Source organism: Pan troglodytes, chromosome 6 (genome assembly GCF_028858775.2).
Source record: "Pan troglodytes isolate AG18354 chromosome 6, NHGRI_mPanTro3-v2.0_pri, whole genome shotgun sequence".
In the NCBI taxonomy this organism is placed as follows: domain Eukaryota; kingdom Metazoa; phylum Chordata; class Mammalia; order Primates; family Hominidae; genus Pan; species Pan troglodytes.
Genome location: NC_072404.2, coordinates 159,005,235 through 159,149,413, shown reverse-complemented (window position 1 = coordinate 159,149,413; position 144,179 = coordinate 159,005,235). Strand labels below are relative to the sequence as shown.

At 39.7% G+C, this 144,179-nt stretch overlaps 3 protein-coding genes and 1 long non-coding RNA gene across 17 annotated transcripts; 2 read left to right on the top strand and 2 right to left on the bottom strand.

Moving 5' to 3' along the window:
* The first annotated feature begins 28,924 nt into the window (after positions 1 to 28,924).
* TCAF1 (TRPM8 channel associated factor 1) lies at positions 28,925 to 81,425 on the top strand. Of its 10 annotated transcripts, none has more exons than XM_063815706.1 (10): positions 28,958 to 29,188; positions 49,352 to 49,528; positions 54,826 to 55,459; positions 69,115 to 70,109; positions 70,398 to 70,495; positions 71,610 to 71,823; positions 72,471 to 72,710; positions 73,630 to 73,967; positions 75,440 to 75,690; positions 78,649 to 81,425. In XM_063815706.1, exons 3-10 carry the CDS (start codon positions 54,840 to 54,842, stop codon positions 78,656 to 78,658), a joined length of 2,766 nt encoding a protein of 921 aa, XP_063671776.1. In that variant the 5' UTR covers positions 28,958 to 29,188; positions 49,352 to 49,528; positions 54,826 to 54,839; the 3' UTR covers positions 78,659 to 81,425. The 10 variants fall into 10 exon arrangements, with proteins under 10 accessions (XP_003318910.1, XP_009452702.1, XP_063671776.1 ...); XM_063815707.1 differs by having other exon boundaries at positions 28,973 to 29,188; positions 75,440 to 75,716; XM_003318862.6 differs by lacking the exon at positions 49,352 to 49,528 and having other exon boundaries at positions 28,925 to 29,188.
* Positions 59,257 to 62,091, bottom strand: LOC134810588 (large ribosomal subunit protein eL21). Its single transcript, XM_063815710.1, has one exon. It carries the CDS (start codon positions 59,766 to 59,768, stop codon positions 59,286 to 59,288), a length of 483 nt encoding a protein of 160 aa, XP_063671780.1. The 5' UTR covers positions 59,769 to 62,091; the 3' UTR covers positions 59,257 to 59,285.
* Positions 72,079 to 96,443, bottom strand: LOC104007436 (uncharacterized). Its single transcript, XR_681664.4, has 4 exons — positions 96,154 to 96,443; positions 89,545 to 89,704; positions 88,290 to 88,430; positions 72,079 to 72,810 (listed from the first exon to the last, which is right to left on the bottom strand). It is a non-coding gene; the product is annotated as an uncharacterized LOC104007436 (long non-coding RNA).
* On the top strand, positions 95,854 to 126,754 carry TCAF2 (TRPM8 channel associated factor 2). Of its 5 annotated transcripts, none has more exons than XM_009454432.3 (8): positions 95,859 to 96,617; positions 99,332 to 99,968; positions 116,366 to 117,357; positions 117,964 to 118,061; positions 119,358 to 119,571; positions 119,910 to 120,149; positions 121,049 to 121,386; positions 124,067 to 126,754. In XM_009454432.3, the coding sequence occupies exons 2-8, from the start codon at positions 99,346 to 99,348 to the stop codon at positions 124,319 to 124,321; spliced, it is 2,760 nt and encodes a 919-aa protein (XP_009452707.1). In that variant the 5' UTR covers positions 95,859 to 96,617; positions 99,332 to 99,345; the 3' UTR covers positions 124,322 to 126,754. The 5 variants fall into 5 exon arrangements, with proteins under 5 accessions (XP_009452710.1, XP_009452707.1, XP_009452709.1 ...); XM_009454434.3 differs by having other exon boundaries at positions 96,524 to 96,617; positions 99,335 to 99,968; XM_063815708.1 differs by lacking the exon at positions 99,332 to 99,968 and adding an exon at positions 112,509 to 112,663 and having other exon boundaries at positions 96,543 to 96,617.
* The last annotated feature ends 17,425 nt before the right edge of the window (positions 126,755 to 144,179 follow it).

Genomic DNA, 144,179 nt, shown 5'->3' with positions numbered 1-144,179 from the left:
GGATCTGAAGTGAGAGATAGACGGCAACACAATAAGAGTAGGGGACTTCAATACACTATGTTCAACAATGGAAGAATCATTTAGACAGAAAATTAATGAGGAAACATTAGACATGAAAAACACTTTAGACCAAATAGACCTAACAAACATATACAGAGCATTCCATCCAACAGCAGCAGAATACAGCTTCTTTTCAAATGCGCACTGAACATCCTTCTGTACAGTATCCAGGCGAGGAAGGATGGTAGGTAAAATGATAAACAATGAATATAAACATGGTTCAAATATCTACCTTGCATATATATCTACCCTGCATATATCTACTACATAAAACATGATGAAATGTATAAATAAATTACCAAAAAAGATTCTGAAGAGACAGATGTATAGTAACAACGGAAAGATAGAGTATTAGAGAATCTGGATGTGAATCTTGTTTCTTATGACTTACCAGGTGTGTGATTTGGGTTATAAACTTAATTTTTTATATTCAAAATGGGATAATATTACATAACTCACTAGGATATATAAGCTCAAATATAGATAACTCATGGAGAAACCTCTTCATAAACTGAGCCTCAGAGCCAAACAATCCACAACCCTTTCTGCTTCTTGAGACCTGGAACAAGCTACTTAGCCTTTATGCACTTCATATTTCTTTATCTGTAAAATATGGATGAATATTGGTTAATTGAAAGGTATGTTGGTGAAAGGTATGTTAGGTAGTAGTACTCTAGCAGTACAGGTATTAGCGGTAATATGACATCTACTCTGGGGGAGACAAAGTAACAAACAAGTTTTCCCCTTACATCCCCTCAAGTTCAGACTTTTTGAAAAAGGAAGCAAAACTGTTAATATATTTAAAGTCTTGGAGGTAACTTATACTATTTGAAGTTCCTGGGAACTTTGGGTCTTACTGAGGATTTAGGCTCTTTCAATCTTTGGCAAAAGAGGAAGGGGAGTGGTAAATATATCTTGTTATTTTTATTTTTCTATTGTTCTGTTTATTCCTACTCACTCTTTTTATTTTTCTAAGAAAGCCTTTGCATATGGTCTCAGAAAAAAGATGGTAGGAAAATGGCTGCTTAAGCTTTCTAGCATAAAAGAAAAAACGCATCTGGAAACCTTTGTTGACTATATAGCAGATCTGCCTCCAAAGCAGGTATTTCATTTTCAATTAATTTGGCAAACAACTATGAAGTGCCATTTTTACTAGATGCTGAGATTTCAAGGTGAATATGACATTTCCCTGTCCTCAAAGAGCTGACCTGGCAAGTGGAGTAAAAGACACAGAACAAATTGTTGTCACAAAATTTGTTCCTCTGCTGCACTATGACAGCTGCCTGGAGAACATGCAAGCCCATGACTCATATGCTCTTCTCACCCACTCTGCACATCTCTCTACTACAGCCTTTGTCTCACTATGACTGATTGACAGCATCACATCCTAGAAAAAGCATGAGCCTCAGAGCCAAACAATCCACATCCCTTTCTGCTTCTTGAGACCTGGAACAAGCTACTTAGCCTTTACGCACTTCATATTTCTTCATCTGTAAAATATGGATAAATATTGGTTAATTGAAAGATATGTTGGTGAAATCTAATGCACTGAAGATCTAAAGTTGCTACACTAATGACTGAATCACTTTAGTGCTCATCATTTACTGATGATAATTGGTTGACCTTTCATTTCATGCCCTTGATAACTTTCATAGCATATTCTTTCATTATTACCCCTCCTAGCATCCTCTGGTTTATCTTGCTCTTGATCAGCTCCCACTTGCTCATTATAAAAACTATATAGTTCTTTTGGGGAGAAGACCTTTTGCTACATAATTATCATTTTAATTCTCTCTTTTCTTTCACATCCAGCATTCCCAAAGGATTGGTATCCACTTGTTGGGTTTATTTCCTCATAACATTCATTCTTTAGGCCATGAAAATCTAATTTCCACCTTCACTAATCTATAGAAATTGCACTCTTAGAGGTCGCTTGTAGCTTTCTAAAAATCATATCCAGAGACTTTTATTCTACCTTCATTGTTTGTCTTTTAACACATTTAACTACTTGTTTCTTAAAACTCTCAACTCTGTGAAACTCTTCTGTCCTGATTTTATTCCAAACTTATTTTTTTTCTGTATTCCTGGATAATTATTTCAAATTTTTCTTATTCCATCGCTGTAAGTATTTTCTAAGTTTCTGTGCTCAGAACTTGCTCTCTCCTTTCTATAGCTTTTCTTTGAAGGACTTATCTTAACTATAATAATTCTTATCAACTCTATATGGCCCAATCTCAATTCTATATTTACCTCCTATACTTCTCTCCAAAGGTTCAGTTGCCTCCTTCAACAGCTTAATGAATGTATTCTAAATATTTCACCATAGACTCAACTCACATCTCTACAAGCACCTGACTCCCTTATTTCTATCAATGGAACTAAAATTCTTCCACTCTCCCAATGTATCATGTTTAATTTTTCTCTTTCTTGCCCCTCCTTGGAATATATCAGCTTCTTGTATTCTTGTGTTACATACCTCCCATCTATCCTTAGTTTTCATTCACACTGCTAATGCCTTAACACATGCTCACATGCCTCATCACTTCCCATCTGATGAAATACAACCACCTGTTTATGAATCTCACTGATTTGCCCTGGGCCCACTCCAAACCACCTTACACTGTAAACCAAACTGATTATCCTAAAATATATTCATACCTAAATTATAATCATGTACAAACATATCTTACGACGTCTGACTGCAGGGCTAAGTATATTCTGGACAGAGGAGTGTCCAAATTCTTGATAATAGGTCCTACCCTATCTTTTATTTTATTAGTTGTAGCATTTATTATCATGATGTGTTTAGAGCAAAGTTTTGACTAAAATATCCCTCTAATGCTAAATACCATTCACAAGTATGTCAGCTAATTATTTTTAATCCATCAGACTATATTTAGCATTGCCTTGATTTTAAAATAATTTAAACTTAAAATAACTGATATCCAAATATTCCTGGTTTTTAGCCATAGAGCCCTTCTTAGATTCATGGCAGATTAAAAAAAATAGAAATAGTGTCTGCATTTATAAAGATAAATGGAGGAGGAAATGTGTTAGATGATTTTGACACACCTGCAGTTAACACCATCTCCTCATTATCTTGGACTCAGCTTTCAGCTAAATAGAGCTGGATTCCTAATCTGTCTTCAGAATGAAGAATGAAATACTTGCTAGATGGTGTTCTGCATATCCAAACACTTGGTGTCAGAAGTCTAAAGCTTGGTCTACTCCAGTGTTTCAGGGGATCTGAAACTATCCCAAAACCTGTTTCTCATTGATATCAACATCAGTGAAAGACAACATCAAAAAAGATAGATTTTTGAGAACATTTGATCCATTTTTCTCTGTGCAAAGAATTCTGGTTTGGTTACCTGACTTTTCACACATCTGAGTCCAATTATCTAGACCCAGTTTCTCAAATATGTGCATCTCTGACATTCACCTTTGGTAACATAGTTTATTATGGTCTTATTGTGTAAATTTTCACCTTTATATTTCTCATCCCCTTAGCCTTAAGGGGGATAAGAAACAGAGCCTTGAATCATATTTTCTATTTCTCCTTTCTTTTTTTTTTGTTTTTTTTTTTTTGAGATAGAGTCTTGCTCTGTTGCCCGGGCTGGAGTGCAGTGGCACGATCTCGGCTCACTGCAACCTCCACCTCCCAGGTTCAAGTGATTCTCCTGCCTTGGCCTCCAGAGTAGTTGGGACTATAGTATAGGGCAAAGGATGCAGCTTTTGTTCAAAAGTCAGTTTTGAATGTGAGCACAGATAAGAGTCAGCTCTGTTGAGATCTTCCTCCTCTACAAGCCTGTTTTTGTGCTCTTTTCTCAGTACTCATCCCAACTCCTGCTGTTTTATCTTTTTGAAGACACCCCATTTTCCTTTAATAATAAAATCCAATTTTACATCCGCTGGGTCATATTATCCTCATACTGGACACACCTCAAACCATACCTCTCCATATATGTTTTGAGATTTAGTTGTCCATTCAAAAATAATGTGTGCTGTCTGTTCAGAACATAGTATTGAAAAATGACATACCTCTGAGGTTCATCTTAGACATGAGCACCAAGAAAAAAAGACTTCCTCATGCCTGTTTTATGAATTGTAGTGGATATAGAGTAACTTCTTTGGTCATAACAAATAGAACACAATAAGTGATATAATAAGAAAGTTGCCATTAAAATATTCTGCTACAAATTATCTCTTTTTTGCCGTGACTAATGCTTGAAATTCCAATATTAGTAATTTATTATTTTATATTGAAATTGTATTTCTTGTGAATTTTTAGATGTAATTATTCTAAATGGAATTTTTAAAATATGAATTACTTGGCCTTATTGTGACCCTTTAAAATAAGTCATGTAAGAGCAGAAAACTGAGACCCTTACAAATGGGTAGAGAGGAGGAATGACATTTACATTGTAGGGAAAATTAGACATGAGGTATAGATAGCAAAGACCAAACCTCATTGTTAAAATATTACTTTTGTTTGCCCTAGTTAAAAGTACCATCATGTACTGTCTGTTATTAGCCTTTATTAATGGTTACAGTAAACAGAGACATGATGTCTTCTTCCTATGACAGAGGATAAAAGCAAAAAACAAATTTTTAGATTCCTAATATATAAAACATTTTATACAACAATACAGATAATTAAAAGTTTCTATCTTAGTTAGTTATGGTTTTTTGTGTAAATCAAGAGAATCTAATTATTTAGCATTGAACATATTTGACCTTCCGTATTGGGGATCTAAATAATCTTGGCTGGGACAAGTGAAAGCCTAAATACAGAAACAGAGCAAAAAAGGGCAAATGTTTCTTTCTACTAGTCAAAACAACTCAAAGTCATACCTTTACGAAGTTGAGCTGTCAATAGAAATGGCACCTTCATTTAGAGAAAGATTTCTCTGACTCATGTTTGGAGGGTCGACTGATGTAAACACAGTGTGCATCCACCACGAGCAGGAATATTTGCATTATCCTAATATTTGGAAACAGAGAACCCCAGGACCCTTTGGATGATGAATATCTCAAAGATAGGTTTGACATCCTGGAAGAACAATTTTTTTTTCCTCTTTGGGATCTTGTTATCCTCTTGCAGTCTGGTTTGGTTATCTGACTTTTCACATATCAGAGTCCAATTATTTAGATCCTGCTTCTAAAATACGTGCAACCCTGATGTTCACTTTTAATAGCATATTTTACTATGGTCTTATTGTGTAAACGTTCACCTTCTTTATATCTCTTGCCACCTGTAGCTAAGAATAGTGCATTCTTTTGCGGTATAAAGTGTAATTCTTTCCGTTAGCAAGTCTTCATAGTGCAATCCGTACAGCCAATTCTAGGGAAACCAACCCTAGAATAAGATTTAGGAGACCTAAATTCTAGCTCTAGGTCACTCTCTGAGTGCCAAAGTTCTTTGAATAAACTGTTAATCAACTTACATTTCCATTTTTCTGTTATTAAAAGGAAAATCATAATTTTGTGTAGATGAAACCCTTAGGGAAATAAATTGAAATAGGAAGCTTTAAAGCAATTGGCAATTTATCTTACTTGGAAATGTACTATACTAATATTCCTACCACCTGCTAATCAATATCAATACCTAAATAAAAATTTTATACTTCTGGGATTCTCTAAGTATTATTCTCTGTCTAGGTTAGTACTAAATATCAAAATTGAGAAGTCTGTTGAAAATAAAATGTACCCAAGTCTCAAGCTTCTGCAAAGCAGTTATTTTACATTTGCTATAATACTTAGGATGAGAGGATTTTTACCAGCCATGTCCCATACTCCTAATCCAAAGTCCCTAAGAAGTCAAATTATTTCTATTTCATTCCCTTCTAAACCTACAATCCCACATCCTGTGGAAGCCTCTCTAACATTAATCAGTGCCTGACAAAATAGACATGCCTACTTCAGTCCAGGTTTAAGTTGGCTTTTAGCCTTCCTCCAACAAAGTGATAGACCATGTAGATTAGATATCCCAAATTCCTTGGGCTCCTGAACTCATAAATCACTGAGGATTAATTGTGATTATGAGAAACACTGCTGGGAGGAAGTTGACAAGAGCTCCGAAAACAGCTAGAACACAGGCCTAACAAAGCTTGGCAGCAGCTCCATTGACAATGTAGAGTGGACGGATTCCCCTTAGGAGTCTTAGAATGTTAATTGTTGTCACCACTCCCATTTCTCAAGGGCAGGGCCTCTCTTCTGCCCTTCTTCTCCCTGTGGAAAGCTGTTTTCCTCCATTCCTCTCTCCTCTAACACCTTCACTGAAGTCTTAGGTCATTCCAAAAAGTCAGAGAAGCTAGTACATTTCTTATGGTACAATTTAAAGTCCAATTATAGTAGCATCACATAGACATATTGAAAACTGCAAATCTGCATAATGTTGGTAAAAGGAGTATTACTGGCTATTGCAAAAATAAAATAAAAAAGAATCAAGATCATCCAAAATCCTTAATTTTGTGAAAGTATGAAATTTCTACAGCTCTTCAAATTTTATTGTCAATTAAACTGTATTTTCAGATCATTGTGGATTCATGCATTATTTTACGAAATAATACAGAAGTATCCCTTGTGCCCTTTATCCAATTTTCATCAATGGTAACATCTTGCAAAGCTATACTAAAATATCATAACCAAGATATTGGCATTGATATATTAAAGATACAGAACATTTCCATCACCACCAGAAAACCTAATGCTGATATTCTTTCAGAGCCACACCCAACCCAATTCTGTCCTGCCCCATCCTCTCCATAACCTCTGGTAATCACTATCAGTTCTCCATATCCATAATTTTGGCATTTTAAGAATGATCTATAAATGAAATCATGCAGTATATCCCTTTTGGGGTTGGCTTTTTTCACTCAGCATAATTTCATGAAGATTCATTTAGGTTTTCATGTATGTCAATACTACGTTTCTTTTTATTGCTAAGAAATACTCTGTTGTACGTACCTTTTGTTTAACCATACTCATGTTGAAGGACATCTGGATTATTTCTGGTTTCAGGCTATAATTAATAAAGCTGCCACAAATGTTCATGTACAGCTTTTTGTGTGAACATTGTGTTCATTTCATTGGGATAAATGCTCAGGGATACAGCTGCTGGTAGTTGCTTGATTAGGTCTTGGGGTTTTTTGTTTGTTGTTTCAGGAAAGTGCCAAGCCATTTTCCAGAGTGGTTGCATTGTTTTACATTTCTGCCAGAAATGGATGAATGATCCAGTTTTTCTTCATCCTCATCAACATTTGGAATTGTCAGCCATTTTTACTCTAGTCTTTCTGATGGTTTTTCTTTTCATTTTCCTAACAGTTAATAATGTTGAAAATCATGTGTGCTTATTTGCCTTCTGTATATCTTACTCAGTAAAATATCTCATTGTGTCTTTTGTCCAAGTTCTATCTGGATTGTTTGCTTTTCTACTGTTGAATATTGGGAGTTTTTATGTACTCTAGAAAGTAGTACTTTGTTGGACATGGAGTTTGCAAATATATTCTCCCAGCCTATAATTTAATTTTTTGTCTTCTTAATAGAGTCTTTCTCAGAGAAAAAGTTTTTAATCTTGGTGAAGTATAATTTAATTTTTTGTCTTCTTAATAGAGTCTTTCTCAGAGAAGGGGTTTTTAATCTTGGTGAAGTCCAATTTATCATTTTTCATTTTATAGATCTTGCATTTTGTCTCAAGTCTAAGAATTCTGCCTATTTTACATGTCAAAGTGTTTCTCCTATTTTTTTTGAAAAAAATATATAGTTTTGCATTTTACATTTAAGTATATGACCCATTTGGGTTAACTTTTTTATAAGTTGTAAGGTCAATGGAGTTGCTTTTATTTATTTATCTAGTTATTTTCGGCCTATGGATGGCCAATTTCTCCAGCATCATTTGTGAAAAAGGCTATATTTCCTCCACTGAATTGCTTTTGCACCTTTGTCAAAAGTCGGTAGATTGTTTTTGTGTGGGTTTATTCCTGCTTTTCTGTAGTGTTCCAGTTATCTATGTGTCTGTTCCTTTGTCATTCCAATGTTGACTTGATCACTGTAAATCTATAATAAATATTAAGGTTGCATAGACTAATTCCTCCCACTTTATTTTTCTTTTGCAAAGTTGTTATTAGCTCTTCTACATTCTTTGCTATTTTATATAAATTGTAAAATACTCTTGTCTATGAAAAGAAATCTTGCTGAAACTTTGTTTTTTCTTTTTTATTGTGTTTTTTTTGTTGTTGTTGTTCTTACTGAAACTTTGATATGTTAAACATATATATTGATTTGTGGAGAACTAAAAGTTTTACTATTTTGAGTTTTCTAATTTGTGAACATAGTATGTCTTTCTAGTTACTTAAATCCTTACTAAAACTTTATTTCATTAAGAATATGTAGTTTTCTACATGTTTCTGTAATTCCTGTATATAATTTGTTAGATTTCTACCTAATTATTTTGTTTTTGAGCTCTTATAAAGGGTACTATACTTTGAATTCCAGTGTCGACTTATTTACTACTAGCATGTAGAAATACAAGATTTTTGTATATTTATCTTGTATCCTCTAACTTTGCTTAACCCACTTATTAATTCTAGAAACTTTTTAGAGATTTCTTAGGATTTTCTGTGTATACAATTATGTTTCTATCTGCAAATACAGACTGTTTTATTTCATATTTTCAAATCTATATGCTTTTATTTTCTTTCTTACTTTATTACATGGATAGAATGTTTAGCACTATGTTGAACTGAGAGAAGATATCATCATCTTGTTCCCGATCTTGGGAAAGAGCACTCATTTACCACTGAGTAGAGCATTAGCTGTAGACTTTTTGTTGACACATTCATCAAGTTAAGAAGTTCCCTCCTATTCCCATTATTCTGAGGGATTTTTAATCAGAAATATGTATTGAACTTTGTCGAATGCTTTTTCTGCAAGAATTGATATAATCATGTAATTTTTCTTTTCTAGACTGTTAATATGGTGAATTACATTGATTTATTTTCAAACATTGAATAAGTCTTACATTCCTGAAATAAATCTTGCCTTGATCATGCTGTATAACTTTTTATGCATTTATTAATTCTATTTGCAAGTATTTTGTTAAGAACTTTTGCATCTATATTCTAGAAAGATATAGGTTTGTAGAGTAATACTAGCTTCATAAATAAAATTGGAAGTGTTCCTCTACTATTTCTGGTAGACACTGGGTAGAATTAATGTTACTTCTTCTTTAAACATTGGTAGAAATTTCCACTAAGATCATATGAGCCTGTGGAGTTCTTCAGGAAAGTTGTTATTATTTTTTAATTACTACATCATCTGAAATGAGATGAGATCAGGCATATTTTGGGAAGTAAAGACACTATAAAGCACCTACATAATCAAGTCTACAAAACAACTAGCTAACAATATGATGACAGGATCAAAATCTCACATAGCAATGTTAACTTTGAAAGTAAGCCATCTAAACATTCCACTTAAAGGCATGGTGTAGTAAACTGGATAAAAAGACAAGACCCAACTATCTGTTGTCTTTAAGAGACCCATCTCACATGTAACAACATGGACAAGCTCAAAGTAAAAGAATGAGGAAAGATCTATCTCGCAATCAGAAAAACAGAAAAGAACAGGGATCACTAGTCTTATAACAGATAAAACAGATTTTAAATAAACTATAGTCAAAATGGACAAAGAATGACATTATATAATGATAATGGATTCAATACAAGAAGACAACTATTATATAGAAATATATACATATATTATATATTCTAAATCTATCTATACATATGCATATATAGATGCACCCAACATTGGAAACACCCACCTTCATAAACGATTTTCTCTAGACTGATTAGAAGAGTTATGAACACAAAGAGGGAAACAACAGACACTGGGGTCTACTTGAGGGTAGGAGGAGGGAGAGGAGCAGAAAAGATAACTATTGGGTACTAGGCTTAATAGCTGAGTGATGAAATAATATTTACAACAAACCCTCGTGACATATGATTACCTAGCTAACAAACCTTCATATGTACCCTCAAACCTAAAATAAAGTTACAAAAGAAAGACTTAGACAGCCACACAATAATAGACTTCAACATCTGATTGACAGCATTAGACAGATCATCAAGGCAGAAAATTAACAAAGAAATTCTGGACGTAAGCTCAACACTAGACCAAATGGACTTAACAGACATCTACCAAATATTCCACTCAACAACCACATTCTTCTCGTCTGCACATAGAATATACTCTAATATCAACAACATGTTTGGCTGTAAAGCAAGTCTCTATAAATTAAAAAAAAATGGAAATCATACTAAGCACACTCGCAGACCACAGGGCAATAAAAACAGAAATTACCACCTAGAAGATATTTTAAAACCACACATTCCTTGGAAATTAAACAACTTGCTTCTGAGGGACTTTCGGATAAACATCAAAATTAAAGATAAAACAAAAAAATTCTTCGAAATAAATGAAAATAGAGACACAAGATAGTAAAATCAGAGCAGAATTGAATGAAATTGAGACACCAAAATCCATACAAAGATTGATAAAACCAAAAGTTTGTCCTTTGAGAGAATGATATTGATAAACCACTAGCTAGATTAACAAAGAAAAAAAACAGAGATCCAAATAAACACAGCTAGAAATAACAAAGATGACATTATAACTAATCCCACAGAAATACAAAAGATGATCAGAGACTGTAATGAACACCTCTAAGCACACAAATTAGAAAATCTAGAGAAAATAGATGCATCCCTGGAAACACACAATTTCTCAGGATTGAACCAGAAAGAAATTGAAAACCTGAACGGACCAATAATGAGTTCAGAAATCAGTAATAAAATATCTACCAACAACAACAAAAGAAGCCCTGGACCAGATGGATTCACAACCATAATCTAACAGATGTACACAGAAGAACTGATACCAATCTTATTGAAATTATTTCAAACCATTGAGGAAGAACAACTTCTCCCTAACTCATTCTATGAAGCCAGCATTATCCTGATACCAAAATCTGGTAGAGACACAATGAAAAGAAAAAACTTCAGGCCAATATCCCTGATGAACATAGACATAAACATCCTCAACAAAATACTAGCAAGTTGAATCCAGCAGCCTATCAAAAAGTTAATTCACCATGATCAAGTAGGCTTTATTCCTGGTATGCAAGATTGGTTCAACATATTCAAATCAATAAATGTAATTCACCATACAAACAGAATAAAAACAAAAATCATATGATCATCTCAATAGATGCAGAAAAAGCCTTCATGATAAAAACTTGCAACAAACTAAGCATCAAAAGAACATACCTGAAAATAATAAGAGCCATCTATGGCAAACCAGCTCCCAACGTTATACTAAATGGGCAAATGCTGGAAGCAATGCCCTTGGTAACTGGAACAAGAAAGGATGCCCACTGTCACCACTCCTATTGAATATACTATTGGAAGTCCTAGCCAGAGCAATTAGGCAAGAGAAAGAAATAGAAAGCATCCAAATAGGAAAAAAGAAGTCAAACTGTCTTTCTTCACTGACAATATGATTCTATACCTAGGAAACCCTAAAGACACCACCAAAAGGCTCTTGGAACTGATAAACAACTTTAGCAAAGTTTCAGGATACATAATAAATGTAAAAAAAATCAATTGCATTTCTATACACCAATGATGTTCTAGCTGAGAGCCAAATCAAGAATGCAATCCCATTTACAATAGCCACAAAAAGAATAAAATACCTAGGAATAGAGCTAACTTAGGAGGTGAAAGACCTTTACAAGGAGAACTACAAAACATTGTTGAAAAAAATCAGAGACAACACAAATAAATACAGAAACATCCCATGCTCATGGATTGGAAGAAAAAGTATCATTAATATGACCATACTGCCCAAAGCAACTTACAGATTCAATGCTATTACTATCAAATTGCCAAATCATTTTCACAGAATTAAAAAAAAAAATATTCTAAATTTATATGGAACCAAAAAAGAGCCCAAAGAGCCAAAACAATCCTAAGCAAAAAGAACAAACCAGAGGTATCACATTACCTGACTCCAAACTATACTATGAGGCTATAGTTACCAAAAAAGCATGGTACTGGTACAAAAACAAACACGTAGACGAAGGGAACAGAATAGAGAACCCAGAAATAGAGCCACACACCTATAAATATCTGATCTTCAACAGAGTCAACAAAAATAAGCAATTTGGAAAATACTCCTTTCTTCAATAAATGGTGCTAGGATAACTGGCTATCCATATGCAGAAGAATGAAACTGGATCCCTACCCATCCCCATAAGCAAAAATTAACTCAAAATGGATTAAAGACTTAATGTAAGACCTCAAACCATAAAAATCCTGGAAGAAAACTTAGGAAATACCCTTTTCAATATCGACCTTGGCAAAGAATTTATGATTAAGTCATCAAAAGCAATTGCAACAAAAACAAAAATTGACAAGTGGGACCTAATTAAACTAAAGAGCTTCTGCACAGCAAAAGAAACTCTTAACAGAGTAAACAGACAACGCACAGAATGGGAGAAAATATTCACAAACTATGCATCCAACAGAGGTCTAATATACTGAACAACCTATAAGGAACTTAAATAAACCAACAAGAAAAAGTAAACAATCGCATTAAAAAGTGGACAAAGAACATAACAGATACTTCTCAAAAGAAGACATATAAGCAACTCACAGACATATAAAAAATACTCATCATCACTAATCATCAGAGAAATGCAAATCAAAACCACCATGAGATACCATATCATACAAGTCAGAACGGCTTTTGTTAAAAAGTCCAAAAATCACAGATGTTGTTGAGGCTGTTGAGAAAAGGGGTCACTTACACACTGTTGGAAAGCAAATTAGTCCAGTCATTGGGGAGAGCAGTTTGGAGATTTCTCACACAACTAAGAGTTGCACTACCATTCTACCTAGCAATCCCATTACTGGGTATACACTCAAAGGAAAATAAATTGTTCTACCAAAAAGATACCTGCACTAATATGTTCATCACAGCACTATCCACAGTAGCAAAGACATGAAGTCTATCCAGGTGCCCATGGGCAGTGGACTGAATGAAGAAAATGTGGTGTATGGAATACTATGCAGCTGTAAAAAGAACAAAATCACGTACTCTGCAGCAATATGGATGTAGCTGGAGGCCACTATCCTAATTGAACTAACACAGAAATAGGAAACTAGATACCACATGTTCTCACTTATAAGTGGGAGATAAACATTGGGTACACATAGACACAGACACAAAGATGGGAACAATAGACGCTGAAGGTTCCAAAACATGACAGGAAAGGAGGGGGGCAAGTGTTAAAAACTACCTACCAGGTATTATTTTTACTACTTAGTTGACAGAATCATTAGAAGCCCAAACCTTAGCATCAATATACTCATGAAACAAACCTGCACATGTATCCCTAATTTCAACATTTTTTAAATCCAGTAATAAAATAATAATAAACAAATTTAAAAACCAATTTTCAAAATCTTGGCTCTATCCCCTACTAACAATTTCGCATTAAGGAAGTTTCTTAACCTATTTGTGCCTCAGGAATAAAAGTGCCTTCCCCAAAGGGCAGCACTCAGTGCTAAATGAGTTAACACGTCGGAAGTGCTTCCAAGCACTCCTAATAAGAACTGAAAACTCAAAATTTTCCCTATATTGTTCAGAATTTCCAACCACTCCTAGTAAGAACTGAAAACTCAAAATTTTCCCTATGTTGTTGAGAATTTTTTAAAGTAGTCTAATGCTTAAGGGTTCACAAATTTCATAAGGTAATCCATTATCCAAGTATAATAACTTATTGAAGAATGAATATGACTCCAACTACAAAACAATATTTTGTGAGGTTGCTTTGTTGTATATGTTCTCACTGAGTGGTTCTCGATTGGGGCAAATGCCCACCTGTGGACATTTGGCAGTGTCTGGAGAAATTTTTGGTTGTCTAATGAATAGAGGCCAGGGATGCTGCTAAACACTCTACATTGCACAGGACAGTCCCCCACGACACAGTACTGTATGACTCAAAATGTCAATAGTGCCAGGGTTGAGAAACTGCTCTAATCTGTGACCAGCATATGGTTCTGTTGCTTCCAGAGCCAGAAGAGTAGTCAGATCCAGGTTCCAAAGGGTATATTTTTCACTGTTAACACCTGTTGTATCAAAAATTACTCAATTGCATCATTTTTAAAATTAGGAATATACTAAAATCCTTTGTTCGCCTTTATACAATGCAGAAAATAGAAAGACAAATCAAGATATTTTTGATTAACAAGAAAACGACTATTTATACGTGTTCTAAAATTACACATATTAAGTAATGTTATCCATAGCGACCAATTATCATAAAGGCCTATGGAGATTTAAAGAGAAGTCAGTCTTTGAAAGCCAAATGTCCATTGCTTCTCAGCCTTTTGGCTAAGATCAAGTGAAAGAAAATGTCCCCAAAGGGCTTGTTTTACAGGTAACTTTCAAAGATGTCTTCAAGCCTATTGGAAAATCCGATTTTTATTCTCAAATATTTTCTGGTGCTCGACTTTAAAAAACAAATTAGAATTTCATCTTATTTTGCCCTTGTATCAATAGCTCCTTCCTTCCTCCTACATGTCCAAATGTCTTTCATAAGCAGCTACTAAGTAGGAGCGCCTGTAGTCTCAAGCTGGCCCACAGGAATTTAATTTATTAGCACTGGCTGGTAAAATGCTATCCTAAAAACTTAAGGCTGGGCTGGGCGCCGTGGCTCGTGCCTGTAATCCCAGCACTTTGAAAGGCTGAGGCGGATGGATCACGAGGTCAAGAGTTGAAGACCAGCCTGGCCAAGATGGTGAAATCCCGTGTCTACTAAAAATACCAAAAAAATCAGCCAGGTGTGGTGGCAGCTGCCTGTAATCCCAGCTACTCGGGAGGCTGAGGCAGGAGAATTGCTTGAACCTGGGAGGCAGAGGTTGCAGTGTGCCGAGATTGTGCCACTGCGCTCCAGCCTAGGTGACAGAGCAAGACTCCATCTCAAAAATTAAAAGGAATTAAAAAAAAACAACTTAAGGCTATTAAATAAAAGAGAGAAAAATAGAAGTCTAATAGATTGACTGTGAGGTACGTGATATTCAGTTTCCACATACTTAATGCCCACTCTAACATTCCTTCTTCAGAATGAAGATTCGGATAACCCCTTGGGTGAATAATCCAAACAAGCTAAGGAGCTGGGTGAGGGCAAAGGGATTATGGAATGGGTGGAGCAGAAAAGTCACAAACACTGTGACCACGTGGCCAGTCACAGAAATGAGGATATAGCATCTTCACAAATTTTTCTCCTTGATGTGTCACATGTATATTGGTATGTTTTATTAATTCTTTATTCATCTCCTGTCCCTTACTATTTTATTTGGGTTTATTCATAGCAGCATATTTTTCAGATTGGTCCACAGGTTATAGAATATCAAGGCAGGATTTTGACATTCCAGAGGAGGCCTGGTATTTGTTGAAAACATCCAGTCTCGGAGATGGGTGAAACTCTGATATCATCTGAGAAGACGGCTAGTGTGTTCCAACTGTGCACCGTGTCAGATGAGAAGGTTTTAAATGGGAGGCGTTGTTAACATGAGAAGAAAGAAGTGTATGTATGTTGGAGGAGCCAAAGATGTGAAATGTAAACATCTGTCATGATGTTGTTTTCCTGTCCAGCGTCTTCTTCCTTTGGTGCTTGGGGTATCCTCTCTTAGGAGAGGCTAAAATATTCTCAGCATCTTCTGCAGTAGGGGCACAGGTTTGTGACCCGGTCTCTATTACTCAGGTGTTTTTGTGCCAGTCAAGGACTAGTGATACAAAAAGGGAGGAACTGCCCAGAATTAAATGTGGTGAGACTGACACTAGAGGCAATAGCAAGTCCAGTTTCCTGAATAACTAGTGTTAACAATTCTAGGATTATCAGGTGTACCATGGGTATCAGCAGCACACACTACCTTGTCTGTGCCTCCCCCCGAAAAAAACTGCATCGATGCCTTCATAGAATCACTTCTGTAGAATGATTTTTTAAATGTTTTTCTTGACAGTAGTCAATTCCAAGCATTATTCTCAGAGATTACGTGAGCTATTAATACTCCTTAATAAATATGTTTTCTGCTAAAACTAGCCAAAGTTTTCATCTGTTGCTTGCAACTATAAATACTGGATGATGATGATAATGATGATGATGATATATGGAAACTTGGTAAAGGCCACCGCCACCACACTCAGCTAATTTTTGAATTTCTGGTAGAGACGGGGTTTCATCATGATCTTTTAAAAACACCACACTTTCTTAATTACTGTAGCCTTATAGTAAGGCTTAGATGCAAATAGTGCAAATCCTCTGAATTTGTAATTCTTTTTCAAGAGAGTTTTGGCTGTTATACACCATTATAAAATACTTGAGATCAGAAAATAACTACCTTCAAGGGTTAAAAGGAACAAAACCCAGCGCTACAATGGGCCAGTACCAATGCTTATTCCCATCAATCAGACCAGAAAAAAAAAACAAACCCTGATAATTTATAACCCTTTGCATAGAGTACTTAGAGCTTCTTCCCTCAGCAGTGGTGAATAATTAACCCTAGGGTAAATGCTGCTCTGGTCCTACCTAACAAATTCGAAAAGCAAGACCCAAAAGGATCAAACTAATTCCAGGTAATTTAACTGAATCCCAGAACAAAGTTCATGAATATTTAGAGGAATACAAAAATATCCAGCATGCAAAATGACAAAAACTCACAATGACTATCAACCATGTATACAAAGGAGCAGGAAAATATGACCAATTTTAAGAAGGAAACTATCAGTCAAGAAAGACCCACTTGGTAGGCTGAAGTGAGAGGGTTGTTTGAGCCCAGGAGTTTGAGGATGTAGTGTGGTATGATCTCACCTGTGAAGTAGCCACAGCACTCCAGCCTGGGCAACATAGTGAGATTCCACCTCTAAAAAAAATTAAGATTAAAAGAAGACCCAAATCTAGCACAGGCATTTGAACTAGCAGTCAAAAACATCAAAGCAATTATTATAACTGCAATCATATGTTTAAAAGATTAAAGTCATGGAAAATATTTTTAAAGAACCAAAACTAACTTCTAGACATGAAAAATACGGTTCCTAAGAGAAAAACACAACTGGATGGAATTAACAGCAGGATTATGCACTGTAAAAAAAAAAAAATTAGTGAAGTTGGTGACACAGCAATAGGAACTATTCAAAATGAAATACAAAGAGAAAAAAGAGCAAAAATCTAACTGAGCATATATAAAATATGAGAAACTGAATCTACCTAATTTACATGTAATTGGAAAAATATTTGGAGAAAGAATTCCCCCTCAATTACCAAATTGGATGAAAGCTATAAATCCAAAGTTCAAAGAACCTTGGTGATCCCCAAACACACACACACACACACACACACACACACACACACATAAAACTATACTAAGACATATAATAAATTGCTTAAAATCAGTAATAAAGAGAAAACCTTAAAAATCGTCAGAGGGAAAAAATATACATACAAAACTACAAAAATAATGATGAAAGCTGACTTATCATAAACAATGCAAGCCAAAGATAGAGGAGCCACATCTTTTAAGTCAGAGATGAGTAGAAGAGAGGGATTGTAAATGAGCGTAGGGAAAGTCTTGGAGATCATCTCCAAATGTTCATTATCTTGATTGTAGTAATGTTTCCACTGGCATATACAGATATCAAAACTTATCAAGTTTTACACGGTTAATATGTGCTGTTTATTGTAGGTTTGTATGTCAGTTACACCTCAATAAAGCTATTAAAAAAATAAATGCATGAAAACAAGGTCAACTTCACTGATAATGAAATGAGTATGAATCAAATCACCAATGATATTTCTTTGTCTCTTTCATGTGCTTGAATATATTATCTTGATCTTAGTAATTAATGATCTTGATAGTCTAGTGAGAAATGACACGCAATGCATTTTTAATAGAAACAACACTTTGGAAAACAACTTGGAAGTAAGCCTCAGAAGCTTTGAGCCATTAGTTCCACTTCTAGTCATATAGCAAGAAAATCTCAAACATAAAAAATATTTAATCCGGAATGATTTTCAATGCAATATTATATGTAAGAGTCCAAAAACTGAACTCAAGGCTACTACTGTGAAAATAAACAACACGATGGCTTTGCACACAGAAGTTTCTTTCTTCCTTACACAAAAATGCAAGCCAAGGGGCATTCTTTCATCCACTGATCAGAGATCCATACTTGCTCCATCGTGAAATTCTGCTATCTCAATATATGGCTTTTACAGGCACTGTGGCAGGGGAAGAGAATATGACAAACTCATACCTTAATTGCTTCTGACCGGAAGCGAACCACGTAATTTTACTCACAGCCCATTGGCCAGCACTAATTCCATGTGCCCTATCCTGAATAAATGAAAGGCTGGTAACTGTGGAACATACAAAACAGCACTACAGGTGCTACTATAATCCACAAGACAGGAATTGCTTTGTAAAACATTGCCTAGCATAGCTCATGTCTTGGATATCCACCAAAAAATATTACATAGTAATTTAAATAACGTTTTAAAAGAGCTGTTAATAACATGAAAGAAAGCTTATGCCAGGATGTTTTAAAAAACACATTATAAACTTGCGTATGTTACTTATTCATCTTGCAGCCTTGTGATTTCAGATTAAATCATTTAATCTTTATACACCTTATTTTGTTCATAAGCAAAATGCAGAAAATATACCTCCCTCATCAGATTTCTGCGAAGAAAAACAAAACAGCCATGCATGTTGAATTCTTAGCCTAGCGCCTAAATCTATAAGCTTGTCAAGAAATAATACCAATTTCAAAAATGTATTTTTATCTATAGAACTCATCATCTAATACATACTATATTATATATTCAGTTTTTGGAATTGCTTATTTTTTGTCTCTTCTCAATAGAGCAGAGACTTTTACTTGCTTAGTGATGCATTCCTAGTATCCAGAACAGTGCTTGGTACATAGAAAGTGTGCAAAAATTAGATGTCGTTAGGGGTCTATGTGGCTATAGAGAGGTAGCGTAAGGGAGCTTTGTGGTAATGGAATAGTTCTGTATCTAGATTGTGATGGGTATACAAATCTAAACACATGATAAAGTCACATATAACTATATATGCATACATACAGATGAATGCATATAAAAGTGGTAAAATCTGAATAAGCTCCGTAGATTATTCGGATAATCTATTTTTTGATTGTGATATTGTACTATAATTATGCAAGATGTTACCATGACAGAAAACAAAGTAAAGGGTGCACAGGAATTCCCTGTACATTTTTCTGCAACTTCTTACAAATCTATCATTATTTCAAAATGAAAATGTTTTTTAAGTTGTTGCACCAATAAACACAATTTGCAGCTGTGTTTTAAAAATAGAAATTTGAAAAGCAAGACGTAAATATTTAATACTGTTAAGACTGTCTTTCTTTGGACCTTGCAATGATGGGATATTTATTTTTATCTTTCTATCTTTCTGTTAAAATTCTTAATAGAAAAAAATTAACATTAGGCCTTAATTTTTGGTTTGTTCCTTTATTTCTTCTTTAGCTATTCATTTTGTCTCCTGCCACAGGAAGAGGCCTTCAAATAATCTTTGGAATTTAAAGGCATCAACCCTACCTCAACCTCGGCCCCTAATCCAAGCCCCTAATTTGCACTAAGGTGAGAGAAGGTCCATGGAGCACAGTGAATCACATGGATTGTCAGGGAAGCTGTTTGGAGGTTTTCTGATACTCACAGTCTCTCTAAAAGTCTTTCTAATCCACTTGCCTGCCTTCTGTCACTGCAATAGTCTACTCTTCTTGCTTAGATTTGAAAACTCATTGAAGGAACAGATTTAGTTTATGTTTTTTAGCTACTTTGCCTAAAGGAAATATTTTCTCCTTGCCCCACCCACCTGAAACAGAGAGAGATGCTCTGTGGGCAAGTAGTTGCAAAGCCCAAGCCTACGACTAATTCTTTCCATTCCTAGAAGGCAGTGCAGCTTTTACAATCATACTTATTTAGTTAATTTAATACAAAAGAACCTCCTTTCTTCTCCTCTATGCCACTTTACCAGATAGCCACTTGGTGATAATTTTCAGAAATCTGTTGGAACTAGTAATCGTCCATGGTGCAGAATGTCTCTGACAGTACTTCAATGAGAAGGCTGTATCAGAACCAATGCCTAAGAAAGAACTTCATTAATAATAATAATACAGCACATTTTAACAAGAGTACACTATTTTTGAATGATTTTGTAATTTCCACACAGCACTACAAATTTCCTAAGCACAGAAGTCCCATAAGCTGTTTCTATAAATAAACCTCACTGAATCATGGGGAAGCTCCACAGCAAAGCTCCGGCCCCCTCCAACCTCCACTCAAGCCCAGAAAGAAAGATGCAGACGTCTATGAACAATAATTCTCCTTTTCACACTCTTTTCCTACTTTTTTAATCTCCAGGCTGTTTGTCTGTCTCCTCACCATTTCTCTGAAGGTAAATCTCACACTAAGCACATCTGAACTACAACATTAGTAGCAAAGAGGGTGTCGTTACCCCTAAGAGTGTCTGAAATATAACACATTTAACTTAAAAGGCTGCAAGGACAAGGGGACAGATGGACAGTTCCTTGGAAAGCAGTCCCAAAGGATGTGTGTGGTGGGATCTTTGGAAATGTGTGAAACACAGGAAGGTATGTCTATGGGTTAGAGGTTCTGTGAGCCCAAAGGGGACAAAAGTGTCCTTGATGTTTATGCTTCTGTTTGTCTCATCTCAGAATTTTACAGTCCTGACCTATCATTTTTTATTGTGCAGTGTTGAAAGGGATTCCTCTCTCCTCATTTCCATGGCATGAAAGTTAAGGTCCCAAGAAGAAAAAGGATTGCTCAGCATTACACAACAGTTAATAACAGAGCACAGACAGCTTTCCCAAAGTTCTCTCTCTTTCATCTTGCTCTTCTTACTGCATGACCCTTAGAGCTGAGCGTATTCACCCGCTGGCTCCCTATGTCGGGAGACAGGAGGCAGGGACACCCCACCCACTCTCACTCTTGGCACACAGACTTAGGTGCAGGCATGATTCCTGATGGTGGAGGAGGACACTGCTCTCCCTCTTCTGTATAATTTTCCCACTTCACCCCCTCCCGACCTTCCCTTCAACTTCAACTTCTTCTCATTTGAAAATCAAAATTGTACTTTATATTTAATTTTCCAACAACCTAATATTTAGACAAATAATTTGAGGTACATATATATATAGATGTGTGAACTTGATTTGTATATACTTGATTTTGTATATATATGTAAATACACATATTTATATACTTAAGTTTGTTTCTATACAGAATAAAAGAAATTCTTTGGTCAGTCTTCCACACAAGAGATTGCAATGACCTGAAAAAATAAACTTTCTGCACATTAATGTGTATATTAAAAGTAAGATGTTGGAAACCAGTGGTATGATGTTCCTATGTGTATATTAGGAACAAGTGATACTGCATATCAAAAAAAAGAGAGATGTTCTAAATAATTAAATAAAAAAGGCTTATGTGATACAAAACTGTACAAATAAAAATAATGCCAAATTAGTGGCCTTAATGACACCATTGGTGCCACAGTTGGAAGGAGTGACTAGGTGGGGCTGTAAGGTAGAATACACTAAATTAACTATATTATACGAGAGCTTGGAAGATACACCTTTAATCAGGTAATGATCATGAACATCATTAGTAATTGGATACATTGAGATCATGTGACATCTGACAGAATGAAGAGCTCAGCTTCACAGAAATGATGATCTTGTTAAAATGCATAACCTGAACCTAATCATAGGGAAACACCAGGAAAGTCCAAAACAAGGAAATATAAAATAATTGGCCTGTAGTCTTCAAAAGCATCAGTCATAAAAGTCAAAGAAAGACTGAGGAACTATTCCAAACTGAAGGTTAAAGAAACATAACAACCAACTGGAACACAACTCTAGACTAGATCCTATTGCTATTAGTGCCATTATTGAGATAACTGGAAAATTCAAATGGGGTCTGGAGATTAGAAAGTAGTGATGTACCAATGATAGCTTTTCTGATTGTGATGATTATATGATGCTTATAGAGGAGAACCTTCTTAATATTCAGGGGTGATTTGTGGCACTATTTTAGCAACTCGTTCTCACATGTTTCAGGTAATAAAATGTTCTCTGCACTTTAAACTCCAGTAGAGTTTGGACAATTTAAATGGTGCTGATTGCATCCTTATAATGCCCTTTTACATACTCCTTTGTCCACTATTTTTTCATGTGTTTCTTTAAAAAAGTCGTTCATTTTCTCCACATTTTAAAGTATGCTAAACTAGGGTGCTTTTTATAATCAGTGTCAGAACAACCGGCTGTTTTCCAAACAGAGGAGAACTCCAGGCTTGAACCAGAGTTGTTAAGACACTTTTAATATCCTGCTTTAAAATAGATTGATTTTTTGTTTTTCCTTTAGGAGGACGTTAGGACATTTTTTCCTTTCTCCAAACCACCCTATTTGAATTTCCTAAATGGGATTGAGGTGGGGCGGGAGAAAGGGGTTGCAGGTTTAGGGTACAGAGGCTATATATTTCAGTGACCAGAAAAAAAAAGCTTATAAAGTTTTCCATTAGATAGTGTAAAAACTATGACGGCTTGGGAATTCTGTCAAAGAAAATTGGTGACATCTTTCCAGGAATGAGTTGGCTAGCATAAATGTTTACTTCTGTTAGAAGGCAAGGGCAGAAATTGCCAAATAAAGATGCCAGAAAAGTAGATTTCCTATCAATATGTCATAAAATTAATTTAAGAAACTTTTAAAAACATAAAGAATTTTGTAGCATAAACCAACATAGGAATGGGACACAACCTCATTCCATAAACTTCGAACAGTGAATATAATTTAATAGAAAATACAGGCAAGGCACAGTGGTTAACACCTGTAATCCCCGCACTTTGGGAGGCCAAGGCAGATAGATCACGAGGTCAGGAGATCGAGACCATCCTGGCCAACGTGGTGAAACCCATCTCTACTAAAAATACAAAAAAAATAGCTGGGCATGGTGGCACGCACCTGTAGTCCCAGCTACTTGGGAGGCTGAGGCAGGAGAATTGCTTGAACCCGGGAGGCGGAGGTTGCAGTAAGTCGAGATTGCACCACTGAATTCCAGCCTAGCCACAGAGCAAGACTCCGTCTCAAAAAAGAAAAAAAAAAAAAAAAGAAAGAAAAAGAAAATACAATGGCATTTGCTGAGCATTTACTATGTGCTGAGCATTTACTATGTGCTGAGCATTTACTAGGTGCTAGGCTTTCTTCACACTACATCTTACATAAGAATGTATATTTGAAGCCAGACTATTTGGTTGCAAATTCTGCCTCCATAAAAATAAGAGTCTGGTTCATCTTGGAATGATGCTTAAACACTATCACTCACTCATTCTGCCAAAGGGCCCACTCTGAGAAATTGTACAAAGGAAAGAAGTAAGTTTACAAAACACTAAGAATTCCAGCTGATATCATCCTATCTTCAAATAGTGGCCTGAGGTAATGAGTAGCCCCTGAAAAAGTCAGAATATTATCCTTCAAGTGTAGAAATGTCTTCCTACCTCCACCAGTGTCTTCTCAGAAACTAAAAAATAACCCAGCATCATTCATAGTTTCCACCATTCATGGGTACTGTTCCTTAATGGGATATCCCCCAATCACATGGAGAAAACCCCCACACAGAACACTTAACAATATTTCAAATGTTCATATTGTGGAGAACCACTTACCTGAGCAATTCCTTGGTTTCCTTATTGAATTCAAGTGAACCTTTTCTTCTGGAGCATTCCCAAAGGCCTGTCAGGTCACCTTGCGGGGCTGCATCCGCTTTCCCTACTCAGGTTGCAACACTGCAGGAATCCCTTTCACCCACCCCAGGGAGAACTATGCAGCGAAAGGGCATTGTTGGGAAACATTCAGGACCTGATTACAAGTCCCACTGCCTACAAAGGTCAGGCAGTAATGTGAAGGGGAAAAGTGGGCCTGGTACAGGATGTTGGGAAGGTAAAAGCGCAGTCTAGGCAGCAGAACAGTCTTCTAAAGGGGGACTTTAGATTGTCATGCCTTGAGAATGCAGGCCCTCTGATGCTCAGTTTCCAATTTATTCAAGAGAAGCTGGGAGTCTGCTCCTTATGGAAAAACTCCTGATTCCTTAAATGTTGGAAATTAGTGAAAAGATTTAGACAACTACCCAGTCCCCCTAAACACACCCTTGGGGACCAAGTCTAGCCTATGGGCTGCTGATCTGGGACCTCTATTATAGGTAAATTTGGAAAAAAATCTTTCTGCTTGCTCATGAGGCAAGTATCAGTCTCAGTTGAAAATTTCATGTATGTAAACAAAAATGATTTTGTTTTTATTCAGTCAACTCAATGCTGACATTGAGTTCCTATCCCACTGATTTAACAGAAAATTCTGTCATAGTCATCGACCGGGTCCTGGGCATCCCCTCTGGGGTCTGGCCAGCTCCTTAGGGTACCACAGTAACACATGCATAGGTCAGTCAGCCCATCACTGCTCTTCTACGGTCCACAGGCCCTACCCCAGGTCTCTGCATTCTCTCCTCTTGGCTTTGGTGGTTTTCCAAGGCCCTCCCACCCTCACCTCACTGTCTAAGCAGCTTTGGTAATCTGTCCAGTGGCTCAGGCTTTCACTAAAGACTGACTCCTTCAGGATGCTTTGCAGAAGCAGCTACATAATTTGGGGGCATAGTGCAAAATGAAAATGTGGGGCCTCTTGTTCAAAACGTATTAAGAATTCCAAGATGGAGACAACAGAGCATTAAACCAAGGGTGAGGCTCTCCTAAGTGTGGGGGTCCACGGGACTGCAGTGGTCACACATCCGTGAAGTGGCCCTGACGCTTTGCTTTCTGCATTGGAAAAGTACCTGAGGCAAGGAATTACACATCCTAGCTACCGGACTGAGAGGTGGCAGGGAGGTTGGGAAATGGAGAAGATTACATTGCCATGTTTTCAAGAACCGGTTCAGGTTTAGATTCCTAAACTATAGACAAGACTACAAATTTCATAAAGCTGAGAGCAATTTGCTGGCCATGTCACCAAGGGCTGGTTTCAGAATTCAGCACCAACCCTCTCCATCCATCCTTTCCAGCTTCCAGTCAAGCCAGAAGGAAGGGAATCAGATGGATTCTGTCTCTGCCTCTGTCTCTCTCTCTCTCTTGCCAATGACCTCACTCTAATATAAATAAGACCTTCTTCCTGCACTGTGGGTTCCTTCACTCCCACTGCTGTGTCTCTCCTCCCTACAGCACCTTTCTCAAAAGCAAAACCCCTCCACTTCCCTTCTGAGCCTGTTTGACCTGCTTTCCCTTTCTGCCCCAATCTCACAGGTCTCCCTCAATTCTAAACCCTGCTTCCCTTTTACTGCTCATTTCCCTTGGGTCTTTCTGTCCATCTTCTCTCTTACATATTGTTCACCTTCATCCCCGAGATAATTTAATTCCTTACAGGTAGAGAGCATCGTGGGCAGGAACTCTTACCAACAGACCACTTGCCTTGTTGTCTAGTACTGCACTTATTAGCCACCAAAAAGACTGCTGGTCTTCAGAGCTATAAAACATGCGATGACATGTAAGAAAGGTCATCTTAAACTCCTAGGGGCTGTCAGCACTCTGCTTGCAGTCTGGCAGGGCTCCCCTCTCTCCTCCTTTCCTCCCAGGATCACAGCCAGTCCACAAAGAGCAAGCCTGAGAAGGAGAGGAAAGGGGTGGGGGAGTGGTGGGTGAGGGGGTTGGAGGAGCTGAGGGGTGGCCAGTAGCGGGAGGAGGCAAGTGAAATGGAAACTCCTGGTCTTCGCTGGCCCAGAACTCGCACTGGCCCAGGTTCAGGAGTCTTGGTGTGCTTGCTGGTGAAGGGGTTTTCTCTGCTGCACTGGCTCCGTGTCCTTCCATACCCTAAAACATATACACACACAAACACACACACACACACACACACACACACACACAGAAACATGAGGCGCCGAGAGGACTAGCCAGTGATCTCAGCCTCAAGGACTTTGTACTACAAGAGCGCTGGCATCTGAATTCCAAGGTCATGCTCCACCTCTACCTGCTGCAAACCCCTTCTGCTGCTTGCATTTCAGTGTTCCTTTTTGTATTAATATAAAGGAGGAGAGTGGATGAGATGTTGTAGCTCTGAAATTCTATGAACAATTGCACAGCAAAAACAACAGCAACTAAAAATGGTGGGTTTTGCTTGTGTGCCTGGAGAGGGAGTGGGGGTGGGCAAGCTTATGTTCTGTTGACTGTCAGCTTCTGAGGGGAGAAGGGATCTGGCAAGAGAGAAGTGCAGCTGTCTTGGCAGAGAGAATGAGAAATGAGAGCATGAGAAAGAGAGGTAACTGCAAGCAATCCTGGTCTTTCAGACACACTCAGTCTACAATCCCCAAACACCCACCTGCCCCCACAGTTTCCCCCCAGACACCCCATTTAACTGCACAAACACATCCAGACGCTGGTTTTTCCTTTCACCATAGTAGTCATAAACTATGCCTCTGTGCTAGTAGCTGGGTGCATTCACTTCTAGAAATCTCTTAGAAGTAAACTCCCATCCATGTCTGCCCTCCAATCTCAGGCTAGGCCTGTGTAGTTTTGAGGGGAGACTAGATTTGCAGGGAAATGAGGAGAGAACACACAACTTGGAGATTTGAAGAGCAAAGGAGACAAGGACCAAGGAAATCATGGAAGAAGTCTGGAAGGATCTGTCCATTCTCTGGTAATGGTGAACATTCACATAGGGTTTTCCATGTGCCAGACACTGCTTTAAGAGCTTTATCTGTATTAAGTCATTTAATCTTCATAAAAATTCCATGAAGTAGAGACAATTATTATCCCCAATGTTACAGATGAAAACACTAAGATAGAAGTTAACAAGCCGTCTGTGATAGGCAGAAAAATAGCTCCCTAAAGATGTTGATATGGTTTGGCTATGTGCCCCCACCCAAATTTCATCTTGTAGCTCCCATAATTCCCACGTGTTATGGGAGGGATCTGGTGGGAGATGATTGAATCATGGGGGTGGGTCTTTCCCCAACCGTTCTCATGATAGTGGAGAGGTCACAGGAGATCCGATGGTTTCAAAAATGGCAGTTTCCCTGAACAAGCTGTCTCTTTGCCTGCCGCCATCCACATAAGATGTGACTTGCTCCTCCTTGCCTTCTGCCATGATTGTGAGGCCTCCCCAACCACGTGAAACTGTGAGTCCAATTAAACCTCTTTCTTTTGTAAATTGCCCAGTCTGGGGAATGTCTTTATCTGCAGTGTGAAAATGGATTAATACAGATGTCCAGATCCTAATTCCCAGAATTTGTGATATGCAATGCTACATGGCAAGGGAGAATTAAGGTTGCAGACAGAATGAAGGCTGCTAATTAGCTAACGTTGAGATGGGAAATTATCTAGATTATCTGGATAGGCACAATGTAATCACAGGGTCCTTCTAAGTGAAAGAAGGAAGCAGGAGACTCAAAGAAGGTGATGTGACACAGAAGCAGAGGCTGGAGCCATGAGATTGCTGACTTTGAAGATGAAGGAAAGGGCTGCAAGCCAGGGAATGCGGGAGCCTCTGGAAGCTGGAAAAAGCAAGGAAAATAGATTTGTCCCTAGATCCTGCAAAGAGAAACACATCCCTGCCTACACCTGGATGATAGCCCAGTGAGACCTGTGCTGGACTTCCAGGACCTACAGTCCTGGAAGATAGTAGTAAATAGTAGTAAATCTGTGTTGTTTTAAGCCACTAAATGTGTGAAAATTTATCACAGCAGCCTTAGCAATGAATACACTGCCCAACTTGTAAGCAGAGGATGTGGTGGCTTCAAAGTCCAGGCTTTTTCCCTGCTACTCCTTTCTTTCTTTTCTCCCTCATGCCCAATATCTGTCATCTGTTCATTGGTTAGTAACATTCTCAACGCCTTACTGTTTTATTAAACTTATACAAACAATGTATTGATTTAAAAAAAAACAATTCAGTGGTTGTGAAGGTAAGAATCAATAGACAATTTCTCCACCGTTAGCCCCGCCTTTTATAGAAGCACATGCAGCATGTCTTCTTCATACACGAATGTAATGCTAAACCTGATGGGGTGGCTCAGGCCTGTGATCCCAGCACTTTGGGAGGCCGAGGCGGGAGGATCGCTTGAGCCCTGGCGTTCGAGACCAGCCTGGGCAACAAAGTAAAACCCTGTCTCTAACAAAAAATCAAAAAGTTAGCTGGGCGTGGTGGCGGCGCACTTGTGGTCCCAGCCTCTGAGGTGGAAGGATCGCTTGAGCCTGGGAGGTTGAAGCTGCAGTGAGCTGTGATGGCACCACTGCACTCCAGCCTGGGGGGCAGAACCAGACCCTCCCCCTGGAGGGGAGGGGAGGGGAGAGGAGGGGAGGGGACGGGAGGGGGAAAGAAAGAGATCCTACTCTCCATTTTAATACAACTTGCTTTTTTAATTAAAAACTATATCTAGAACCGATAGATTTCACTCGTCCTTAAAAATAGTCCTGTATTATTTTATATAAACATCTCTCGCTATTTATCAAGGCCGTCACTTGTTCAGAAGTAGTCTCACTTTTGTTTTGTTTTGTTTTGTTCTTAACAATTTGCTCCCTATATTCCTGGGCTGGCGCCTAGGCCTGCATCCGGGATTTGGCGCCACATCTTGGGGCAGGGCCTCTGAGGTCTAGGGGAGGGACGGCGCCGGCCAAGTCCCGCCCCCGTCCGCGTCGACCAATCAGCTCCCTGGAAGGCCCCTCCTCACCACCCCCCGCCCCCGCAGTCTCCGCCTAAGACTTTCCAAGTCCTGCAGTTTCGAGCCCGCTGCCCTGTGCCTCCTGGGCGGAGAAGCTGCTTCCTCCTGGGAACAACCGCCTCCCGCTCCTAGCAGGTTGCTACTGCCCCGAACCCGCGCTGCAGGGAACAGCGGGGCAAACAGTGAGTGGGGTTCAGCGTAGACTCTGGACCAGGAGAGGCCCGCGGTGACCGAGGCCTGGGCCCCGGGTTAGTGTCCGGGGCGGGGAGCGGTGCGCGGGGTGCGATGTTTAGCGTCTGGGGAGGGCCGGGCGTGGATTGCGGCCTCTGCGCGCGCCCCCAGGTGATAGAGCCGTTCCACCGAGGATCCCTTCCTTCGCCTCTACCCCGTTGATGATTTTTCTCTGCAGCTCGGTGCCTATTTCATTCTCGCCGCATTGTTATGCCCTCTGCTGGGCAGGAGGCGATGACCCCCCCTATTTTCGTAGGATTTGTTTTTTGCTCCGCAAGGAGCCATTAAGATCTGAGCTAGGAGGAACCCTCGAGGCGATTTGATCTCGCCTGCTGGGGGCTTGCATTCTTCTAGGCTAGCTTGTCTCGGTTAAGCCCAGGTGGAAGTTCTCATCCACCCCAGTGCTCTAGGCGCCCACGGGCGCGGTGTGGGTTTGTGGTGGGGGAAGGGACCTGGGGAGGGGTGGCGGTGAGAGCGGCGCGGGGATTCAGGCTGAATGTTAGTCTGGAATGCATTTGGCCTGAAGCAGCAAGTGCTGGATGATACAGTTCCCTGGTAAACAGCCGAGAGCTGGCCGCTAGTTTGGCCCAACCTGCAACGGAAGAAGGCCTTAAGTACAGGAGAAAAAGATCTTTGCCAATTGGATAATCATGGAAATTTAGAAGAAGTACAGCTCCAACTAGACGTAAAGGACAGAATGTGTCTGTCTAGCTGACCAGCCAACCATCGGTCCATCACTTTCATCCTCCAAACTAGTGATTTGTTGATGAATTGGTTTCAATACTTTGTTTTAAAATGTTGAATAAAAAGTACATGAAACATCTCAGAATGGTCTAAAAAATAATGAAACGAATGCCTGACCATCTCCTTGGGTCAAGAAATAGGGCGTCACAGTACCTTAGAAGCCCATGAGTCCAAACTGATGCCCATGGTCCATTCTCCTCCATTCTCTGAGATGTGACATCTTTCGTGATTTTTGTCTTAATTTAATGATTCCCTTGCTTTTCTTTTTAGTTTTACCATATTTGTGTGTGTATTCCTAAAACATATGTGTTGGCTTTCTCATTATAATGTCATTATATCAATGACATTATCCTGTACGTATTCTTAAGTTTTATAGATTCATTTTTCATGCTTCCTTCCATTTTCGTCATTTAAGGTGTAAATGTACATAATTTATCCATTCTACTGCTGATGGACATTGGATTGTTTCTGCTTTTGGAGGTGTATGATTTATCTATAAGCTATGTAACAAATTACCCCAACACCTAGCAGCTTCAAACCAAAGCGAACAAACAAAACAAGTCCTGTTACCTCCTATCTTACAGTTTCTGTGATCAGGAATCCAGGAGGGGCTTAGCTGGGAGTCTCTGACTCAGGGTCTCTCACAAGCTGTATCAACAATCAAGGTATTGACTGGGCCTCAGTCATCTCAAGGCTAGGCGTAGGGTCGAGGACCTCTCCCAGGCTTACTCACATCACTGCTGGCAGGCCGATTGGCCTCACTGACCCTGGCTGTACACGTCAGTTCTTTGCCACATGGGCCTCTATATAAAGAATGGTTGCAACATGGCAGCTTACTCCCCCCAGAGAGAAGGCTCCCACAGAGAAAAAGAGAAAGACAGAAGTCAGATTCTTTCTGTAACCTCAGAAGCGACATCCCATTATTTTTGCCATTTCATATTCATTAGAAGTGAGTCCCTAGGCCCAACTCACACTGAAGGGAAGAGGGTGACACAAGGACATGAACACCTGGAGGCAGGGATTATCGGGGCCACTTTAAAGCCTGCCCATGTCCTCTGATATTCAAGTACACTTGTGTGGGAGCTTCCCTAGAGTATATAGCTGGGAGTAGAATTGCGGAGTTATAAGATTTATGTGTATTCAATTTTATTGAGTCATTTCTAAACTGTTTCCAAAGTGTTAAACCAGTTTGCACTCCCTCCAGCAGTGGATGAGCATTCTTGTTGCTCTACATGCTTGCCACAGCTTAGTCTTGTAAAATTACATTTTTTGTCAGTCTGGCAGGTATGAAATAGCATTTAACTGTGATTTTAACTAGCATTTTCCATAACTAATGAGATTGACTTTTTATATGTTGATCAGTGCTTTCTCTTTGTGAAATTCTGATTCCTGTCTCTTATTCATTTTTGTATTGGATTGTTTGTTTACCTTTTTTATTGACTCATTGGAATGCTTTCTTTATATAATCTGGGTACGAAGCAGTAATTGTTAGCTATATATGCCACAGACATCTTTCCAATTTGCTTTTGAGGTTTTCTTTCTCTGTATGTCTTTATGTCTGTTACTCCTCTGTTTCTATCAATGAATCTAAGTTTTGAATTTAATTTCGAGTTAGTAGTACTTTCTTTTATAGCTTTTCTTGTTTGATAATTGTTTTCTCAAGATCATAGATTAATTTTAGTGTATCGTTTTCTAAAAGTGTTATAGTTTTGCCTTTGGCAATTAGTCTTAATCCACATGGAAACTGATTTTTATGTTGTTTATTCCATATGGATAATCTGTTGCCCCAGCACCAGTGATTTGCATGAATCAGGATTTCCATATAAGCATGAATTCGTTTTAAGCCCCCATTCTTATTTTCTATTTGTCTAACTCTGCCTCAATACTAAATAATTTTTAACCGCTATAGTTTTATTAAAAGCCTTGAAATTTGGTAGGAAAAGTCCTATCACCTGTTTCTTCTTCTTTAAGAGTGTTTTAGCTTTACTTGGACCTTTGACCTTCCATATAAATATTTAAATAAACTTATCAAGTTCTCCAAAACAAGAAACAAACAAGCAAATAAACCTGTTGGAATTCTGATTGATAATGGATCAACTCTGTGTCTTAGTCTGTTTTGCGCTACCGTAGCAGAATACCTGAGACTGAGTAATGTATAAGGAACAAAAATTTATCAGCTCACAGTTCTGGAGGCTGGGAAGTCCAAGATTGAGTGGCTGGCATCTGGCAAGAAAGAGCCGTCTTACTGTGTCATTCCATGGCATAAAGGCAGAGAAAGGCTGAAAGAGAGTGTAAAAGGAGGGTGAATGCCGCCTTTTATAATGAACTCACTCCTACAGTGATGGCATTAATTCATTCACTCTGCCATCATGGCCTGAAGGCCTCTCATTAAGCCCACCTCTCAACACCATTGCATTGGGGATTAAGTTTCCAACACCTGCTTTTTGAGGGACACATTCAAACCATTGCACTCTATAAATCATTTTGGGCAGAAATTATTTCTAAGACATTGGCCCTTTTCCTCAATGAACATGGTATATGACACTATTTAGGTCATCTTCAATGTTTTGTACTATTTTTTATTGTTTTCTTTTGGCTCAGTTTTTGTTAAATTTCTAGGCACGTCATATTTTTACTGCTATTGTAAGCATTTTCTTTTGTAAAAGTTATATTTTGTAGTTTATTGTTGCTGGCATACAGAAATTCAGTTGCCTTTTATATATTAATTATATATCAATCAAACTTGAGAAAATTAATAATTCTAAATTTACCTGTAGCTTCTTTCAGATTTGCTACATAGGCAATCATATCATCCGAAAATAATGATAATTTTGTTTATTCATTTCTAATTCTCATACCTTCAATTTATTTTTTCTGTCTTATGACAATGACTAGGAGCTCCAGTACACTGTTGAATAAAAGTAATAAAGGGCATCTTGTTTTGTCCTTAAGATAATAATGAGAAATATTTCATTATGTCAACTTAAAAATGACATTTGCTATAGTTACTTTGTAAATGTCTTCCCCATCATAAGAAAATTCTGTTCTTCTTTTGGTAAGCACTTTTATTGTAAATGGATGTTTTTTCAAATGCTTTTCCTGTAGCTGTTGAGAATATATATACTTTTTTTCCTTTAACTATATTAACAACATAGTAAAGTATAGTATTTAATTTCTGATATTAAACCAATTTTGTATTCTTGGAATAAACCTTTCGTGGTAAATATGTAGTAATTTCTGTATGTGGATATAGATACAAAAGGTAAACATTGGATATTTATATTTATACGTGTGATTTAAGATTGGCATGTAATTATACTTTTCTGTACTATCCTTTTCTGATGCTGGTATTATCATAAAATAATATGAATAGTATTCTCCCTTACGCTATTCTTTGGAAGAATTTGTGCAAGATTGGGATTATCTGGTCCTTGAATATTTCCTTGAATCACCTGTAAAATCATCTGTGTTTGGAGTGTATTTTTTCAGAAGATTTTAATGATTATAGTACTATTTAGGTTTTCCTATGGAGTCAGTTGTAGTAAATTGTATTTTCCAAGATATTTAACAATTTCACATATACATGAATGTATCAGTATACATACATGTATATGTTTATTCAATATATATAAATACATTTGACCATTGAACAATGGAGCAGTCGGGATACTGACCCCCCTCAGAATTGAAAATTTGTCTATAACATTTGAGTCCTACAAAACTCAATACTAATAGCCTACTAATGAGTGGAAGTCTTACCAGTAACATAAGCAGTTGATTAACACATGTTTTATATATGCATTATATTCTTAACTAGAGAAAAAGAAAATGTTATTAAGAAAGTCATAAGGAAGAGAAAACATTTACCATTCATTAAGTAAAAGTGAATCATCATGAAGGTCTTCCTTGTCATCTTCACATTGAGTAGGCTAAGGATGAGGAGGAAGGGAGGAGTTGGTGTTGCTGTCTTTGGGGGTGGCAGAGACAGAAGAAAATCCAGACCAAGGCGGTTCAAACCTGCATTATTCAAGGATCAAGTGTTTATATATGAATATATATATATATATTCAAGATTAACAAAATAAAAGTGTTTATAAAATCCTCTCATTCTGTTTATAAATCTTTCCATTATCTATTGATATGGCCACTTTTTCATTGTTAATATGTGTACATTTTCTCTTTTTGTTTTAATTTTTCCAGAACATGGTCTACATTATTAGTTTTTCAAACACCAACATAAAAGCTTTATGTCTTTTTCTAATTTTTACCTGTTTTATTACTTTCTTCTTTCTTTGAATTTTTTCTGTGATTTATTTTCTAAGCTTTTAAATTATATGCTTAGCTCATTAATTTTGAGCTTTTCTTCCTATGTAAGCTTTTAAAGCTATACATTTCTATCACTACTTTTTAGCTACATCTGACAAGTTTTGATATGATTATTTTTGACCATGTAGCTTTAATTATTTATAATTTTCCTTATAGTCTGTTCTTTGAGACATGAATTTTTTATAAATGTACCTTTTAAATTCCATTTGGCCATATGAAGTTTCTTTTGTTATCTTGTAGTTGTAGTTGCCTAATTTATATTGTAGTCAGAGATTGCATAGTGCCAATTCTTTTAAATTCGCCGAAGCTAGCTCTAAAACCCAGTAAGTTTTCTTTGTGTGCGTAAAAAGAATGTGTAGTCTGTAATTACATGATGTTCTGTGTATCAGCTGTTTTCATTATACAACCCAGTCTTACATATCTTTAACTTTTTATTTGCTTGAGTTGCCAATTACAGAAATAGGTATGTTAAATATTCTCACCATGATGGTGGATTTGATAATTTCTCATAAATCTATATATTTTTGCTTCATATATCTTGAGGCTATGTTATCAGTGAATTGTTGTAAATTGAACATTTTATCATAATGTAGGGACCTTACATTATGATACCTATTAATGTTTTCTGTTTTAAAATCGTATTTTTTTTCAAAGATTAAATCAAGGTTTCTTTGGTTTTTGCCTCATTTATCTCTCTTTTATCGTTTGACTCTAACTCTTCAGAATGTGTTTTAAATATATATGTAGTAAACTTATTTGGATTTTTTAAAAGTCTGGATTTTTAAAATATTGTTTGACAATTTATAACTTGTCATTGAATAATCTGTGTATATTTATTGTGATTAGTAATACAAAGTTAGATTTATTTCTACCATCTTATTATTTGCTTTTTATTTTTCCTGCCTTTTATGTTTCTTTCCCCGCCCCTCCCCCCACCTGTTTTTTTCCTTCTTTCTTTCTTTGCCCATTTTTTTCTTTCTTTTATTTGGAAGTTACATGTCTTAGTTCTGATGTTTTAATTTTATAATAGGTTTAACGCATATAATTCCTAATTTTTAAGATGTTTAACTAGTTTTATAACAGATTTAATTTAGCATACTTAAGTTAAATTGATCCTTAGTACCTTGTCTCTTACCCCGCAAGTATCAGATGATTATTGTTATTTAATACCATCAGTGTATTAAATATATGTTTACCAACATGTGTTTACAGATTTTTCTTTTTACAAAAAAAAACCCTGAGTTATAATGTGCGTAGAGTTAGGTTCACAAATAATAAGTGTACAGATCAGTGAATTTTATATGGTCCTATCAGGATATAGAATATTTACAACACCTCAGAAGACTTTGTTTTTCCCTACTCTAGGTAATTTTCACTCTCAAAAATAACCACTATTCAGACCTCTGTCATGATATACTGGTCCAATCTTGATCTTCACATAAATTGAGTCATAAACAGGTATCCTTTTGTGTTTGTTTTATGCAGTTTTAGGTCGATGAGATTCTTCCATATAGTGGCATATAGCAGTACTTTTTTTTCTATAGTATTGTATAAGTATATCACAAATTATTTATCCATTTTACTGTTGATGGACATTTATTTTTTCCAGTGTTTCTGACTATTACAAATAAATCTCATTTGAACATATCTTTGGTAGACATAAAAACTTACTTCTCATGAACATACATCTGGTCAGCCTAAATAATGTCAGACAGTTTTGCCACATAGCTGTATCGATTTATGTTCCCATCAGAAATATATATAAGTTCATCAGCTCCAGATCCTCATCACAATTTGATATTGTCACTATAGTTAATTTTAGCCACGTGAAATGGATATAGGTATCTTATTATGCTTTTAATTTGTATTACTTTGATGACTAATTATATTAAGCATCTTTTTGTATGCTTATTGGCCATTTGAATACCATATTTTGTGATGCACCTGCACATGTATTTTGTCTATTTGGGGGTAAAGGGGTGGTTTCTTTTTTTAATTAATTTTGTGAGTGTGTTAAATTATATTCCGAATATGCATATATATTTTTTCTTGTATCAGCGATTTGCAAATATCCTCTTCCAATCTTTGGCTTGCTTTTTCCCATTGGTAATTATGTCTTTTAATAAAAAGAACCTCTTTATTTAATTTTTATAATATCTAATTTTTATTGTTAATAAATCCAAACATTTATGCTTAGGACTTGAGTTGTATTGACGAGAATTTTGCCTACCTCTAGGTCACAAAAAGATTCCCTATGCTTAATAGTTCTACCATTCACATTTAGTTTTATAATTTATCTCAGAGTATTTTTTGTATATGATATGAGGTATGGGTTAGGGTTCATTGGTTTTTATATAGACATCTAATCAATCAAGAACTACTTATTGAAAAGGCATTTCACACCATTAGACTTTTTGAATCTATGTTCATTGAGTAATATTCGTCTCTAGGTTTTTGTTCTTATAATGTACTTACGAGATTTTGCTATCAGAGTTATGCTGGGTGTAATAAAAATGAGTTGGGAAGAGTTTCTTTGTTTACTATTCTCTGGAAGAAGTTTTATGATATTAGTATTATATTTTTCTCAAGTGTTTAGAAAAATTCACCATAAAAATCCTTTTGGGACTAAACTTTTTTGCAGAATGTTTTTGATTTTGGACTGCATTTTTTTTATGTATAGGATTATTTATATTTTCTGCTTCTTCTTGCCGTTTTGGATAAATTATGTTGTTTAAAGAATTTGCAAATTCATCTGAGTTTGTTAAATTTATTGGCATATGATTACTTGTAATATCACTTTGTTATATTTTTAATGTCTTTTGGGACTGCAATAATGTCCCCTGATAATTATAATGGATTCTCTCTCTGTGTCTGTTTATTGATCATTCTTAGTTTGGTTCATTAAAACCAACTTTTGGTTTTACTGAATTTCTAAATTTTTTAAAATTTGATTCTTGCTTTTATGTTTATTATGTTCTCTGATTTACTTTAAATTTGTTATTCTTTTTCTAATGTTTTGAAATAGTTTACTTTCAGTCTTTCCCTTTTATTAATGTATGCATTTAGAGCTATAGAGTTTTCCTTTATTAAGTAATTCCTTTATTAAGTAATTGCTTTTGCTGCCTCCTGCAAATTTTGATAAATTGTATTTTAATTATTATTTAGTTAAGGTATTTTCTAATTTCCATTGTGATTTCTTCTCTGACCTAAGGGGTGTTCAGAAGTGTGATCCTTAATTTCCAAACGTGGGAATTTTCTAATTAAATAAATAAATAAAAATTATTTATTTCTAGTTTAATTCCATTAAGATCAGAGAATATATTCTACATCTTTTTGAGTTTCTTGAGACTTGCTTCATACCCAGTATATGTTTTATTTGAGAAAATGTTTGACACGCACTAAAAATCATGTATATTCTGTTGTTGGTAGGTGTATATGTACCATATGTGTCAACAGGGTCAAATTTGTTAATTAATGTTATTCAAATCATGTATATCCTTACTGATTTTTATGCACTTGTTTATTCAGATTACTGAGAAAAATGTACTTAAATCTTCAACTATGCTTGTGGACTTGTCTTTTCTTCTTTTATTATTGTCAACTTTGCTTTATAAATTTTGAAGTTATTAAGGATACAAATTTAAAATTTTTGTATTGCTGTACTGAATTGATCCTTTTATCATTATGAAATTTGTTTTATATCTACAGTAACACTTGCTGACAGTAATGTTTACTTTGCCCATTGTACGTAAGCCATACTAGCTTTCTTTTGGTTAATGTTTGCTTGGTGTACCTTTTTCCATCCTTTCACTTTCAATATTTCTCTTCTAAATGAACTCTTTTTCTAATTGGATTTTTAATCCATTTATATTTAGTATAATTATTTATATAGTTGGTATCTTAGTTGTTTTGGGCTGCTGTGACACAAATGTGATAGACTGGTGGTTAAACAACAAACATTTAAAGATAAACCAGCAGATATAATGTCTGGTGAGGGCTGGCCTCCTAGCTTATAGACAGCTACCTTTCTCACTGTATTTTCACATGGCCAAGAGAGGGAGCTCTAGTCTCGTTCTCGTCTTATAAAGATACTAATCCCATTATGAGTGTTTCACACTCATGACATCATCTACATCTAATTACCTCCCAAAGGCCCACTTCCTAATACCATTCCATTGGGGGTTAGAATTTCAACATACAAATTTTGGAGGGACACAAACATGCAATCTATAAATATTGGGTTTAAGCAAGGTTGCAGTGAGCCGAGGCTGCAGTGAGCCAAGATCGCACCATTGCAATCTAGCCTGGCAACAGTGACACTCCTTCTCCAAAAAAAAAAAAAAAAAAAAAAAATTAGGTTAAAGTCTACCAATTTGCACAGTTTTCTCTTTGTTCTATTTCTTGTTTGTTATTTTCTCTTTTCTTGATTTCTTTCTAATTCAACACTTTCTATTAATTTTTCTTCAATATTTTGAATTATAATTTTTTTATTATTTTAATGGTTACTTTAGATATTACAGTTCACCTTATTGATTTATTATGACCTACCTTCTATGTATTCTCAATGCAAAATTTTAAGTTTATCTCCATCTTGCAGCTGTACTATTGTCTGTTTTATTTTTTATATGCTTCTGTATTCCATAAGGCATTTTGTTTATTTAAACAGTCAATATTCATTTATATTTGCCTATGTATTTACTCTTTTCAGTGTTCTCTATTAATTCCTACAGCACTGTACTTCTATGAGGAATAATTATCATAAAAAATTAGTTTTAGTAATATTCTAGTGGAAAATTCTTTCAGCTTTAGTGTATCTAAAATTACATTGCCTTTATTTTTGAGGAATATTTTTCTTGTGTATAGAATTTTAGGTTGGCAGATTTTTCTTTTTCTTTTATCTTTTAGGAATTCTGTTGTGTTCTCATTTTCATCATTCTTTTGAAAAATTAGCTGTATTTTTTGTTCATTTAAATGAAAAGTATCCTTTATCTCTGGCTGCTTTTCAGATTTTCTCTATGAATTTGGTTTTCAGCAGTTTGAATGTGATGTGTCTCAATGTAGTTTTCTTTCTGTTTATTCTGTTCGGGGAACATAAAGTTTCTTCAGCTTGTGGTTTGATGTTTTTCAAATCATTAATTGATAACATTTTGCTTGTTTTATTATCTCCTTCCTTTCCATCTGGGACTGTGATTACTCATGTGTCACAACTTTTCACGCTATCTCGTAATCCTGTTACACTCTTTCTGTATCTTTTGATCTCTTTGTGTATCATGTTTTCTTTCCTCTTATGTTATGTATGGATACTTTCTACTTACCTTTGCTATACGTCACAAATTCTCTGGTCTTTTGTGTCTAATATGCTATTAAAGCAATCTATTAAGTACCAATTTTAATTATTATTTTTCTTTTTTAATTTTTCATTTTACTTTTTTATGAGTTTTATTTCTATGCTGAAATTCCACAGCCTTGTTTCTAATTTCTTAACATATGAATCACAGTTAAGTTCTCTAAGAACTCAAGTATCTGAACCACTTGTGCCTGTGTCTATTTTCTGTTATTTCTCTTGAGTTATTGGCAATTTATTCTGTTTTTTTAACTGCTTTCCTAATTTTTGATTCAATGCAGAATATTGTGGATGAAAAAATATAAAGGTTTTGATTGATGTTATTTTCTTTCAAGAGGATTTTTTGGGGAAGTGGGCAGATAGAGTACCAGCAGATTACTTTGATGCTATCAAATATTAGTTTTAGGCTTTGTTAGGACTAGCCCATTTAAGGTTTGATCTTTCTCCAAGAACATAGTCTTTAAACCATAAGATATGCTTCTCCTTCATATGTCAGGGATTTTCTTATGTGTCAACTGAAATCATGGAGTGTTTATAAGAACGTTTCTTTTTGTTGGGGCATAAACTCCATTGCTTTTCTCAGAACAATATAACCACTGAAATGACTGCTCAACTGTTTAGCTTTTTGGCCACTATTTCCTACAAGTTTCCTTGAGGTCTCTCCTATTGCATGCATAGCTTAGGAATCAGCCAGTGACATTAGGGGAATTCATATATAAAATTTTAGATTAACTTGTCTGGTTTCTTCATGTCTGAAACTTTGCCCTTTGAGCTCCACCTGGTTTGATAGTCTTGAACCGGTAAGACTGACACTTCCTTTTCAGCCTCAGTAACCCTGCACTGTAAAATGAAAAATGCCCGAAAGTAAAAAGCAATAGCGAATATACAACTCATGTCCTGTGTTTTCTGTTCATCAAGGATTATAGTCCTTTTGTCCTGTTTATGTTGTTTACTTTTCTGAGTCTTCAGTTGGTTTCCTATATTTTGCTGAGCTTTTATTATTGTTTCCAATGGGAGGATTATTGCAAAGATATGAGGGAATTTCAAGAAGTTTGTGGAAACAATGGAATTAAAAATTTTTTGAAAAATAAATGTTGCCTCAACATAAGCCCCTTCAAGTTCAAGACACTTTTGTAAGCAGTGATAACAGCAATTTAGTCCATCACTAAGAAACTGAAGGTCCTGGGAATTTAGCCATGTAGATACAGTATTTTTACATTATTAACCAAAGAAAAATGGGTGCCCTTCTCCCAGCACTTTGGGAGGCCGAGGCGGGCGGATCACAAGGTCAGGAAATCGAGACCATCCTGGCTAACATGGTGAAACCCTGTCTCTACTAAAAATACAAAAAATAAAATAAAATAAAATAACTGGGCGTGGTGGTGGGTACCTGTAGTCCCAGCTACTCAGGAGGCTGAGGCAGGAGAATGGCATGAACCTGGGAGACGGAACTTGCAGTGAGCCGAGATCGAGCCACTGCACTCCAGCCTGGGCAACAGAGCGAGACTCCATCTCAAAAAAAAAAAAAAGAAAAATGGGTGCCCTTCACAGATTTTTTAAGATTAGGAAACGAAGTCAGAAGGAGCCAAATCAGGACTCTAAGGTGGATGCCTAATGATTCCCCATTGAAACTCTTTCAAAATTGCCCTTAGTTGATGAGAGGAATGGGCAAAGTCATTGCCATCGTGGAGGAGGACTGTCTGGTGAAGCTTTCCTGGGTGTTTTCCTGCTAAAGCTATGGCAGACTTTCTCAGAGCACTACAGTAATAAGCAGATGTTATCATTCTTTGGTCTTTCAGAAAGTCAACAAGTAAAACACCTTGAGCATCTCAGAAAACTGTCACCATGGCCTTTGCTTTTGACCCATCTGCTTTTGCTTTGACTGGACTACTTCTGCCTCTTGGTAGCCATTGCTTTGATTCTGCTTTGTCTTCAGGCTCATACTGGTAAAGCCATGTTTCCTTTCCTGTTACAGTTCTTTGAGGATATGCTTCAGAATCTTGATCTTACTTGTTTAAAATCTCCATTGAAAGTTCTTCTCTTTTCTGCAGCTGATCTTGATGCATCCCATCAAGTGGAGAGTTTGCTCAACTTTCATTTTTCAGTCAGAATTGTGTAAGCTGAACCAATTGAGATGTCTTTGGTGTCTTCTCTTCTTTAATTCACTACAGATATTTAGATGAGTATTTCTTTTTATCATTTTAGGATTTGTTAGACTCCCTGGATCTGAGGATTGGTGTCTTTCAAGATCTCTGGAAAATTCAATCATTTCTTTCAATAATAACTCTCCCACAATCTTTCTATTATATCTATTTGAACCTCAGATCAGATGTGTCTTAGGTCTTCTCACTATACGCTCTATATCGTCTATCCTTTTTCATATTTTCCATCATTTTTTTGATTTTAGACTGAATTATGAATAATTTCCTCTACTCCAGATCCAGTTCAGTAATTCTTTCTTCAACTTTGTTTAATCTTCTATTTAGTCTCTTCAATAAATTTCTATTTTGAACTATTTTATTTCAATTATTTTTTAATTTCTAGTTTTGATTCTTTTTATAAATACAATTATTTTCTGTTCAAGTTTCTAGTTTCTATTTCATTTTTCAAATGTACAAAACATGGCTATTCTATGTTCTGTGACTAATAATTCTGATATCTAAATTTTGCCTGTTTCTGATTCTCTTGTTTGTAATGGCTGTCTTTCATTGTGCTTTATTTCCTGAGTGTTATGTGGTTTTAAAAATTATTAATGTGAGCTTCTCCTTTCATGTGAATTTTTGTCCTAGAAATTATTTCTAGATACATTAAAGTTAAATTTCTCTAGAAAAGATATGCATGTGCATCTTCCAATTGAATACATTAGCAAATTGGGACCACCTCAAATTATTTGCTTAGGGTTTTTCAATTCACAGACGTAGCATGAATTAATATTGCAAACCTATATGGAAAACTGGTTTGTGATTATTCATTCTCATTGATCTTTTTCCCCTTCATCTTTCAGCAGGGTCAAGACAAGCAAATTGCATTGATTTCTTCTGTGACATGAATTTACTTCCTATTTACCTTTACCCTGTTGGAATGCCCCTTTGGTGTGTGAGCTTTGTGCCGGGATGTCATTTTTAATTATATTCTTTATGTGAGCTTGGTCTTAATATCCTAGGCTGGAAACCCCATAGAGTCACTCCCCATACATTCTCCAGGGTTTTGTGGAAGCATTGTGGTGAGAGCCAGCTTTCATGCTTGCTTCCTTCAATGTTTCCTGCTTTTAGTTTGTTTCTGGCTTTGTGTACTCTCTACTTTCCTATCATTTCATTGATGAATTTATAATATTTTGTGTATATATGTTGTTTGCATCAGTAGTATGTTTTGGGACATTTATCTACATTCCTAGAACTAAAACATTATTATTTTTTTTTTTTTTTTGAGACGGAGTCTCGCTCTGTTGCCCAGGCTGGAGTGCAGTGGCGCGATCTCGGCTCACTGCAAGCTCCGCCTCCTGGGTTCACGCCATTCTCCTGCCTCAGCCTCCCGAGTAGCTGGGACTACAGGCGCCCGCTACCACGCCCGGCTAATTTTTTGTATTTTTAGTAGAGACGGGGTTTCACCGTGTTAGCCAGGATGGTCTCGATCTCCTGACCTCGTGATCCGCCCGCCTCGGCCTCCCAAAGTGCTGGGATTACAGGCGTGAGCCACCGCGCTAAAACATTATTTTTAACACCTTATTAAATTTAGATATTTGCATGTGTGATTATATATCAGTATATCATGAATGTACAGCTTGATACATTTTTACAAACTGAACACAACCTTGGGCCAGCACCTAAATTAAGAGGACATTACCAGTAACCCAGAAGTCTCCTTTGTGTTCCTCTCTAGTCACTACCTGGCCTAAGAGTAAATATTATTCTAAGTCTTAATATCAAATATTAGTTTCACCTGTTCTTATATTTATGTAAATATGACAATATAGTATGTACTCTCGTTTCTGGCTTAGTTCACTGCAGTATGTTGGTGAGATTCAGCTATATTGTGAAAAATGCAAATCATTCATTCTTATTGCTGTACCATATTTCATTGTGAATATGCCACAATTTATTTAAACATTCTACTGTTGATGGTACCCAGCTGATAGAGAGCAGGGTGGATTACAGCTGAGAAAGCAGGGAGGATAGGATTTGAGTAGTTTCCAGTTTTAGACTACCTTGGATGGTGACACTTTGAGGATTCCAGTACATGTCCTTCAGTGAAAATGTGTATATTGGGTACACACCTAAAAGTGGTATTACTGAATAGTCTTATTTTGCGTTGCAAAATGATACTTGTAACATTTTCAAAATACAAAGTGTCTAAAGAAAAAAATTACTGCTCAACCCTCCCCCACTTCCTGAAGTAGCCAAATTTGTCCTTATGTTTTCTGTGCTTAAACATAAACACGCAATTATAGAATTTTTTCCCTGCAAAAAGTAGGATCATACTTTTATTGCTGAAAATATACATTAAGACAATTTCTCAAGGTATGAATTGAGCTCATTTTAAAGAATTGCATAATATTTTTGATATGGATTTTTAATTGTTCATTTATTCACATGTTTCAGAATATTTACCAAACTTAGTATCTCAAAAGTTATTTGAATACTTTCAGGATTTCATGGCAGTCTTCGTTACTCAGAGCTACTCCAGGCAGAACATTAGAAAGGAAAACAAACTCAAGGGGAAGTAGAAATAAAAAAGGATCCAGGATTTAAAATTTAGCTTATAATGTGGTGTCTGAGACTGAGAAAGAGGAGATAGAACCAGCTCAAAATTTGAGGAAGCAGCCAGATAGGGTGGCTTATGCCTGTAATCCCAGTACTTTGGGAGCGGAAGCAGGAGGATCACTTGAGCCCAGGACTTCAAGACCAGTCTGGGCAACAAAGTGAGACCCCATCTCTACAAAAAAAAAAAAAATACAAAAACTCCCTGGGCATGATGGCGCGCACATCTGTAGTCCCAGCTACTGGGGAGGCTGAGGTGGGCGGATCTATTGAGCCCGGGAGTTCGAGGTTGCAGTGAGCCTCGCTCCACTGCACTCCAGCACAAGACCCTGTCTCAAAAAAAAAAAAAAAAAAAAAGGTAAAATTTGAGGAATCATTAAAAGAGTATGAAGGAAGGAGAAAACTTACTTACAGCACAGGAGGTTTGTACTTTGATCCATTTTCTGCTTTAGGCTGCTGTTTATTTTTTTGAGGAATGATCCTAAGGATTTTCTTTCTTACCCCATTTCATCCATCCATCCAGTGGACATTACAGAGCACCTGTTTGTGACCTAGGTGAAGTGGGGAATAGAAAGAATAAAATACAGTTCTTAACCTATGCTTCCTGTAGTTGGAGCAGTTGAAATGAAACCCTTAATTTATATGGGATGTCATACCCTGTCCCTTTCACCACTGAAGCCACCTTCCCCTAGAAGGTCCACTCTGGACACTACACTTTTGTAGTAGGGGAGAAAGCTTTGTGATGGTCTCTTCCAGAGAACGGTTTGGTCCCAGGACAACCCTTCCTTAGGTACCCAGCAAACAGGGGCCAGGGCAGTGAGGGGTGAGGAATCTGGAGACAGGACAGGGGCCATGCAAATCTCCCTGGGGCCCTGGGGACCAGCCATAAAAAGAGATGAGTGGTTCCTCCAGGTTTTACAGTTGAGTTCTCCAGGTTAGATGAGTAGATGCGAGTGCAGGACCTGGTCAGGCATAAAGCCAGTTCCTGGCTCCATGGTCAAGTCTTGTGTTCCACTCAAATAACATGGATCAGAACTAGCAACAAAGTTCAAGAAACCTTTCCACAGGGAGAAATCATATTTGTAGAGAAGCCGCTGCCAGCTGCTTGGGTGAGGATATTTTATGTAGTTTTTTAGTTGATTAAATTTATTTTTATTACAAAATAATACGTGTGACTATTGAAACGCTAATGAGGTGTATCAAGAAAAAAATAACAAGTAATCCACTTTCCTGTCTGAAGTAACTGGTTCTAATAGTTTATCTTCCATACAATTTCTGTGTTTATATATGTACATATGAACAGTTTTGAAGTTTTTTTACACAAAATGGAACGTTTTTTACTATGTTAGATGTTTATTTTAAAAATAATATATAAATATAGAGATAGAGGCAATATATAAGTAGATTTATATAAGTAGATTTAACCCATCCTTGGAAATAGTTGTATATTATTTTACACAGAGATCATCATTATTTATCCATCGCTCCCTTGTTAATGAACAGTCTCAAAGATTTACTTTGAAACAAATCGTCCTGCTGCACTCTGAGGGCGGGCGCCTGGGTCTCCATCCCGGATCTGGGGCGGCATCTTGGGGTAGAAACTGACACAAAGCCGGGCCTCTGCGGTCCGGGGGCGGCGGCCAAGCTCCGCCTCCACCCGCGGCAGCCAATCAGCTCCCGGGGACGCCCCCACCCCCAACCTTCTGCACTGCAGCCCACCTCCCCCCACACGCCTCCTCCTAGCCACTTCACTACCAATTTGCAAATCCCCAAGGCGTCTGCCCCAGCGCCTTCCCACATCTGTGTGGAAGACTCCCCACTCCAAAGTAGCCTGGTGTGGAAATTGCTGGACGAAAGGGTGAGTCTCGTCCAAAGCTGGTTTCGGGGACCAGAGCAGGCCCGGGCACACGGACCAATTCAGGGGCGGCTCCCGATGCAGTCCGCTGAGGTGCGGGTGGGAGAAGGAGGCACTGGGTCGGGGTCCCTGGGGCGCGCGGCCGAGGGGGGCGCACGCGGGGCTGCCAAAGTGGTCGCGTTTTTGGCCTGGGACCCCCTTGGGTTTTGGGTCCAGGGAGGTAGATGTCTTTCAAAAAGGGTTGCCTGCGCTTTCTCCATTGCTGTTTCTATTTCAGCTTCTTTCTACCAGTCTCTTATTTCTTTCATACTGCATTTCTTCTCCAGGACCCTAACCAGCAACATATTTTATTTTATTGTGAAATATATTTCAAAGCTACGCGCAGAAGATAATATGACAGATTTATTATATGCTGACATTTTATCACCTTTGCTTCAGCCCTCCCTCTCTTCCTCCACCCCCCTTTCTTTCTAAGAAATAAAACAGTTAAAACCCCTTCCCCCCACCAAATCTCATGCCCCCATCCTCAGAGGTAAGTTAGCTTGCATCCCTTACCTTGTATATTTTGTCCTTTATTATTAATGTTTATTTTTAGGTATGCGTTTTTGTTCTGAATTTAAAATTTTTGCACGAGATTCAGTATTACAGGGTTTTAACTTGCGGTGCTGTTAGTCCTGACATTGCAGACCCGGAAGGGACTTAGTGAGTGCCAGTCACTAGCCCGCTTCATTTAGCTGAAAAATCTGAACACTGGAGAAGATAAAAGATGTGCTCACTGTCTCTCAGGTGGGCCTTGACTTGGCAGGATCCTAAATTCAGGTTCTCTTGATTTCTCTCCCTGCCATTTCCTTTACATAAAACCTGCCGCGGAGCTCACCTATCTACATGGCCTTATGACTTGTTCCTAATGATCCAATTTGGAGAAAGGGAGTTGAAGGGAGATGGGGAAAGGGAGTATGGCTTGGGTTGGGACTCAAACCCCAGTCAGGATTAAAAGGTATGCATTTTCCTGAAATATGAAATATTGAATTTTAGGATGATTTGAATATTTATTTATGAGGCACTCATCCAGTCTTACCGTATACCAGACATTGATTCAAGAACTTTACAAGCATAAACTCACCTAACTTAAGCCTTATAATAAGGCTTAGTATAGGTATTACTTTTCTCATCCCCGTTTTATAGGTAATAACACTGAGGCACAGAGGAATTAGGTAACTTCCCCAAAGTCACACCGTTGGTAAAGTGTAGCTCTGGGATTTGAATCCAGTCCACTTAGTCTTGGTCCCTGTCACCACCCTGCATTTCCCATGCTGGAGCCAGCACCTGTGAGAAAGGTGAAGTGGCCACATACACAAGAGAGAGGAGCAGCTCTCAGCTGATATCATAAAGGAAAGAAATGGGGAGCGGGCACGGTGGTGGCTCACGCCTGTAATCCCAACACTTTGGGAGGCCGAGGCAGCGGATCACTTGAGGTCAGTAATTTGAGATCAGCCTGGCCAACATGGTGAAATCCCGTCTCTACAAAAATTAAAAAATAGCCAGGCGTGATGGCGGGCGCCTGTAATCCCAGCTATTTGGGAGGCTGAGGCAGGAGAATCTCTTGAACTCGGGAGGCGGAGGTTGCAGTGAGCCGAGATCGCGCCATTGCACTGCAGTCTGGGCGACAGAGCGAGACTCCGTCTCAAAAAAAAAAAAAAAAAAAAAAAGGGAAAGACAAAGGAAAGAAAGAAATGCGATTTGAACTGTACACCGAAGAATACATTTTGGTTAACTATTGTTTGAACTGTATATTATTTTTAATTTACAAAAGTAAGACACGTAACTGCAAACAGTGCGGTTATATAAAAAGTTGCACCTCTCCTATTTCTCAAGTTACACAATATTAATGGGTAGAAATGTAGCCTTCCCTTCTCCCCACCATAATACAAATATATACGGGTTTTGTTTTTCCTGTAAAAACAAAAGCATATTCAACAATTTCTACAATTTGTATTTTCCCCTTGGCAATATATCACGGTATATTCACCGACTAAATGGAGATTCAAGCTCTTCCTAAGAACTGAATAATGCTAAGCAGAATGTTTGTCCCACAATTTGCTCAGCCTTTCCCTTACTAATGTAGAGTCAGAGAAGTTTGTATCTTTAATGAAGCAGCCGTCCACACTGCCAGGATGGGGTCGCCAGGCGTCCCTAAGCCACAGCAATGCCAAGCCACCAGGACCGGCGACACAAAGAAGCGCTGTCCCCCGCCAAGCGCCGCCCCCTGGAGCTCCCACTCCAGCCTGGGAGGAAGTGGGGAGGAGGGGACTCCCGTGGAAACCCCTCCTCTCCTCCAGCTCCAGCCTCCTCCCCGCTCCCAAATCCCGGCTCGGTCGCCCAGTCACTGGTACAGGGAAGCCTCTTCCCTGTGCATTCCTCTCTGCGCCAGGCTCTGCCCGCTCCCACCTGCCCCCGTGGAAATCGCAGGGTGACCTGGTGAGTGGCCCTCTCCAAAAGCCTGGCGGGCTGGAGAAGGGGCCAGCAACGGTGGACTCGGCCTGGGTGCTGCGAGGGGAGGGCAGGGCGGGAGGCCGGGGCGGGGGTGCGGGGCGCGATGGGCGCGCCGTGGGTCTGGGTGTGCCGAAATCAGAAATCATCGGGAACAGAGAATCCCCTTTGTGTCCGTATTTCTGCTGGTGATTTTCCTCTGCGCTCGGGTACTGCATCCCCCTGCCGCATTGCTCCTCCTCTCCAGGTTCTGACATCTGATGTTTGTGTGTGCTTGCTTTGTGTGGTTGAGTTACCTGAGGGCCTGACCTAGAGAACCGCGTCTAATCCGCTGCTTTGTCGGATGAGAAGGCCCAGGGCTTGAGCAGGGTCGCGGGTAGCTGGTGACAGAGCATTACTTGTGGCAGGGTCGCGGGTAGCTGGTGACAGAGCATTACTTGTGGCCTACTGTCCTACTGCCCTTTGATCTTTGTGAACACTGGCTTTGGGACTGAGCTCTATCTCCCACTGGCACTGGCCCCTGGAGACTTGAGTGAGCGTTCGTGTGTGTGTGTGTGTGTGTGTGTGTGTTTACGCGCATGGAGGAGCTCCCCTCCTCCTTGCCGGCTGCCCCCCACTCCCCAGCCCCCTCCCTCCTCAGACGTCACCGTTGTGCTCTTTGCAGACTGACTTTGGGCCTGGGAGGAAAGAAGAGAGTGGAGCCCCGCCAGACTCCAAGCTGAGTGCTGACAGCCTCTGGGAGTTTAGAACATCCCTTCTCACACACTGTGCATTTGATAGAATACTCCCTGAGGCACGCAGATCAACAGCTGGGGGGTAGGCAGCACGCACATTTAAAAAGGTAATAATACCCAGGTCTTCTCACTCCTGGGCTTGTGCTCCTCAATTATGTCATCCTCTTGAGTGACCTAGGAGAGAAGTGAGAGAATAGGAGTAAGAGAAAGACAGAGCCTCCGGGGAACTTGAGAATTAAGAAGGCAGTTCGGTAAGGTAGAAATAGAGGACTAGAAGAAGCAAAGACTCCAACCCTGCTTACTCCTATGGGGATGGTGGAGGGGCTGAATGGGGAGGATCACAGGAGGGGCTTCAAAGATGGTGGTAAAGGTCTATTTTTTAAGCTGAATGGTAGGTATATGGGAGTTTGTTTAATTTTTCAGATTGTTTTATTATTACCATCTATATCCCTCCACATGTATTCCATATTCTTACAGGTGTATGAATTAATCTTAAGTGAAAAATGAGACTGAGCTGGGAATGTCTAGGACAGAATTCAAAAAAGGGGTTGAACTAGCCCGATGTCTTGGAAAAGACACTAGATATAGAAAGAAAAAGAAACAGAAGGTTCATGAGAAAAAAAAAACAGCATGAAGGAGAGAAGACCTATGGAATTGAATGTGTGTAATATAAACCAGTTTTCGAGGTCAGGCTAGCTAGTTGCTGAAAAAATGATCCTGGGTTTACCCTTATACCCTCATCTGTCATTTAATCATCCAGACATGGAATGTCTATTCATCCAAAGAATAAAATGTATACTCTGGCCTCAGACACTTACTCTAGTTTCAGGATTTGAAATCACACTACCATACGGGATATGGGTGGTGCAGCATCCAGCATGGCCCTCCATCCACCTGCCCTTCCACGCATCTTTCAAAGGGAAACCCAGGTTTATGAGCCATGGCGCTGCTCTGTGGTGGGAGTGGAAGCTCTGCTCTCTCCCTGAGTTACAGGTTGTGCCTTCAATACTTTCTGCTTTGGAGGTGGCTTAGGTTCCAGCAAGCTAAAAGGGGCCAGAGGTGGGCCCAGGAGAAAGAAAGCAGGAAGCATGGGAGGGGTTAGGGAGAGAAATGAAAGGACATTTCCCCCAGGTTTTATTCATTTGAGCTCACCAAGCTTGGAGGACAAACATGGATTCGGGCATAAAGAGGGAGCATTTGGTTCAAAAGTCAAGTGATGGAGTCACTGATAGCTGGTTAAAGTGGGGACACAACCAGCTGCAGAGTTCAAGGGACCCCCATAGAGGAGGAAATCAAATTTATAGATGGGCAGATGCACAACCTGATCAGAGATGGAGGAAGACCTTTTAGGTCCAGTGAGCCAGGATCAGTTGATCAGTCTACCTCATCATGTAAAAACTGTACCTAATCTTTTAATGTGTGTTTACGTGCTTAACTGAATTTGTATTAACTCGGTGGTGTTTCTCATTGTAGTAGCAATACATACAACAATTCAAAGGATGCAGATTTGTACAAAGACAGAGAAAATGGTTCACCTCTTTCCTTCCTAATGTAATCAATGTGATGATGTTGAAATGTGGCCTCCATAGATTTTCAATGCATATAAAAGCCTGGTATGTAACAGGTACTTATGTATTCCTGGTGCTTAAGAGTATGGACTCCAGCACTGGGTTTCCTGGATTTGAATCCTAGATCCACCACCACTTAGCACCTGTGTGATTTTGAGCAAATAACTAATTCTCTGGGCATTATGATTTTGGAGTTTTTGTTTTGCCCATCCATAAATTGGGGATAGTGATAGTAAGTATCTCATAGGTTTATTATCAGCATTAAATAAGTTACAGAAATCACGTGTAATAATGCCAGGAACCCGGTAAGCATTGTGTTGTTACTACTACTACTAATAATTACTACTACTACTAATTACAACTACTACTATTATCTTTGCCCATACAAAAATGACTTCATGTTCTGCATATCATAGTGACTTGAAATTTTCACTTGAAATGTATCTAGGACATTCTTCTAGGTGGATGTAAAATATATTCAACTCATCCTTGAACTAGCTCAGAAAACAACTAGTGAGACAGATATGTGAGGTCCCTGTTCTGGTTGTACTCGTGCCAGCATTAGAGGCAGCAGAGGCTGAGGGAGAAGGGTTCTGATGGGCAACTCTTTAGTGGGTGTGTGTGGGTAGATGGCTGGGGACAGTGCTACAGGGTCTTATGCTGGGTACAATGGGGTATCTGGGGGCTATGTGGAAGTTGGATAGGTGTGGGTTTGGGTTAGAGATCCTGCACCCACAAGAATCAAAAATGGTTCTAGGAAACATTCTTTGTCATTAGTCTATCTATCTGTACTTCTAGGTTTTCATTTATCTCCCTTTGTAATTTTGTGTGGCAGTAAGCATCCTGTACGTATATCTTTGATACTGCCCTTCTTATTTCTGTAAGAACGGTTATTAGAAGAAGGGTGGTTGGGTCTAAAGATAGGCACACCTTTGAAGCCAAGTAGGCACCATAAAATTGTTTTTGAAAAAGAGTGCAGACATTCTCCGTCATTCCTGCCGATTGTGATGGTCTTTTAAGTATTAAACATTATTAGCCTTTCAAATATTAAACTTTACTAGCCACCTTTGTCTTCTTCATCTTCATCTCCTTCCCCTTCTTCTCCTCCTCCACTTTCTCCTAGAAAGGAGTATCATCTTTTTTAACAATATTATGAGCAACACACGATATATTTTCCATTACTTGACTGCTAGTGAGATTGAGCATTTTTCCCACAGAAGTGGCCATTTATATTTTCTTTTCTGTGCCATATCTTCTCTTAGAAGGACAGGATTTCCGTAGATAGAAAGATTTGGGAGAGGGAACAGAATGGAAAGAGAATAGGAAGATAATCTAAAATGAAAACAGGGCATGTCCAAGGGCGCCTGGCAGACAGGATGCTGCAGGGAGAAAGGCAGCAGGAGAAAAGGCAGGAAAAGCCAGGGAGCAGCCAGCTCTGCAGGCAGTCCACACCAGGAGGCAGTAGATGGTCCCCAGAGACCAAGGTGGAGCTTTGAGATTAAATAACATGATTAGAGTGGTTTTAGAAAAGTAAAGATGGGAAGAGGTCTTGGTAACTTAGAAATTGGGTCGGTTGAGTCCAGGCATGAATTACTAAGGACTTAAACTAGGTTAATGGCAGTGTGATTGGAAACCATGAACAAGGACATTAATAGGACTTGTGACCAGCTGGATATGGCAGCAGCAGGGAGAAGAGACATACTGTGACACTGTGCACTTTGCTATCCTGATTATTTGTGGGCATCAGGAGGAGCAGGGAAGAGACAAGCTTCTTACTTACCAAATGTTCATATCAGTATCTTCTCAATAGTCCCCTGAGGTAAGTAGGTCATTAATGCTTCTGTTTAACTACTAGAAATGTTGAGCTTATGTAATTTGCCTTAAAAGAGCTCACTTAGAGGGAAATTAATAAATTTAAGACTTTTTTAGTTTAGAGACTGGCTATAAATGGCCAGTATGGTCTTGAACTTATTACCTCAAGACTGGGGCTATTTTATCCTGGCTTGTGGAAGGCCCACAGCCTGTGTGAAGGGCTTTCTCAAGGGTACACAGAGATATATGAGAAATGAATGTAATAGTAATTAGCATTAGTGTTAATGTTAGTATTAGTATGGTACCAAAATATGAAAACTATTAAATCAGAATCAATACATGCTCAATTGTGCTTGTAAAATCTATGTTAGGTTAAATTGTTTTTCCACTGCAAGAATTCTCTATTATTCACATGCTTAAATTAAATGGTTTATTCTTAACCAAATAATTATAAACATATATGTTTATGCATATAAATAATACTTATGAAAAGGCATTTAACCTATGTTATTTCCCTTAATCCTCAGGACAAGCTTATATGGCAGATATTATTATTCCTATTTAATTAATAATGAAACTAAATCTGAGATGTGTTGTCCGAGTCTCACAATTGTTAAGCAACAGAGCTGAAATTCAAACTCAGACTGCCATAACTCCAGAGCCCAAGTTTATAATCAGGTTGCATATTATGTTGAGAGTGAGCATACTATCTGACAAGGGAGATAGACAAGTAGTAAGGGCCAGTGATTAAATTGTAAGGGCTGTCTGCATATTCCAAGAGGAGGTCAGAAAAGGACAGAAAGTAAGTGGTTCTAGAGGTTCGATATAAAGAGGTTACCTCGGGCCGCACTGACAGAGGTGGTTCAGCCTCATGGACTGAAGAGCAGTGATGTCCTGTGCTGCTGAGTGGTCACTGAGGATGAGACAACCTGCATGACCTGACCATGAAAACACATCTGTCCTTGGAGGAAGTGTTTCAGTACAGTGCTTATAGCAGAGGTCAGACTATAGAGCATCGTTAGTGGGGATCTCATTGTGAAGAAGCAGAGGATATTTGTGAATGCACCTCCACACTTTTGTCAGCTGCATCCCAGGTGCAATTAGGATGCTGCAGTAATTGCATATCTTGTTACCTTCTGCTCCTGGTTATATGAGACTTGCATTTAAACCACAGAGGACTTCCACTTTCCTCTTACCTAGCCTGTGACTTTGACCAAAGAACCTTTTCTGAAAGCCCAGGCATTTCAGATGGAAGTTCTGAGTTCTCCAAGCTGGGATTAATCTGATTAGTGTGGGAGCCAAGAGGGATGGAATGGGCTGGGAGCACAACATGCCGCACCACTGTATGAATTCCCAGTAGCTGCTGTAGCAAATGACCACAAATGGGGTGGCTTAAAATAACAGGAAGACATCATCTCACAGTTCTGAAGGCTTAGAAGTTTGAAGTCCAGGTGTCAGCAGTGTGGCGATTCTGAGGCAGAATCTGTTCCAGGCCTCTCTCTTAGCTCCTGGTGTTTGCCAGCAATTCGTGGTCTTCCTTGGCTTGTAGACTCATCGCTCCAATCTCTGCCCCCATTTTCTGATAGCATTCTCCCCTGTGTTTCCAAATGTCCTCTTACAAGGACATCAGTCATTGGACTATGACCCATTTGAATCACATATGACCTCATCTTAGCTTGATTACATCTGTGAAGACCTCTTTCCAAATAAGTCCTACGGGTTAGGACTTCAAAATATCTCTTTGGGGGACACAATTCCTTGCTCATTCTTTCCTTCTGTTTGTTTCCTTCTGTGATGGAAAAGTATCAAGCTCTCTAAGTTTGACCGCAGAGTTTAAGAGGAGAGGGCCCAGTGGGGTCTCCTGGACTTCAGACACTAACACCGAGTGCTTAAATCATTTCCCAGTGTCAGCCTCATCTGCATAGTGGGAAGAATAGCCCAGCTACTGGAAGAGTGAACTGCTCTATTTGTTTCTTTGTTTATCCATTCTTCGCTAAGCTGAGCCTTTGCTTTCTTCTCTGCAGAAACCAATAGAGCCATGGCGACTCCCTCTGCTGCCTTCGAGGCCCTTATGAATGGTGTGACAAGCTGGGATGTACCCGAAGATGCCGTTCCATGTGAACTGCTTCTTATTGGAGAAGCTTCATTTCCTGTGATGGTGAATGACATGGGCCAGGTCCTCATTGCTGCCTCCTCCTATGGCCGTGGCCGCCTGGTGGTCATGTCCCATGAGGACTACTTGGTAGAAGCCCAGCTCACGCCCTTTCTCCTGAATGCAGTGGGGTGGCTTTGCTCTTCCCCTGGGGCTCCCATTGGTGTACACCCATCCCTGGCACCTTTGGCCAAAATCCTCGAGGGCTCTGGAGTGGATGCAAAGGTTGAGCCAGAAGTGAAAGACTCCCTGGGGGTTTACTGTATTGATGCCTACAATGAAACCATGACAGAAAAGCTGGTCAAGTTCATGAAATGTGGTGGCGGCTTGCTCATAGGAGGACAAGCCTGGGATTGGGCCAACCAGGGTGAGGATGAAAGGGTTCTGTTCACGTTCCCTGGGAACCTCGTGACCAGTGTGGCTGGCATTTACTTTACTGACAACAAAGGGGACACGAGTTTCTTTAAAGTCTCCAAGAAGATGCCCAAGATCCCAGTGTTGGTTAGGTGAGTATGTTACCCCACTGGGGAGTTGGCTCCAGGGTTGAAAAGCAGACCCGGTTCTTATCTTCAGGTTGCTCCAAGGCTAACAGAAGCGTGCTCCCAGGCACTCAGATATGGAATCACTACATATCAACTAGATTTTTTAAATGCCCTGAGACATAGGAGGGGCAAGGTCCTCACTGCCCCTGTCTTCCCAAACCAGACCATTTAGCTCTTTGATAATTGGAACTTAATGGTGGCTATGGTCCCAGTGTCTTGCTTAATCAAAACTGTGCTGTTGGCCCCAACAGTTGGCATAGTTAATCCAGATGGTTTATAGGAGAGGTTGCTTTCAACAGGAATGTGAAGAAAAGGAAAACAGGCATGAAGTACCCCATGAGCCAAAGCCTAGAGAGGTGTGGGGAAGGTTTTGAAATGTCCATCCAGATGAGCTTAGGATGCAATAGGAAGTAGAAGCCTTCAGAAGGTAAGATATCAGAAAAGATGGTTCAAGTTATGTATGCTAAATCTAGGATTTAGGAGGGTCAAAAAGTTGATGATCAGTAATGAAGGAGTCAGGTGATGGGTGCAGGACAGCCTGCACTGAAAGTTTTTGGAGTGTACTGCCCTGCCTGCTTTGCTTTCACTGCACTCCAGCACCACATATAGTGCCTAACAGATAGCAGGTCAGTAAGTGCTCAGTAAACATCTCTTGCATGCATGACTGCATGAATGAATGAGAGGGATTAGAAGCTGGATTAGTCCCGGGAGCAGAAAAAGTACATTAGGCCACTCTCTATATTGTATATTAAAATTCTCAGCATTCTCAGAGCAAACAACACTGATATTTCTGACTGATGGGAATGGAGCAAGGTAGGATTGGGTGAGGATGACACACCAAGGGTACTACGAAGGTATGGGGAATGAGCTATGACTTCTCCTTGGCATGGGACTTTTAGGGAAGTTTTAGGAAGATCAACCAGAATAGTTAGTCTACTAAGTTTTTGGGCAAAAAAGATGACTCGTATCATTTTAGCCCAAATATTGGGCTTCTGCAAAGGAGTTCAAACTCTCTGTTCATTCATCCATTTATTTAGCCAGGGTTTATTGAACATATTATATATCCCAGGCATTATTTCTTATTTCAAGAACATGATTTGCAAAGATCTGAGAATTAGGGGCACAGGAACATCTCCAATTACAAGACTTGGAAACAAAAGTCAAAAACCAAGTAACTGTTGTAGGAAGAGGGTTATGCTATCATTGTTCATAAAACCTGGAAACCTGGGATCTATAACCAGTAATGGCACAGTGTGGCACTAGCATGTCCTTTCAATTCTCTTTTTCTCTCTAAAGGAAAGTGGTGGCATAGAAGCTCCTACTGTCCCTTGTAGCTATTATTCCATTTTTCAGTCTACAGTGATCTCTGTATGTTCACAAAGTCATCAGAGATGCATAGAAAAGAACGCCGTGCAAATGGTCATACTCTAAATGCCCAAATGCTCCCATAAATTTGGTTTGAAAATACCCTCACGAAACCTGAATTGACCAGCCTTATAAATTGATGCTATCCATGCCCCCTTCAGTTTGAAAAATGGTGAAGGGATATTAGACACAAAAGAGACTTGGTTGTAAGTTTATTTATAATAAGGATCTTGCACATCCTTGGAGGTCGTTGCTGGTTATTGCTGGTTATATGTTAGGCATATATAGAATCCTAATTATAGGTTTTAGGTCAGAATCAATGCCCAGGCATGGTGGGGTGAATGCATTTACCTAACTCCTGCTTTGTACTTCTTACTATATTCTTAGCCATATATACTAAAATTGTTTTAACTGATTTTCACAAAATAGAACTTTTTAGAGAGTGAGTACAAGTGGCAAAATAATGCTATTTTATAAGAGAGATTGCCAAATCACAATTGTTTTCTTTTCCTTTTAATGAACATTTTTCCTTTTTAATTTTAAAATATGTGCTTCTTGGGAAAAAAGTAAAATAATTCAGAAGCATACAAAGTAAAAAGTGAAAGATCTTTGTCCTCCACCTCATCCTCTGCCTCTCGCTAATTCTTTTCTTCCCCCCTTCCAAAGAAATGATCACTGCTAATGGTTTGGATGGTATCTTGTCTGATGTTTTTCCTACATTTATGTATTGGGGTTAGAGTTGGGAGAGCTGGACTGGTAGAAAGAGAGACAGAGAAAAAGAGAGAGATCTGCAACTTGCTCTTTCACTGACTATATCCTGAGCGTTTTTTTCATATCCCTGTAAAAAGATGGGCATCATCCTTTTGAAGAGCATCTTGCATTCAGTTGGATTGTCCTGAAATTCATTTAACCATTTGCCTATTAGCACATTAATGTTATTTCTATTTTTTCTTATAAATAATAATACAATGACTATCTTTTCACTACCACCCCTAAGCTTGACATACACCTCTTCATTTTAAAGACTTGGTAATTTCCTTTTAGAAACATCTTATTTTGGAAATTTTCAAACACGTAACAGAAATAGAACAATGGGCACACGTACTCATCACCCAGGTAATGGTATCAAATCACACCCCACCCACTCCTTAACCTTTCCCATTTGTTTTGAAGCCAATCTCCGACAGTGTATCATTTCACCCATAAAATAGTATATCTCCAAAAGATAAAGACAAAATTTTAAATGTAGTCACAATACTGTTATCCCATTTTTAAAATTATCACTATTTTTCTGTCCTAACAAAATGTCAAAAACCATATCATTTTCAAGAGGATTCCATAAGTGTCATCTGTTATGTACCTATATCTGTACTTACCCTTTAGATCAACTGATTATATAATCAGTTAAGTCATGGAAATATAAATAATATATTTATATTATATATTGATCTAAAGGATAAGTATAGAGATATGTATATCACAATTGTTTCATACTCTCAGTGTGATTTTAGAATTGAATTTGGCTTTTGCTTTATATATTTCAAAGCTATATTTTAGGTTTATAAAAACTCATGACTTTTTTATGACTCGTACATTTTTGTCATCTAAAATATTATTTCTTGCATTTAGTATTTTTCACCTTAAACTCTATTTTGTCTAATATTAATTCTGACTCCTACTTTGTTTTACTTGTTGATCTTTTTATTCTTTCTTTTGTTTTTAAAGAGACATCTCAGTACAAATCTGATTTTTTAACCCAATTGAGGGTTAAAAATTTATATAATTAAGGACATTGATGTTTTTATATAATTAAGGACATTGATGTTTTTCTTCGAGTTCCATCATCTTATTTGATGTTCTTTGTTAAACAGTCTCGTTGCTTCTTTTTAAATTTTCCTTTGCTGCCTTTAGCTTGATTGATGGAGTTTCTTTTCCCCTTTCTCTGTTTAGAAGTTATACACAATTTTTGTATCATTATTATAGCTACCTTTAATTTTTCCCAGCTCTTTCTTTCAAATTTTTCACACTTAAGGAAAAGTTGTCAGAATAACATAATAATCACCGTACCCTTTACCTAGATTCACCAGTGGTTACATTTTGCCACATATGCTACATAAGTATACATACGAAGAGATTATTTGGCCTAGCCATTTGAGAGTAACCTACAGATCTCAAGAATGAAGGAGGCAGGTGATGGATATGACACTTCATACCTGAATACTTCAGCCTGTATCTCCTAAAAAGGACATTTTCCCATATAACCACAATACAGTTATCTCACTCAAAACATGTAACATTGATAGAATGTTGTTATCTAATGTCCATGTTCAAACGTCTCTAATTGTTCAAAAAAATCCCTTTTTTAGATTTTTTTTTTTTTTTTCTGTAGCCCAGAGGTCCTTTATTTTTTTTTTTTTAACACCTATTATGCCATGAATTCATAGGGAATAGGTTCCAGCAGCTCAGGCTCCTTCCCATTGGTTCTCACAAAGTGTGCTTCTCTGGGTGGAGCAGGCTGGCGCTTTAGTTGAACCCAGGTACCTTTCTCTTTGGCTTCTTTCTTTTTCTGATCATTTTCCTTCACACGTTTCAGGAAGCTATCTCGGCTCTTAGAGTGCTTAATGTGCTCAATACGCACATTAATTCTCTTGGCAAGAATCTTGCCCTTAACTTGTTTGTTTACAACAATGCCAACAGCATGCTGGGTAACATTGTAGACTCTTCCAGTTTTGCCATGGTAACACTTGTGGGGCATTCCTTTTTGAACAGTACCCATTCCCTTGATGTCTACAATATCACCTTTCTTATAGATTCGCATATATGTGGCCAAAGGAACAACTCCATGTTTTCTAAAAGGCCTAGAGAACATATATCGGGTGCCTCTCCTCTTTCCCTTTGTGTTCGTCATTTTGGCGAATTACTGGAAGATGGCGGTTCCGGCCGAAAGGCCCTTTTTTAGATTTTTTAAGATATAGGATCTAATCAAGTTTCCATATCATATTTCTTTAGTCTCCTTTAATCAAAATAGTTCCCTAGCTTTTTTTAAATCTTTCAGGACATTAGTATTTTTGAAGTATGCAGTCCAGTTGTTTTATGGAATGCCCTTCAGTTTGGCTTTGTCTAATTGTTTTTTCTTTTTTCATGATTACACTCAGTTCACACATTTTTGGCAAGAAAATAATTTATGTTGTTTTCATCACAGTGTCACAAATTAAAGGTGCATGAGGTCAGTTTGTCCAATTACTGGTGATGTTAAAATTGGTCATTTAATTAAACTGGAGTTTGCCAGATTTTCCTGTTTTACTGATTTTATTTATTATATTTTATTTCTACTTATTTTATTCCTTTCCCCCTTTTTAAAAACTAATTTAGTGTGTGACAATTTGAGATCTGTATGAATATCCTGTTTGCCAACAACCTTTCACCCAGCGGTTTTAGCTTTCATTGGTGATCTGTGCCTGAGTAAATATTTATGAAAGTGGCTACTTCTACCACTTAAGCCACTTCTGAACCTTTCTTCAAAATTCATCTCAGATATCACATCTTTAGAAAGCTGTCCCTTACTCCTCTCCTCTCATTCTGATATAGATGAGTCTTTTGTGCTCCCATACTAACCTAACATCTTAGCACTTACCTCAGGCTAAGTGTTGGTTTACTTGTAGATTTCTACAAGAACTGATTGACATCCTTTGGTAAGTAAGACCTTTGCTTCCCCACCTTCACATTTACTGTTAGGTTTGTTCTTCTTTTTAAACGTTTGTTTTAGTATCACTCTATACTCATGGATCCTTTTCTTTTAAGATCGAATACATTACAATCCATTTATAGTCAGTATTTTTTGAAGGCTAAGTTGTCCCAAATTTGGCAAGTTAAAGCCTCGTTAAGCTGTCTCCTGAGCCCATCAGTTTTTTTTTAGTATTTACTTAGTTTCTGACATAAAAAGATGTTGCAAGTTTACCTTGTACTTTTCTGGTTCAAAACCTGGATTCAGCCATTTCCTCAAGGAATGCTAGTTCCTTTTAGTGGTGAATGGCATTTAGAAACCAAGATCTAAAGCATGCTCAGTGCTATGGTGTCATCATTTCTGGGTTCTGAGAGAGCCATATCTTTTAATCATACATTCACACTGATACCCCCAATTTTACTTCAAAACCACAGGATTCTTCTTCTCTTTCACTCATTCCATATTAGTATTTTTCTTCTACCATAGTGAGAATCCTGGTTTCAACAGCTTCAACATTTACCTATTTGCTCAGTCCAATAATACACACAAACGAGTTTCATGATTCCTATACCCATACTATTGCCAATAACAAACTTGATAAGTTATTTTTGCCTTCCGAATACACCACACTGAGCATATAGAGTCCAGCAAGTACTATATTCAAAAGTATTCAAATTGCTTTTTACATTTGGGCCTGTTTTTATTCCATGTGGGGTTTTCTCCATATTTGTTTATTTAATTTTATTTTATGAATGCTAACAGTTAGCATGGCTACAATAGCAGAATACACATTCTTTTATGTGCACATGAGATAGTCATGAAGATAGACCATGAAGATAGACCATTTGCTGTGCTATAAAATAAGCCTTAGCAAGAGTAAAAGAATTGAAATCATACCATATATGTCCTCATCACAGTGGAATTAAATTAGAATTCAATAACATATCTGAAAAATTCCTAAATATTTGTAAATTTAAAAATGTTTCTAAATACTCCTTAAGTCAAAGCAGAAATTACAAAGGAAATTAGAATATATTTAGAACTGAATAAAAATGAAAGCATAACATGTCAAAAATTGTGCAATTCTATTAAAACAGTGCTAAGAAAGATATGCCTTTAAATACTTTTATTAGGAAAGAAGAAAAGTTGAAACTCAGTGAACTATGTTTCCATATTAAGAATCTAAAAAAGGAAATTGAATTAAACCCAAAATCTGTAGAAGAAACGAGGAAATAATAGAGCAGAAATCTGTGAAACAACTTTAAAAAAAAAAAGTAAACAGTAAAACCAAAAGCTGATTAGTTGAAAAAAAATCATTAAAAGTGATTAACCTCTAGATAGGCTATGACAATAGGAGAGATAACACAAATTATGGATTTCAGGAATAGAAGAAGGAATATTAGTACAGATCCTACAGACATTAAAAGGATAATAAGGGAATATTACAACTTTATGCCAATAAATTTCACAATTTAGATGAGATAGATAAATTTCCTGACAGACAAAAATTACCAAAATTGATACAAAAAGAAACATGAAATATATGCTAAATAAATTGAATTGTAATTTTAAACATTCCAACACTAAATGCAATGTGGTATCCTGGATTGGATCCTAAAAGACATTGGTGTGAAGAGTGATGATATTTATATAAAATCTGGAGTTTAGTTAGTAGTGTTTGATCACTGTTGACTTCTTAGTTTTGACAAATGTATAATGGATGTTTTACTATATTGCAAGTTTTCAATTTTCTTACATTTTAAAATAGAAATTATATTTAAAATCAACAACACAAAGAAAATTCCAGGCCCAGACAGCTTCATTGATGAATTTTATCAAACATTCAAGGAACAAATAATACAAATCCTACATAAACTCTTTTTAAAAATAGAAAAGGAAGATTTTCCAACTTGATTTATTAAAACAGCATTTCTCTAATACTGAAACCAGAAAAGGACATTGTATGAAAACTACAAAACAATATCCTTCATGAATATAGATGAAAAATTATTAATAAAATATTAATAGAATACAGAAATATATAAAAAGAAGAATACTTTATGACCAAGTAAGGCTATCCTAGGATGAATGACTGGTTTAACATTCAGTAATCAGATTAACTCACCATATTAATAGAATGAATGAGAAAAACCATGTAATTCAAGGCCGGGCATGGTGGCTCATGCCTGTGATCCCAGCACTTTGGGAGGCCAAGGTGAGTGGATCATTTGAGATCAGGAGTTTGATTTGAGACCAGCCTGACCACCATGGTGAAATGTTATCTCTATTAAAATACAAAAGTTAGCTGGGCATGGTGTTGTGCGCCTGTAGTCCCAGCTACTGGGGAGGCTGAGGCATGAGAATCATTTGAACCTGGGAGGCAGAGGTTGCAGTGAGCTGAGACCGTGCCTCTGTACTCAGCCTGGGCAACAGAGTGAGACTGTCTCAAAAAAAAAAAAAAAAAAAAAAACCAAAAAAAGGAAAAAGAAAAACCATATAATTCAATAATACACATACAAAATATTGACCAAATTCAATACCAAATCATACCAAATTATGATAAAATTTCAGCAAATGAGAAATAAAAGGGAACTGCTTCAACCTGATAAAAATGTCTATGAAAAATATATAGTTAAAAATATTCTTAAAGGTGAATACTGAACATTTTCCCCTAAGACCGAGAACAAGACAAGGAATAATACCTGCTCTCACCTCTTCTATTCAACATTGTGCTACAGGTCCTACCCAGTGTAATAAGGCAAGGAAAATAAGGCATAGAGATTGGAAATTTAAAAAAAAACAAAACTTATATATGTGTTTTGTTTTTCTAGAACACTGAGCCAAAAGACAGGAAATGTTTGAATCTTGGTGTCGGAAAACAAATTTAAAAGAAAAAAGTATTTTACACATTTAGAAGATTTTTAAATGACAAGATCCATTTAAACATAAAGTTAGAGCATTTCCTAGAATGGAATTATTTTATTTTTAGAAGTATTTGCAAAAAGCATGATCATCTGTGTAAAAAAAAATCCTAAAATATCTACAGTAAAGCTATAATAATTAATTTTAACAAGGTTGTAAGATACAAAATTCAATTTACAAAAACCAATTACTTTTTTAATATATTAGCAACCAACAATTGGTAATTACAATTTTAAAATACAACATTTAAAATAGAACCCAAATTATAAAGTAGTAAGTGTTAAATTTAACAAAATATGTCATGAGACCTGTATGGTGAAAACTACAAAACATCTCTGAGAGAAATTAAATAAAACCTAAATAAATGGAGAAATATACCATGTTGATGGATCAGAACACTTGATATTTTAAGATGTCAGTTTCCCCATTAACCTACAGATTTAATGCAGTCCATAGTTCAAACTGATTCTAAAAATATACAAATGAAATGGAACTAACATAGGCTAGTTTTAAGACTTTTTACAGAAATGAAGTAGTCAAAACCCTTTGATATTGGCATAAAGATAGACATGCAGATCAATGAAACAGACCAGATAGTTTAGAGATAGACCCACAAATTTATGGTAAATTGTTTTTGGACAGAGTTGCTCAGGTAATTCTATGAGGAAATTACAGTCTTTCCAACATATGATTCTGGAACAACTGGATACCCTTATGGAAAAAAGGTGAATTGTGACCCTCACCCTACTCCATAAAAGCAAATATTTAAAAATAGATCTAGACCTAAATGCAAAAGCTAAATTTTAAAAACTTCTAAATGAAAGCATAGGAGAAAATATCTGTGACCTTGACCTTTGCAATTTTTGCCTACATAGGACACAAAAAGTACATGAACCATAAAAGGAAAAGATTAATAAATTGAGCTTTATTTTTAAAAAGTAAATAGCTCTGCAGTTCAATAGACAGTATTAAGGAAACAAAAAGGCAAGCCATAGACTGGAAAAAAAAATATTTGCAATACTTATATCTGACAATGGACTTGCATTCAGAATACATGGAGAACTCTTATATTCCAATAATAAGACCACCTATGTTTCTTTGTTTTTGTTTTGTTTTTTGAGACAGGGTCTCCCTTTCTGTCTCAGGCTGAAGTACAGTGGCACGAACATGGTACTCAAGCAATCCTTCCTCCTCAGCCTCCTGAGTAGCCAGGACTACAGGTGCACGCCACCACACCTGGCCATTTTAAAATTTTTTTGTAGAGATAGAGTCTTGCCATGTTGCCCAGGCTGTTCTCAGACTCCTGGGCTCAAGCAGTCCTGCCTTGGCCTCCCAAAGTGCTGGGATTATAGGCATGAGATACCACACCCTGCAAGTTTTTTTTTTTTAAGCCAAAATAGTTTAACACACTTCACAAAAGATAAAATATAAAAGGCCAAAAAGCCCAAATGATTCTCACTATCATTAGTCATCAGAGAAATGCAAAAAACTAAAATCACAATGAAATGCCCTATGGCCCCATAAAAAATGGCTAAAATTAAAGACTCGCTATATGAATTGCTGACAAGAATGTGGTTTTATACATTGCCAGTGGGAATATAAAATGACACAACCACTTTGGAAGACGGTTTGGCAATTTCTTATAAAGTTAACTGACAATTAACATACAATTTTGCCATTTCATCACCCTTTATCCAAGAGAAAGGAAAACATGTCCACACAAAAACTTGTACATTAATGTTTAGGGCAGCAAGCCCAAACCAAAGACTACCCAAATGTCCATCAACAGATGACAGGATAAACAAAGTGTAGCCTATCCCCAGAATGGCATAATACACAGCTGTAGAAGACGATGCATTACGGATAGATGCCACAGTATGGATGGTTCTCACAAAGTTATTCTGAGTGAAAGAAGCCAAACTCAAAGGAGTACATACTTTATGATTACATTATATGAAGCTTTAGAAAAGACAAATGTTTATGGATAGAAAGCACATCAGTAGTTGCCTGCGGTTGTGTGTGGGACCTGGATTGATCATGCTGGGGCAAAAGGTAGCTTTTGAGGGTGATAAAAATGTTGTATATTTTCACTGTGGTGGTGGTAGTGGTGGTGGTGGTGGTTACTCAGATGTATAAAGTTAGCAAAAACTCATCAAGATGTACTTTGTGAATGTTATCACATCAGTGAAGAATGATTGTTTAAAATGGTCATGTTTGAAATTTCAACACCATTTAAATGGGTTGCAATTAAAGAAGTCTCATTCTCTTCCCTACTACTTGTAATCTGTTCCCACTAACCCCTGTAGGTACCCAGTTTCATTCGTTTCTTGATTATTTTTTCTCTGTTTTTGATGTAAGTATATGTGCATAGATACATATTGTTCCAGATATTTCACAAATTAAACATAGCATACTATGCATAAATTTTTGAAACTTGCTATTTTCTTTTTTATATTTAAATCAACCCACTTACCATTTTTAATTTATTTTACTGTATATATATAAGTTTACAATAAGTTTTGATATACAGAGCAAAATGGTTACTATAGTCAAACAAATTTACATATCCATCACCTTCCCTAGTTACTTCTCTTCAGTATGTGTGTGGTAAAAGCATCCTACTCTCTTAGCAAAATTTCAGTATACATTATTAAAGATAGTCTTCATGCCATCCATAGTTATCTAGGCTTATTCATTCTACCTAAGTGAAAATTTGCGCCCTTTGATGTACTTCTCCCTGTTTCCTCCCCTCCTCATCCCTAGTAACCACCATTGTTTTATTCTCTTTTCCAATTTATTTGACTTTTTTTGTTTTTGTTTTGGTTTGAGACAGAGTCTCGCTCTGTCGCCCAGGCTGGAGTGCAGTGGTGCAGTCTCAGCTCACTGCCAGCTCCACCTCCCAGGTTCATGCCATTCTGCTGCCTCAGCCTCCCGAGTAGCTGGGACTACAGGCGCCCACCACCACGCCTGGCTAATTTTTTGTATTTTTAGTAGATGGGGTTTCACAGTGTCAGCCAGGATGGTCTCGATCTCCTGACCTCGTGATCCACCCACCTTGGCCTCCCAAAGTGCTGGGATTACAGGCATGAGCCACCATGCCCAGCCTAATCAATAATCTTTTAGAGTAGCCTGTCCCATTTTTTCAAGAGAGAGGTAATATATCTTCTTAGAACTTTCCGATGATATGCAATACCTACTTAGAACGTTCTTCTCCATTTGTTGCTGTTGTTCCCTTGGGAGTTTAGTTGGGTGCTTCTCTTTCATGCTGTTAATTTTCGTCAGATATTTGGTGGTTCTTGTCTATTTAAATTTTAAATTACATTTAAATCCTAGGTTGATCATTATTGGTTACTGCAGAGCATTTTCTTGGGACAAATGATAATCTTTGGTCCTTTGTTCCCCTGATCTTCTCTTTCACATGTACGCAGTTAGATTCTTCTGTTCTCATGGCTTTCCAATCAATCAGATACCATTTGATTTATATTTTTTATAAATGTCCCCACTATCTCAGTTTGCTGATGGCACCCTTCTCAAAATCCAATGCTATTATGGATTTACTGAGTTTCACTCTGTCGCCCAGGCTGGAGTGCATTGGCATGATCTCAGCTCACTGCAACCTCTGCCTCCCAGGTTCAAGCAATTCTCCTGCCTCAGCCTCCTGAATAGCTGGGATTATAGGCACCCGCCATCATGCCCCGCTAATTTTTGTATTTTTGTAGAGACAGGGTTTCACCAGGATTTATTTTTTTAAGTAACTTTTGTTTCACTTCAGAAGAGGGTAAGGAAGAGAAGTAAAATCCAACTCATTTTTTCAACACATGAAAGAATTACTTAGCCCCTACTGTATATAAGTCGTGGCTGTTGGAACTAATAGACAGATGCCTCCGAGGGTGCCCCCTGGCTAAGCACTGAGCAAGACCTCATGTAGTCTCATTGTTCAGATGAAGTTCTAATAACTCAGTGTCTGAATCTCAGCTTTGTAGGTTTAATTTCTCTCATCAGTAGGCTCGTGTAGAAATCCTGAAGCTGATGTATTCACTTAGAGCACAGTAGCCCACCTCTTCACTGATTTTACTCTAAAAAAAAATAACTGCATGAACTTCGTAAACAAGGCCAGGTGCCATGGCCTATAATCCCAGCACTTTGGGAGGCCGAGGCAGGAGGATTGCTTGAGCCCAGGAGTTCAAGACCAACCTGAGCAACATAGTGAGACCCCCCCTTCTCCATTAAATTAAAAAATCAAAAATAAAAGAGAAAAAAATTATAAACAGAACTCTAATTATAAGAACTAAAACACATTTTTCATTAAATTTTGTATACATGTTTAAAGGACTACAATTGAAAATGAATTTTAAAAAATTTTTAGAGTCACCAAATTAAATACAGACTATCCAAAATGTTGCTTGAATAAAATAAATAAATGTTACAAATCTAGAATATTCTGGTTGGCCTAGCCAGTGACTTCTTTCTCTCATTAGGCAGGTGATCATGGAAAGCAGTATTACAATCACAGAGTTGTTTGGTAAGCCTCGAATCAGAGCAAGAAGAGATAGTTGAATGATGTTAATGATAGTTCTTTACCGAGTTAGAGAGTCATCCACCAATTAGTATGGTGGTAGCTTTATCTTTAGTAAAGGTTTATACTTGCTAAGAGGACCATAGCTTTCCCATCAGTAGAGCTCTGCCAGCCATAGAGAGTACAGCACAAACACTGCAAATTTGTTGTCTACCTGACCCCCATTTTTTGGTGTTATCTTACAGCTGCATCCTACTATACTATAGTAGCTGCATCCTACTATACTTTACCTAACAAAAGTGACAGAACCAACTCTGGAATCTCAAGCTCAGAGAGGCCACTCTATCCCTTAACTCCACCTTATCCAGTGTTCCATCTCATTTTGGATTTATGGGCATCTTGAGGGCTTCTAGGGCTGGATTACCCGCAGACAGTAAACAGATGGTGCTGAGCAAAACCTTACAGCATGGATGTGCATCACTCCTGTTGGGCAGGCAGTGAAAAAGTGGAGTTCTAGATGCAGACAGTAAAGTCCTCTTGGGCTCAGGTAACCAGAGGGTCTCACTAGAGTTGAGGCCAGTCAGTTCCCCTACCCCACCTTTTGAGATAATAATGATTCTTCACTAGCACTACTGACTTGTCCTTCCATAGACTTTATTTGTAGGAAATTAGCTGCAATTTCCTGCAATTTATAAATAAGACTCCTTATAAGGAAAAAAAACATGATTTCCCATTTTTTTATATGTATTGTTTAGAGGGTTGAAATAACCATGAACTTAAATCTGGAGTATTTAAGACATGGTACTGGATAAACACAGCAGGGCTCCCTTTGCAATTTCCATTGGAGAATTTGTGCTCTAAGAATGAGCAGAGCAGAATTAATGCTGAGTCCCTCTGCCACCCCTCCAACAAGTCTCCATACCCAGTGAGGTCAGAGCTGTCCATTTTGTTCTCCCAACTTTCCCCTAAGAACTAAAAATAACAATATTAGCAAAGCTAACACATCTATAGCGCTCACTGTATGCCATCCACTGTTCTAACAGCTTTATATAGAACTGTACCTCTAATAAAGAATGCATGTGTCTTTTGCAGTTGTGAAGATGACCTCTCCGAGGACAGAGAAGAGCTTCTGCATGGGATTTCAGAGCTGGACATCAGCAACTCGGATTGTTTCCCATCCCAGCTGCTAGTGCATGGGGCTTTAGCCTTTCCTCTAGGGTTAGATTCCTACCATGGCTGTGTTATAGCGGCTGCCCGCTATGGCCGGGGCCGGGTGGTTGTGACTGGCCATAAGGTATTATTCACTGTTGGTAAACTGGGCCCCTTTCTGCTCAATGCTGTCCGCTGGCTGGATGGGGGCCGCAGAGGCAAGATTGTGGTGCAGACAGAGCTGAGAACCCTGAGTGGCCTCCTCGCAGTGGGGGGCATAGACACCAGCATCGAGCCCAATCTGACCAGTGATGCAAGTGTCTACTGCTTTGAACCCGTGAGTGAAGTGGGGGTCAAGGAACTGCAGGAGTTTGTAGCAGAGGGTGGCGGGCTATTTGTTGGAGCCCAAGCCTGGTGGTGGGCCTTCAAGAACCCCGGAGTGTCCCCTTTGGCTCGATTCCCAGGAAACCTCCTCCTCAACCCCTTTGGCATCAGCATTACAAGCCAAAGCCTCAATCCAGGGCCCTTTCGTACTCCTAAAGCAGGGATAAGGACCTATCACTTCCGCTCCACCTTGGCCGAGTTCCAGGTTATAATGGGCAGGAAGAGAGGAAATGTGGAAAAGGGCTGGTTGGCAAAGCTGGGACCAGATGGTGCAGCTTTCCTGCAGATTCCCGCAGAAGAGATCCCTGCCTACATGTCTGTGCATCGACTCCTGAGGAAGCTGCTAAGTCGATATCGGCTTCCAGTAGCAACCCGAGAGAACCCTGTTATCAATGACTGCTGCAGAGGTGCTATGCTTTCCCTGGCCACAGGGCTGGCCCACTCTGGAAGCGACCTCTCTCTGTTAGTCCCAGAAATTGAAGATATGTACAGCAGCCCCTATCTGCGCCCCTCAGAATCTCCTATCACCGTCGAGGTCAACTGCACCAATCCAGGTAAGGAACAAGGGTTGGAAGCTCAGTATTATGGGAATGGGGGAATGGGGACAGGCTGACATCAGCAGTCCATTTCAGGGACCCGATCATGTCCAGAGGGTGGTCTCCATTTTTTACCATGAACTTTGAAGAAGATAAGGGTTGGGATTTTAAGTACTGTTTGGAAGAGTTGAGTCAAGGCAGCATGTAGGGGAAGATACGTGCTTACGAAGGGTCTCTGGTGATGCTGGGTGGAGGTGGCATCATGGAGGAGGGATAAAGTCTGCCTACCCCTCCTGCTTTTGGCAGGCACCAGATATTGCTGGATGAGTACTGGGCTCTACATACCTGGAAGGCAAATTATAGAAGTCTCACTGCCTGAAGCTGCTGCCTCTGCCGACCTGAAGGTAAGGCCATGCCCCACCTCACCATGTAACATGGAAGCCAAAGGCTCTTCCTAGCACAGTCAGTATCTTATTTGATTCTCACAAAGCCCTGTTGGTAATACAGAGCAGGTGATTTTACCCTTGTTTTAAGGATGAAGTAACTAAGGTGCAGAAAAGCTGATTGATTGATTGATTGATTGATCGATTGAAATGTATAGAGCTAATACAAATAAGTGCCCAGGACTCAAACCTAACTAATTTCTGGCTCTTAAGTTTTGTGCTTTTGACTTACATCCTAGAGTAGGGAATAAGAGGTATCAAATGGAAGGTAACCTAGCACAGAGTAGGCATTCAGTAAATCTGAGTTCACTGTTCATCTCCGTATCCATTCCCATGGTAGCACAAGGTCTTTCTGACTTCAGCTTCTTCCCCATGACATCCAAGACCATTCCTCAATTGCCCAGTTCACCTTCCCTCTGTTACTTTCACATAGAACCCATTTGCAAAGTTAGTTTGCTGTCCTTCCCTATCCCCCTTGGGGGTCACTGTGATGGTTAGCATCTATTCTGTGCCTGTACCTATCCTGGAACTTGATTAGCATAAACCCAGGGAAAAGAATCCTAGGACTCTACCAAGTACCTGCCCAGGAAGAGGGCTTGGAGAAACCCTCCACTATCTTAGGCAGATCACACGCCTCCCACTGGGCCCTCTCTCTGATCAGCAAAAGGCAGGGTTCCCTCTGCCCCATTCCAAATGCCAGAATCACCACCATGAGATAGGCGATCAAGTGTTCTATTTGTTAGCAACACCAGGAGACTGGGCGTGGGAGTCAGCCCTCCTCAGAATTGGCCTTACAGGTTACACCTGGCACTTCTCACATTAATGTCTATCTAACATGACCCATTATGGAGCTGTTTGAATGCTTTGGGAAAATATTTATATATACTTCAGTCCATATGCCCCAAGGAATGCTACAGTTTCTTGGGGTATCACACATGGTTCATCTGTGGTGGGAAGGCTGGGCTCGCTTGGGTTCATGGCTGAATGACCCATCCTGAGTCCCTTGCTGGGCTCTCTTCTTCCACCCACTCGTGCCCCATGGTGACTCCTTGAGGGGGGGATCTTTCTGCTCCAGATACAGATTGGCTGCCACACAGATGACCTGACCAGGGCCAGCAAGCTTTTCCGAGGCCCACTCGTGATTAACCGGTGCTGCTTGGACAAACCCACAAAATCGATCACGTGCCTCTGGGGTGGACTCCTCTATATAATTGTGCCTCAGAACAGCAAACTGGGTTCTGTGCCTGTCACCGTGAAGGGGGCTGTGCATGCTCCATACTACAAGCTGGGTGAGTGGGAGCTCTGGGTGCCCCTGAGGGAAGGGGAAGAACTGAGATGAGGATTCCAGAGAGCATGGGAGTCGAGGAGGTGACTAGAGTCTGTTTGGTGCAGAAGGAGAGAGACACGGGCTAACAGAGGAATAAGGGTCAGCTTCCTTAGATTCAGCTTTGGGGTTGTACAGATAAAGACCAAACCACATCCTTGGAGACTTCATAGAAAGATAGAGAAAAGGGATATAGCCTCAGCAAACTAACGCAGGAACAGAAAACCAAACACCACGTGTTCTCACTTGTAAGTGGGAGCTGAACAATAAGAACACATGGACACAGGGAGGGGAACAGCACACACTGGGGCCTGTCAGTGGGGTGGGTAGCGGGGGTGGATGGAGAGAGACCATCAGGATAAATAGCTAATGCATGCTGGGCTTAATACCTAGGTGATGGGTTGATGGGTGCAGCAAACCACCATCACACATGTTTACCTATGGAACAAACCTGCACGTCCTGCACATGTATCCCAGAACTTTACATTTTTAAAAAAAGAGGAGGGATATGGCAGTTCATGATTTTGTTGTTCTCTTCCTGGAGTCTAAGTTGTATGTTGTAATTTAAGGGATTTGGGAAAGGATTTCAAGCTCCATGGTCTCTCTTCCTAGGGGAGACCACCCTGGAGGAGTGGAAGAGGCGTATCCAGGAGAATCCAGGGCCCTGGGGAGAGCTGGCCACGGACAACATCATTCTGACCGTGCCGACCGCAAATCTTCGTACTCTGGAGAACCCTGAGCCGCTGCTCCGCCTCTGGGATGAGGTGATGCAGGCTGTGGCGCGACTGGGAGCTGAGCCCTTCCCTTTGCGCCTGCCTCAGAGGATTGTTGCCGACGTGCAGATCTCAGTGGGTGGGTGCTCCAAGCAAACCTTCTGTGCATGCTGCCTCTGAGCGCCTTCCTGTCCTTCATCAGCCATGCAGCGGGCAGCCAGTAGGGGAAACATATTTTGCTAGCAAGACATATAGATGTATCCTTGTTATTTAAATGGGAAGGAAATATATATATATTATATATATTATATATTATATATATAAAACATATATAATATATATATTATATATATATGTATATAAAACAGTTTAGGTCAGCATGTCAAGGACATCAAGAAATGCCACCTGAGCTTTCACAGGTATTCATCAGGGACTTCAAGCCGGTAAAAATGGCAGAGGGCCGTGACCTAGGTCAGAGTTGTTGGGTTGGCAAAGGGAATTTTACAACTTTAAGAACACACTGAATAAAGTGATCTTTGCCTATGGTCAAGGAACATGAAAAGTGAGGGAAATATACAGACATTAAAGAACCATGGGAATTTCTCTGGACCCTCATTTTCTTTCTTATACGGATGTTCACTGTAAACTTGTGTTGATATGGCAACTCCATATCTGAACAATGAGAGAGGAGCTACCCTTAAAGAGCTCTGAATTTTGAGAAAAGGTTATAGTGACACAGATTCACATGGACAAGGCATCCTCATCAAAATAGAAAAATTGAATGGTAACATGAATGGCTCCTTATATATAAGCTGCATCTCCTTCCATAGCCACACTATTCTGGGTCAGAGTAGAGATGAAGGAATTCTTACAGAATGAGAAGAGGAGAAGAAACACCTAGCAGGGTCTTGGTTTGGGTTGCTTTTCTGAGTATTATGGTGTGCTGGAATTTGGCTGGGGTTACTGAGTGTTTTGGAACACACACAAAACATAGAAGAATATTACGAGTTAAATGGGGAGAACCCTAACTCTCTCTTCCCTCCTTCTGCATTTTCCAGGCTGGATGCATGCAGGGTACCCCATCATGTGCCATCTGGAGTCAGTGCAGGAGCTCATCAACGAGAAGCTCATCAGAACCAAGGGGCTGTGGGGCCCCGTCCATGAGCTGGGCCGCAACCAGCAGCGGCAGGAGTGGGAGTTCCCACCACACACCACCGAGGCCACCTGCAACCTGTGGTGTGTGTATGTGCATGAGACGGTCTTGGGCATTCCTCGAAGCCGTGCCAATATTGCTCTGTGGCCCCCAGTTCGGGAGAAGAGAGTCAGAATCTACCTGAGCAAGGGTCCCAATGTGAAAAACTGGAATGCATGGACCGCACTGGAAACGTATTTACAGGTACTGGGCAAGAATGGCGGGTGATGGGGGACCCCTACTACGGGGACCACCAGGGCAACTATCGGATAATGTTCTAGTGGCCCAGAAGACCACCCATGGCCCCTGTCTCCCACACTGGGATATGGGAGGCCCTGACAAAGTCCAACTGTGACAGTCGTATTGATGATGTCTCTTAGTGCATCGCCTTGCATGACCCTCAAGTGGATTTCATTGCCTGAGCCTCACCTTCCACCCCATAGAGATATATGATAGTAAGTAGAAAGCACTGAGAAAGGTTAAAAATGGTAGAGACAAATAAAGTACTATACATATATTCACTCTCTCTGGCTTTAAAGCCAGACATACCTGAGACTGAAGCCAAACTCTCCTACTTAATAGCTATCTAAAACCAGTTCCCCCCAACCATACACATAATCCATAGGATATGACTTATTTTTTTTTCCTTAGATGGATGTACCATCTTCTCACTATGCCTTGGCCGTGCCTCAGAGTCCCCATTATATAGGCAATCCAAGAGTCCTCACTGACCTGGACAAGGAGGTGGCCTTGCCTTTGACCAGTTGTTTAATGCCTAGTTCCCTCCCTGCAATGCCTGGATCAGTTCCTGGCATGAAACTGGAGAGTTTCATTACCTTGAATTTCAGAACTCAGTCTCAGGCCAAGCATGCTCTATTCTGGTTCTTCCACCTGCTGGAGGCTCTCTTATTCATTCCCACTGCCGTGAGAATTATGGGAAAACCAAGGAGGCTCCACTTTAACCTTGTTATGGCTGTTTTGCCCCAGGAACACCAAGTTTCTCATTGGTGAAATAAATGTGAAGTTGGTCTGGGGAACTGCTCAAGTGCTTCATAATTCAAGCTCTGTAACTCAACAGCCTCAAGATGGCTGCCTTTTTCAAAAATTACGACTTATTCTTAATTCTAGTTACCCAGACAATCTGCAGTCTTCTACTTCTATCCAACTCACTTTTTTCCCCCAAAAGCCATTTTAATACCCTTGCACATTGACAAAGATCTATGATTAATGAGGATTTCTTTGTGCCAGAATGAGGTGGAAGTTTCTCTATTGTTGAGGTTTCACTTTTCAACTCTTGAGAAGAGGATTTTTCCAATTCTGCCAATTTTAAATCCTTGTGTAATATCCTATCTCTATTTGGATGATCTAGTGGGATATGTGGATAATGATACTGGTAGAAAATATTGATATTAATCATTGCAGTTGTTACCATGGCCCTCACTGATTTAGTATCCACTTGGTGTTGAGCACCGTGCTGGTCCCAAGGCCCTTCCTAAGATTAGAATGTGGAAGAGCAGGGCGTGAGGCCAGGAGGCAAAATGGAGGAGAGCAGGTCGGTGATAGACGTGAAGCTGATGGGTAAGGGGTTACATATACTAAGTTCACTTATTACAGTGGTTGTTGTTGGACCCTTTTTTATTTCCAAATCTGATCTGTATTTTTCTTTCTCTTTCCAGCTCCAGGAAGCCTTTGGTTGGGAGCCATTCATCCGTCTCTTCACCGAGTACAGGAACCAGACCAACTTGCCCACAGAAAATGTTGACAAAATGAATCTGTGGGTCAAGATGTTCTCCCACCAAGTGCAGAAGAACCTGGCTCCATTCTTTGAGGCCTGGGCCTGGCCCATCCAGAAGGAAGTGGCTACCAGCCTGGCCTATCTGCCTGAATGGAAGGAAAATATTATGAAATTGTACCTCCTCACACAGATGTAAGGAGTGCCCATCGAGGTGGCAGGTAGAGAGGTTTGGGGAGGTAGGCAGAGGTGGGGATTCACTCCTCTACCTCTGCCTCCCAGGGTCTGGCCTTGTCCTCTTAGTTCATTGCCCTATACCTTATTACCGACTTCTGTCTCTAGGAAGTGGGTTCAGAACACAGCCAAAAGTGGAATCAGAATTTCTCAGGTGCAAGGGCTTCTGTTTCTGCATCTTGTTCCTCTGCTTTCAGCTGTCACATTCCCTCCTGACCCTGAACTGGCCCAGTTCCAAGAGCTTTGGCACCTGCTTCTATATCAGCCCTGGATTCACCATCATAGGTCATAGCCCAGAGGGGGTAGTTCTCATGTTGGCATCCTGAAGACTCCCTTTGGGCTTTTGTTTTTGATCAGTTGTTCCAAAAACTTGACCATAAAACTCAACTGGAACACAAATTTACCATGAGACCCAGATAGCTCTTGGATGGACTCATATATTTTGTGACTTGAGCAGTTTTCAAAGTAGACAAGCATTCTGGTATAGTGGGAAGAGCCCAGAACTAGGTAGGGTTAGCTCTCGGGAAAGTCATTTCAACTTGGTACTCTCATTTCCTGTGTGTAAAATGGGGATAAAAATTCCCAGTTCACAGGGTTGTCGTGGAGGTTCAGAGTGATAAATTCTGAAGAGGCTTGTGAGGTCTGCAGAGCATGTCATCTAAGGGGATTTTCTATTTTATGCTGGTCCACAGGATAATGAGCTTACTACTTTCCATCCTGTCTCCAGACTTTAGAGGTTAGGATAACTCTTTCTACAAGTAGCTTCCCTGTGTTCAAATCCTGGTTCTTTCACCTACGAGTTGTATAACCCTGGCAATTTCCTTAACTTCTCTGTGATTTAGTTTTCTCATCTATAAAATAGGATCTATCTCATAGGATTATTGTGAGGATTACATTTTATAATACCTTTAAAAAGCAATGAGAACCGTCCCTGGCAGGTAGTAGGTGTTGAGAAAATGTCTGCTGCCATTATTATTATCTAATTGACTCAATACTCTTTATGAGCTAGACTTTATTTTTAGATGATATTTACAGAGGCAGTTGTAGTTAATCCTAGCCCATCTTGCACTTTATACAGCAACTTCTGAAAGGATTCTGCTATGTTGCCTTATGAATCTAAAGGAAGAACTCTAAATTCACAATGGGTTTTTTTTAAATAGCTAAAAAATTTAGTTTCTTTTTAACTTAGATTTGTAAAGCTATTTATAAGAACCTCATTGTGAATTTGGAGCTCTTCCTTGGATCTCCTTATCCAATTGTATTTTACAGATCCGATTCCTTCTTTGATTAAATCAAGAGTAGATGTCTTGAAGAAACCAGATCAATTCCATAATGACATTTGTCCTTAGCAAACAGAGGGTATCTGGTTTCATGACAGTGTTTTTATTTCTGTAACACAGATTCAAGACACAGTGCCTGTCAAGAGTTACTCAACAGTTTGGCAGACGAAGTCCACACACATAGAGGACTTTACTCTGAAACAAGATGATTGGATAGAGTTGACCCAAACTTATTTCCTTTTAATTTTATTCAGAATCCCCTATTTCTTTATAGTTTTAACTAAAGTTGGGTCCTTTTGGTTGATGTCATATACATCCAGCCAGTTTTTCTTTAGCTCACTTTTTATTTTAGTTATTTTAATATATCATTTTATTTGCTTAATTGGTAATTGGGTAGATATGTAGACTGTAAGATTTGACCTATAGAGTTTTTTCTTTGGATTTTTGTTTGTTTGTTTGAGATAGCTTATCAGTCTTGTCACCCAGGCTGGAGTGCAATGGCACCGTCTCGGCTCATTGCAACCTCTACCTCCCAGGTTCAAGCGATTCTCCTGCCTCAGCATCACAAGTAGCTGGGCTTACAGGTGCCCACCACCACACCCAGCTAATTTTTTGTATTTTTAGTAGAGATGGGGTTTTGCCATGTTGGCCAGGCTGGTCTCGAACTCCTGGCCTAGGTGATCCACCCACCTCGGCCTCCCAGTAGATTTCTTTGTCATGTTATTTGTCGGTCCTAGGATTATTTCTCCTGATTGCACAAATATCCATTGCCTAGGTGCTTTAAACATGAGACATTGGATATTTGTTCAACATTTAAAATAATTGTTATCAATTATTGGGTGTGTACCAGTTATTGTAGTGATTCCTTTCTATAGATTGTTTCATTTAATCTTCACAATAATCTCATGACATGGCAACCATTATCACTCCCATTTTATTTTATGAAAGAGAGAACTGAATTTAAGGAAGATAAGGTAAATTATCTAAGGCTATATTGCTAATAAGTGGTTGATCTGGGATTTGAATTCAGGCATTCTGATTACAGAATGGGCATTCATAACTACAGTGCTTTGCATGACCCCATCAATGGGTAAATAAAGAAGCCGACCAGCAAACCAAAGGATCATTAGGTTCCTACTTGCCAGAGCTTTGGCTGCATATACTTACCCATCATCTACTTTTATCAGAACAAAAAATCATTTTGTTTATCCCAAATGACAATTCAAAGAATTTAAGGTAGGCTCCTGAAGTGCTTCCCAATAGATAGTGCTGGAGTGAGCCCTTTAGCATCAGCCAGATCTTTTAGGTTCTGTGTTACTCAAATTTCAGTTATTCTTTCTAGGGTACCATGAAAGTGTTCTCTAGTTTGTTGGATTTTGAATGATGGACTATTTCAGTGAAGTGCCTGACTCCCAGAGATCCCAAACACTGCATGTTCTCAGAGAGGAAATTAGATCCTCCATCTTTGAGAATATGTGTATCCATTCTTGCCCTCTTTAATACATTTTTAGCAGTACATCCCGGGGATATATTTAAAATATAAAGTTATCCATGTTACTTCCGTGTCTAAAAGCCTCCACTGGAATTTCTAATTTGAGATAATGGACTAAACATAAGTTTACCTTCCCTCCCTCCCCAGGCCCCACTGAAATTGAAGTCAAGAAATGCAAAAAGGAATTGACACATCTCAGCAAAGAAAACTGAAGGGATTTGGTTATAAGTGGAGAAGATCTCAGCATATTTCTGGAAGATAGAAAGTGGATGAAGCATGATAATGAAAGAGTGAAGAACCTTTCAGATAAAATGTAAGCTGATCTGAACAACATAACCCCAAAGAGACTTGCACACCTGAAAAGCTTGTCTACTGAAGAATTACTCCAGTTGTAAGATTGAGCCCTCTCCTACTCTCCCCCAACTCATATGCACAGAACAGAGGCAGTCTCCACTATTGATACCAGTTAAAAATTTCTTGTTATTGTTGCTGTTGTTGTGTGTATAAAGGAATTGAACAGGCTGCTTGCAGAGAGATAAGAGTTGGTGCTCCAGAAAAAAATTTCTCTTCTAGTGGAAATAAGTGCCCCTACCCCCAGCCAGTCAGCTAATTCTCTACTGACAGCTGAGACCTCCTACTCAAGTGCCTGTTGCCTTCAGGTATAGAAGAGTTTTGCTGAAGAAACAGACCTAACTGTACAACAGCAGAGGAAACCCATGCCAACTGTTATACAAGTTAACAGTTATGTTGATTCTTAAATGGGAATGGTGAGTTAGAAATTCCCAGACATGGGTGATGGGGAGGGAAGAGGAATAAGAAAAGTCACGAGGTAGAATTAGGGGCCTTGAAAATATGACAAACTCTGAGGGAAACAAAGACAATGTGGAAAGAATAACTTAATTTTAATTCCATCTCCAGAGAGATTTGAGGTGTATTTAAGATGAAAAACAGGATACTACAAAGAAACGGAAAACTCAGGAGTTCGAGACCAGCCTAGGCAAGATGGCAACATCCCGTCTCTACAAAATAATTTTTAAAAATTAGCCAAGCATGGTGGCATGTGCCTGTGGTCCTAGCTACTTGGGAGGCTGAGGTGGGAAGATCACTTGAGCCCAGGAGTTCAAGGCTTCAGTGAGCCATGATGGTGCCACTGCACTCCAGCCTGGGGGACAGAGTGAGACCCTGTCTCTTAAAAAGCAAGAAAAGAAAGAGAAGACTGAGAATAAGAAGATCTCTTTGAAAATAAAATAAGACTGCTAAAATTATTTGGTATACAGTCTGGAAAATAAAGTTGAGGGAATCTCTCCAGATAAAGAGCAAAAAGAAATAGATAGAAAAATATAAAGAAAGAAAAAAGACATAGACAATCAATATGTAATGTTAGGAGTTCCTGGAAGAGAGAACAGAGACAGTGTAGGTGAAGAAATAAAAAGAAAAAGAATTGAAGAACAGAGCAAGCTAAGTCTCCAGATTGAGAGGGCCCAATACAATCTACATCTAGACACAATATTGTAAAATTTTGGAATATTAAGGATAGAAGGAAGATATTAAAGTGGCCAGGGAGAAAACAAATGAGGTCATCACGATTAGCTCAACACAAAAATGGATGAGAAATAGACTGCTAACAGATTTGTCATCAGCAACACTGAATGCCAGAAGTCAATGGATCAACATCTTCAGAGCTTATGGAAAATTTTTGTACCTAGAATTTCATAGTAAGGCAGACTGTCAAGAAGAATATCAAAGTGAAGACATTTTCTGTCAGGCAAATTTTCAGAAAGTCTCCCTCCTTTGCACCCTTACTGAGGAAGTATCTTGAGGAAATTCTCCAGCAAAATGAGGATGAAAACCAGGAAAGAAGAAGAAATGGGATCCATAAAACAGTGGACCTTACTTAGGATGTCTCATTCTAGAGTGACAGCCAAAAGGATATCTCACCCTAGAGTGACAGCTATCCGGCAGACTAATTTCAGATGAGAGCACACTGTCTTGGGCTTTCTGGGAAGAATGTGCATTCAGTGCCATAGATAGTATCATTGAAGAGCTTGGATGCTTGAGAAGATTATTTAGTCAAGAAAAAAGAAAGACAAATCAACAATATGTCAAAAAATTCAGGTCCAATTATAGAGCAAAATAAAATGAGGCATGATTTTGAGTTATTCATGAAGAATAAGAAGAGGCTTGATAGGTACATTTCCTTTTCTATGGCACAGGCATGATGATATTGGGTGTGTAGGGAAGAAAATATCCTAGCTTATACTAGGCTCCCAGTAAGAAGTATTTAAATAGCCAAAATAATGTGGATATCATTTATTAGTATTCAGTGTTCAGATCAGCCTATTAACAAAGTGTGAAAGGTTTCATTTTTTATTCAGAACTGAAGTTGAAAGTAATTAATGCTGACAAAGGGAAAGAAAGCAGAAAGAGATTGAGAATTAGAGGAAGAGAAATGGAATCAAAGGTAGAGATACTTATATATTCAAAGTGGGGATGAAAAGATCTTCAGTTAATGGAACAAGAACTAGAGGATTAGTGTATTGTTCAAAGCTATAAAATCAAACCAATAGATGTATTAAAAAGTGATGTAACTATCAGATATTTGGAGAGAGATGGACAAAGGAAAGTGGCGATAGTGTAAGTTAAATCCTTATCTTTTGTAATGGGGAATTATTAAAGATGTTGTAAAGTCAGTAAGTCAAGAAATTATTGCTCAAACATATTATTTAAAGTTAGAAAGTTAGTTACCAGACGATCTAAAATAAATATTGTTAAAAGCATTACCTCTAGGGAATGGGATTTAGAATTAAAAAGGGTGGGATGGGAAACTGTGTTTTTCATTTTAAGTCCTTCTGTACTATTTAATTTTTTACCTTGTGCATGTATTACTTTGAAAAAAATTTTTAATAAACCCAAATAAAAATCTTCCAGTGACTTCACATTGATTAAGATGCAACCCAGCTAAAGCCTTTAAAATGGTTTTCAAGGTCCTCAAGTATCTAGGTCCACTTGATGTGTCCAGGCTCATGATATCTCCCCACAAGTCTCTATTTCCAACCAGATTAAGTATCTTCCAGTTATTAAAACACACTTCACATTCTTTTGTTTGTACAGGTGTTCCACAAAAAACAAAGCCTACTGCTGATCTCACCATGTCTGCTGAGTAAGCTTACCATCTAGTGGGTCTTAATATTTGTTGAATGAAGGAATGTCCAATACAGCATTGAATGAAGTTTGCCAACTTCATTCTTTTCCAAGAAGGCCTTTGATGTTTGCCCCTGTTCTGGGAAACATTTCAAGAAGGACCATCCAGGGCCCTAAGCTTTCCTGCACTCCCCTTCATTTGACAGCTTTAATAAGTTTTAGTCTTACATGAGGCCAGCTGGTGTCAGAGCATTTCTGTCCACCTGTCAGTCTCCCTGGTGTACTCTTTGCTACTTTCCCTGAACATCGTAACCTCTTTTCAGCTATTTTTAACCCTGTACTTGGGAGAAACAGCCAACTATCTAGTGGAAATCTTTAGGCCACCAAGTTTCTTTTTTTAAGTTTTATTTTACTTTCAATTGACTCATAATAATTGTACATATTTATAGGGTATAGTGTGATGTTTTGATACACGTATATATTTTGTGATGATCAAATCAGGGTATTTAGCATATTTTTCACCTCAAACATTTATCATCCCTTTGTGGTAAGAACATTCAAAATCCTCTCTTTAGCTATTTTGAAATATACAATATAATATTGTTAACTATAGTCACCCTACTGTGCAACAGAACACCAGAACTTATTCCTATCTAACTGAACCTTTGTACCTGTTGACCAGTCTATCCCCATCTCCCCTGCCCCACTACCCTCCCAAGCCTCTGGTAACCACTATTCTACGCTCTGCTGCTATTAAATCAACTTCTTAAATTATAGAATCCACTTTTGTGTGAGATTGTACAGTATTCGTCTTTACATGCCTGGCTTATTTTACTTAACATAATGTCCTCTGGGCCCAATTACGTTGCCATAAATGACAAAATTTCTTTTTATGGTTGAATAGTATTCCATTGTGTATATACACCACATTTTCTTTATCCATTCATCCACTGATGGACACTTAGGTTGATTCCATGCAGCTACTGTGAATAATGCTGCAATAAACATGGGAATGCAGATATCTCTTCCACATAACTGATTTTATTTCCTTTGGATATATACTCAGTAGTGGGATTCTGGATCATATGGTACTTCTATTTTTTAACTTTTTTAGGAACCTTCATTCTGTTTTCCATCATTGCTGGACTAATTTACAACAGCATATAAGACTTCCTCTTTCTTCACATCTACCCCAACATTTGTTATTTTTTGTCTTTTTGATAATAGCCATTCTAACTGGACTGAGGTGATATGTCATTATGGTTTTATTTGCATTTCCCTGATGATTAATGATGCTAAGCATTAGTATGTCTTCTTTAGAGAAATGTCTATTTAGGCATTTTGCCCATCTTTAAATGGAATTATTTATTTTTCTGCTATTGAGTTATTTTTCTATATAATCTAGGCATTAACCCCTTGTCAGATGCATAGTTTGCATATGTTTTCTCCCATTCCTTAAGTTAACTTCAATCTGTTTCCTTTGCTGTACAGAAGCATTTTAGTTTAATATAGTACCATTTCTCTATATTTGCTTTTGTTGTATGCTTTTGAGGTCTTATTCAAAAAATTCTTGCTGAGACCAATGTCATGAATTGTTTCTCCCATGTTTTCTTCTAGTATGCTTACTGTTTCAGGTCTTACATTAAAGTTTTTAATCAATTTTGAACTGATTTTTACATATGGTAAGAGACAGGGGTCTAATTTTATTCTTCTACATGTGGATATTCAGTTTTCCCAGTGCCATCTATTGAAAAGCCTCTCCTTTTCCTAATGCATGTTGCTGACACTTTTGTTGAAAATCAGTTGGCTGTAAGTGCATGGATTTATTTCTGTTCTGTATTCTGTTTCAGTTATCTATGTGTCTATTTTTATACCAGTACCATGTTGATTTGGTTACTATAGCTTTATAGTATATTTTAAAGTCAGGTAGTGTGATGCATCGAGCTTTATTTTTGCTAAGGATTACTTTGGCTATTTGGGGTCTTTTGTGGTTCCATAGAAGTTTTAGGATTTTTTTTCTATTTCTGTGAAGAATAGGGATTGCATTGAATTAGTAAATTGCTTTGGATAATATGGACATTTTGACAATATTGATTTTTGCATTCATTATTATCTTTCTATTTATTTGTGTCCTCTTCAATTTATTTTATCCATATTTTATAGTTTCCACTCAAGATTTTTCACCTCCTTTGTTAACTATATTCCTGGGTATTTATTGTATAGCTATTGTCAGTGGATTGCTTTCTTGATATCTTTTTTTAGGTAGCTTGCTACTGGCATATAGAAACACTACTGATTTTTGCATGTTGAGTTTGTATCCTGCAACTTTATTGAATTTATTTATTCTAACAGTTTTTTGTGGAATCTTTAGGATTTTCTATATATAACATAATGTCATCTGCAAATAAGGACAATTTGACTTCCCCCTTTCCTATTTGGATGCCTTTCATTTCTCTTGCCTAATTGCTCTGGCTTGGATTTCCAGTAGTATGTTCAACAAAAGTGATAAATGTGGCATCCTTGTCTTGTTGCAGATCATAGAGGAATAGCTTTCAACTTTTTCAGTATGATGTTATCTATGAGCTTCTCATTTATGGCCTTTATTGTGTTGAGGTATATTACTTCTATATCTCATTTGCCGAGAATTTTTATCATGAAGGGATGTTAAATTTTATCAAATTTTTTTCTTTGTCTATTAAAATGATTATGTCATTTTTGTCCTTCATTCTGTTAATGTGATGTATCACATTTATTGATTTACATATGTTGAACCATCCTTGCATCCCTGGGATGAATCTCACTTGATTGTGGTGAATTATTTTTTCAATATGCTGTTGAATTTGTTTCACTTATATTTTGTTAAAATTTTTGCATCTATGTTGATAAAGGAGATTGGCCTGTAGTTTTCTTTTTATCAAGTTATCCTTGTCTGGTTTTGATAATGTTGGCCTCATAGAATGAGTGTGGAAGAATTTCCACCTCTTCAACTTTTTAGAATAGTTTGAAAAGAAGTGATATTATTATTTACCTGTTTGGTAGAACTTAGCAGTAAAGTCATCAGTTCCTGGGCTTTTCTTTGATGGGAGACTTATTATTACTGATTCATTCTTGTTACACATTATTGGCCTGTGTAGGTATTTTATTTCTTCATAGTAGTTCAATTTTGGTAGGTTGCATGTGTCCAGGAATTTATTTATTTCTTTTAGGTTTTCCAGTTTATTGGCATGTAATTGCTCATAGAAGTCTTTTATGATCCTTTGTATTTCTGTGGCATCTCCTTTTTTAGCTCTGATTATATTTACTTGAGTCTTCTCTTTTTTGTTAGTCTAGCTAAAACATTTGTTTATCTTTCAAAGGAACAACTTTTTGTTCTACAGATTTTTATATTATTTTCAGGCTCTATTTCACTTATTTCTGCTTGATCTTTATCAGTCTTCTCTTCTAGTAGTTTAGGGTTCAGCTGGCCCTCGTTTTTCTCATTCCTTGAGGTGCCACATAAAGTTTTTATATAAGATTCTTAAACTTTTTTGATGTAGGCATCTATTGCTATAAACTCCCTCTTAGAATAGCTTTTGCTGTATCCCATAGGTTTTGGTACATTATGTTTCCTTTTATTTGTCTCAAGGAATTTTTAAATTTTCTTTTTAATTTCTTTATTGATGCCCTGGTTGTGCAAAAACTTGTTTTTAGTTTTCACATATTTGTATATGTTCCATAGTTCCTCTAGGTATTCATTTCTAGTTTTTATTGCATTGTGGTAAGAGAAGATACTTGATAAGATTTTGATTTTTTAAATTGCTTGAGATATGTTTTGTGGACTAACATATATTCTATCCTGGAGAAAAGTTCCATGTGCTGTTGAGCAAAATATACATTCTGTAGTTATCGAGGGGAATGTTTTATAAATATCTGCTGGGGCTATTTGGTCTAGAATGTAATTTAAATCTGATAATTCTTTGTTGATTTTCTATCTAGATGATCCATCCATTGCTGAAAGAGGGTGCTAAAGTCCTTTTTTATTTTATTTTAATTTTTCTTTCCCTTTAGATCTCATAATATTTGCTTTATATATTTACTCTATATATTGGGTGCTCTGGTGTTGTGTGCTCATATACTGACAACTGTCCTAACCTTCTGCTGAATTGATTTCTTTATCTTTATATAATGACCTTCTTTTCTCTTTTGACAGTTTTTTACTTAAAGTCTATTTTGTCTGATGTAAGTATTACTACCCCTACTTTGTTTTGGTTTCCATTTTCACAGAATTTAATTTTCTATTCTTTCACTTCAGTCTATGTGTGGCCTTATAGGTGAAGTGAGTATCTGGTAGGCAGCATGTTGCTGAATCTTGTTTTTTTTTTTTTAATTTAATCCATTCAGCCACGGTGTATGTTTTAATTGGGAATTTATTTCATTTACATTCAAAGTTATTATTGATAGGTAAGGACTTCTGCCATTTTGCTCATTATTTTCTGGTTGTTTTGTTTATCCTTTGGTCCTTTCTTCCTCTCTCATGTTTATCTCTGTAGCTTGATTAGGGTATTTGTTGTGTTAAGCTTTGATTCCTTTCTCTTTCTCATTTGTATATCTGTTGTAATTTTTTCTTTGTGGTTAGTATTGGGGTTACATTAAAAATCTCTCATACTTATAATAGACTATTTTAAGCTGATAACAAGTTAACTTTCATTGCATACCAATACTCTAGACTTTCATTCTGCACCCAAATTTATAATTTTGTTGCTTTAATATACATCTTTATATATTGTTTATTCCTTAACAACTTATCATTGCTATAATCATTATTACAATTTTCACTTTTTGGCATCCCACAGAGCTGCATTTTTAAAATTATTATTATTTTTTTAAATGGGGTCTCACTATGTTGCCCAGGTTGGACTCAAACCCCTGGGCTCAAATGAGCCTTCCATTTCAGCCTCCTAAATAACTGGGACTACGAGCACATGCCACAGCACCCAGCTGTTTTGGCTTTTAACCTTCATACTAGAGGTTTGAAACATTACATATCACCATTGCAGTAATGAAGCATTATGAATTTGATAATGCATTTATCTGCAGCAGTGAGATTTATACTTCATGTTTTTTTATGGTAGCAATTATCATGAAAACTTTTTTTTCCAATAGAAATACTCAAGCATTTCTTGTAAGTCTGGTCCAGTGGTAATGAGTTCCCTCAACTTTTGCTGATCTGGGAAAGACTATTTCTCCTTCATTTCTGAAGCAAAGATTTGCTGGTATAGTATTCTAGGCTAGCAGCTTTTTTTCTTCTAGTATTTTAAATATATCATCCCATTCTCTCCTGGCCTGCAAGGCTGCTGCTGGGAAATCTGCTAATAGTCCAATGGCAATTCCCTTATATGTGACTTGATGCATTTCTCATGCTGCTTTTAGTATTTTTTTCTTTCTTTGTCTTTGACTTTTGACAGTTTGGTTATATGCCTCAGAGAGGACCGCTATGAGTTGAATCTTTGTGGGATCCTTTGAACTTCATGGATCTGGATGTCCATATCTCTCCAAGACTTGGGAAGTTTTCAACTATTACTTTATTAAATAAGCTTTCTTTGCCTTTCTTCATTTCTTCTTCTTAAGTTGCCAAAATGCAAACATTTGTTCACTTATGGTGTCCCATAAATGCCATAGGCTTCTTCATTCCTTTTTTTTTTCTTTACCTCTGACTGGACTATTTCAAAAGGCCTGTTTTCAAGTTCAAAAATTCTTCTGTTTGATCTATTTTGCTGTTGAAGCTCTCAATTGCGTTTTTTATTTCATTCATTGAATTTCTTGGCCCCAAGATTTCTGTTTTGTTCTTTTTTATGGTATCTCCCTCTTTGTTGAATTTCTCATTCAGATCATGAACTGTTTTTCCCAATTGTTGAATGATCTGTTTGTGTTCTTTCATGTCTCACCAAGTTTCCTTAAGCTCACTATCTTGAATTCCTTTTCAGGCAATTCATAAATTTTTATTTTTTATTGGAGTCAGTTACTAGAGAATTATTGTGTTTCTTTGGTAGTGTAATGTTCCCTTGCTTTTTTATGTTTCTTGTATCCCTGCACTGGCATCTGTGCATCTGATGGAATAATCACCTTTTCTAACTTTGTAGCATAACTTTCAGCGGAAAAGACTTACACCTGCAGATGTGTACTAGCATGTTGGTTGGGTAAGGTACATTTGTTTTTGTTCTGGGTGGATGCAGTAGTGTAGTCTCCATGCAGCTTCTTTAGCTGTAGTTAATGTCAGTGGTGCCTGCAAGTACCTCAGTGGCCTTGGCTGCAGAAGTTTGTGTGGCTGGTATGCCTACTCAGCTGCTTGTCCCCTGAAGGCTGGGCACTTAGCTGGTCTGTTTTCTGAGGATCCATGGCTGGTAGGTTCTCCTTGGGTGCTTATCTCTTGGTGGTTGCATAGTGAGCTGGTCTGTGCTCTAGGGAAGTGCAGGGCTGGTTGTCCAGTAGCTCTGCTCAGTTGCTGCTCCTCTGGAGGCAAGGCACCAGACTGGTTCATACTCACTACCAGGTTACCAGGTTTTTTGTGTCCTACTATCCCTAGTTTCTTGGTAGCTGTTCCTTCTCCATCTTCATTAACATTTCTGTCTGAAGGTAAATATTTGTATAATACAAAGACCTTTTCTTACCTGAATTAGCATCTGTCCTATTTTCCATGTATCATAATAGAGATTTATCCTCACAAATGGGAGTAGTTTCCAGATTGCCCATGTTATCACAGAAATAACCCAAATTATTTTATCTTCTACCACACCACTGAGTCTGAATTTCTGTAAAGAGAAATTGAAATATGTCATGAGTTTACTTTCCTCTGTTGTCTAACTCCCATAGTCAACTGGAGCTCTCTGATGAGTATTGGCCTTGCAGCCAATCTTCAAAGCAGTATTTATCAGAAATACTTCCTATCTCCTCTTCACGGGATTAATCTGATCTATTTAGTGCTTAAAGCAATGTCCTCACCCAAGGTCAAAACCTCACCTAATATATGTACCTAACAGGCCAACAGGTAACTAGGGATGGCCTTAGATGTTGACTGTTTTTTGCCAACAAAAATAGCAGACTCTATCCCTTCTTTCAAGACTATTTCCCTCCTCTGTTCTCTACTCCTTACAAAGCCTTTGTACTCCTGCTTGGCTTCTACTCTTAAAATGATTTCTTTCTTTGACCCACATCATTGCAGTCAGTCTTCAATAGGGAGGGGGCAGAAGGTGATCTTCAACTTCTCAGAGATCTTTCTTCTAACTACACAAAAAAACAACTTACCTCACAATCAAGACAACTAAGAAATGCTTCCTATGCATTTGGATTCTTGTGCATTTCAGTGCTATAAAGAAGCATTTCTTTGATAGGAAAGCTTGAGTAGCTTAAGTTATTGATGTTCTAGTCTGAGATTGGGTGCGTTTCACAGGTGCTCATTATATTAGAAATAAATAGAATAAAGGGATGAGTAAATAAATGAAAGATAAATAGAGGTTGGGAAGCAACTGCAACTTAAAAAAAAAATGTAGTGACCAATGATGACAGTTAGGAACCAAGGTTTATTTTAATACAAATATGTGTACCTGAAGGTCATTAAAAAGTTACTTCTATTCTTAGGAACTCAAATATACATAATTGGTTAAGAAATCTGTACATGTAGGTACCAAAAAAATATTTCCATGAATCGCTTAGTGACATAAAATTCATTTTTCACATACTGCCAAAATTATTTAGAATATTTATAGTCTGAGATAGTGCCCAAAGGGGGTTAGGGAAGGACAAAATGATCAAACATACAATATAAAAACAATCTATAAAAGAGTCTAGAAGAGATCTCACAGGTTTAGAGAGAAGACCCCTCTTCTTCCTGAACAGACCCTGTAGGCCAGGGCCCAGCAGGCTTACCTATTGTCTGTGGTTTCTGTGCTGCAAACAGGAGGCAAAAACCTACAAATAGGTTATAAACCTTTTCTTGACCCTCCACCAAGGTAGATAGGCAAGTGGAGCTTTAATAAAACAGAGTTTTTCCTTTTCTTCTTGCTGCTTGTGTAGCCTTGGAGCCGACCTATTACAAAGGAGAAAATAATAAGCCTTAATTAAGGCTTTTGACATTTAACCACAAGACAACTGCCACTATGAGCTTGTTGCTCTCAACACCTAGAGCAGAGTTAGATCTCAGATCCTCATAGAAAACTCTGAGATAAACTATTTCAGCTGGCAAAAGCATTAAAAGACAAACAACTGACTTGTGTCCGTAATGTTAGAGTGACCTTTAGCAGAAAGCCTGGTGGATCTCTAGCACTGGTAAAAGTACTTTTGGCTATAGGGCATTATTAATATTATTAATGCACTAATAGTACGTAATATTATTAATGCCCTACAGCCAAAGACCAATGGAAACACACCTATAATTAAACAAGGTGAATCTGTTGTTCATTGCAGCTAGGGAAAATGCACACCATAGAGAACTGTGGGTATATCAGTAAAAAGGTGTCAGAAAGAACCTATTATAGGCTGTGGGCTTTGGTTGGATAATTTTGGGAAGTGTCTGAAGAAGGGAGACTTTGTTTTGGATGACATACTGTCAAGAACCAGAAACAATTCAACAACTAAGATCTCAATACATATACAAGGAGAGCTGACTAAAATAAGCATAAAGGCTGGGCACGGTGGCTCACACCTGTAATGCCAGCACTTTGGGAGGCCAAGGTGGGCAGATCACCTGAGGTCAGGAGTTTGAGACCAGCCTGACCAACATGGAGAAACCCCGTCTCTACTAAAAATACAAAATTAGCCGGGCATGGTGGCGCATGCCTGTAGTCCCAGCAACTCAGGAGGCTGAGGCAGGAGAATTGCTTGAACCCAGGAGGCTGAGGTTGTGGTGAGCTGAGATTGCACCATTGCACTCCAGCCTGGGCAACAAGAGTGAAATTCTGTCTCAAAAACAAACATAAATAAAATAAATAAATAAAATGAGAATAAAGCTGCGATTGGTTTCTAAAAAGTGCAATTACTCATTTTAGATAAGAGAAGGATGATCAGTATTTTGTGGGTTGCATGGTGATCGTGTATGTGCCTTACTTTATGATGGTCTCAGAGTGACCTTATCTGATGTTGATGTTTTCTGAAATTGTTTTTGTACAATGGGAGAACAATATGGCCTTGCTGTTAGTGCCAGACAAGTTTCTGGATGACAGGGGCTGCTGCTTTTTTTTTTTTTTTTCTCAGTTCAAAGGTTTAAAAAGGGAGAACCTTTGCTCTTCTTATAGAGATTCAAGTCTGCATTTCTCTTGATTGACCACAAGGGACAGACTGAAAAAAAAATTAATAGCAGAAAGTATGCATGATGTACCTTGGGAAAGGATAGTTCCCTACAGATCCCCTAGACTTGGTGGAAGTCTTGGGTCAAACCAAAATGAAATTAAGACTACACGTCTCAATATATAATGAAAAGCCTTGAGAAGGAATGATCTTGATGTCACAGGAACTTTGTAATTAGTCCACTGGGAAATAATTGTTTACATTTTCAAATAAGTAAATAAATAGACAATAATAGTCGCTGGTCCCATAGGAGTAGGGATTTTGACTCACTCTCTGTAGGAATTTTCTTTTTTTTTTTTTTATTATACTTTAAGTTTTAGGGTACATGTGCACATTGTGCAGGTTAGTTACATATGTATACATGTGCCATGCTGGTGCGCTGCACCCACTAACTCGTCATCTAGCATTAGGTATATCTCCCAACGCTATCCCTCCCCCCTCCCCCCACCCCACCACAGTCCCCAGAGTGTGATATTCCCCTTCCTGTGTCCATGTGATCTCATTGTTCAATTCCCACCTATGAGTGAGAATATGCGGTGTTTGGTTTTTTGTTCTTGCGATAGTTTACTGAGAATGATGATTTCCAATTTCATCCATGTCCCTACAAAGGACGTGAACTCATCATTTTTTATGGCTGCATAGTATTCCATGGTGTATATGTGCCACATTTTCTTAATCCAGTCTATCATTGTTCACAATAGCAAAGACTTGGAACCAACCCAAATGTCCAACAATGATAGGAATTTTCTTATATAGTATTGACCTACTATGACCTCAATTCCCATACACTATCCCCCGGCATATTGATATCTACAACCCTTGTGGGATTGTGAATGAAGACATTTATATGACACTGATGTAGGTGCAATTAAAGAAAATTGGATCTACTGAGCACCTGTCCAATGAACCTGATATTTCAAAGGCAGAAAGAGAAAAAGGACATCCACTCTCATTCTTGGGCTAACTCAGTTCCACTGGCTCCAAGACAACTGAAATCTTCAGGACAAAATCAAACTTTATGTCTGGTCTGGTCGTGGGAGAAACAGTTTATAAATGTAAGAATATCTCTTCTCACCCCCACCCCAGCCATGTTCCTTACTAGAGGAAGAAAGTTTCAGTACCTCTGGAGTGGCAGTGATGTGTTCCAAGACATCCTCTGTTATTGGAATATAACTGGCTCTTACCATGTATGTTTCACACACTTATGATCCAAAACAGAAAAAAAAAATGTATGCCCAAGTATATTTTACAAATATGCCAAAAGCAGAATATGAAAACTTTTATAACTCTGAATTAGGGCTGGCCGCTTGTCAAGAGAAGCAACAAACTCCCCCATTGCTTCAAAGTTCCACTGTTTTCAATGAAGACGCAGGCAGGAACTTGCCCTTGGAGATAGACCATGCTACAATTGGAATAAAAGTTATTATAAATGTACTAAAGAATGAAACTTAATGGGTGTTTCATAGATACTCTCAAGTTAGTAACCTTGCTTTTTACTTCCACTACAACACAATTTTAGTAATTGCACTTGAGAGATTTAAAGTGAGGAGATATAATTATGACAGTACTTGTGTTATTCTGGATCCTCCAAGAAGCAAAAGCCAAGACAGGATCAGATATGCAAGAGATTTATTAAAGGAAATGCCTGTGAGAGAAAATGTAGAGGGAGCCAGAGAAGGCCAGGAGAGCCACCATTAGACTGCAATGTAGGTTTAACCCTTGGGAAGGAGACAGCAAAGGAAAGAAAGGCTTCCACTGAAGTACAGGTCTCAGAGAGTTTCTTTCAGGACCATGAGGAGTCCTTGAGCCAAACTCACCCATCGGGAGAGTCCCATGTCTTCCAGGAATGGGCCTGCCTTAGGATCCTCACTACATTTAATCACCAGCCTGGAGAAGCCCTTGGCAGCATGGCCTTGGCGCCAAGGATTCCAGAGCACACCAGCTGGGGCCATCTGGCAATTTCATACCCACCCCCTGCAGTTGGACATCTGAGAGGAACATTTTCATCACCACCACAGTACTCATTCTTAAGGCAGCTGTAGACACCTGTTCTGGATCATCTTAAATAGTGATTTAGTAAACTTCCCCAGTGACTCATACCAGTAAATGTCCATAGGTGGATTCCTCCATCTCTGTTCCTAAATTAGAGTGTGTCTAATTCTTCCCAGATTCTTAAGGTCCTTAAAAGAAAGAATATATGGTACCACATTAAGTTAAGCTCATGACTGAAAATAATTTAAGAAGGAGGCCAGTGACTATTAATAGTAGCCCACAATTAGAAGGCGTATGTATGAGTAACCCCCGCATCTGGCTTAGTGATAAACTGCAATTACTGCAGCAATTGCTCTCTATTTGACAAAAAATGGACTCATGTACCACTGGTAAAAATAATATTTCTGATTTGTGTTTGCCTCTTGTATATGCTGGACAATGAAGTATAATATTGTTTATGTATATTTATTATGTATAACCCAGAAAGAGTCTGTCATGGAAGCACAAGAAGTATGAGTTAGCCTGCCTGATTTAAGCTAATATAGATCTATCCTTGGAACTGGAGATGAATTCATTGTCCCCTGAATCTCATAAAGGAGAGGTGGATTATCTGATTTAAAAAAAAAATTGATTTGGTTAGAAAGGACAATAGGGGTAGTGTAGGGAATCGATGTTGAGGAGGCAACCACAGTGTTTACTAAATGGTGCTTTTAAAAAAATCTTCCTCCACACTGTAGAATGGAATCCAAACTCCCTAGTATGGCAGCCAAAGTCCCTCTAAACCGAGCCCAAACTTCTCTTTAGAGCTAGCACTATGCAAGTTCTGCTAACAAGTTTCAGTCACTATGAATATTTTGTCTTTCTCAAATTAAGCCTTTCACATTCATATCTCCGTGCTTTGGAATATTATACAGCCTCACATTGTAATACCTTCCCCTTTATCTCCCTGCAAATATACATTTTTCTAAGCTGAGTTTCTGTGTCACCTTCTGTGCACATTCTTCTCTAATCCTTTGATCAGAAATAATTGCTGCTTCTTTTATGTGCCCTTGCACCTGATTTGTAGCCAATTTTGGTATAGTCGTTTTCTTGTCTTTTTTCCTCTCTAGATTTACTGACCATAATAGCATTTCTGTCTCCCAGAGTGCCTCACAGAATAAGTGTCCAGTAAGGATATGTTGACTTTCACTGAATGGCTTCTGTTTTCTCCCAAGTAAAAGGAAAGATCTGGGGCCTGCACCTTTGCATAAGCAATAACCATTTCGAAGCTTATCCAACCCACCTTATTTTTGTTGTTGTTGTTGTTGTTCTGTTTTCTTTTATTTTAGGTTTCTAGCTGCCTGAACTCATGGTTTTTAGTTTCTGTCTCTAGTGAAAGGGGAAAAGAGGGATGAGGAAGGGGTTTTACTCACCTAACCAAAAACAGAAACTAAGAACCCATGACTGTATTCTCTCTCGGACACCCTTTAGTCAGAACGTAAATGCTGGTTACCATCTTTAATCTTTTTTTTCTTCCTTTTTTTTTTTTTTTTTTTTTTAGGAACCATTATGCTGTTCCTATGTTGTTAGGTTCCATTCCTCAGGCAGCTCCTGCTCCCAAATGGCAGGTACTTTCTGCTCTCTGACCCTGGAAAAATCACCTTTGTTTAAAGCCCCTTTCTTCTATTAGAGCAACACCAAAATACTCTCAGGAGTTAATTTAGAACAATAGTAGTACTTTACCATGAGGAGTGAGGTTGATGTAGGTGGAGACTGGTTAAAACCTAAGAGTACAAACACATAAAAGATACCGAGCCAGCTTTTTTTGTTGTTGTTGAGAGGGAGTCTCGGTCTGTCGCCCAGGCTGGAGGGCAGTGGCATGATCTCTGCTCACTGCAACATCCGCCTCCCGGGTTCAAGCAATTCTCCTGCCTCAGCCTCCCGAGTAGCTGGGATTACAGGCCTGTGCCACCACACCCGGCTAATTTTTGTATTTTTAGTAGAGACGGGGTTTCTCCATGTTGGCCAGGCTGGTCTTGAACTCCTGACCTCAGGTGATCCAGCCGCCTCGGACTCCCAAAGTGCTGGGATTACAGGAGTGAGACCCCGCACCCGGCCCTAAGTCAGCTTTTAACGTGGAACTTTACTGACCCACTTTCTTTGATGTCCATCTCCCACTTCAGCTCCCAAAGGTCAGTTGTTCCCTGATATGAAGCCTAAGAACTCAACGTACTTCACCGCACGTTGGATTTCTAGCCGGAATTATTCCAAATTCTGGCAAGTCTTATCCACAATTTCTTTCTGTGTAAGTTTCTCCTTGCTCTTTATTTCTGAAAACTGAATGTATTTGGTCCTCTGCCAATCAGATTTCCACTAGTCCTCCGAAGAGTCAGTTATTAACTAATTCGACAGATATTTTTGGACGTTCACTATATCCTTATTTATTTAGCATATATTTAGTTATTTATTAAGAAACTAAAGCCTATTCTATGTCAGAAATGAAAATAGGCAATGAGGACTCAATGGTGGGCAAAATGCAGACAGACTACTTTTTTTCCCTCATTCTAGCACAGTCATCACTTTCCTAGGTAAGACGTTCCTAAACTCCAGACTACACCAAATCCTCCTCCTGACCACACCCTTCCACCTTGATTTTCACCTTCTGACCTCTCTTGCGTAGAAATTTGAGCACCAGCCACTCTATAGCTTTAGCTTAATTTCTCCAGCCATGCACGGACGAATCTGTGTTAGTGATGCCACAGGCACGTTTCCTTCCCAGCAAGAATATAACTTACTGGGCAGCATTTCTGTGGATACTTTGAGAGAAAAATGCCCTAGTTAAGCACCCGCCCCATGGCCATAAGCATCCACCGGGCTCGAAGTGCATGGCCCGCCGCTGACCACTAGAGGGCAGCCCTCCACGCAGAGGCTCGAGCGACGGAGGCGACGCGGCGGCTACCGGCTCTGCCGAGCCCACCCCAGGATCGGAGGGAAGGGAGCCTGATTGCACGTGGGGCCTCCCCCGTGGCATACGTTGTTGTTAGGGAACTATTCGCCCCAAATATGGTTTATTGGAGACTTAGGGTTTGCTTTTCTTATCAAGTGCGACAGCAAACTGGCTGGGTCCCCTCTCGCATCCAAGAACCCGCAGAGACCCTGAGGGAGCCGGTTTGGGGCCCCATGCAGGCCAAAGCATCCCTCCGGGAAGGCGGGGTCGCTCACCTGGTAGGCGCCCCGAGAGCCCGCAGCACGGCCCGAGGTGGGGTCCACCGATGGAACGGGAGACCACGGGCGTCGCTCAGGGAGCGGTAGCCGCGCCCCGGGCCCGCCTCAGGGTCGGCTCCGCCTCACCCCAGCATGTGCCCCGCCTCCGGGACAGCCCAGTTTCCGAGACCTCCTAGCCTCCAAGACAGCCCCGCCGCCAGAACAGCCTCTCCTCCAGGACCGGCCAGCCTACGAGAGAGCCCCGCCTACGGTACAACCCGCCTCCGGGACCGCAGGGCTCCACCTCCGAGACAGCTCAGTCCCCAGGACAGTCCCGCCTCCGAGACGGCCCCGCCTCCAGGACGGCCCCCAACTCCGAGACAGCCCCGCCTCCGGGACCGCCCCGCCCCGCCTCCGACACGTCCCCCGCGCGCCACTGCAGAGCCTGTCCGTCAGTCCCTAGGGATCCGCACTGCTCAGGGGTGAGTTTTCCAATCCCAGCGGGTCCTGGGGTGGGGGCGGTAGCTGAGCACCTAGGGCACTGGGGGTCGCCGCAAAGTGCTAGAGGCCCCAGGCCATTCCCGGCGTCAGGGGGTGTCCCTCCCTTCTTAGGTCTAGGTCTTTGGTTTCATTTCGTTTTGTTAGTCTGGTGCTATTTGCAGTTTGTCTCAAAACACGTTTCTCCCTCCTATTTGAACTTGTAAATTACGAATTTGACAAAGATGTGCATGGTGTGTGCGTACACGAGGGCACATTTCGTTGCGGAATGCTGGGTCAGCTTTCCGGGACATATTACTCATCTGAGGTTTTTTGTCTGTTTTTGTTTATCCTGTCAAACTGGTACTGCCCCAGAAGTGAAAGACGTCGCTTGTCTTCTGGGAGGTAGCTAGCACGATCTTGAGCTCAGGCTTCCGGATCTCTCTCGGTTGCTTTTTTCCACTGGTAACTTCTGAGGCTGAGATCAGGTACCCGCATTCTCAATGTTCTGCCGAGTATTGGCTCTCTTTTGTGAATTTCTTTCCCGCGAGCAGTATTAAGAAAAAGGTGGTGGATAGGAAGGGAAGAGGGGAAGAGATGGAATTCTACAGGAAATGCAGGGCATGCTCAGAATGCCAACCTTTCCGAGCTTGGAGAGATTTAGTGGAAGAAAGTGGCAGGAAAAACGTCCAGTAATCACTGGCATGCCAGACCCTGGAGAAGCCAGGCTGAGGCGCTCTGCAAGTTTCACCTTAGAGAGAGTGGACGAAATGTAACGGTTCTTGTTAGAGTTCTTGTAGAGGACGATTGTGGATGAGAATACATCCTGGGGACTAAAACCATATTGGTTTAGTCTGGAATGATTGCCAACTAAAGGGACTGATGTTTGAGAGAGATGGTGAGAGATTAACCAAATGAGGTGGTTGACTGCATATAGAAAGAAGCAGGAGGGAGAGAGGAAGGAGGCACTTGTGGCTCAAGGGCTTGGTGTGTGTTTTAGTTTAGATTCTGCCCTAAAGCAAAGCCTTATGCAAGGGCTTACCTGCAGGTAATTTTTTGGGGGTAAGTGAGACCAAAAAGCCCAAATGACGAAGTGGAGAGAATGAGACAAGGAAAAAGGGAAAGCCAGGAGGAGCACGTGGCTGAGGGTCTTCCACATGGCGCTCCTTTCCTCCGGGTGCCTTCCGAGGACCTCTGATGGGCACCTCGGGAAAGCCACGGGACACTCTTCTATGAATCCCCGCTCTACTGGGCGAAGCTCACCCTAGTGTCAACTCACCGCTACTTCAGGGCTGCCTTGTGCACCTGCAGAGGTGAGAAGCCATCAGAGCACACAGGAAAGTCCCTTACAGTGGGCTCGTCAGAGATGCGCAAAGGGAGGCGGCACAGGCAGCCAGGGGACTACTGCACGACTGCAATCTGCAACGCTGCCCTCGGCAATCCGGGAAACTAGAAAGGACAACAAAGGGACAGACACTCTCGTTTATTCCGTGCTCACTGTATGTGTACCAACCCCAGACAAGGCATTTTTAGACATATTCTTTGCTTTATTTTATTTTATTTTATTTTTTGAGGCAGAGTCTTGTTCTTTCGCACAAGCTAGAGTCCACTGGTGCGATATCGGCTCACTGCAACCTCCGCCCCCCACCGTCAGGGTTCAAGAAATTCTCATGACTCAGCCTCCCCAAGTGGCTGGGATTACAGGTGCACACCACCATGCCCAGCTATTTTTTGTAGATTTAGTAGAGACAGGTTTCGCCATGTTGGCCAGGCTGGTCTCAAACTCCTGAGCTCAGGTGATCCACCGGCCTAGGCCTCCTAAAGTGCTGGGATTACAGACATAAGCCACTGCGCCTGGCCTATCCATATTCCTTTAATCTTCAAAAACAATCTTCCCAGGGCTGTATTATTCTCTTTTTGTAGATGGGGAAACTGAGACTGAAGTCATTTATCCAAGAGGGGCTGCTTAAAGGGACAAATAGTCTCAGTGTTAGGCACAGCCAATTTTAAAAGACCTCCGGAAACTGCATAATGCTACCAAATAGAGGAGGGTCCTCTCCATTAGGGCAGATTTGATAAATTAGGGGGCATTTTCCAACTTAGCAAAGCTGTCAGAAGAAAGGCATGTTTTGACAGGTCTATGACCTTTCTGTTCAAAAAAATCAAGCACTGTGTCAACTCAGGCACACGAACTTAACTATCACCTTGATTTACTGGCCCTACAGGATCTAGCCTGTCCCTCCCTCCTCCTGGGGTCCTGCTCCTCCCTGCTCCTGGCTCTCAGCCACCCCAAAGTGGTCTCGTTGCTGGAATGCCCTTTGCTCACTGCATTTCAGGTTTCAGCTTCAATGCCACTTTCTCAGAGTCCTTTCCTATCACCCAATCTAAAGTAGTCTTCCAGTTCCTCCATGTCACATCATCGTGTTTTATTTTCATCATAGTGATTGTTGCATTTTATTTATCTGTTTATCTACCTATTTATTCATTATCTTTCTCCTTCTAAAATATTCAAATCACGAAAAGGGAAACCTTATCTGTTTTGTTTCTTGCTGTACTCCCAGTGCTAGAACAGTGCTTGGCCCACAATGGGGAATCCAGTAAAATTTGGAGGTGAATGCATTTAGTTGTTTGCTTTTTTCACCTGTTCCTTCATCTGTTCTGACCAGCAGTGCTTATCAGTATCTCTTAAATACATGAAAGTCTTTGCTTCCCCCTGCAGCAGCTGATAGAACCATGGCGACCATTGCTGCTGCTGCGTTTGAGGCCCTCATGGATGGAGTGACATGCTGGGATGTCCCCAGAGGCCCCATCCCCAGTGAACTCCTTCTTATTGGAGAAGCCGCCTTCCCCGTGATGGTGAATGACAAGGGCCAGGTGCTCATTGCTGCCTCCTCCTACGGCCGAGGCCGCCTCGTGGTTGTGTCCCATGAGGGCTACCTGTCGCATGCTGGCTTGGCTCCATTTCTCCTCAATGCAGTGAGCTGGCTCTGTCCCTGTCCTGGGGCTCCCGTGGGAGTGCATCCATCCCTGGCACCTCTAGTAAACATCCTACAGGATGCTGGGCTTGAGGCACAGGTCAAGACAGAACCAGGAGAGCCCCTAGGGGTTTACTGTATCAATGCCTACAATGACACCATGACTGCAACGCTGATCCAGTTTGTGAAACATGGAGGGGGCTTGTTAATCGGGGGCCAGGCCTGGTACTGGGCCAGCCAGCACAGCCCTGACAAGGTGCTCTCCAGGTTCCCTGGGAACAAGGTGACAAGTGTAGCCGGAGTGTACTTCACTGACACCTATGGGGACAGAGACCGGTTCAAGGTCTCTAAGAAGGTGCCCAAGATCCCACTCCATGTCAGGTGAGTGTTTGTTCCCCTCTTAGGGAGTCTGACTCAGGATAAACAATAGAGTTGGTTCCCCTCTTCAACAAGCTTCTATTGCAATACAGGTGATTTTCCACTCAGTTTGGAACCAACACAAATCAAAAGCAGGACGATTAAAATGCACCAAGACACAAGAGAGGCTGGGCCCTCACTGCCACTCCCTCCTGTGGCCAAAGCTGAATAGAAAAGCTTGTCTTACCACTTTATCTCCATGTCTAGTACATAGAACGTAGAGAGTGCTCATCAGTACTTCTTAAATGCATGAAAGAATATTTGTTTGTTTGCGTGAGCACCTATTGTTGATCATGCTGCATTCTGGACAATGGGGGTCTAGCAGAGATCGAGGCAGGCAAATCATGCCATCATGAGGTTTGTATTCCAGGGGAGAGATAGGTATTAAGGAAACTAATATATATGTGCTCTATCAGGTATTGCTAAGATCCATGAAAGATGATAATATAAGTGGATAGCATGACAACAGGAAGGCTGATGGAGGCTATTTTATTTAAGACGTTCAGGGAAGTCCTATCAGTCAGGCCAAGTTGGATTGGTCAGGATTTGTTGGCGTTGCTAGCAGAAGGGATTTAGTATGGGGAATTGACTATACCCATGATAGAGGAGCTGAAAATACACACAGGGGACAGCAAGTAACCCAGAGATCAGCAACAGCAGAACCAGCAGAGGGAGATGGTGGTATTACTGAAGTCCAGGTGCTGCGGCCACCTGGTAGAAGCTGGAGCCATGCTATGCCTTCCCAGCAGGAGCTGGAACCACAGATGAAAGGTCTGTCTGCTAGAAGCTGGAGTCTCAGAGATGACACTGTGGTTACCAGAAATACAGCCTGAAGAGAGAAGCAAACACTTAAACTCCTTCCTTCTTCCTTCCTGATTTCAGTCTTCTACCTCTGCCTCCCATGGGCTGAACCCACCAGGATCCAGGGAACAGGAGAACCAAAGAAATGCAGTTTTCTGCAACACGGAGGATGACCAAGATGAAAGGGGAATAGAGATGAGTGCAAACAAGCTCATGGCCAGCTTGGAAGGCTGGTCTGGTAGGTAGCACTTGAAAGGAGACCTCAAGGAAGTGAGGGAATGAGCCATGTGGGCATCTGTGAGAGGAAGATTCCAGGCAGAGTGAGGAGTGAGGGTGAAAAAACCTGGAAGGGAAGCCTGCTTGGTATGTTCCAAGGGAAAGGGAGTGGCCCTTCTATAAGGTCGGAAGGCTCTGCAAAGCTCCAGGGGAGAATAGCTGAAGGCAGCTGTTCTGTGACCCTGGGGCAGAGGGCAAGGAGTAGGTACAAGGGAGTGTAGGAGAATTTGTCTTGATCAAGCCTGTTTGTTTGAAGTTGTCCAGGAGCTGACATTTGAACATCTGCACACATGATGTTCTCTGAATGAGGAACAATAAATGTTAGTCATTTACAGATTGTGTAGGCTCCAGACTTTCGGCATTATGCCTGCAGTAAATAAAAGCAAGCAGCTTCAGCTTCTCTGGGTTGCTCTCTGGCCACTACAGCCAGGCAGTCACCTAGCTGTTCTTACACTGCATACTTGTGTCTGAGTACTCATTTCATCCATTGGCCAGGGACACACCTGGCAATCAGGGAAGCCAGAATGATGGGAACTCAGTGAATGATAGCTCAGGTTATGTAAGAACTGACAGGCCAGGAGTAGAACTTTAGACCTTATTTGCAGTGAGATGGGAAGACATTTTGTATTCTCTACAGAAGATTGCTATGATGTGACTTAAATTTCAAAAGGAACCCTCTGATTGATGGTGGAGAACAGACTGTGGGAGGCAAAGATTGAAGCAGCAGACCAATCGGGAGGCCACTGAAGTAGACCACACGAGAGATGGTGGTGGCCCAGACAAGACTGATAGAAGCTGTGGAGCTACTGAGAACAGGTTCCATTCTGGACACACCTCAAAGGGAGAACCCAACAGGCTTGGCTGATGGAGTGAGTAAGGAAAAAGAGGAGTTGAGATTTTTGGTCTGAAAAAGACAAAAAATTAAACACAGGTGCTGCTGTTTAGTGATCTGTGAAAGGACAATGAGAAGATGGATTAGAGGAGATCAGGAGTCTCATTTTGGATGTTTTAGGTTTCAGATATTAGTGACTACTTACTTATGTTTGGCCACATGTAGCAGAAGCCTTAGTATAGCAGATTAACCATGTAGCAGTTTATTTTTTCTATGAAACATGAAGTACAGGTAGGTAGTCCAGCTCTGGGGCAGTGACTCTATGATGTCCCATGGTCAGTCTCTGTCTCCCTGTCAGTGCCTGACCCTGTCATGGTGTGTTATTTTATCCTTATGGCTACAAATTTGCCACTACTACTCCAGGCACCATAATTACACCCATGCAATAATAAATTGGAATGGATACACCTACTTTTAGTTTATAAAACCATGTATTTTCTGGAAGCCCTAGACTTCTATTTATATTTTAACGGCCAGCCTAGTTAAATCAGTAGTCCCTAGCCTTTTGGTACCAGGACCTGTTTTGTAGAAGACAATTTTTCCATGGACCTGGCAGGAGTTTCAAGATAATTCAAGTGCATTACATTTATTATGCACTTTATTTCTATCATTAGTACATTTTAATATATAATGAAATAATTATACAACCCACCATAATGTAGAATCAGTGGGAGGCCTGACTTCCAGACCTAACTACCAGGAGATCTGAAGGGCTGGCTATTTTTAAATGGGCACTGGCGTCTCTGAAGAAATCAAGATGCTGTACAAAGAAGAAGGGGCATACAGATACTAGTGAGCAGCTGGCAGTGCCCTGAACCCTCAGCCCCAAGCTCTGGACCTCTTTGAATTCCTTCCCTTCTGAGAGATTTGGGGAGGGGATGGGTTTACTCAGAGACATTAGAGTGGATCTGATTCGCTTCAACTTTTTTATTCTAACGCGAAGGGACAAGCAGGTGAAATCTCATCACCATAATGCCTCTTAATTGCCCCAAGGGATTCTCCTCTTTAGCTAACTCAACCTGTTTTTCTTCATCTATACCTACATTTTTAATCCCTGCCACCAATTCTAAGGTATATTTTGTGTGTGTTTGTTATTTTAATTCTTAATTACTGAAAATATTAAACATATGCAAAAGTAGACAGAATAGTACAATGAACCCCCATGTAGCCATTCCCCAGTCCCCAAAATAGTCAACTCCAGGTCTGTCCTATTTCACCTGTAGCCCCACTCTTCCCCACCCAAGATTATTTTGAAGCAAACAGCCGACATCATGTCTTTTCATCTGTAAGTATTTAAATATATATCTCTAAAGGTATGAAGTCTTTTAAAAACATAACTGCAAGTCATCATTATCACACCTAAAAGAATAATTCCTTAGTGTCATCATTTATTTCCATGATTGTCTTATTTTTCAAAATGTGTTAACATTGGGCCAGGCATGGTGGGTCATGTCTGTAATCCCAGTCCTTTTTGGGAGGCCAAGGCAGGTGGATCACTTGAGGTCAGGAGTTTGAGACCAGACTGGCCAACGTGGCAACACTCTACTAAAAATAAAAAAATTGGCCGGGTGTGGTGGTACGCACCAGCAGTCCTAGCTTTTTGGGAGGCTGAGGTAGGAGAATCACATGAACCCAGGAGGTGGAGGTTGCAGTGAGCCGAGACCATGCCATTGCACACCAACCTGGGCAACAGACTGAGACTCTGTCTCAAAAAAAAAAAAAAAGTGTTAACATTGAAATTTAAATAAAACCCAAATATTTTGATTTCTTGATACAAATTTTATATCTCTTTTAAGATACGCATTTCCTTTCCAACTTTCTATTTCTTGCAGTTTTGTTGCTGTTGTTGAAGACACCAGCTACTCTTTGTTGAACAGTTTACTTCAGTCTGGACTTTGAAAGTAGACCTCAAGGAAGTCAGGGAATGAGCCATGTGTGCATCTGTGGGAGGAGGATTCCAGGCACAGTGAAGCGCAATGGTGAAAACCTGGAAAGGCAAATTGATTGCCTTCCTGTGGTATGATTTAATATGGGGGTACCAGTCCATGGCCTGTTAGGAACCAGAACACACAGCAGGATGTGAGCAGTGGGTGAGCAAATAAAGCTTCATCTGTATTTACAGCCACTCCCCATCACTTGCGTTACCACCTAAGCTCCGCCTCCTGTTAGATCAGTGGCAGCATTAGAGTCTCATAGGGGCACGAACCCTATTGCAAACTGCTCATGCAAAGGGTCTAGGTAGTGTGCTCCTTATGAGAATCTAATGCCTGATGATCTGTCACTGTCTCCCATCACCTTCAGGTGGGACTATCTAGTTGCAGGAAAGCAAGCTCAGGGCTCCCACTGATTCTACATTATGGTGGGTTGTATAATTAGTTCATTATATGTTACAATGTACTAATAATAGAAATAAAGTGTGCCATAAATGTAATGCACTTGAATTATCCTGAAACCCCTGCCAGGTCCATGGAAAAATTGTCTTCTATAAACAGGTCCCTGGTACCAAAAGGTTAGGGACCACTGATTTAACATATTCATCTTTTGCTTGTATTTTCTGTATAATACAAATTAAAAGTTAGATCTCGATTTAAGGTCAGGATTGACAAACTGAGGCCAGCCCCTGTTTTTGTGAATGAAGTTTTGTTGGAGCACAGCCATGCCCATTCATTCACAAACTGTGGCTGCTTTCAAGCTACAGTGTCTGCCATTGTTGAATAGTTTCAGCAGAGACCATATGGCCCATATTTGTCTAAAATATTTGTCGGACCTTTTAAGGAAAATTTTCTCAACTCCTGATCTAGAGGTTTGATCAGATTCATGTTTGAATTTTTGACCTATTTTATAGGTGGTAGTATGCACTTCTATTGGGTAGAGCACAATGGTCTGATTTTCTCTCTTACTGTGAGGTTAGCAGTCCTTAATAACTGTTGCTTAGCCCTAGACCCATTAATTTGTGTTTATAAAATGATGGCTTTAAAATTTTAATATTCCTTTTATTTGTTATTTGGAATAGTTTTATAAAACACACTTTCCTTCACCAATTACATACTCTATGGTATAATTTATATAGAAAAGGCAAAATAAATATTTAATTCTCTTTTTCTCATTTTAAAACCAGTTTCCAATATTGAGTTGTTTCCCTAGCATCTTACAGAGGTCACCAATGTGTTTAAATTTTTCTTAGAATTATTATGAAATCATGATTGGAAACACAATGTGTTTCATTTATTATCCTTATTGATGTTGAAATTGTCCTGTTTGGCCATTGGGAGCCAATTCAAGATGATTCCTGAATCTTTTCTACCTTAATGGGCTTCCTGGTTTTTTAATATAACAGGTTTCAATTTCATCTCATGTATTTCCTGCTCAGGCCCAGAACTGCCATTTCTCCAAAAAGCCCTATTTTTTTCTTTCTTCTTTTTTTAACGTACAGCCCATATTTCTGGGAGTCCTAATTTGCATTTAGAAACTCCAATCCGGGTGTTAGAGTTGTGCATTGTTTGATCATTGTTTCTAGGCCTTCTAAATAGGCACAGCTAAGAAATAGATATTTTTGGTTTATACTGATACTTCGGATCAGATTTGGGGCTACAGGGTTTTAATTTGATTTCAACAATCTTACCTCTGTATCTCCTATCTCTCATGATGAAAAATTCCGGTTCTATAAGACACCAATGTAATGACCCATTTGCTCTATCCCAAGGTATACAAACAACAGTTGCAAAATATGAATAATAGCACTACTACCAGCAATATGATGATTATTGTAACAAAGATTACTTGCAGTTCTTTTTGTCCCAATGATATATTTTATTATGTACATATATAAAGTCAAAATACTATCTTTAAAGTCACTTCCAATACTTCCTCTCTTTGTGGTTATACTGCTAAACAGATGTACATGTCAATTCATTGGTTATTTTATTTTTTAGTTTTGGAATTGCTTGTGTAATTTAATTTTGTTTAAAATTATGTAAAATAGTAATCTGGGTCCAAAGTAAGATCTTAAGAAACCTATATTCTGTCCCTGTTTCCTTCAAACAATTCCCTTCTTCCTTCTGTGCATTTTTTGTGGTTTAATTCTCCATGATTTGTTTATACATCCACAAACACACACATATTAGTAGTCTTCTCTTCACTGGATAAGGCAATAACATACTCTATACATTTTTTCCTCCTTACTTTTTTTCACTTAACATTATTTCCTGGATATGGCCTGATAGTAACATATAGAGATACACTGTATACTCTATTATACCATGGTGTATGGATATGATATTGTTTATTCAATAAGTCCCTTATTGACAGGCACTTGAGTTTCCAGTATGTGTTATTTTTCTGGTACTTCTACTGTTACATATGTGCTGCAATGAACACCTCTGTGCATGTACCCTTATATTTTGCGCTATCACTGGAAATGAGATTTCTGAGTCATGGGGGAAATTCATATGTAATTTCGCTAGGCACTGCTAAGTCCCCCTTGTTGCAGCTTGGGTTACTGCGAATCTGACTCAGAGATAGAGATAAATGTGTGGGAGGTTTGTGAGGGCATGCTCCCAGGATCAGCAGCTGTGGAAAGGTGAAGGAAGAAGCACTGGAGACAGGGAGAAGCCGGGCTATGAGGCAAATATTTTTTAGCAATATTTTCACTGTTAAGTGGAACACTGGAAGAAACGTGTCTATAATAGAAGATTGCTTAAATAAGGTATAGCATATCCTAGAGTGATTGAGTGAGTAATTTTGCAATCATTAAAAATTCTATGTTCAAAGACTTCTTAAAGGAAATGATAAATATTCGTGATAAAATAGACAAAATTAAGATATAGAGCTCTACATTAAAATGATGCTAAATTCATTAAAACAATATATGTATAGCCAGGAAAATAAAACATTACAAGAAAATATAATAAAATATTAGTAATGTGTCTCTGGGGCTAAGTTGGTAATTGGTTTCATCTTCAAATATTTTTGTCCTTTCTGAATACTCTATAATTATAAATTGACAAAAAAAGACATTTTTAATATTACCTCTTTGCCTTTTCAGAACCCTTAAAAAATAAAAAACTTCTCCCCAGATCACATTAAGATATCTTTCTTTGACCTGATATCATTTATAGTTTTCATTGATTCACCAACAAAAAGGAGAAAGGAACAAATTTTCTTAACATATCAGTTTTTTTCCCTCTTTCTAGTATCTTGTATCCATGTTTTAATTTATCTAAAATATGTGAGTGCCTGTTAAATTCTAGACACTATTCTAGGCACTGGAATTCCCACAGCGTTTAAGTCCATATTTTAGGACTAAGAGAAGCGTAGTGAAAGTTCAGGTAATACTGTATAAAAATAAATTCCCACATTGTTAGTTTTGATTAATTGTAAAACCTATCTTCTAGCTTTGCATATCTTTACAAATCAATACATCATTTTTGCTAGCTGTGATTACATGCTGCTATTTTGTATTCTCCTTAAAAATATTTTCCCATTTTTATATATGATATTTTTAATGATAATTTTTAATCATAAGTTCTGTAATTTGTTTTAACTATTTCCTCCTTGTTGCATACTCAGATATTTTCTAGTTGAGTATCGGGGGGTTGGCGATAACATATATTATCCATACACATCTTTAAAGCATTTTAGAACTGTCCCTCAATGTAAAGACCACAACATGTAACATTTAGTGTCATTGTATGACACTAAAGTATTTGAATATTTGTAATTTCTGTAATGACCTCAACCAAAATGTTTATGCTTACGTATCTTCTATCTTTGCATATATTTACAAATCAATACATCATTTTTGCTAGCTGTGATTACATGCTGCTATTTTGTATTCTCCTTAAAAATATTTTCCCATTTTTATATATGATATTTTTAATGATAATTTTTAATCATAAGTTCTGTAATTTGTTTTAACTATTTCCTCCTTGTTGCATACTCAGATATTTTCTAGTTGAGTATCGGGGGGTTGGCGATAACATATATTATCCATACACATCTTTAAAGTATTTTAGAACTGTCCCTCAATGTAAAGACCACAACATGTAACATTAGATTTCTTGTTTTATAAAATATCAGGATATTTGTTCCTATTCTGGACTTTCTTTCAGCTCTTGAAAATCCAATTTATTCTTCTTAATTAGTTTCAACTCAAACACCCTCCTCAGAGCAGTCTTCCCCAGTGGCCATACTGAAATTAGGACTGTCCATCCAGTTTCACTTCATCACATTTCTCCAATTATTCCTTAAACATTATCACTCTCTATAACTATCTCTGCTGTTTCTTGCTAGGGCCTGTCTAACCAACCAGAATATAGAGCTCCATGATCTTGCCTGTGGCGTTTACTGCTTTATTCTCAGTACCTGGAGTACTTAACATTAGAGATCAACAAATATTTGTAAACTATATAAATTAATGAAAAAATATGAATGAATACACATCCAAAACCATAACAAGAGAAAAGACAGCCTCATATACTAGTGTTAATCCTGCAGACAGCTTCCTACTATGGAATACAGGGCTGGGGGTTGCACCAGAGCCTTCCAGCCTCAGCCAACAATAGAGCCAGAGTGAACCAACTCCTTGAGAGTCTCAGAAGGTCAGAGTCTGAGTCTCTGGCTCAGATTCCTCCTGCCTTCAGAGCAAGTCCCATTAGAGGTTTTCAGTGAACATTCCTGCCAACAAATATTGGTCAAAGGCGCTTGGACTGACCCAGCAGGTTCCTTAACTTTAAATCTCGGCTGGAAGGCCCTGGAGCTTCTTAAGAGAATTGATTGCTGGCCTGCCCCAACTCTGCCTGCCAAGGAGTGGGGCAGTCTCTAAAAACCAACAAAAGCTCCTCTCACATCCTATCCCCAAGGGCACACCTATGTTTATATAACAGGAGTATACTGCAGTTGCTTTAATATTTAAAAGCAAATCCAAAGGCACTTGCTACCTTTATACCATGACAGAAGAGTCTGGAAGAAAAGTTAACCTCAGATACTAAGCAGCCACCCATTACACTTACACACGGTATAATCTACAAGCTCTAAAATATATTAGCAGCTGCCCATATAAAAGTAAATATGTAACTGGGCGTGCTGATGCACATGTACTCACATACTCGAGAGGCTGAGGTAGGAGGCTCTCTTGAGGCTGGGAATCCAAGGCTGCAGTGTGCTATAATTGCACCTGCAAATACACATTGCACTCCAGCCTGAGCAACATAGTGAGAACCTGTCACTATTTGGTAAGTAAAAATTGTAAATATGTACTAGTGGCTTAGGTTTATGACTGTCTTGAGAATTATTTATTTTCTCTGTCCTCAACACAGTCCTGTAGAGTAGGAAAGTCTTTGTCCAAGGAGTTCCAGGTTACAAGCACCACATACCTTTGTGTATGTATCATTATATTTTGCCATATCACTGGAAATGGGATTTCTGAGTCACGGAGGAAATTCACACGTAATTTTGCTAGGCGCTGCTAAATTCCACTTGTTTCAGCTTGGGTTCCTGGGAATCTGACTCAGAGACAGAGATAATTGTGTGGAAGGTTTATGAGGTTTATATTCAAGATCCATGAATGTAGTTTCCAGGTAAAAACTGAAATGAGACTAGATCCCAGAATTGCTCTCTCCACCAAATCTGACAAAATGAATGAAAAATAATTAATAAATGGCTGGATGTGGAAGGTTTTTATGATGATGACATACATTGCTATGCACTGGCCAAGGAGAACAGGTGATTGATGGGTGGCCCAGGATGGAGTATCTCCTAACACCAGTCAACCTTCCATGTACAATGGAAAGAAAATAGTCAAAATCACAAATTCAATAGTTATCATTAATGCTTTCTAATTCATAGAAAAGTGAACAAATTGGGTGGATAGACAAGAAAAAAAGCTTTCAAGTGTAAACTCCCCATGTGAGTTCCATCTGTGGTTTGGTGGAAGTGGGCCTAGCTTACTAGGTCCCCTAAGACCGGAGAAACCAGGCCTAATCAAAAATCAAAAATCTGAAATTCTCCAAAATTCAAAACTTTTTGAGCACCACCAACATAATGCCAGAAGTGGAAAATCCCACTTTTGGGACACCTTTGCTTTCTGATGGTTCAATGTACACAAACTTTTTTCATGCACAAACTTATTTAAAATATTATATAAATTACCTTTAGGCTCTGTGTAAAGGTGTATAGGAAACATAAATGAATTTTGTGTTTAGAGTTGGGTCCCATCACCAAGGTATCTCCTTATGTGTATGCAAATATTCCATAACCTGAAAAAAATCAAAATCTGAAACACTATTGGTTGGTCCCAAGCATTTTCCGTAAGGGCTGCTCAACCTGTATTATCTCCTTCAATTCTAACAATAATCTTCCAATAATATCAGAAATATAGTTTATTAAGCCAGGAGAAAGAGTAAACATTATGACATTGTTAGGAATGTTTGTGTGTTTAAGCAGGATTTTGGTCTGACATAGAAATATGAATATATCCGTGCTCACAGGTGAGTAGCATCTGTATTCTGACTATTCCAAATGAGTAATTTTTGTACCTGCAATTTGTTACAAAAGTGAGTTTTCCAAATTATTTTCTTAAATCTGACAGGTTAAATAGTTTAAATAAAATTGTGTGTCTAATAGGCATGATTGAGATCTAAAGAGATTTTACCCTGTATTTACCAGCTTAAAATAAAAGAAAAAAAAATACATTTACAATTTCAAGGCACCTCTCTGATTATCTATGCCCATATTGTTCAGTGATGATGAAGACAGTTTTTAAAGTTTTCTTATTTACTATGATTTATCTGTATTTAAGGAATTAAGAATACAAAAAAAAAAAAAGATACTCAAGTGTTGGGGGCTGCAGGTCTTCAAAATGTTTTTTACAGCATCTGATCAACATAGTTCTCTCTAGTCCTTTTTTTGATGTTATAGATCCTAAGAAAACATCGTTTCTAGATTCTAGTATTTATGTCCTGTTTATATTTATCAGAGAGTGAAATAAATCCAGAAGAGTATTTTTACATCCTATACAATCTCAACAGAAAAACAAAACAAGCTAAGTGAAGATGTCTTTGATTACTACCAGTAGACTTCATTACTTTTTTTCAAGAAAAAATACATAAATTGTTAGATGTTTTACCTTCAATATGGTGAAAATGACAGCAGCGCACTTCACACTTACCTTTTTATTTAGTGCTGTACCTTCCTAATTTGGCAGTTTTTTAATTGGCATTCAGAAACCTATCACCCGTGTTACCTGTGTGCTCAGATGTGGTTTGCGAACATTTCCTAACCATCCCATCCCATCCCTTTCTTTTAGTCCTCAGTGGCTTCCCCTGCACTTCCAGCTCTGAAGTAACACATGCTTTTCCTTTCTTAAACACAGTATTATTCGCACCTTTGCATCCTGTAAAGCTTCCTTTGCACAAGATATACCTGTCGAAAACCATGTACCCAGATGTAGGTTCCGTCAAAGACTCAGTAATTGAGTGAGAGAGTTCTGGTGTGTAGACAACGGTGGCTTTGGAAGCAAGCCAGCCTGGGTTTAGTAAAAATTAAAGAAATAGGAAAGAAATACAAAAGGTGGCTTGACAGTCACAGACAGGTTTAATTTAGAGAAAATAAACATGGGAGGGGCTTCTGGCCGAGTTAGGTCAGAGGCACACTCTCTTACAGACTAAGAGTTTTTAAGGATTCAAGGTGGGAGAGTTTATCAGAGGCCTCGACTGCTTCTGTGTCTCTTTGTTGTGCTTATCTGAGAGGGAGAGTTGTATCTCTGTTCCCATACATCTTTCTGCAGCTGCAGGCATACCCCACTTTTAGCTTCCTATCTTTTAACTTCCCTAACTTAGTGCACCCAAAGGGAAAGGAATGTGCTTATTAAGGCCCACTGTTTAACTGGGGCCCATTGTATGAGGATGAAGTTTGGCAGTTACCCAAGAGACTTTGCTCCCTCCTCCCTCTGTGCCTGAGCTGTCTTATCTGTGTTTTCCCGTTCTGCTCTTTCTGGCTGCTTGTAGTTAGAAAAGAAGTGATTTCCTGGAAATGCATGGGGCTAGAAAGGGAGCTGAAACATAAATTAGCGGTGTTTATCCAAGATGACGATGCTCCTGCTTTGTCAGGTTTGCTTCCTGTCCCTGCCAGTTATTAGCTAGGAAACGTGGGGAAAATTGCCTCGCTTTTCCAAACTCCATCTTTAAAGTGAGAATAGTAACTTTCAGGTTTATTATAATGATTGAAAGAGATAATACATATGTTAAATACCTAACATATATTAAACCTTATTAAATAGCAGCTACTTTCATTGTTTTCCACACTTAAACATTGTAAACAGATATTATACAAGATTTAAATATTGGTAACTAGCTGTCTGAGATCATTAATATTGCCCTTAGGATATTGTCAAATCAACTGTTGAAATTTACCTGATATACTAACTGCTATGCTTACTCACTTTTCCCTCCCTCCCTCCCTGCTTCCCCCTCCCTTCCCCCTCCCTCCCTCTGTCATCCCCTTCCTTCCTTCTTTCCTCCTTTCCTTTCTTTCTTTAGTTTTCTTTTAAGAAATGCCTTTTTATGAAAATATTTCAAAAGGAATTCAAGTTTATTTTGAAAAAATGCACACCAATACAGAAATATAGAGAGGAAAATGGCAACTCATCCTCCTCCCCACACCACCAGCTCCAGCCTCATGCCTCTGGACCAAGGTAGCCAATCCTAAAAGTTTGACATGGATCATCTCAGATGCTTATCTATGTGTGTGTGTGTGCTCTGCACATTGATTTTTTAGTTAATGTATCATGTTGGAGAATGTCCACCTTTTTACTTTATATTTTTGCAACAAGTTAGCAGAGCACAACCTTCTAGGGTCTCAATGTCTTGTCTTCAGGATGCAGGACAATTGTCTTCTGGCTGTAAGTAAGCTTGTAAGTCATTCTGATCAAATCATCTCCATCATTTTTTTTTTTCCAATGGATGCTGTGAATACATTACCATCTCCAAATGTAATGTCAATTCATATTTTTATTTTCTTTGTAGCAGTTCTTGCTTTCAGTATTGTGTTTTTGCAGGACATAAAAATTAATAAAAATTTAATTTTTGTTAGTGTAACTTTAATCCATAGAAAATGTTCATTTTTAATTTTTCCTCTTTGAAATCACTTGCATCCCTTATTAATGCTGATATGTCTGCTTTTTTGTTTTTATATTTTTTAAAATAAAACTTTGTTGATTTTGTCATTTTCAATGCTTTTATGTTTAGTTTCAGGTGTGTCTTTTATAAGCAGCTTATATCCAGATGTTTTTAACCCAATCTAACAGCTTCTATGAGATGGAAATTCAATGCATTCATATATACTGTGATGATTCAAATGTATTTCTTGCTCTTACCCCCTTTTAATTTTATTTTCTATTTTTATGCTTTATTTCTTTTTACATTTTTCCTTGGTTGCCACTAAGTTCTATCCATTTCTTAAATTTCCTCAACACATTTGTAGATTATACATTTTACTGCTATTTTTGGAGCAGTTATCTTAAATTTTAAATTTAATGTTTAATTACCTGAGAAATATAATTGTACATTCTCCTTATTTAAAGAAACAAATTATTGAGGCAAAAGCCCTTTTCATCATCTCCTTCAATGTCAGTCCTTTCTCTCTATCTCACAATCCAAAAGAAAACACTCTTATCAGTTTATTGTGGTTGTTTCCTGACATTTTGGACATATATTGACGTATGTTTACTTTGCTTTATATTGTGTCTTCCATAAGTTGCATCACCAAGTTCTGCTATTTTTGAAATTGTTTTACTCAACAAATGTTTTGAACATCTTTCCTTGTTAATTAACATAGGTGGACCTATTCTTATTGACTGATAAATAGTAATCCATCATATGATTAAATGCCAATTTTTATTTGCATTCATATTAGTGAATATTTAACTTCTTCATACTTTTTCACTATTACCAACAATTTGCAATGAACTTCCTAGTACTGCCTCCATTTATACTACTATAGGCTGTTTCTCTTTTTAATGTTATTGGATACTGCCAAAATGATCTCCAGTTTTTATGAAAGATTAGTTTTCTCCACACTCTTGCCAACACTTAATATTGTCAGCTTTTGAAACATTTACTAATTTTCTGGGTAAAAAATGTTATTATATAATTTGCATTTGTGTGATTATATCTTTTCAAATGTTGAATATCTCACTTGGATTTCATCTTTCATGAACTGTTTGAGAATATACTTTAAAAATATTTTCTGTTTTTTGATTTTCTGTTTATCCTTAGAAATTGCTCATATATTCTGAATTCTAATTTTGTATCTGTTCAATCTGTTACAAATATTTTTCTCTCAGTGACCTCACCTTCTTTAACTTTATTTATGCTGCCTTTATGCTAAGAAGTTGTTGGTTTTTTTCTTTAATTCTATGTGGTTCTTGCAGCTTTTGTCAACCATTCTAGTCACTTCCTAGATTCCCAATGCTACTGTAGTTTGTGTGTGTGGGCATGTGGATGAATATATGCAGTCATTTTAATTAGCTGTGGAGAGGATATCTGCAAGTAACTGCAGCTTTCCATATTGAAGTTTTACTATCGTTAGCTGAGGCTTTGCCAGGTGCCTGTGAGAAGATGCTAAGAACACTTAGAGTGGAATTTTTTATTATTAAGTCTTGTAGCTCAATGTCATTAACTCCCCAAAATATCTTGAGTTCCAACAGGTAACAAAAAGCCACAGGCAGAACTGATACCTGAACTCTATGACATTTGCCATGTGAGTCTGAAAATGGGATGACAAAACTAAGACATGCCATCTCCTCATTTTCATGCTGAAAAGAAATTAAAGAGACTCTGCACAAGAGTTACATTTTTCAATAATGTTTTACTACTGGAATAAATAAACTATACTTTTAAAAAAATATAACATTTAATTTTTAATTATAAGAGAAGTAGATGTTAATTTTAAAATTTGAGAGAATAAAGTTTTATAAAGATAATTAAAATGACCTAAAATCCCACCAGCCAAGACTACCACTGAAGACATTTTTTTTAAACAAAGATATTTTGATAAATATGCTTTAGGTTCTGCTTCTATGTCTGGTTTCATGGTTTTTTATTTTTTTTGCCCCAAAATTTGGCTTATTTAGAGCATGGTATCCTGGAATCTAATTTTAAAACTTTTTCCATTAAGCATTTTTCAAATTACGTAATAATTATTTTAATCACTATATGGTTTGCAATCTATTGTTAACCATAATTTATTTAACCAACCTCCTATTGCTTGACATTTACAAGCAATATATACAAATTGTTTTAAAAAAATTCTTGAAATACAAAGCCTTTTCTTGATTCATTACATTTTGACCATTCCTTAATAAGAAGAAGTGAATACTCTAACCAGATCTAAGTGAAGTTTTAAAAACAGTGTGTGTTTGTATAAATCTTCAAGCGTAGTGTTAAACAATTTACTTGTGATGTGTTCCTAGATCAGAACTACCCTATGGAGAGTCCAGATTTGGTGTTTTTACAGCCTTCCTTTGCAGAAAGTTAGATCGAGAAATTCATAAGCAGTACTACTTTCTCTGGGGATAATAAACTAGTTTTTCTAACTTTATTTGTTTATATGTTTAATTATTTTAAAAGTCAAGAAACTGAAGCCAAAATATTCAACACATGGTTGACTAAATGGGAGGAATTCCTGGAGGTGTTCATTTAGAAAATGTGGATTTTAAGACATGCAAGTAAGGGCACTACCTCTATAGCGTTTCCTCAAATCTATGACAAATTGATTGTGAGAAATGCCATTATTTTATGTATCACTAAGAAAGACCAGGCCGGGCATGGTGGCTTACACCTGTAGTCCCAGCACTTTGGGAGGCTGAGGCTGGCAGATCACAAGGTCAAGAGATCCAGACCATCCTGGCCAGCATGGTGAAACCCCGTCTCTACTAAAAATACAAAAATTAGCTGGGTGTGGTGGCACGCACCTGTAGTCCCAGCTTCTCGGGAGGCTGAGGCAGGAGAATTGCTTGAACCCGGTAGGTGGAGGTTGCAGTGAGCCGAGATTGTGCCACTGCACTCTAGCCTGGCGACAGAGCGAAACTCCATCTCAAATAAAAAAAGAAAGAAAAGGAAAGAAAGAAAGAAAGAAAGAAAGAAAGAAAGACAGACTAAACGTTGCCAATTAAATGATAATATGCCATCAGTTGTAAAAAAAGTGAAAAAATATGCCTTAAACATGATAAAAATAAATGATATTAGCATGCTAAAATCCTAATATTAGTAAGAATGTGAAGATTGACATGAACCATGCAATCTTCTTACCTGCACATAGATTTCTCTACTCAATGAGTTCGATTCAGTGGCTCATTAACTGACTGTAGCCTCATTGTTTCTCCTGTCTCTTCCAGGTGTGGGGAGGATGTCAGGCAGGACCAGCAGCAGCTCCTGGAGGGGATCTCAGAGCTGGACATCAGGACAGGGGGAGTCCCCTCACAGCTGCTGGTGCATGGAGCCCTGGCCTTCCCTCTGGGGCTGGATGCCTCACTCAACTGCTTCCTGGCGGCTGCTCACTATGGCCGGGGCCGGGTGGTCCTGGCTGCCCACGAGTGCCTGCTCTGTGCTCCCAAGATGGGGCCCTTCTTGCTCAATGCAGTGCGCTGGCTGGCCAGAGGCCAGACAGGCAAAGTTGGGGTGAACACAAATCTAAAAGATCTGTGTCCTCTCCTATCGGAGCATGGCCTGCAATGCAGCCTGGAGCCCCATCTGAACAGCTACTTGTGTGTCTACTGCTGCAAGGCGTACAGTGACAAGGAGGCTAAGCAGCTGCAGGAGTTTGTGGCTGAGGGTGGGGGGCTGCTGATTGGGGGCCAGGCCTGGTGGTGGGCCTCCCAGAACCCTGGCCACTGCCCCTTGGCTGGCTTCCCTGGTAACATCATCCTCAACTGCTTTGGCCTCAGCATCCTGCCTCAGACTCTCAAAGCAGGCTGCTTCCCCATTCCCACCCCTGAGATGAGAAGCTACCACTTCCGCAAGGCGCTCTCTGAATTCCAGGCTATACTGAACCACGAGAATGGGAACTTGGAAAAGAGCTGTCTGGCAAAGTTGAGAGTTGATGGTGCAGCCTTCCTACAGATTCCTGCGGAAGGGGTCCCTGCTTACATATCCCTGCACAGGCTCCTGAGGAAGATGCTACGAGGGTCTGGCCTCCCAGCTGTAAGCCGGGAAAATCCAGTTGCCAGTGACTCCTATGAGGCTGCCGTGCTCTCCCTGGCCACTGTGCTGGCTCACTCTGGAACTGACTGCTCCCAGCTGGCCCAGGGGCTTGGCACCTGGACCTGCTCCTCCAGTTTGTACCCCTCAAAACACCCCATCACCGTGGAGATCAACGGAATCAACCCAGGTATGAAAACAGGAGAGAGTGCCCAGAACATTAAAGATGTAGGGGAAAGCGGGATTGGCTGACACTACACAGGACATTGCAGGTACTTACCCTCAGGAAGATTGACCCCATTCTTTTTTTTTTTTGAGACAGAGTCTCACTCTGTCATCCAGGTTGGAATGCAGTGGCGCGATCTCAGCTCATGCAACCTCCACCTCCTGGGTTTAAGCAATTCTCCTCTCTCAGCCTCCTGAGTTGCTGGGACTACAGGCACACGCCACCATGCCTGGCTAATTTTTGTATTTTTAGTAGAGAGGGAGTTTCACCGTAATGGTAAGGCTGGTCTGGAACTCCTGACCTCAGGTGATCCACCTGCCTCGGCCTCCCAAAGTGCTGGGATTACAGTCGTGAGCCCCTGGGCCCAGCTGACTCCATTCTTCATCAGGTCTTTCAAGAAGATGGGGATTGGGACACTGCTTAAGGTTTAGAGGGGATGAGTCTAAGAAGTGTGGATGATTTGAAATACACAGGGGAGAAGCTGTACCACTGCGAGGGGCTGGGAGGCCCCAAGTGGAGATATACTCACATAGGAAGGAAGAACTGAGCCTTCTCTGTGACTTTTGCCAGGCAACAATGATTGCTGGGTGAGTACCGGGCTCTACCTCCTGGAAGGACAAAATGCAGAAGTCTCACTGTCTGAAGCTGCTGCCTCTGCTGGCCTGAGGGTAAGGTCTGAACACCCACATCTGCCACCTCTCAAAACCGTAGAGCTGTGTCATTCTCATCCACTGTCTAGTTCCAGCTCATGGCAATGCTGCCAGGAGTACAGAGATGGATTATTCTGCCCATTTTACAGATTTTACAGATGAAGCAGCTAAATTTCAGGGCATCTAAGTGAGTGACTGAAGTGCCTAGTGTTATCAAGCAAGAGAAGCTCACTGCAGAATGGACTAGAAGCCAAAACTATGACATTTGAGTTTTTCACCAAAAAAAACCAAAAAAACAAAAAAACAAAAAAACAAAAAAACAAAAAAAAACATTTTATTGCAATTTGATTAACAAGGAGACAGGAGCCCAGCTCAAATCTGTCCCACTGTACTTATTTTAAAGAGTTACTTTAGTAGAAAAGGTGTAGGGAGTGGATTCTGTGATTAGTAGGTGATTGATGGAAAGAAAAGGAAGGGCTGGAAAATCCTCGGGCATGGGTAGTTACCTCTTCATGCCTCCTCATGGGTCCCATGTGCAAACTCAGAGGGAGTTAGTATGAAACATGCGGTAGAAATTTGGGCTGTGTGTCAGCAAGCTCATTCTGCACAAACTCTGGTTTTATCTCTTTATCTTGACACCTGAAGGGTGTGCATAATCCCATCACTCCCCAAAATATGCCCTACATGCAGAATTTAAATTCATCCTGCCTCCTTGACTCTGAGGGCCACTTCCTACCACAGCTAGGGTCCCTTTTCTGTCAGCATTCTTTCTGGAGCTTGCTTATATCAAACCTAAGAAAAGCAACTCCAGGACTCCAGACAAAACAGATCTCCACCCATCTGGCGGCCAGAAAGGGAAGCTCTGGGCAAAGAGGGAAAGAGAATCAACCTCACTCACTCTGGATGGGCCTCCTGTGTGTTCACAGAGGACAGAGCAGAGTCCCCCAGCTCATCCTCAATATCAGCGTCCCCAGACTGGCTTAGGTCCTGCTAGAAGAGCCCAGGATTTTGCCTGGCAGAAAGACACAAGACCTTTGCCAGGATCAGCCTGGTCTCTCACCAATTCATGTCAGGTGAAGACTTATAGTGGAGCTGTTTAAATCCTTAGAAAAATGATTTTAAATGCCTTGAAGTCCAAATGACTTTGGAGTTCTAAAATTTCATAAGTTTCCATGCCTAGCACATAGAAAAGGGAAGCTGGGGTTTCATGGGCATGTTTGTCTAATACCTTCCATCTACACAACCTCACACACACATCACAAGGCATCACAAAGACTCTAATTCCTCCAACGCTTGGTGGAATCACCTGTCCAGGTACAGATTGGCTGCCACACCGATGACCTAACCAAGGCCAGGAAGCTATCTCGAGCCCCCGTGGTGACTCACCAATGCTGTATGGACAGGACTGAACGGTCAGTCTCCTGCCTCTGGGGCGGCCTCCTCTACGTCATCGTGCCCAAGGGCAGCCAACTAGGCCCTGTGTCTGTCACTATCAGGGGAGCTGTGCCTGCCCCATACTACAAGCTGGGTAAGTGGAGTGAACATTTAGGGAGGAGGAAGAGCGGCAGATGCCGTGGGAACTGTGGGGTGGTTGCTAAATGGGAGAGGGATGAGGTTTGGTGGAGAGAAAGAGGAAGAACTGTTGGGAGGGAACATGGAGGCAGAAGATATGGAATACCCTGTGTCCATGGAGACTTCAGGGCAGACAAAGAGAAGAGTCAGAAGCCTTTTCTTCACTTTACAGCCTATAGACGCCTGTGATAGTAGTTCATTATTGCAATGTTCTTCCAGAGTTCAAATGGTATTTTTCAGCTCAAGGGAAGTGGGAGAAGTGGGTGTGGTAGGTTCCATGATATTTATTCCCAGGTAAGACATCGCTGGAGGAGTGGAAGAGGCAGATGCAGGAGAACCTGGCTCCCTGGGGAGAGCTGGCCACGGACAACATCATCCTGACAGTGCCAACCACAAACCTCCAGGCCCTGAAGGACCCCGAGCCTGTGCTCCACCTCTGGGATGAGATGATGCAGGCTGTGGCCAGGCTGGCGGCTGAGCCCTTCCCTTTCCACCATCCCGAGAGGATTGTGGCTGATGTGCAGATCTCAGCTGGTGGGTGCTCCCAGGGAATCCTCCTAGTCAGTGGAAACCATGTATCTATTACTTTTCCTTTTATGAATGTCCAAAATGTGTAAGCATAATTTTATTAGTAAAGCAAGGGAAAAAGATATAAAAGACATTGACCATGAGGGGGATGAAAGAATGTTTACATGTGAAAAACAAATTATTGACATCTACAAGGTGGGATTTCACTGGATGGTAGAACAATCTCAGAAAACGTTGTATTGGGAATTCATAGATGGCAACCAGAGTCATTTCAAGGACAACATAGAAAATCAACTATTTTCTTCAAACATAAGCCAGAGTTGAAAATGAAAAGAGGAAATACGTAAGGAGGTTTATGGTAAGTACTGAGTGGTTAAAAAGAAAGAGGTACATAGGAAGAAAAATAAGGAACTCTGGATCCCACATGGGGAAAGTTCTTTGGACCTCAATTTTCATACCTTCAAATAAGGACAAAAATTATCTCTGTCATAGAGTGTAAATTTGGACAAAAGTAGTATACATGGGGAAGAAAGAATGACACTGTTCTAGCCCTCAAGGATCTCAGATCCAGTCATAGGACATCATATCTCAGACTGACATGTAAAGGACATTCACACACACAAAATGAAGGTGTCGAATTACAGCAAGAATGACTATGTAAAGTATAACCAAATTCTCCAGGGCCAGATTGAGGAGGAGGCCACAACTCAGGTGTGAGAGACTAAGAAGGGGATTAGGTACTATTCAGTTTCTGACCAAGTAGGGGAAAGCTATTTGCTTTCCAATCAGCACAGAGATTCTGCAATTATTGGGGATAACCAGAAAAGTCCAATAATGGAGAAGAATGAAGGAGATAGTTTGGGCGGACCCTCCTCAATGCTCATCTCTTCCTTCTGTGTTCCCAGGCTGGATGCATTCAGGATACCCCATCATGTGCCACCTGGAGTCTGTGAAGGAGATCATCAATGAGACGGACATGAGGAGCAGGGGTGTGTGGGGCCCCATCCATGAGCTGGGCCACAACCAACAGCGGCATGGATGGGAGTTCCCCCCACACACTACTGAGGCCACCTGCAACCTTTGGTCAGTCTACGTGCATGAAACAGTCCTGGGGATCCCCAGGGCTCAGGCCCACGAGGCTCTGAGCCCTCCAGAGCGAGAGAGGAGAATCAAGGCCCACCTGGGAAAGGGAGCCCCCCTGTGTGACTGGAATGTGTGGACAGCCCTGGAAACATATCTACAGGTACTGAGCAGAAATTCTGGGAGAAGGGGATGACCAGACCCCTCAGTCATGTAGCGACCTGGATCCCAGTAGCTCTCCACCTCCTTCACCACTCCACCAGCCTGGACCTCCACCTTCCCTGGAAATGAGAGGGACTGGGCTGCAGGGTGGTGCTTCTTGGGTTATACCCCTCTAAGGCAGAGAGAATGGCACCTGTCTCACTCACCTTCTGATTTTGCAATGTAAGAGGAAATGAAAAATATTATGAAAAAATAGAAATATAGCATATTATTCAAGGGCAGAAACTCTATTAGACATTCCTGCAGCTGAATCACAGCTCTTGCCCTCACTGGTTTTGTTCTTGGTATCCTAATAAGTGTTCCATAAATGGTCATTGTTTTGTTTAGTTTTGTTTTGTTTCACCTGAGTTTTATGAGTCAAATGAGTTACCCTTTTTTATAATAACAGAGGGTGTCTGCAATGCAGCTGCATTACAATAAGAAGGCATTGTTGGAGACAAATCTGCTAACAAGGGTCTCATCATCCATCACCCCACTTGAAGCCAAAATGATTTAAAATGAAGAGCCAGTCAACCCAATAGTAGAACACTGAATTCATAAAGCAAATCTACTTCCTGTGAAATAAACACAAACCCCTGCCCCCTCCGCTAGCCCTGCATTGAATGTCGATGTTTTCGAGTTGTCAATGTTGTTCCCCTTTCAGATCTCCTGCAATGTCTCCCACAGCTCTATGGATAGGAGCTGTCTGGCCCACTTTTCACAGAGGCACACACTATTTTAAAGAATTTAAGCAATCTCTCCAGTAGCCCCCATTTAAGTGAAGGACCTAGAACTTAAAATCAGGACGTAATGACAAGCCCCAGGCTTTCACATTGCCATACCCTCTCTTAGTTTTTTGTGCCTTTCACTAATTTTCTGAAGAGTGAATGTGAGACAGTCCCAGTCAATGAGGTAACTTTGTATTGCATTCATTTCCATATCCTTAGATAGCAAGTCTGGGGGTATACAGGACCACTGACCACAATGGTAGGTTGCCCCTAAACTGTAAGTTTAAGCCCTAATTCTGTCCTAGTCTGCTACCTACTCACTGTGGAGCCCTGAATATCAGTTCTCAATAGCTCTAAAGAGACCAAGTCTGAGACTTGGCCTCAGGATAAACAGGCACCTTCTGACTCCTCTTCCTGCTAGAGGGCTTCTCCCCAGCATCCGTGCCGCTGCTGCCTTAGCTCAGGCCTCGTTAGTCTTCCCTCAGTGTATTCCAGTAGCCTTCTAAGTTGTCCCAGCATCTTGCCTCAATCCTCTATGATCCATCTTCCTTACACTCCTTCCAAAATAATGTTAATACTCTGTCTATCAAATGCTTACAGTGTTCTCTGGCACATATAGGGTAAAGTCAAAGCTCATCAGCAGGGCATAGGAGGCCCTTCATGACCAGCCTCACCAGCACCTCTAGCTACATCTCCTACTGCTCTCACCTCCACATTTACCCTTCAGCATGCCAACCTGCTTATGGTTATGGACACATCTTGCTGTTTTGGCTTCTGTGCCTCCCCTTGTTTGCTTCCTGCTGCTGAATCATGCTGGAACATCTTGTCCATTAGCTGTCAAGTCACCTGTCCAAATTCAGCTCTGTTGTCCCTTTCTCTCCTGGACATCACCTCCTTGATAAACCAACAGTTTTAGCAATGTGTTTATTTACGTGTGTTTCTCCCTTTGGCCAGTGTTCTCTAGAAGGACAAGAGCTCTTAATGATGTTTGCCTAGCACAGTAGCTGGCGGTGTGTGGGTGTCTAATACATGTTAAATGTTTAATAAATGCTTAATTTATTGATGTATTGATTAATAAGTGTCAAAGAGCAAGCCAGTGAGAACAGATGAGCAATAATAAGGATACGACAGTGAGACTCTGAGGGAGGCTTGGCTTCGGTGGTGTTATCTGTCCTTGGGCTTTTATGAGCTACAGTCAGAGAATGCTCATCTATTAAAGGGAGAGTGGGGATGTGAAACCCCAGATCCCCGCTAACTGGAAATTTGTATAATCTTAGTAAACAAGGGCCTTCTGCCAAGGGCTTTCCGGAGAGCTGCCCCTTATGAAGTATGAGCCACTCTCATTTTTAGCCCCTCGAGACAGGCTGGATTTTTTTCTTTTTCTGCCCTAAATGCAGTGTTCTACAGAGCAATTTTGTATCATTGCAGATAGCCACAGGTCCGAGATGGCTATTAAAAAATAAGGATTATTATGATGTCTGGAAAGTATAGTATTGGAGGTTCGCAGCTTTTAGAATCTCAATAGGCCAGATACGTAGGAAGTGAGGGTTTCTCATCTCAGTCAGGCCCAAACCTGTCCTGATGCTGAGGAAAACACTTGAGATCTGGGAAGACAATTGTTTAAAGATACTAATAGTGGACATTTCTTGAGTATTTACCTCTATTCAGACATTAGGTTTCCCCTGAGCACCCCCACTAGATTCAGGGGGTGTTGTTTTGTGGCCAAGAGGAGGAATGAGCCAACAAGATTGCATTATTGTGCAGGGGCAGAGTGGGGAGATAGGGGCACATACCCAGGATGAAGGTAACGATTGAGGGGAGGTGATCATGTGAATGAAATATAATTAAGAACGCACATGTCACGTCACTTTTGCAAACTTGACACCTCATTCTGTTCCTTCTTTCCCTTTTCAGCTCCAAGAGGCCTTCGGGTGGGAGCCATTCACCCAGCTCTTTGCTGAGTACCAGACCCTCTCTCACCTCCCCAAAGACAACACTGGCAGGATGAATCTATGGGTGAAGAAGTTCTCTGAAAAAGTGAAGAAGAATCTGGTTCCCTTCTTTGAGGCCTGGGGCTGGCCTGTCCAGAAGGAGGTGGCTGACGGCCTGGCCTCCCTACCAGAGTGGCAGGAAAACCCCATGCAAGTGTACCTCCGTGCCAGGGAGTAAAGGATGCCCCACAAGGCGGGAGAGAAAAGGCAGGGTCACGCCGTCAACTCCACCATGGGGCTTTGGCCATGCGTGCTCAGTATCTGGAGCCTGAATCCCGCTTCCAAGCCTGACCACTAGATGGTGGCCAAGGTCATAAGAAAAATGGAACCCCTTTCTGTAAAAGGTGCCTTGTGCTTCTTTTTATTGTTTTTCTGCTTACACTATTGCTTTCCCCAAGAGACTCACTTCACCTCTTAGTCTTCCAGAGAGGATCTTTCATCCTGCCATCCTGAGGCTTTTATTTTTGACCAATAGCTCTAAAGACCACGGGTTCCCATAACAACCTGATATCCCTTTCTCATCCCTGCCATCCCTGAACAAGGCTTCTAATTTATTATGCTTTAAGAAGTTTTCAAATAGCAAGGGAGACACACTGGAATAGTGGAGAGAGCCCCAAACCAGCTTTGGTTCTATGGAAAATCACTCCACCTCTCTGTTTCTGTCTTCACATCCATGACATCCATGACATGAGGATACAAATCTTTTCCTTGCAAAGCTGTTGTTTGATTTCTCCTGGTCCCATAGTGGACTGTTACGGTGTCTAGTCTAGCGTGCACATCCTGGGTGCTGAATCTCACTTCAGTGTTGACCCCCTTGGGGTTAGCATTCAGTCCTTGTATATTTAGAGAATGTCAATGTTTTCCCAGACATGGTATCAATAATGGTAGTTGTCAGCAGTATCCTAGCCCTTTCTACATTTTTTCTCCCACTTCTGGAAGGATTCTCGGGTATAACCTAACCCAAAGAAAAATGGCATGTGCTCAAACTGAGTGTCACAGAGCTGTGGGGTTGGGTCTTTGGGATTAGCTCCATCTTCCAGGGTTTGCCCTTTGCCCTTCAACCAAAGGACAAAGTCATGTTAACAGCTGCTACTAAGTCTATATGCCCATTCGTTCATACCACAAAACAGGCATCTGACTCCTCTGGTCACCACGGAATCAAGGCACTGTCAAGTGGTGGGGGGTCCACAGGCACAGTGGGCTTCACTCTGGAACAGGATTACTGGGTGCAGCGGATGTAATCCTCACTTAATCAACCCACACCCCAGCATCCCCTGAGCTTTGTCTTAATCTCATTCTAGCCCATCTTGACTCTTTGGTTAGAGGGAGTTCTCATTGGAGATTTGTCTCTGGGATTAATGAGTGTATGCCTAGCTACTTTCTCCAGTTTACTTTTAGACCATATTGTTGTTTGTTTTGAATACCATTCCTTAGGCTTTGTTGAGAGTAGAGTGGCTTCCCATTAGGAGAACTAATTTAGGGCATGTCTTTTGTTGAATCCCGTCAGCATATTTAACAAATTCCCAATTCTAGATAATTTCCTTTTATTTCTCTAGTACCCTTTGCCAGGGGCTTTACACATCAAAGGTGTTCATGAAGTATTTGTCAAAGGAAAGAACAGTAATGACACCTAACACATAATGAGTGATTAGTATGTTCCAGGCATTGCGTGAGCTATTTACTGTGAGTGATTTAATGTTATCTTCCCAGCAGACCTCTGGGGTAGGTACTAGTATGATCCCCATTTCGTACATGAGGAAACTGACACTAAGGGACATAAAATAAGTTTTTTGAAGTCACAAAGTGAATAAGAGGAAGAACCAGGGTTTAACTGAAGCCCATAGCAATGAAAACATTGTGGAACTTATTCTTCATGAATGGTTTACAATTTAAACAAAATGTCACCTAGAAAATGGATGAAAATATGTTCAACCAGGTCTGGATTTTTCCAATGTTTACTACTGAATTTTCATTCAATAACAAGTTTAACTTCCAAAAGGTGTTGGTATCTGATTGTCTGCCTGCCTCAGAATGTGATTTGTCTGCCTTTGGGTAATCCAGCCTTGGGTAGAGAAGGAATTTGAACTCAGGAAATTCAACTCCAGAACTGATGTTCTTTTTTTTTTTTTTTCCTTTAAGTTCTGGGATACATGTGCAGAATGTGCAGGTTTGTTACATAGGTATACATGTGCCATGGTGGTTTGCTACACCTATCAATCAATCATCTAGATTTTAAGCTCTGCATGCATTAGATATTTGTCCTAATGCTCTCCCTCCCATTGCCCCCAACCTCCCGACAGGCCCCAGTGTGATGTTTCCCTCCCTGTGTCCATTTGTTCTCATTTTTCATCTCCCACTTATGAGTGAGAACATGTGTTGTTTGGTTTTCTGTTCCTGTGTTAGTTTGCTGAGAATTATGGCTTCCAGCTTCATCCATGTCCCTGCAAAGGACATGAACTCATTCTTTTTCATGGCTGCATAGTATTCAATGGTATATATGCCATATTTTCTTTATCCAGTCTATCATTGGTGGGCATTTGGGTTGGTTCCAAGTCTTTGCTATTGTAAATAATGCTGCAATAAAAGTATGTGTGCATGTGTCTTTATAGTAGAATGGTTTATAGTCCTTTGGGTATATACCCAGTAATGGGATTGCTGGGTCAAATGGTATTTCTGGTTCTAGATCGTTGAGGAATCATCACATTGTCTTCCACAATGGTTGAACTAATTTACACTCCCAACAACAGTGTAAAAGCATTCCTGTTTCTCCACAGCCTCACCAACATCTGTTCTTTCCTGACTTTTTAATGATCGCCGTTCTAACTGGCATGAGATGGTACCCCATTGTGGTTTTCCGTTCTAACTGGCATGAGATGGTACCCCATTGTGGTTTTGATTTACATTTCCCTAATGACCAGTAATGATGAGCTTTTTTTCATGTTTATTGGCCACATAAATGTCTTCTTTTGAGAAGTGTCTGTTCATATCCTTTGCCCACTTTTTGATGTTTTTTTGTTGTTGTTGTAAATTTGTTTAAGTCCCTTGCAGATTCTGGATATAAGAACTTGTCAGATGGGTAGCTTGCAAAAATTTTCTCCCATTCTGTAGGTTGCAGAACTGGTGTTCTCAACAGTGATGTTAGGGTAAAATGATGGATATTGCTGGGTTTAATAGATTGCCCTAGAGACAGAGACAATATCTGGCTTCTTACACACACACACACTTCCTGGTAGAAGTTGGAGCCTGTAGCTCCTTGTCTCTCATACAGAGAGACTGTGACTTTGCCTCTTGTTTTTAAGTTTATAGTTAATTGTAACTGCAGTATTCTCAGATTATTTTGTCTATTCACAGAAACTAATTTGCTGCCAGTGATAGGGATAATCCCTGATTTCTGAGACATTTACTTCCATAATTTCACAGTTCTAAGTCTAGAAAAATTATTGGAAGAAAATTATTGGATGGTCTTGGAACCAACCCAAAGAAAAAAACATGTCCTGTGAACAGTAGGATAGATACTGAATCTAGCTTGTCTCACTTTGGAACTAATGCTTATAATTTCCCTTGGACTGTATATTTTTGTCCAATCACTACTGTACAGGACATGGGTTTGGTTTGCTTTTCCCTCCCATGAGCCACTCAATTGCTTTGCTAAAAGCCCCATCAGTTTTCCTTTGGTTTCCTTTGGTACACCAACCTCAACACAGAGTCCACTTGGTTTGGAAGGGGTTGGCCCACACTGTTGGCAGGAGTGGGCACAGAATCCATGCCTGGCTCATCTAATTGTCCATACCTTCCAACAAGGATTGGTTCAAGTGATGGGAAGGTGGCCCTTGCCAGGGTGATGAAGTGCATACCACAGACTTTTACTGGCTGTACTGGGAAGCATACATTTTCTTTGGTACTGGAGAATTGGTAATGACAGTGCCAAATGTTGTTTGTTATTGAAGCTAAGTGAAGGGGCTCTTGAAGGATCCTTATTCAACTTTTGCCTATGTTTAGAAATTTTGTAGTAAAATTGTAATGGTGTAAGTCTACTATTTATACCTATAGAAGTAAAAGACTTTTGCCAGGTGCAGTGGTTCACGCCTGTAATCCCAACACTTTGGCAGGCCGAGGCGGGTGGATCACGAGGTCAGGAGTTCGAGACCAGCCTGGCCAATATGGTGAAACCACATCTCTACTAAAAAAAATGCAGAATTAGCTGGGTGCAGTGGCTCATGCCTGTAGTCCCAGCTACTCAGGAGGCTGAGGCAGGAGAATCGCTGGAGGTTGCAGTGAGCTGAGATCGCGCCACTGCACCGTAGCCTGGGCAATAGAGGGAGACTCCGTCCAAAAAAAAGAAAAAAGAAAAGAAAAAAAGAAGTAGAAGACTTGTTTTTTTTAAGTTTTGAAATTATTTCTTAGGGAGAGTAGGATTGAAAGAGTAGAGAAACAGGGGAGATAAAGACAGAGTAGGGTTTGGGCAGATTCCTGTTGTTTTTCTTATAAGCTCTTTGTTAGTAATTTAGTATTGTATTTCTACCACATATGTTTTCTACCCTATGCAAGCATGACACCTTTTAAACAAGATAGATATAAACTGTATTAAAATTTACAACACAGCTTGCATGCCAACATAGTCTTCCATGATTTTGTCTCTGCGAGTGTTTCCAGATTTGCCTCCCACCTCTATCCCTTGCTTTCTTTATTCCAGCTGTGATGCACACATTTCAGTGCGAATGCGGCCCTCCTTCTCATTTCTACAGATTGTTCTGTGCTCCTGGGTCATTCCTTTCTTCCACCTGTCCTTCCCTCCACTTCACAATAGAATAGAGAAGTTTCTGATGTTTGGGCTTCCTTTTGGGTAGAACGACAACAAAAGTCAACTAGAAAAATGTCCTTTTTTAGAGCTATATTTTCAGAGTGAGGACTCATTTATCATTTATATTTATCATAAGAAATAAAAACATTTTCACTTTTTGTTTTTTCCTGTCAAATCTTTAAGTATCTTTAACCAGGACTTAATTAAACTTGAATGGTCTGCAATCTTTTTCAAATGTGAATAATTTCAACGTATATTTTCTCCATTAGCTAAATTTGGTAAAATAGTGTTTAGTGTTGTATTTTTAATAAAACAAAACCTGCCCTGTGGAGAAGGGACACACTTTGTGGACGTGCCATTTGGGTCACACACAAAGGTGGGCCACTGGGGTGCCACCACTGAGCCAGCCAGGATAGCAAGAGCGACATTCTCTAATTCACACAGAGGCATTTTATGAGCTAGTGGTGGCCTTGGAGAAGGGACGGCACTTCTCTATATTACTTTGGATTGGGGTATCAGTATTTTTAAGGTTTTCTTTTTTTCTTCAGCTCTTAACCCAGAGGTCATTTCCTCGAGCCGTGTCTCTAAGCCTCATGTTCCGATAAAACCTGTAACTTCCTTTATATATCAGTCATCACATTTGTAATTATTTGTTTAAAATCTCTCTTTCCCACTACATGGAAGCTTCACAGGGACAGGGACTAGACCTACCCTATTCACAGCTGTATCTACAGCCCCAAGGGCAGGGCCTGTCACATATCAGTTTTGGTGTAGGGGTCTATTGTATTAACACATTACTAACAAGAATGTATGATAATGGGAGAAGACTAGATGAGGATTTCCAACTACTGTATATGTTTGCTGTCTTTAGGCGGATCGCCTGAGGTCTGGCGTTCCACACCAGCCTGGCCAACATGACAAAACCCTGTCTCTACTGAAAATACAAAAATTAACTGGGTGTGGTGGCACATGCCTGTAATTCCAGCTACTTGGGAATCTGAAGCAGGAGAATCACTTGAATCCAGGAGGCCGAGGTTGCCCTGAGCTGAGATCGTGCCACTGCACTCCAACCTGGGCAAAAGAGTGAGACTCTGTCTCAAAAAAAAAAAAGAAAAAAGAAAAAAGAAAAGAAAAGAAAAGAAAAAGAAAGAAGAAGAAGAAGAAAAGACCTCTGTTATTTATCCCTATTCAAGAAAATGGTTTCACTATTCCAGAAAGAAGCTTTAGTGTGATTAGAACCATTCTCCTATTTTTAGCTTCTGAATACAGGCTGCATTGTGAGAGTGAATTTTCCATTAATTCTTATTTCTCCTTTTCCTTGGGACTTGGTCAGTGAATAGTATAAGCTATTTTCAGGAGTTTCTGTATTTTGGTGAAAAAAGTATTTATCTGACATTTCCTGGGCCCTATTTCTACTACATTTCGATGTCAATTCCTCTCCTCTGCTAACATTTCCAGCCAAAGTTAACTACAGTGTAGATACTTTCATTTTGAATTAACATTTTTCCTGTTCTGCCATGTTATTAGGTTCTGGAACAGGGATATATCCCACAATAACAGTAATGACAAATTAAGACCCCCCTAAAAAAAATTCAAATTATTTTATATGGCCTCCCAGCTCCAAAACAAGGCAGCTGAGATGCCTATACATGGCAACTTCATACCGGTGCATCTGATCTGTTAGTCTCCATTTCTGTAGAAGAAAACAAAAAGATGCTATTAGCCTACTTCAAATTGTTGTTCCACTTTTGAATCTAACCTAGTTTCCTATGATAAGTTATTTCTTCAGGCCCCTAGGCTGTCTTCACCAGAAACTTTGAAATAGAAACCAGACCTTTCTGAGTATTGCTCAGGTACATCTCTGATACACTGATTCATCTAAGATCAAAAGTGCCCCCCGCTAATATGGCCTCAGCAGCACGTAGCTAGCACATGAACAGCAGGTCAGCCAAGACGTTAAATGTGGTCAAGGTTTCCAAAGAAGGAGAGCTACTTTTCAGTCAATGCTATCTCCTTATAGGCATGGCATGATTGTGTTTCTCAGGATATTATTTTCATGAACTTGTTCCTGCTGCAAGGTCTTTAGTACCATGCCTGGCTTCCATTTTGAAAAGCCTTCTTGTGCAAGATTGGTGCACTTCCCAGTTCTGATAGGAGGATAGTTTGGTCCCGTACTCAGCTTGCAGAAGTTCCTACATTTTCTACACACAACTCTTTGTACTGATTCACTTTTCATTTGGGAAAGCCATGAGAAACTTTTTTCATAAAAAAATATAACCATCATCTCTATAAACTCTTCAAGATGATAAAGGGAGAGAGCATCATTTTGCAATGTTAAGCATAGGTTGGGAAAAATGGTGTTGAGAAAAAATTAAGATAGAAATTGTAAACTATCTCTCAAGCTGGAGATCTAGAGAACAAAGAAGTTGAGTAACAGATGGAGAGAAAAAGTCCTCACCCTGAGGAGTAACCAAGAGCTTACCTGAGGAACAGCTTCCCAGACACCACTTCAAATATCATATTACCTCATATCAAGGGGATAAACCCAAAGGCAGCCCAATGGAGCAGTTTGATGAGCCATTTCTGTTTTAAAATTCAATAAGAAAGATCCCTTTGTTTCTTTTTCCTAGGCTACCAACAAATTTATAAAATGTTCTTGAATGTATTGTCCTTTTCATCAAGAATAATCTGAAAAAAACCCAATCATCTTTATTGTGCAGTACAGATGGAAGGGGAGAATTAACAACAAAGCCACTGCTTTTTATTCCTAGGCCCTTAATAGCCCTAAAACAACTAACTGTCTGTATTAGTTCATTTTCACATTGCTATGAAGAAATACCCAAGACTGAGTAATTTATAAAGGAAAGACGTTTAGTTGGCTCACAATTTTGCAAGCCTGGGGCAGTCTCAGGAAACTTACAATCATCACGAAAAGGAAAGCAAGCATGTCTTACATGGTGGCAGACGAGTGATGAGAGAGCAAGAGAGAAACTACCAAACGCTTAATAAAACATCGGATCTCTTCAGAACTCACTCACTATCATGAGAACAGCATGGGGGGGAACTGGCCCCCATGATCCAATCACCTCCAACCAGCTCTCTCCCTCAACACCTAGGTATTACAATTCAAGGTGATATTTGGGTGGGGACACAAAGCCTGGCCATATCACTCTCTGTTGCTAAAAAAGCAAAACTTAGGTGGAGATTTGGAAATTAAAGTCCAGTGTAATTGGCCCCACTGTGGAGAACCAAGCCATGCAAGGACACTCACAATGATTAAAAAAAAAATTCTCAGCACTTAGGTAAGGCACTCAGTTGGAACAATGCTTTCCTGGGTCTGCAGACTGGAACCTAAGCAGCTGTGTGCTTCACTTAGATAAATACATATTCAACGCATGAGACTGATTCACCCTCACAAACGATACTTCTTTTAATAGGATCATGCAGTCTACTCCCAGCCACATAGTTTTTGTCTTAAATAACAAATCATTTGAACAGGTAGTTAAAATGAGGACCATTCAGGTTTGAATTAGTAAAGTTACATATGGGAAGATTCCGTGAATTATTGTAGCAGACAGGGGAGTTATAACAAAAAATATATTGTGCATTTATATAATTTCATAATCCCATTCAAGCAATGACCCTAAAAATCTATTTTCCAGACCACATTTACTCCCAACGATATCAGTGTAAGTTAGGTGAATCATCAATAAACCGCTTCTTTTCAGAAACTGTTTTAAGTGCTTTTATATTTATTTATGCTCACAACATTCCTAAAAAGTAAGTACAATTACTCTCTTCATTTTGCTGAGAACTAGTAAGCTGTGAAGCCACATTTCCAACCCTAGAAGTTGGAGCCCACACTCTCAGCCAGCATACTGTCCTATAGAGTTACTGGATCTGCCATCGCCTGTAACTCTGCCTGCATTAGACTATGTGTCTGAATACTGAATCACAGAGCAAGCAGAGTCCAACTGCCAAAACCAATCAGGTTATTCCTAGTTACACAAAAAGCAGTTACTTTACAGTAAAGGTCATTCATCCAAGGAACACTTCGCTCAGGATATACAATTGATTTTTTTTCCAATACCAAGACCGTGTCCAACCTAGACTGGAGGGTTTTAAAGATTCTGTACTTCAAAATAAGAGCTTGATGGAGTCTTAGAGGAAGCGGGTCTTACACTCAAGGTTTTTATCATTTTTAAGGATGCCCCAACTCCTCTCATTATGTCTAAAAGCATTGGATAAGGGACCACATACGTTCCCATAGGTTATTAGCTCCAATAGCTGTAAAATCTAAATTCCCAACAAACTGGAGACATTTCAAGAGGCAGAAATCACCCTAGAATACTTTAGGGAAGTAATAATGGTCACTTTTAAGTTTTAAAGAAGTGGGTTTTTATTGTTGTTGTTGGTGGTGGTGGTTTTGTTTGTTTTTGAGATGGAGTCTCGCTCTGTTGCCCAGGCTGGAGTGCAGTCATGCAATCTCAACTCACTATAATCTCTGCCTTCTGCATTCAAGTGATTCTCCTGCCTGAGCCTCCCAAATAGCTGGGTCTACAAGCGTTTGCCACCGTGCCCAGCTAATTTGTGTATTTTTAGTAGAGACAGGGTTTGGCCATGTTGGTCTCGAAATCCTGCCTCATGTGATCCACCTGCCTTGGCCTCCCAGAGTGCTGGGATTGCAGGCATGAGCAACAGCGACCAGCCTTAAAGAGGACCCTACCTTTATTTAAAATGACCCTGCCTATATTTCCTCCCCTGAATGCCTTAAAGTCCCTGACTTATTTGAAAAATTAGTATTTCAAAACAGTTTCAGAAAAAATTAAAGCCTTAGTGGTTGGTCACACTAAATGGGACCGTCAAAGCTCCTACTGCTCACAAATATTGTTAAAATGGAATAACATGCACTGCTAAAGGGAATTAAAGTCACTCCTATCTTGAATGAACCCTAGACATTTTAAGTTCTGTGTCCTCTGCATAGAATCTTTGTTCTTTGTCTCTCCCTTGTGGCCATTTAGAAAACCTTTCAGCTCCTGATCACCAACTGAAACAGCGAAATTGTTCCCATTGTGGCAAACACAGTCTCTTGCCCTGGTTTTAATTTAAAAGAGATATTTATGTTACCCTTCCCATGAAGCAATTGACTGGTCAATATGCTCTCTACTTGTGTTATCCATAAAAATTTCCTAAACCAGTTTACTTTTAGTGTCAGAAGATGCAACCCAACAATATTCTTTTTTTAATGAAATACATTGTGCTCACAAAAAAGTATCTAAAAGCACATGTACAACTTAAATAATAATTATAAAGGGAACAATCAGATCAGCAACAGATTAAGAAATAGAATGTTGCCAATAATTGAAGTCCACCATATGTTCCTCCAAGTTCATTGTCCCTCTCCTACCACCAGATGGAACACTAATCTGACTTCTGTGATCATTCCTTTTGCTCCTTTAGTTTTACTACCTATGTGCACAAACTTAAACTACATAGTTTAGTTTTAACTTGTTTTAAACTGTATAAGAATACAAGAAAGTTATATTTTATGTAATCTTTCATGACTTGCTTCTTTAGTGCAATACTGTGACATCGTCTGTGTTGATTTGTGTAGCTCTACTTCATTTTTCTTTCTGCCTAATACTCAATTATATAACTATAATACAATCAGTTAATCTATTTTGCTGCTGATTGGTTTTTGATTGTTTTTATTTGGAGCCTATCTGATACTACAAACATCCTTTACATGTATATCTGTGCGAGAGTTTCTCTGGTATACCCTAGGAAAGGAATTGCTGTATCATAGAATGTGCATAGCTTCAACTTTGTTAGATAAAACCAAGCTGTAGATAAAGACAAGTCAAAGATAAATCATATCACTTAGAGTATATGAGTTTCCATTGCTCTAGATCCTTAGGAACACTTGATATTATGAGATACTTTTTTTTTCCAAAGTGATGAGTGCATAGTAATATATTATTGTGGTTTTAATTTGCATTTTCCTCATTACTAATGATGTTAAGCAGCTTTGCATATATTAACTAAACGTTTGATTTTTGCTTTTATTTTGAAGTGCTCATTCCATTTTCTTGTGTATTTTTCTATCAGATTTTCTGTATGTCACAATGTTTTAGATATATAAACTTGGTCAGTTACATGTGTGGCCAACAGCTTTTCCCACTCTGGGCCAATTTTCACTCTTCTTGTGGTGTATTTTAATAAACACAACTTCTTAATTTTAAAGTAGTCAAAGTTATTAATCTTTTTTATGATTAATACTATTTGTACCATGAGTAAAAAAAATTATTTACCCAAATTCCACAAAGAGATTTTTCTATATTATCTTCAAAGAGTTGTATAAATTTTTAAGTTTAAATGAGTTTTGGGCATAGTGAACTAGGAATACAACTGTAGTTTTTTAAAATATGGATTCCTAATTACAGCACTGTCCATTGAAAGGTTCACTCTTTCTGCCTCATCTACGGGGCCAAAAGTCTGGATCTGTGTGGATCTCTTTGCAGGCTCTCTATTCTTTTCTATTTTTTTTCTTCATCTCTATGCCAATGCTATACTATTATAATATCTTCATAATAAATCTTGCTAATTATTCTACCTTAGTTTTTGTCAAGAATACACAATTATTCTTGGTTGTTTGTGCTTCCATTTAAATTTTTAAACCAGCTTGTTGCATTCCACTAAAACAAGTGAGTAAACAACTACAATAATGAAAAACCCTGTTGAGATTTTGATCCTAAGTAATTTTTTAAGAATATACATCAATTAGTGTCGACTTGAATTTTTTTTTTTTTTTTGAGGTGGAGTCTCGCTCTGTCGCCCAGGCTGGAGTGCAGTGGCACGATCTTGGCTCACTGCAACCTCCACCTCCTGGGTTCAAGTGATTCTCCTGCCTCAGCCTCCCGAGTAGCTGGGACTACAGGTGCCCACCACCATGCCCAGCTAATTTTTGTATTTTTAGTATAAACAAGGTTTCACCATATTGGCCAGGCTGGTCTTCAACTCCTGACCTTGTGATCCACCCACCTCGGCCTCCCAAAGTGTTGGGATTACAGGCATGAGCCACTGTGCCCGGCCGAGAATTGATTTTTTAAAAATTAGTTTTCCAGAGGGGAGGAGGCAAAGCAAGATAGTGGAATAGAAGGCGCCACTGATAGTCTGCCCCGCCACCACAAGGACACCAGGTTAACAAGTATCTACACAGAAAAAATACCTTCATACGAACCAAAAATCCGGTGAGCCCTCATAGTACTTGGTTTTAACTTCATATGGCTGAAACAAGCACTGAAGAGATAGAAAAAAAACAGTCCTAAATCAAGTATGCCACCCCTCCTGCACCCTTCAGCAATCATGGCATGGTGCAGAGAGCGTCTCTAGGTGCTGGGGAAGGAAGAATACAGCAATTGTGAGGCATTGAACTCAGTGCTGTCTTGTTAGAGCAGAAAGGAAAACCAGACCAAACTCAGCTGACACCCACCCACAGAGGGAGCATTTAAACCAGCCCTAGCCAGAGGAGAATCACTGATCCCAACAGTTAGAACTTGAGTGCCTGCAAACTTCACCACCAAGGGCTATAACACTCTTATCTCCAAGTAAACTTGAAAGGCAGTCTGGGCCATAAAGACTGAAACTCTTAGGTGAGTCCTGGTGCTGAACTAGGCCCGGAGACAGTGAACTGGGACTGCATGTGGCGTACAGAAACACTAGCTGGGGCAGCTAAGGGAGTGCTGGCTTCAACCCTCCCATAAACCCAGGCTGCACAACTTATGGCTCCAAAAGACCTCTCTTTCTTCCAGTTGAAGGGAGGAAAAGGGAGAGTGGGAAAGACTTTGTGACGCACCTAGGATACCAGCTCAGCTACAACGAAACAGGGCAACAGTCAGAGTCATGAGGTCCCCATTGCAGGCCCTAGCTTCCAGATGACATTTCTACACACACCCTGGGCCAGAAGAGAACCTGCTGCCTTGAAAGAAAGGACCCAGTCCTGGCAGCATTTATCGCCTGCTAACTCAAGAGCCCTTGGGCCCTGAATAACCAGCAGCAATACCCAAGTACTACACCAAGGGCCTTGGGTGAGCCTTTGAGGCCTGCTAGCTTCAGGTGAGACTCAGGATATTACCAGCTGTGGTGGCTCTGGGGCAAAACTCCTGCTTGAGAAAAGCAGAGGAAAAAGTAAAGGGAACTTTGTTTTGCACCTTAGGTACCAGCATGGCCACAGAAGGGTAAAGAACAAATCAGGCTCTTGGGGTCCCCAATTCTAGGACTTGACTCTCGGACAGCATTTCTGGACCTACCCTGGGCCAGAGGAGCACCCACTGCCCTGACATGGCAGTCCCAGGACAGGTAGCATTTATGAAAAGCTGACTTAAGAGATCTTGGGCTTTAAGGGAACTTTGGTGGTAGTCTGGCAGTACTCCTTGTGGCCTGGGTGGTGGTGGCTATGGGGTGAGGCTCCTCTGCCTTTGGAAAGGGGGGGCAAGAGTGGGAAGGACTGCATCTAGTGGTTAGAGTGCCAGTTCAGCTGCAATACAATAGAGCACCAGGTAGACATCTAAGGGTTTTTACTCTAGTCCCTGACTCCCAGATGGCATTCTGGACCCACTTCTGGGGCTTAGGGGAGCTTGCTGCCCTGAAAGGAAGGGCATAGGCCTGATTGGCTTTGGCATTTACTGATTGTAGAGTCCCAAGGCCTTGAGGTAATGTAGGCAGTAGCCAGGGAGTGGTTACAGCAGGCCTTGGGTGAGACCCAGTAAGCACTGGGCTGGCTTCAGGTCTAAGCCAGCACAGTCATAGTGGTGGTGGCCAAAGGGGTGCTTGTGCCACTCCACCCCCAGCTTTAGGTGGCACAGAACAGAGAGAGGGAAATTCTGTACATTTGGGAGAAAGTAAGAAAAGAGAATAAGAATTTCTGCCTGGTAATCTAGAGAATTCTCCTGGATCTTGTCCAAGACCATCAAGGTGGTACTTGTACAAGTCTGCAAGAACCATGATGTTACTGGGTTTGAGATGCCCCTCTAAAGTAGATACAGTTTAGATCACAAGACTCAAGTCTTTTCAGGCATCTGGAAAGCCTTCCCAAAAAGGACAGCTACAAGCAAACCCAGACAGTGAAGACTACAATAAATGCCTAACTCTTCAATGCCCAGACAATGAAGAACATCCACTAGCATCAACACCATCCAGGAAAACATGACCTCACCAAACAAACTAAATAAGGCACCCAGGGCCAATTCTGGAGAAACAGAAATATGTAACCTTTCAAACACAGAAATCAAGATAGCTGTGTTGAGAAAACTCAAAGAAATTCAAGATAACACAGAGAAAGAATTCAGAATTCTATCAGATAAATTTAACAAAGAGATTGAAATAACTAAAAAGAATCAAGCAGAAATTCTGGAGCTGAGAAATGCAATTGACATACTGAAGAATGCATCAGGGTCTTTTAATAGCAGAATTGAGCAAGCAGAAGAAAGAGCTAATAAACTTGAAGTCAGGTTATCTTGAAAAAACAAGACCCACTCATCTGTTGCCTACAAGAAACACACTTCACCTATAAAGACACACATAGACTGAAAATAAGGGGATGGAAAAAGATATTCTATGCCAATGGAAGCCAAAAAAAGAGAAGAATTCACTATACTTATATCAGACAAAATAGATTTTAAGACAAAAACTATAAGAAGGGACAAAGAAGGACACTATATAATAACGGAGGGCTCGATTCAGCAAGAGGATGTAACAATTTTAAATATGTATGCACCCAACACTGGAGCACTCAGATATATAAAGCAAATATTATTAGAGCTAAAGAGAGAGATAGGCCCCAGTGTAGTAATAGCCGGAGACTTCAACACCCTACTTTTAGCATTGGACAGATCTTCCAGACAGAAATCAACAAAAAAAATCAGACTTAATCTGCACTATAGACCAAATGAACCTATTTACCCAGTAGTCATTTAGGAGGAGATTGTTCAGTTTCCATGTAGTAGTGTGGTTTTGAGTGAGTTTCTTAATCCTGAGTTCTAATTTGATTGTCCTGTGGTCTGAGAGACTGTTTGTTATGATTTCTATTCTTTTGCATTTGCTGAGGAGTGTTTTACTTCCAATTATGTGGTCAATTTTAGAATAAGTGCAATGTGGTGCTGAGAAGAATATATATTCTGTTGATTTGGGGTAGACAGTTCTGTAGATGTCTATTTGGTCCAGAGCTGAGTTCAAGTCCTGAATATCCTTGTTAATTTTCTGTCTTGTTGATCTGTTTAATATCCACAGTAGGGTGTTAAAGTCTCCCACTATTATTGTGTGGGTGTCTAAGTCTCTTTGTAGGTGTCTGAGAACTTTCTTTATGAATCTGGGTGCTCCTGTATTGGTGTATGTATATTTAGGATAGTTAACTCTTCTTGTTGCATTGATCTTTTTACCATTATGTAATGCCCATCTTTGGTTCTTTTGACCTTTGTTGGTTTACAGTCTGTTTTATCAGAGACTAGGATTGCAATCCCTGCTTCTTTTTTGCTTTCTTTTTTTCTGGGTAGCTTCCTCCATCCCTTTATTTTGAGCCTATGTGTGTCTTTGCAAGTGAGATGGGTCTCCTGAATACAGCATACCACTGGGTCTTGACTCTATCCAATTTGTCAGTCTGTGTCTTTTAATTGAGGTATTTAGCTCATTTACATTTAAGGTTAATATTGTTATGTACGAATTTGATCAAGTCATTATGATGTTAGCTGGTTATTTTGCCTGCTAGTTGATGCAGTTTCTTCATAGTGTTGGTGGTCTTTACAATTTGGTATGTTTTTGCAGTGGCTAGTACTGGTTGTTCCTTTCCATGTTTAGTGCTTCCTTCTGAAGCTCTTATAAGGCAGGCCTGGTGGTGACAAAATCTCTCAGCATTTGCTTCTCTGTAAAGGATTTTACTTCTCCTTGATGTATGAAGCTTAGTTTGGCTGCATATGAAATTCTGGGCTGAAAATTCTTTTCTTTAAGAATGTTGAATATTGGCCCTCACTCTCTTCTGGCGTGTAGAGTTTCTGCCAAGAGATCCACTGTTAGTCTGATGGGTTTCCCTTTGTAGGTAACCTGACGTTTCTCTCTGTCTGCCCTTAACATTTTTTCCTTCATTTCAACCTTGGTGAATCTGACAATTATGTGTCTTGGGGTTGCTCTTCTCAAAGAGTATCTTTGTGGTGTTCTCTGTATTTCCTGAATTTGAATGTTGGCCTGTCTTGCTAGGTTGGGGAAGTTCTCCTGGATAATATCCTGAAGAGTGTTTTCCAACTTGGTTCCATTCTTCGTGTCACTCTCAGGTAAACCAATCAAACGTAGATTTGGTCTTTTCACATAGTCCCATATTTCTTGGATGCTTTGTCCATTCCTTTTCATTCTTTTTTCTCTAATCTTGTCTTCTGCCTTTATCTCATTAAGTTGATCTTCAATCTCTGATATCCTTTCTTCCACTTGATCGATTCAGCTACTGATACTTGTGTATGCTTCACAAAGTTCTCGTGCTGTGTTTTTCAGCTCCATCAGGTCATTTATGTTCTTCTCAAACTGATTATTCTAGTTAGCAATTCATCTAGCCTTTTTTCAAGGTTCTTAGCTTCCTTGCATTGTGTTGGAACATGATCCTTTATCTCAGAGGAGTTTGTTATTACCCACCTTCTGAAGCCTACTTCTCTCAATTCGTCAAACTCATTTTCCATTGAGTTTTGTTCCCTTGCTGGTGAGGAGTCGTGATCCTTTGGAGGAGAACAGGCATTCTGGTTTTTGGAATTTTCAGCCTTTTTGTGCTGGTTTCTCCCCATCTTCGTGGATTTATCTACCTTTGGTCTTTGATGTTGGGACCTTCGGATGTGGTCTCTGAGTGGACATCCTTTTGTTGATGTTGATTCTATTTTTTTCGGTCTGTTAGTTTTCCTTCTAACAATCAGGCCTCTCTGCTGCAGGTCTGCTGGAGTTTGCTGGAGGACCCTCTTTGCCTGGGTATCACCAGCGGAGGCTGCAGAACAGCAAAGATTGCTGCCTGTTCCTTCCTCTGGAAGCTTTGTCACAGAAAGGCACCTGCCAGATGCCAGCCAGAGCTCTCTTGTATGAGGTATCTGTTGGCCCCTACTGGGAGGTGTCTCCCAATCAGGAGACATAGAGGTCAGGGACCCACTTGAGAAGGCAGTCTGATCCTTAGCAGAGCGTGAAGTGAAGGCTGTGCTGGGAGGTCCGCTGCTCTCTTCAGAGCCATCAAGCAGGGATGTTTAAGTCTGCTGATGCTGCGCCCACAGCCACCCCTCCTTCCAGGTGCTCTATCTCAGGGAGATGGGGTTTTTATCTATAAGCCCCTGGCTGGGGCTGCTGCTTTTTTTTTTTTTTTCCCCCAGAGATGCCCTGCCCAGAAAGGAGGCAGTCTGTCCACAGTGGCCTTACTGAGCTGTGATGGGCTCCACCCGGTTCAATCTTCAGAGCGGCTTTGTTTACACTGTGAGGGTAAAACCACCTACTCAAGCCTCAGCAATGGCGGATGACCCTCCCGCGACCAAGCTTGAGCGTCCCAGGTAGAGCTCAGACTGCTGTGCTGGCAGCGAGAATTTCAAGCCAGTGGATCTTAGCTTGCTGGGCTCTGTGGGGGTGAGACCCACTGAGCCAGACCACTTGACACCCTGGCTTCAGCTCCCTTTCCAGGGCAGTGAAAAGTTCTGTCTCACTGGTGTTCCAGGTTCCACCGAGTTATGGAAAAAAAAAAAATTCCTGCAGCGAGTTTGGTGTCTGCCCAAATGGCTGCCCAGTTTTGTGCTTGAAACCCAGGGCCTTGGTGGCATAGGAACTGGAGGGAATCTCCCAATCTGTGGGTTGTGAAGACCGTGGGAAAAGTGCAGTATCTGGGCCAGAGTGCACCATTTGTCACAGTGCAGTCCCTAATGGCTTCCTTTGGCTAGGAGAGGGAGTTCCCCAACACCTTGCACTTCCCGGGTGAGGCGACTCCCCACCCTGCTTTGGCTCGCCTTCTGTGGGCTGCACCCACTGTCCAACCAGTCCCTATTAGATGAACCGGGTACCTCTGTTTGAAATGCAGAAATCGCCCATCTTCTGCATAGATCTCACTGGGAGCTGCAGACTGGAGCTCTTCCTATTTGGCCATCTTGCCAGCCGGAGCTCGGATTTTTTATTTTTCTTCCTTTCCCTATATATTTTTTTTCTGTTTCTTTCCCCTTCCCTTTCCTCCTCTCCCTAGAGGATGTGACTGAGGATAATGCTGGGTAGGGTCTTTTGACTTTGCTTCCATAACCCTATGCACTTCTGTCCGCAGGTTTTATATTGGGCTGGGTACTTTGACCTACAAGCCAGTAGATGGGGGCTTATGGGTAATAGCAGGTTGCAGCCAATGGGGCTGGGTATATGCTCGATCCTCCTTTACTGGAAAAACACTGGTTAGGGCTGGACCTGGAAAGTCCATCTACAGGTCCCCCAATGATAGGCACAAGCACCAGCTCTGAGGGAGAGTCCAGTGGGCAGCCACCAAGTGTCCAGAGGCGTGCCTCGGCATGGAGGTAGGAAACCTCCTTGGCCCCAAGTTCTCTGCATAGGAGTGTCAGAGGCGGCCTAATCTCTTAATCCAGGAGAGTGGCTACTCCAGATGCCTGGAGATCTGCCTGGTTGTGGAGTGGAGAGGGTCTCCTTGCACCACTATCGCTGCGCAGGAAGGATGGGGTGGCTCAAGCTACTTACTGCTCCAGGCAAGCAGGTGTTCCAAATACCTGGAAATCTGTGGAGCAGAGAGGGTCCCACTGCACCGCAATCTCTGCACCAGAAGAATGGAGCAGCTCAGACTGCTGATTCACGCTAATGGGCACTCTGAATCCCAGGATATCTGCCTGGGCAAGAAGTGGAGATGGCCCCCTTGCACAAGGATCTCTGCACAGGAAGGAAGGGGCAACCCAGGCTGCTAGCCCATGAGAGTGGGTGCTTTAAATGCTTGGAGATCTGCTTATATGTAGAATGGAGAAGGCCCTGCTACACCACAGTCTTAGGAAAGTAGGCTGGGACACCCAGCAATAACACACACAGACCAGTTCTAGTTCATCAAGCTGGCCCTGGCTGAAAGTCTCATTGCCCAGGAGAAACCACAGCCATAGCAGCTCTCCTCTTGCCCAAGGCCTGTGACTGGGGAAAGCACAATTCCCGTGCCTACTGTTGAGATATTTTCCATGGTTCTGGCTGTGGAGGACCCTACCCTGATCCAGAGCAGGTGCTCCATTCTCTACCCCAATACTAAAATGCCTGCATGGCCACACTGCTGGGTTGCCAAAGAATGGCTGACTTTAGATGCACCCAAATTAAAAATGGTATCCTGTTCTCTGTCCTGGGACTGGGAAAATGCCTGTAGCTTTATCCAGTGTCTGTCCCTATCAGCATCTCCAAGCCTCTCCTGAAGTTAGCTCCAGGATTTGGGAGAAACAAAGTGCTGTCTCTCAGCCTGGATTGCTCTGATCCTCAGTGGAAACGTGAGTCACAGAGGGAAGCTTCTATCTCTCATGTGCTGGGACTTCATTCACTTCTCTCAGCTGGACAGCATTATGGTGGCTGTTTGCCAGCATTCTCCTTCTCAGGATCTGGAGTGTTCTTCACAATTCCAGTGGATCTCCATTTTCCTTCTTGAATTAAAGCTCACAGTATTTATCTTTATGCACTGCCTTGCTATTTCCAAGTGGCTGTGGCATGCTAAAAGCTTCTAATTGTCATCTTGAAAAAAAAATCTATGAACAATGTTTGATATGAGTTGGCCAATACTCAACTGAAAATAAAAAAATTAATGTGCAAGGATAGTCTCTGAGGTTGAGCATTTTTGTTCAGTGATGAAGCATTTGAATTATCAACATGGTTAATGCTATGGAAATCTATGGAACCAATTCATTTAAGAAATGGATTCGTATCTTAATAAAGAACATCTTTTTTATTGTTTAATTGCTGAAACAAGATGTCAGCCTATTACCCTAATTAACCAGTTCAATCACAGCCATTCACATCATCTAGTACCAAGTGGTATTTTTCAGAGAAATGAACATGAGGAGGGAAACTCCTTGACTGGAAAAAAAATTGATACATATAATCATTACAGAGCTGTATATTTATGTAAGACCAACTGTGAGATGAATGAAGAAATCTCTGAGATTCACTGTTGAGTAGCTTAAAATTTCCAAGTCCTCTGCTAGACTTGAAAACTATTTAGTGT

Bases quoted from the DNA above. Each gene is read 5' to 3' on its own strand.
- TCAF1 (XM_003318862.6), top strand. From the start codon at position 54,840: ATGGCGACTCCCTCTGCTGCCTTCGAGGCCCTTATGAATGGTGTGACA. The intron at 70,110-70,397 runs GTAAGGAACAAG...TGCTTTTGGCAG, and splicing joins GGTCAACTGCACCAATCCAG to GCACCAGATATTGCTGGATG. The intron at 73,968-75,439 runs GTACTGGGCAAG...TTCTCTTTCCAG, and splicing joins CACTGGAAACGTATTTACAG to CTCCAGGAAGCCTTTGGTTG.
- LOC134810588 (XM_063815710.1), bottom strand. From the start codon at position 59,768: ATGACGAACACAAAGGGAAAGAGGAGAGGCACCCGATATATGTTCTCT.
- TCAF2 (XM_009454432.3), top strand. From the start codon at position 99,346: ATGGCGACCATTGCTGCTGCTGCGTTTGAGGCCCTCATGGATGGAGTG. The intron at 99,969-116,365 runs GTGAGTGTTTGT...TGTCTCTTCCAG, and splicing joins AAGATCCCACTCCATGTCAG to GTGTGGGGAGGATGTCAGGC. The intron at 120,150-121,048 runs GTGGGTGCTCCC...CTGTGTTCCCAG, and splicing joins TGATGTGCAGATCTCAGCTG to GCTGGATGCATTCAGGATAC.